The sequence below is a fragment of the Podarcis filfolensis genome, assembly GCF_964270895.1.
Source record: "Podarcis filfolensis genome assembly, chromosome: 13".
In the NCBI taxonomy this organism is placed as follows: domain Eukaryota; kingdom Metazoa; phylum Chordata; class Lepidosauria; order Squamata; family Lacertidae; genus Podarcis; species Podarcis filfolensis.
This window is the reverse complement of record NC_139615.1, coordinates 9,419,743-9,563,921: the sequence shown is the minus strand read 5'-3', so window position 1 is coordinate 9,563,921 and position 144,179 is coordinate 9,419,743. Positions and strand designations below refer to the sequence as shown.

Here is a 144,179-nt window from a genome sequence, read left to right as displayed (position 1 = left end):
TGGTTGGCTGAACAGCTGTTATTTAAATACTCACAGTAAACAGACAGGCAGTCAATGCAGCTAAACAGTAGCCTTATGTGAGCCGGCATTGTGATATTCAGTATTTTTCTCAATCTTCCTACTAAAAACTCCTGGGATCTATTGGACCTTCCTGTGGTTGGAGACTGGAGACTGGGGAGAGAGACACAGAGACCCATGTTTTGTTTATGCCTGCCATTTCCTGCCATTTCAATGTGAATGAAACGCCAACCTCATTTTCCACCGCTCTCTCTTTTGTAGGTTCCCTTGGAAAAGCTGCAGAGATCAAGCAGGCAAGCTCAGATACAGCGTTTGATGGGGCAGCATACAACCTCATTTGCAACCTCTCGTCTGTTAGCACAGAAATGATTCAGCTCTACCAGCAGTTCCCAGGACAAGGACCTCGGTATTTAGCGGGCGCATATCCAGGGGAAACTGAGGATACTGCTAATCCAAAGGGCAAATTACATTTTGCCAAAGACAAGACGTCCTCCACATTCAGCTTTTCTCGTGTCACTCTGGCAGATGCGGCAGTGTACTTCTGTGCTCTGAGTGACACAGTGTGTTCAGGAGGGACTGTCGCCGTGCATTAACCTCCCTCAGAGTCTCAACAGAGGAGGAGCTAAAACAGACTGTGATGGGGGAGGCAAGCTGAATGTTATGAGGTCCTGCCCCAGTTCTGAATGTCTGTCAAATGGGTTTGTGGCTGGAACTAAGACAGCAAGGATGAATTTGGAAGTCTCCCAGTTCAAATCTGGCTTCAACCACAAACACACTATGAACAGGGCCAATGCAAGACATTCTTCTGCCTGAGAAAGGCATCAGAAGGTGGCTTACCTCACAACAACCCTGTGAGGTATGTTCGGCTGAGAGTGAGTGACTGGCCCAACGCCACCCAGTGAGCTTCATGGCCGAATGGGGATTCAAACCCTGGTTTTATGGGAAGGCTTCAGACGTGACAGCACCATTTCAGATTCACCATGGTGTAAAAAGTGGTGGGAGGAGGCAGATTTTATCACAATGTAATGCAAAACAAGCACACATAATAGACATGATCTTCAGAGAAATAATAACTCTGTGAGAAATGTGCCGATTTATATTAAATTTGTTGGCAGTGCACAATACTGAATAGAGTATTGCAAAATTCAGAGAAGTGCAAATTTCAAAAGATGCATACCTTTTGGTTTGTATATTGTTTCAGGAAGTGCAGATGAGGTGGATTCCATTTCAAATGTGCACCAACTAGAATGTCTCCTCCATCACTCTCCTCTTTACACACACCCATGCCTACCAAGGACCAGTCTGACTAAACTGGTCTCTGGTCCACAAAAAATGATGCCACAAAATATCGTTTAGTATTTAAGGTGTGTCAAAATGCTTTCTTGGATTCGATGCAACTGTCTAACTGCATTGGATGGTTCTTTTTATAAAGCCATTCTTCATTATGAAGAGATGCATGTAGAGTACTTTTTTCCACAAATGGTGATGTCATCTGCTCAGTTGACAAGGTCCAATTAGTTCCAGAAGAAATCTGATAAAATCACTGGTTTATGTGACACTGAATGTGCTCCCTTCTCTTTCCTTGAAGTTTCTTGATTTAATGCACTGATGCCTCAGTCATACACACACACATAAACACACACACAAATTTTCTGTTTTACCATTTAGAATATTCATTCATACAACCTTAAAATATCAGTGACTTCCCTTCTTCTCTTTCCATGGTTCATTTTACAAAGCATAAATCCCTGCATATTTTATATAAACTAAACCATTCAGTATTCCCTTATTACTTGCATCAAAACTTACTTACACTGTTGAATTTATCTTAATGCTGCCAACATTTTCAAGTGTACACAACTTTCCCCCATATATTCAATAAACATTTTCCAGTCTTCTTTAAAGAAATGCTCTTCTTGTTCTCTTATTCTATATGTTAGATCCACAAGCTGCACGTATTCCATCAGTTGGAACCTCACTCGTTTTCCATTTTGGGATATGCCTCAGTCTTTAGCCAAAGAGAGAGAGAGAAAGGCTTCTAGGGTGGCTAACACAAAACAGTAAGGCACAGCACACAAGGGAAAATGGAAAGGGAGGGAAGAGGGATAAAGAAAGCTCAGGAACCTGTCCTTATAGTTCTTATAACACAGGTTGTGGGAGATGTTGGGATGGTTCTCCATTGATCTGAAGGCTCTTGGCTCCCTAACCTAAGATCTGTGTAAAATGTCTGTGACCCCGAGTGATGAGGAAAAGGCTTCCAGCACATGCTCAGGGGCAACATCATCCTTAAGGCCACCACTTAGTCTTCTTCAGGACAGATTGCTGCTGTTGAGAATAGGGTGGGGAGGTCAACTTTCCTGATCCCTGTGAAAAGCTACATCCTGGACATCTGACGAAGTGTGCATGCACACGAAAGCTCATACCAAGAACTAACTTAGTTGGTCTTTAAGGTGCTACTGGAAAGAAAATTTTTTTTTTTGTTTTGATCCTGGACATAGTGAGACAGACCACTCTCCCAAAGATCATTCAGAAGTTGGGTTCACCTCCTTTGTGGTGGCTCTGCATCTGTTGAATGGCTTCTTCTCACTGAGCCACAACTCATCCTAATTACATATTCTTGTAGATGCCAGCTGAGGACTCACCCTTTCTGTCGGGCTTCTAAAATCTAATCCGTTTATGTCCTTTTTAATGATGCTGCCAAAGGATGAGAATTATATTAATTAACATTTTGTTTATTGTGCATACATTTCATACTGTCTTATTTTTGTCAATGTCCCTGTGAACATATTTGGCAAAGGGTAGTCTTGTTATATATATATGAACCTATCAATGACCTTCCTGTAAGTTATTACGGCAGATGCAACCATCACTTCATAGATGTGCCCACAAGGGGGTGCTGCTGTTACTGCAGAGTCTCATTCGCTGCCTCATTCAGCTCAGGGAAGGTCCACAAAATGTGTCATAGCAAGCAAAAAAGAAACAAAAAACCCCCCACCAAACCTCTTTGGTTTCAGCCCCACCTTTGAAGTTGAATCATATCACCTGCAGGGCTTGCACACAAGTCAATTCCTTAGAAGAGGAAACCACAAGTGAGACAAAAGATGCCAACCTCTTGTATGGCAGAACATTGTAAGCTACGGGAATAGTTGCCTTACGACTTAGGATAGATCTGAAGCCAGACCAGCAATCTCATAAATTCAACCTAGAAGAGGACGAATTCCTCACCATGATCTCCACACCAGCATGTCTTGTGTTCCTGGCTGTAATTTTAAGTAAGTAGAGTTTTTAGCATCCCAATTTCTTTGGATTTGTGCTCATTTCTTTCAAACATCGTGGGAATGTAGACACCTGATTCAGCCCTTTGGGGTCCATCTAATTCAGGGCTGTATAATATTGTCTCTGGAGGTTTCAGGAAGGGATCTCTCTCTGTGCAACCAGGAAGTGTCATTGTGGAATGAACCTGAGACCTTCTGCATGGATGCTGTACCACAAAACTACAATCCTTAAATCATTGCTTCTTCAGAATTTGCACCAACTTTTGGGGCTATTTTCACCAACTTTTGGGGCTATTTTCACCGATGGCTGCATTCACCCGAGGAATGGGGAATCTGTTGTCCTCCAGTTGGTGGTCATTTTCCATGCTGGCCAGGTCTTGTGGGAGTTGACTCCAGCAACATCCATGGGATCACTAGATTCCTCACCACTGATCTCTTCTCTGCTTGCCTTCCACCCCTTGCCTAAAATACCTCTGAGACTTTATATGGGTTCGTCTTCTTGTCTAACTCAATGTACTTGGTTGGGAAGAAAGACTAACAGTACCTACGAATATCTAGCATCTTGACCGCTAATACTCACCCAGTTCACCCCATTAATGTCTGCAACTTGAAACAAGCGTGCAGAGGTCCACAGAAGATCAATGTATGTTAACATAGTTTCTTAACATTGATCGTTTTACAGACTTTGCAGTCTGTTTGAATGTAAACAATGTATGGATCTGCACTGAGGGCCACATTGAAGGCTCATACCAAACTCAATATGAGGCAGCGTGTTAGGTTTCTAAGATATGTTAGGTTTGTGGAGGGAGAAGGAGAAAAATGTAAAGGGAAGGGCAGAGAGACAATAAGGGTGTTCACACATCACTTTCAATGAGTGTACAATCTTTGAACACAAAACAGTTGAACTGCACAAACCAAGAAGCAGACTTTCTATCACACAAAGAGCTTGTAAACATTTAGAGACATCCTGGATCTGTGTTCAGAAAGAAGCTTTATATTGCCTTTTCCTGAAATGAAAAGGTTCAAAAATAAAGGTGCATAGGTTTGCAAGACCTTAATGAAGTGAAACTGAAGGGGGAATGTTGCACAACTCCCATCCCAAAATGCTTTTTTTTAAAGAAGATGCCAAGAAGTGGTCTGGGGTTGTCCACTGATTTATTAGCCAGTCCACCTGCCCATCTCACATCTTATCTTTATCTTCTCTGTAGAGGAGAGTATTGAAGAGTCAGTGAAGCAAACAGAAGGCACTGTGACTGTCACCCAAGGACAAAAAGTGACTCTGAACTGCTCCTATGATTTGTCAGGCGTCATCTATCCATTCTGGTACATTCAAGATCCTGGCCAGCCTCCCAGGCTTTTCCTGAGGGATTTTGGAAAAGATGACTCTGATGTGGGAAATCTTCGAGGCTTCAGTGCCGCCCATGAAAAGACTCCGAAGACCTTCAACCTGGAGAAAGCTGCCAGCCAGCTGAATGACTCTGCTGTCTATTTCTGTGCTGTGACTGACACAGTGAGGCTGGCCAGTAGAGAAGCAGAACAAAAACATACAAAGGGGAAAAACACAGGAAATCCAGGGATCCAAGCTGCAATCCTGTGCTCATATCATTGGAAGACCTCTGTAGCACTGGAGAACTTGCATTAGACCTGATGGCAAAAGACATGCTTATATTTACATTTTTTTCCTCAAATTAGTTCTTGAGAACCAAGGGACCCAACATGGGCATTTGATGTTTTGCTTACTCTCCCTTGCTCTCTTTAAAGCTCAAGATCTGCACATGCTCAAAGTCTAATTGACAAAATCATTCAGAATTTAATGAAAGACATAGAAGTAGGAAAGTTGCAGGGTGTGTGTGTGTTTCAGAGCTGGATAACATGATAAAAAGTTAGCTGCCAACCCTTCTTTCTTTTTCCTCATGAAATAATTTTTATTATCTTATTTTTATTCAAACTTTTTATATACCACTTAACTATGATCATTTCTAGGTGGACAAGAAATATGATATAGAAAAAGTTCCGAAAAACTGATTTCAGTTAAAACACTAGCTGGAATAAGTTAAATCTTCATTAGGCACCCGAAATTCAACAGGGATGGGACCTGTCTGACCTCAGCTGGAAGACAGTTCTTTAAAATTGGACCCATAATACTGAATACACAGCTCCTGGTGGATCTTTGTTGTGCATCTGAGCCAGCAGGGACCACTGACAGTGGTCAACAACCTCAGTGATCAGACAGAGATCTACCGAAAAGGAATCTTGGTAAACATCATGGAATCTCAAAGCCAGCTAGGACCTCCGGACTGTCTGCTGTGGAGCACTGCTTCTCTGCTCCAGCCAAAATAGATCCCCCCAAATTCATGCATGATATTCTTCCTGTGGTTGCAAATTAGGCTTATGGGACAGGATTTATGGCAGTCGCTAGCGCTGCTGTTTAAAACAACTAGGCAGCTTCTAATTCCTTCTGCCGGAATCACCCAGAAATCTGGAGGCAGGCAAGATTAAATTTAAGGCTTGATCCTTCATTGATCATGAACTCATCCCTATACCAGAGCTGTCAAATTTCATGTGTATGGACTTTCTAAATGGCTCTTTGTGAATTTCGTTGCAGGTAGCCCTGGATGGGCTCAAGAGGTCATCCAGCCAGGATCGGCTACAGCACTTGACAGAAAATCATACAACCTCACCTGCAGCCTCTCTTCTGCATCAAGTGATATGATCCAGTGGTACCGGCAGTTCCCAGGAGAAGGACTTCGGTATATTGCTGGTGGATATCCAGGGAATCCTGGTGAAGGGGCTGATCCAAAGAGCACAGTGTATGTTGGACAGGACAAGAAATCCAACACACTTGCTCTCCATCAGGTGAAGCTGGCAGATGCTGCTGTCTACTACTGTGCTCTGAGTGACACAGTGTGTCAGGGAGGGGCTATTCCTGTGCAAAAACTCTTCTCAGTGTCTGAACAGAGGAGGAGCTAAGGCAGGCAGGAGGAGGCATGGGAGGTAGGTCAACAGAGAACATGCAAGAGAAGCAAGTGTGGGGTTTCTAGTGTGCATCAACGCTGAAATCAACATAGGTTAGATTTCACAGAAGCTACAAACTCATGAAGTTGCTTTGGTGTAACCTTCAATGTGTTTACACTATGTGTACAGAACATCTGAGCTGCACAACTCAACAACTGTGCACATGTAGTGTTCAGTGAGTGTAAAACAACAGCTGAACTGTGCAATTTGAGAAGTGTTCTTTTCCACCACGCAAAACACTTGGTGATGTGCAGAGACAGCTTGTGCCAGTGTTGTAGAATGTAGAAACAAGCCTAATACTATCTTTTCCACAAAACAAAAGATTCAAAATTAAAAGTGCACATGCTTAGAAGGCTATAAGGATGGAAAAGGGAAGAGGGGAAATTATAAGAGCTCCACAAAAAAAGAAATATTCCTTCTCCCCATCTATCATAATCTCTCGTGCCAGGGTTGGACAGTCAGTGAAACAGACAGAAGACACTATGCTTATCACCGAAGGAAAAAGTATCATTCTCAATTGTCTCTCTCCCCTGCCCCCCCCCCCGGGCTACTTACATAGGATCTGATGGCCTAAGACATGGGTAGGCAAACTAAGGCCCGGGGGCTGGATCTGGCCCAATCACTTTCTCAATCCGGCCCGCGGACGGTCCAGGAATCAGTGTGTTTTTACATGAGTAGAATGTGTCCTTTTATTTAAAATGCATCTCTGGGTTATTTGTGGGGCCTAGGAATTCATTCAATTCCCTCCCCCAAAAAATAATAGGCTGGCCCCCCACAAGGTCTGAGGGACAGTGGACCGGCCCCCTGCTGAAAAAGTTTGCTGACCCCCGGCCTAAGACATGCATAGGTTCAGGTTACATAGATTTACTTTTTTCACCTGAACAACAATAACAACAGCAACAACTTATTACTTATACCCCACCCATCTGGCCAGGCCTCCCCAGCCACTCTGGGTGGCTTCCAACAGGATATTAAAAACACAATAAAACATCAGACATTAAAAACTTCCCTAAACAGGGCTGCCTATATCCACAAGGGGGCACAGTTACCCACAGTTTGGTTCTCTGCCTCTCCCCACTTTTTGTTCAGCTCAGGGGATGCCCACAAAATAGGTCTCAGAGGACAAAAATGTGGCTTCAGTTTCACCTTTGAAGGGAAAGCAGAGTCAACTACACAGGAGAGGAAACCACCTGTGGTTAAGACAGAAAGAGGAAGACAGCCTCCTCCAAGGCAACTTTGAGAGAACACCAAGTCTTCATAATGTACTAACTGCATCAGCTTAGTGCTGAGGATCCATTTTAAGTGAAAGAATCTTTGCCTGAATTGGCTCTGGATGTCAACAGATTCCTCACCATGATCTCCATGTCAGCATGTGTTATGCTCTTGGCTGCAATTTTAAGTGAGTAGCATTTTCTAAAATATCTTCTTTCATTGGACATTTGCTCATTTTCTATAAATTATAGAAAGCTTCCTTATACCAATTCAGCCCATTGGAATCCATCTAACCCGGGACGGTCAACACAGGCTGTCAATGGCTCTCCAAAACTGGCACCAAACTCATCTGTTCACCTGCTTAATGTTTGCATCTTGAAATATTCAGAAGATCGCATGGAACTGACATGCGTTCTGTAGTTTGTCAGCATTGATGCTTTTGCAAACTAGGCAGTCAGTTATTGAGCTGAAGTTCCCACATGAAAGATGTTAGAAATAATGTTGCACATGTTTACAGGACTATAATGAAGTAAAGCAAAAGACAGAAACTTATAAAAAACAGTCAAATCCAAAAGACACCACAAAGCTGGTTTGGATGTGTTCATTGGTCCACCTGTCTATTTAACATCTCCTCTTGTGTCATTATCTTCTCTGCAGAAGGAAGTGTTGGGCAGACAGTGGAACAAACTGAAGGTCTTGTGATCATCCCACAAGGATCCAAACTCTCTCTCAAATGCTCCTATCAGTCATCTTTCACGACTAACTACCCATTCTGGTACATTCAGCATCCTGGCCAAGCTCCCAAGCTATTCATGAGAGAGTTTTCAAAAGAATTCTCTGATGAGGGGCATCTTCGAGGCTTCAGTGCCACCCATGAAAATAACAAGAAGACCTTCAATCTGGAGAAAGCAGCCATCCAACTGAACGACTCTGGTGCCTATTTCTGTGCCGTGAGTGACACAGTGAGGCTGGCCAATAGAGAAGCAGAGCAAAAACTTGCAAAGAAGAAAGACAGAACAGAACACAGAACAGAGTATTCAGGGATCCAAGTTGCTCATTTAGCTTGGATGTAAGATCTGGCTGGCTAAAAGGGCAGGCATTAGAACTGATGATATCAGACATGCATAGGATCTGGTTAAGATGCCTAGGATTCCCCCCCCCCCAAATACTGAGGGGCTCAACTTGGCCATTCCTTATTTCCCTCAAGTCTCCCCTGTTCTCTTCAAAGCTGGAGATTTGCACATTCTCTAAGTCTCATGGACAAAAGCAGCCAGAATTCAACGAATGACACAGAATTACAGGTGTCAGAAAAGTGCAGTTTCTTTAGTATTTAAAGGGGATTTCCCCCCTTTTTTCTTGAACAAAGTAAAAATAATAATAATAAATAAATAGAAACTAAAAATGTGCACCCCACCCCTAAGACTATTCCATTGTAACTGTCCAACCTGATGGTTTGACCCCTTTCCATTTTAATAAAGGGGCATTCCCCTTGCAGAATATGCAACAGAAACAGAATCATACTTTGAAATGCACATTTTAGTGATTTTTTTCAATGCAGTGAAGTTCTCCAAGCAAGTAATATGTACAGACATTGATACAGGGGGGTAAAGTGTATATAAAAATGCATGGTGAAAAATAGGATTAAAAATACAATATATTAGGGTGAAGTGATGTATTTCTGAGAAGCCTTTTTTTAAAAAAAAAAATAATCAGAAAGGGATGTGGAAATGTTGAGAACTGAATTTAGCCATGTAACAACAAGGATCGGAGGCAAATTGTAATGGTCAAATTCACCCAGCACCAGGCAGACATCTTCTGGGCAGATATCCAATACAACGGATGGAGCAGAACATCATAGAATTTTAGCTGTCAGCCCTCCTTGTTTACTAAAAATTAAATTGGAAAGGAAGGTTTGGAAACAACACGTGATCAAAAGGCTGGAAGCGATGAAGACACCCTCTGTTCTGAAACAGCTGCAACTTGTTCAACCCCAATAAAGTTTTCCAAAATGCACGATATTCCAGTTTTCAGTTCATGCCTGGACCACAAGGGGGCACTGCCGCAACTCCCCAGATTCACCCCCTCTCTCCCCTTTTCATCCACAAAACATCACAGCTGACAAAGAAGAAAGCTGTGGTTCTAGTCTAAGCTTTGAGGGGGAGGGAATTCATATCACCTGCAGAAGTGGCAGACTAGTCATTTCTTGAGAGGAGGAAACCATTAGTGGTTAAGTCAGAGAGAGAGGAAGCCAGCCTCCTGGAAGGCAAATTTTAGCAGTCTGCGCTGCAGAACATCAAGTCTATGTAACTTACTGATGGACTTGATTTACTGCTGAGGATAAATCATAAGCCAGACCAGCTTCTATTAAATTGGATCACCATGATTGCCATGTCAACATGTATTATCTTCTTGGCTGTGACTTTAAGTAAGTATAGAGTTTTTGACTTTTGCTCATTTTCTAAATACCATATTAGCATGGCTATCTTGGCAGGCTAAAGCTCATTAATTCAGTGCATAGCAGTCAATGTTTCCCTTTTTTAAAGGAACATTCCCTTATTCCAAATAGGATTTCTTGCAAGAAAAGGGAAAAGTTGACAGCTATGGTTCAGTGGGTTAACATTTGCACCTTGAAAGAAGCATGTAGTGTTTATTTGTGACACTTTTATTCATGACATAGCCCATTGGTGGGTTGAATGTAACATGTGTGTGAGTCGGAAATGGTTTGGCTTTGTGTAAGGCAGCTTAGTATGTCCCTGCATTATGTTACCTGTGCAGGTGGAGAAGGAAAAGAGGTAGAAGTGGGCAGGGAGACCACACATTACTTTCAATGAGTGTACAATCAGTGTGAAGCAATACCCAAGTTGTACAGTTGTTCAGATGCAACGTTGAATGAGTGTACACAACAGGCGAGCTGTGCAAATCAACAAGTGTGCACTCTTTCACACAAAACTCCTGCACATGTTTAGAGACAGCTTATACCACCAAATTAGGAAACAAGCCAAAATGTAAAAAAAGAGAGTCCTTTTTATAATGAACCAAAACTATCACAATTATAATGAACCAAGAATGTAGAAGAAGATTTACAAAACTCCCACCCTATTCCAGATAGCCCCAAGATGCCAAGCACCACAAAGCTGGTCTTGAGTTCTCCACTGATGTATCGGCTGGTCCTCCTGCCCATCTAACACAATCTCTTATGGCATAATCTTTTCTGCAGAAGGGAGTGTTGGTCAGTCAGTGGACCAAACAGAAGGCATCGTGCATGTCGCCCAAGGAGAGGATATCTCACTCAACTGTTCCTACAAAGGGACTTTCTATACTCCATTCTGGTACATTCAGCATCCAGGCCAACCTCCCAAGCTTTTCCTGAGGAGCTATGACCCACGAGCTGATGGGGTTCTTCTTGGCTTCAAAGCCGAGCAGAAGACAGACAAGAAAGACGAGGGGACCTTCAACATGGAGAAGACTGACAGCCAGCTGAATGACTCTGCTGTCTATTTCTGTGCCGTGAGTGACACAGTGAGGTAGAACAATGGAGAAGCAGAGCAAAAACATTCAAAGAGGAAAGAGACATGAGAGAAAGGGAGCACCTATAGCGTATTCAGGGATCCAAGCGGCAATCCATGTGCACATTTACCTGGAAGACCTCTCTCTGTGCCATTTATTAAATAAATAAACATAGCAACAGTGTTTGTGACATTTCTCGCCAGCATTCTTCATATTTCTAAACTTTTCATTTCTTAAAAAGGCAAGTAGCTTCTACTTCCTCCTAGGATCAGCCAGAAAAACTCTGAGCTAGGTCACATTACAGTTTTGACCCAGGAATCCTCAGGGGTCACGATCTCTGTCCCTTTATCTTGTAAATCTGAAACTTCTCAATTGCTCTTTATAAAATTTGTTGCAGATAACCCTGGATGGGCTCAAGAGGTCAACCAGCCGGGATCTACTAGAGCATTTGAAGGACAGCCACAAACCCTCAGCTGCAGCCTCTCTTCTGAATCAAGAGATGTGATCCAATGGTACCAGCAGTTCCCAGGAGAAGGACTTCGGTATATTGCTGGTGCAATCCCAGGGAATCCTGGTGAAGGGGCTGATCCAAAGAGCACAGTGTATGTTGGCCAGGACAAGAAATCCAGCACACTTGTTCTCCATCAGGTGAAGCTGGCAGATGCTGCTGTCTACTACTGTGCTCTGAGTGACACAGTGTGTCAGGGAGGGGCTATTCCTGTGCAAAAACTCTTCTCAGTGTCTGAGCAGAGGAGGAGCTAAGGCAGGCAGGAGGAGGCATGGGAGATAAGTCAAGAGACAACATGCAAGAGAAGCAAGTGCAGGGTGCAAGCGGGGTTTCTAGTGTGCATTAAGGGTGAAATCAACACAGGTTAGATTTCACAGAAGCTACAAACTTATGAAGTTGCTTTGGTGTAACCTTCAATGTGTTTACACTATGTGTACAGAACATCTGAGCTGCACAACTCAACAACTGTGCACATGTAGTGTTCAGTGAGTGTAAAACAACAGCTGAACTGTGCAATTCGAGAAGTGTTCTTTTCCACCACGCAAAACACTTGGTGATGTGCAGAGACAGCTTGTGCCAGTGTTGTAGAATGTAGAAACAAGCCTAATACTATCTTTTCCACAAAACAAAAGATTCAAAATTAAAAGTGCACATGCTTAGAAGGCTATAAGGATGGAAAAGGGAAGAGGGGAAATTATAAGAGCTCCACAAAAAAAGAAATATTCCTTCTCCCCATCTATCATAATCTCTGGTGCCAGGGTTGGACAGTCAGTGAAACAGGCAGAAGACACTGTGCTTATCACCGAAGGAAAAAGTATCATTCTCAATTGTCTCTCTCCCCTGCCCCCCCCGGGCTACTTACATAGGATCTGATGGCCTAAGACATGGGTAGACAAACTAAGGCCCGGGGGCCGGATCTGGCCCAATCACCTTCTCAATCCGGCCCGTGGACGGTCCAGGAATCAGCGTGCTTTACATGAGTAGAATGTGTCCTTTTATTTAAAATGCATCTCTGGGTTATTTGTGGGGCATAGGAATTCATTCAATTCCCCCCCCCAAAAAAAATATAGGCCCCCACAAGGTCTGAGGGACAGTGGACTGGCCCCCTGCTGAAAAAGTTTGCTGACCCCTGGCCTAAGACATGCATAGGTTCAGGTTACATAGATTTACTTTTTTCACCTGAACAACAACAACTTATTACTTATACCCCACCCATCTGGCCAGGCCTCCCCAGCCACTCTGGGTGGCTTCCAACAGGATATTAAAAACACAATAAAACATCAGACATTAAAAACTTCCCTAAACAGGGCTGCCTATATCCACAAGGGGGCACAGTTACCCACAGTTTGGTTCTCTGCCTCTCCCCACTTTTTGTTCAGCTCAGGAGATGCCCACAAAATAGGTCTCAGCGGACAAAAATGTGGCTTCAGTTTCACCTTTGAAGGGAAAGCAGAGTCAACTACACAGGAGAGGAAACCACCTCTGTGGTTAAGTCAGAAAGAGGAAGCCAGCCTCCTCCAAGGCAACTTTGAGAGAACACCAAGTCTTCATAATGTACTGACTGCATCGGCTTAGTGCTGAGGATCCATTTTAAGTGAAAGAATCTTTGCCTGAATTGGATCTGGATGTCAACAGATTCCTCACCATGATCTCCATGTCAGCATGTGTTATGCTCTTGGCTGCAATTTTAAGTGAGTAGCATTTTCTAAAATATCTTCTTTCATTGGACATTTGCTCATTTTCTATAAATTATAGAAAGCTTCCTTATACCAATTCAGCCCATTGGAATCCATCTAACCCGGGACGGTCAACACAGGCTGTCAGTGGCTCTCCAAAACTGGCACCAAACTCATCCGTTCATCTGCTTAATGGTTGCATCTTGAAATGTGCAGAAGATCGCATGGAACTGCCATGCGTTCCATAGTTTGTCAGCATTGATGCTTGTGCAAACTAGGCAGTCAGTTATTGAGCTGAAGTTCCCAAATTAAAGACATTAGAAATAATGCTGCACAGGTTTACAGGACTATAATGAAGTAAGGCTAAATACAGAAACTTATAAAAAACAAACAAATCCAAAAGACACCACAAAGCTGGTTTGGATGTGTTCATTGGTCCACCTGTCTATTTAACATCTCCTCTTGTGCTATTATCTTCTCTGCAGAAGGAAGTGTTGGGCAGACAGTGGAACAAACTGAAGGTCTTGTGATCATCCCACAAGGATCCAAACTCACTCTCAAATGCTCCTATCAGTCATCTTTCACGACTAACTACCCATTCTGGTACATTGAGCATCCTGGCCAAGCTCCCAAGCTCTTCATGAGAGAGTTTTCAAAAGAATTCTCTGACGAGGGGCATCTTCGAGGCTTCAGTGCCACCCATGAAAAGAACAAGAAGACCTTCAATCTGGAGAAAGCAGCCATCCAACTGAACGACTCTGCTGCCTATTTCTGTGCCGTGAGTGACACAGTGAGGCTGGCCAATAGAGAAGCAGAGCAAAAACTTGCAAAGGAGAAAGACAGAACAGAACACAGAACAGAGCATTCAGGGATCCAAGTTGCTCATTTAGCTTGGATGTAAGATCTGTCTGGCTAAAAGGGCAGGCATTAGAACTGATGATATCAGACATACATAGGATCTGGTTAAGATGCCTAGGATTCCCCCCTCCCCAAATACTGAGGGGCTCAACTTGGCCATTCCTTATTTCCCTCAAGTCTCCCCTGTTCTCTTCAAAGCTGGAGATTTGCACATTCTCTAAGTCTAATGGACAAAAGCAGCCAGAATTCAACGAATGACACAGAATTACAGGTGTCAGAGAAGTGCAGTTTTTTTAGTATTTAAAGGGGATTTCCCCCTTTTTTCTTGAACAAAGTAATAGTAATAAATAAATAGAAACTAAAAATGTGCCCCCCACCCCTAAGACCATTCCATTGTAACTATCCAACCTGATGGTTTGACCCCTTTCCATTTTAATAAAGGGGCATTTCCCTTGCAGAATATGCAACAGAAACAGAATCATACTTCGAGATGCACATTTTAGTGATTTTTTTCAATGCAGTGAAGTTCTCCAAGAAAGTAATATGTACAGACATTGATACAGGGGGGTAAAGTGTATATAAAAATGCATAGTGAAAAACAGGATTAAAAATACAATATATTAGGGTGAAGTGATGTATTTCTGAGAAGCCTTTTTTTAAAAAAAATAATAATCAGAAAGGGATGTGGAAATGTTGAGAACTGAATTTAGCCATGTAACAACAAGGATCGGAGGCAAATTGTAATGGTCAAATTCACCCAGCACCAGGCAGACATCTTCTGGACAGATATCCAATACAACGGATGGAGCAGAACATCATAGAATTTTAGCTGTCAGCCCTCCTTGTTTACTAAAAATTAAATTGGAAAGGAAGATTTGGAAACAACACGTGATCACAAGGCTGGAAGCGATGAAGACACCATCTGTTCTGAAACAGCTGCAACTTGTTCAACCCCAATAAAGTTTTCCAAAATGCACGATATTCCAGTTTTCAGTTCATGCCTGGACCACAAGGGGGCACTGCCGCGACTCCCCAGATTCACTCACCCCCTCTCTCCCCTTTTCATCCACAAAACACATCACAGCTGACAAAGAAGAAAGCTGTGGTTCTAGTCTAAGCTTTGAGGGGGAGGGAATTCATATCACCTGCAGAAGTGGCAGACTAGTCATTTCTTGAGAGGAGGAAACCATTAGTGGTTAAGTCAGAGAGAGAGGAAGCCAGCCTCCTGGAAGGCAAATTTTAGCAGTCTGTCCTGCAGAACATCAAGTCAATGTAACTTACTGATGGACTTGATTTACTGCTGAGGATAAATCATAAGCCAGGCCAGCTTCTATGAAATTGGATCACCATGATTGCCATGTCAACATGTATTATCTTCTTGGCTGTGACTTTAAGTAAGTATAGAGTTCTTGACTTTTGCTCATTTTCTAAATACCATATTAGCATGGCTATCTTGGCAGGCTAAAGCTCATTAATACAGTGCATAGCTGTCAACGTTTCCCTTTTTTAAAGGAACATTCCCTTATTCCAAATAGGATTCCTTGCAAGAAAAGGGAAAAGTTGACAGCTATGGTTCAGTGGGTTAACATTTGCACCTTGAAACAAGCATGTAGTGTTTATTTGTGACACTTTTACTCATGACACAACCCATTGGTGGGTTGAATGTAACATGTGTGTGAGTCGGAATTGGTTTGGCTTTGTGTAAGGCAGGTTAGTATGTTCCTGCGTTATGTCACCTGTGCAGGTGGAGAGGGGAAAGAGTTAGAAGTGGGCAGGGAGACAACACATTACTTTCAATGAGTGTACAATCAGTGTGAAGCAATACCCGAGCTGTACAGTCATTCACATGCAACATTGAATGAGTGTACACAACAGGCGAGCTGTGCAAATCAACAAGTGTGCACTCTTTCACACAAAACTCCTGCACATGTTTAGAAACAGCTTATACCACCAAATTAGGAAACAAGCCAAAATGTAAAAAAAGAGAGTCCTTTTTATAATGAACCAAAACTATCACAATTATAATGAACCAAGAATGTAGAAGATTTACAAAACTCCCACCCTATTCCAGATAGCCCCAAGATGCTAAGCACCACAGAGCTGGTCTTGAGTTCTCCACTGATGTATCGGCTGGTCCTCCTGCCCATCTAACACAATCTCTTATGGCATAATCTTTTCTGCAGAAGGGAGTGTTGGTCAGTCAGTGGACCAAACAGAAGGCATCGTGCATGTCGCCCAAGGAGAGGGTATCTCACTCAACTGTTCCTACAAAGGGACTGTCTATACTCTATTCTGGTACATTCAGCATCCAGGCCAACCTCCCAAGCTTTTCCTGAGTAGCAATGACCCACGAGCTGATGGGGTTCTTCTTGGCTTCAAAGCCGAGCAGAAGACAGACAAGAAAGACGAGGGGACCTTCAACATGGAGAAGACTGACAGCCAGCTGAATGACTCTGCTGTCTATTTCTGTGCTGTGAGTGACAGAGTGAGGTAGAACAATGGAGAAGCAGAGCAAAAACATTCAAAGGGGAAAGACACATGAGAGAAAGGGAGCACTTATAGCGTATTCAGGGATCCAAGCGGCAATCCTTGTGCACATTTACCTGGAAGACCTCTCTCTCTCTCTCTGCCATTTATTAAATAAATAAACATAGCAACAGTGTTTATGACATTTCTCACCAGCATTCTTCATATTTCTAACCTTTTCATTTCTTAAAAAGGCAAGTAGCTTCTACTTCCTCCTAGAATCACCCAGAAAAACCCTGAACTAGGTCACATTACAGTTTTGACCCAGGAATCCTCAGGGGTCACGATCTCTGTCGCTTTATCTATACCAGATCTTGTAAATCTGAAGCTTCTCAATTGCTCTTTGTAAATTTGTTGCAGATAACCCTGGATGGGCTCAAGAGGTCAACCAACCAGGATCTGCTACAGCATTTGAAGGACAACCACACACCCTGAGCTGCAGCCTCTCTTCTGAATCAAGCGATGTGATCCAGTGGTACCGGCAGTTCCCAGGAGAAGGACTTCGGTATATTGCTGGTGCAATCCCAGGGAATCCTGGTGAAGGGGCTGATCCAAAGAGCACAGTGTATGTTGGACAGGACAAGAAATCCAACACACTTGTTCTCCATCAGGTGAAGCTGGCAGATGCTGCTGTCTACTACTGTGCTCTGAGTGACACAGTGTGTCAGGGAGGGGCTATTCCTGTGCAAAAACTCTTCTCAGTGTCTGAACAGAGGAGGAGCTAAGGCAGGCAGGAGGAGGCATGGGAGATAAGTCAACAGACAACATGCAAGAGAAGCAAGTGCAGGGTGCAAGTGGGGTTTCTAGTGTGCATTAACGGTGAAATCAACACAAGTTAGATTTCACAGAAGCTACAAACTTATGAAGTTGCTTTGGTGTAACCTTCAATGTGTTTACACTATGTGTACAGAACATCTGAGCGGCACAACTCAACAACTGTGCACATGTAGTGTTCAGTGAGTGTAAAACAACAGCTGAACTGTGCAATTCGAGAAGTGTTCTTTTCCACCACGCAAAACACTTGGTGATGTGCAGAGACAGCTTGTGCCAGTGTTGTAGAATGTAGAAACAAGCCTAATACTACCCTTTCCACAAAACAAGAGTCGGAATTAAAAGTGCACATGCTTAGAAGGCTATAAGGATGGAAAAGGGAAGAGGGGAAATTATAAGAGCTCCACAAAAAAAGAAATATTCCTTCTCCCCATCTATCATAATCTCTGGTGCCAGGGTTGGACAGTTAGTGAAACAGACAGAAGACACTATGCTTATCACTGAAGGAAAAAGTATCATTCTCAATTGTCTCTCTCCCCTGCCCCCCCCCTCTGGGCTACTTACATTGGATCTGATGGCCTAAGACATGGGTAGGCAAACTAAGGCCCGGGGGCTGGATCTGGCCCAATCACCTTCTAAATCCAGCCCGCGGACGGTCCAGGAATCAGTGTGTTTTTACATGAGTAGAATGTGTCCTTTTATTTAAAATGCATCTCTGGGTTATTTGTGGGGCATAGGAATTCATTCAATCCCCCCCCAAAAAAATATAGGCCGGCCCCCCACAAGGTCTGAGGGACAGTGGACTGGCCCCCTACTGAAAAAGTTTGCTGACCCCTGGCCTAAGACATGCATAGGTTCAGGTTACATAGATTTACTTTTTTCACCTGAAGAACAACAACAACAACTTATTACTTATACCCCACCCATCTGGCCAGGCCTCCCCAGCCACTCTGGGTGGCTTCCAACAGGATATTAAAAACACAATAAAACATCAGACATTAAAAATTTCCCTAAACAGGGCTGCCTATATCCACAAGGGGGCACAGTTACCCACAGTTTGGTTCTCTGCCTCTCCCCACTTTTTGTTCAGCTCAGGGGATGCCCACAAAATAGGTCTCAGCGGACAAAAATGTGGCTTCAGTTTCACCTTTGAAGGGAAAGCAGAGTCAACTACACAGGAGAGGAAACCACCTGTGGTTAAGACAGAAAGAGGAAGACAGCCTCCTCCAAGGCAACTTTGAGAGAACACCAAGTCTTCATAATGTACTGACTGCATCGGCTTAGTGCTGAGGATCCATTTTAAGTGAAAGAATCTTTGCCTGAATTGGATCTGGATGTCAACAGATTCCTCACCATGATCTCCATGTCAGCATGTGTTATGCTCTTGGCTGCAATTTTAAGTGAGTAGCATTTTCTAAAATATCTTCTTTCATTGGACATTTGCTCATTTTCTATAAATTATAGAAAGCTTCCTTATACCAATTCAGCCCGTTGGAATCCATCTAACCCGGGACGGTCAATACAGGCTGTCAGTGGCTCTCCAAAACTGGCACCAAACTCATCCGTTCATCTGCTTAATGTTTGCATCTTGAAATATGCAGAAGATCGCATGGAACTGCCATGCGTTCCATAGTTTGTCAGCATTGATGCTTTTGCAAACTAGGCAGTCAGTTATTGAGCTGAAGTTCCCAAATGAAAGACATTAGAAATAATGTTACACAGGTTTACAGGACTATAATGAAGTAAGGCTAAATACAGAAACTTATAAAAAACAAACAAATCCAAAAGACACCACAAAGCTGGTTTGGATGTGTTCATTGGTCCACCTGGCCATTTAACATCTCCTCTTGTGTCATTATCTTCTCTGCAGAAGGAAGTGTTGGGCAGACAGTGGAACAAACTGAAGGTCTTGTGATCATCCCACAAGGATCCAAACTCACTCTCAAATGCTCCTATCAGTCATCTTTCACGACTAACTACCCATTCTGGTACATTCAGCATCCTGGCCAAGCTCCCAAGCTATTCATGAGAGAGTTTTCAAAAGAATTATCTGACGAGGGGCATCTTCGAGGCTTCAGTGCCACCCATGAAAATAACAAGAAGACCTTCAATCTGGAGAAAGCAGCCATCCAACTGAACGACTCTGCTGCCTATTTCTGTGCCGTGAGTGACACAGTGAGGCTGGCCAATAGAGAAGCAGAGCAAAAACTTGCAAAGGAGAAAGACAGAACAGAACACAGAAAAGAGCATTCAGGGATCCAAGTTGCTCATTTAGCTTGGATGTAAGATCTGGCTGGCTAAAAGGGCAGGCATTAGAACTGATGATATCAGACATGCATAGGATCTGGTTAAGATGCCTAGGATTCCCCCCCCCCCCCCCCGAATACTGAGGGGCTCAACTTGGCCGTTCCTTATTTCCCTCAAGTCTCCCCTGTTCTCTTCAAAGCTGGAGATTTGCATATTCTCTAAGTCTCATGGACAAAAGCAGCCAGAATTCAACGAATGACACAGAATTACAGGTGTCAGAGAAGTGCAGTTTTGTTAGTATTTAAAGGGAATTTTTCCCCTTTTTTCTTGAACAAAGTAATAGTAATAAATAAATAGAAACTAAAAATGTGCACCCCACTCCTAAGACCATTCCATTGTAACTATCCAAACTCCCAAAATTTCAACACCTCTTGCTATGGTTTGACCCCTTTCCATTTTAATAAAGGGACATTTCCCTTGCAGAATATGCAACAGAAACAGAATCATACTTAGAGATGAACACTTTAGTGACTTTTTTCAATGCAATGAAGTTATCCAAGCAAGTAATACATACAGACATTGATATAGCATGGTAAAGTGTATATAAAAATGCATAGTGAAAAATAGGATTAAAAATACAATATATTAGGGTGAAGTGATGTATTTCTGAGAAGTCTTCTTTAAAAAAAAAATCAGAAAGGGATGTGGAAATGTTGAGAACTGAATATAGCCGTGTAACAACAAGGATCGGAGGCAAATTGCAATGGTCAATTTCACCCAGCACCAGGCAGACATCTTCTGGACAGAGTTTTGAATATCCAATACAATGGATGGAGCAGAACATCATAGAATTTTAGCTGCCAGCAATCCTTGTTTACTAAAAAGTAAATTGTAAAGGAAGGTTTGGAAACAACACATGATCACAAAGCTGGAAGCGATGAAGACACGCTCTGTTCTGAAACAGCTGCAACTTGTTCAACCCCAATAAAGTTTTCCAAAATACATGATATTCCAGTTTTCAGTTCATGCCTGGACCACAAGGGGGCACTGCCGCGACTCCCCAGATTCACTCACCCCCTCTCTCCCCTTTTCATCCACAAAACACATCACAGCTGACAAAGAAGAAAGCTGTGGTTGCAGTCTAAGCTTTGAGGGGGAGGGAATTCATATCACCTGCAGAAGTGGCAGACTAGTCATTTCTTGAGAGGAGGAAACCATTGGTGGTTAAGTCAGAAAGAGGAAGCCAGCCTCCTGGAAGGCAAGTTTTAGCAGTCTGTCCTGCAGAACATCAAGTCAATGTAACTTACTGATCGACTTGATTTACTGCTGAGGATAAATCATAAGCCAGGCCAGCTTCTGTTAAATTGGATCACCATGATTGCCATTTCAACATGTATTATCTTCTTGGCTGTGACTTTAAGTAAGTATAGAGTTCTTTAACATCTCAATTTTTGGGGGACTTTTGCTCATTTTCTAAATACCATATTAACATGGCTATCTTGGCAGGCTAAAGCTCATTAGTTCAGTGGGTTGACATTTGCACCTTGAAACAAGCCAAGCATGCAGTGTTTATTGTGACACTTTTACTCATGACACAGCCCATTGGTGGGTTGAATGTAACATGTGTGTGAGTCGGAAATGGTTTGGCTTTGTGTAAGGCAGCTTAGTATGTTCCTGCGTTATGTTACCTGTGCAGGTGGAGAAGGAAAAGAGGTAGAAGTGGGCAGGGAGACAACACATTACTTTCAATGAGTGTACAATCAGTGTGAAGCAATACCCAAGTTGTACAGTTGTTCAGATGCAACGTTGAATGAGTGTACACAACAGGCGAGCTGTGCAAATCAACAAGTGTGCACTCTTTCACACAAAACTCCTGCACGTGTTTAGAGACAGCTTATACCGCCAAATTAGGAAACAAGCCAAAATGTAAAGAAAGAAGAAGTCTTTTTTATAATGAACCAAAACTAACACAATTATAATGAACCAAGAATGTAGAAGATTTACAAAACTCCCACCCTATTCCAGATAGCCCCAAGATGCCAAGCACCACAAAGCTGGTCTTGAGTTCTCCACTGATGTATCAGTTGGTCCTCCTGCCCAGCTAACATAATCTCTTATGGCATAATCTTTTCTGCAGAAGGGAGTGTTGGTCAGTCAGTGGACCAAACAGAAGGCATCGTGCATGTCGCCCAAGGAGAGGGTATCTCGCTCAACTGTTCCTACAAACGGACTGTCTATGCTCTATTCTGGTACATTCAGCATCCAGGCCAACCTCCCAAGCTTTTCCTGAGTAGCAATGACCCACGAGCTGATGGGGCTCTTCTTGGCTTCAAAGCCGATCAGAAGACAGACAAGAAAGACGAGGGGACCTTCAACATGGAGAAGACTGACAGCCAGCTGAATGACTCTGCTGTCTATTTCTGTGCCATGAGTGACACAGTGAGGTAGAACAATGGAGAAGCAGAGCAAAAACATTCAAAGAGGAAAGAGACACGAGAGAAAGGGAGCACTTATAGTGTATTCAGGGATCCAAGCGGCAATCCTTGTGCACATTTACCTGGAAGACCTCTCTCTGTGCCATTTATTAAATAAATAAACATAGCAACAGTGTTTGTGACATTTCTTGCCAGCATTCTTCATATTTCTAAACTTTTCATTTCTTAAAAAGGCAAGTAGCTTCTACTTCCTCCTAGGATCACCCAGAAAAACTCTGAGCTAGGTCACATTACAGTTTTGACCCAGGAATCCTCAGGGGTCACGATCTCTGTCCCTTTATCTATACCAGATCTTGTAAATCTGAAACTTCTCAATTGCTCTTTATAAAATTTGTTGCAGATAACCCTGGATGGGCTCAAGAGGTCAACCAGCGGGGATCTACTAGAGCATTTGAAGGACAGCCACACACCCTCAGCTGCAGCCTCTCTTCTGAATCAAGAAATGTGATCCAATGGTACCAGCAGTTCCCAGGAGAAGGACTTCGGTATATTGCTGGTGCAATCCCAGGGAATCCTGGTGAAGGGGCTGATCCAAAGAGCACAGTGTACGTTGGCCAGGACAAGAAATCCAGCACACTTGTTCTCCATCAGGTGAAGCTGGCAGATGCTGCTGTCTACTACTGTGCTCTGAGTGACACAGTGTGTCAGGGAGGGGCTATTCCTGTGCAAAAACTCTTCTCAGTGTCTGAGCAGAGGAGGAGCTAAGGCAGGCAGGAGGAGGCATGGGAGATAAGTCAATAGAGAACATGCAAAAGGAGCAGGCATAGCAATGGGGTTTATGGGGTTTGCAGTGTGTATTCTTTATGAGCTGGGAAATTAAATTCCATTGAAGCTCAAGGAGCTGAGGCCACCGCCATTCACTTAACTTGGAACCAATCTGAAATATGGAGATTTGATGCTGAACTTACTTGCAATGCTAGAATGACTGAATGTTGCTCGCTGGTAGAGCATGAATAACATTCCAGGTTCAATCCCTGGATTTCTTCCTTTCTTTTTTTCAATCTTATTTCTGAATTTTTCACAAAGAAAGAAAAACTTTACAAATTTTAACATAAACCATAAGTTACTTTATCAATTGACTCCTCCCTTCCATCACAATCCTCCCCTTCCATCATTTCCATATTTACCCTTAAATGCTACATATTACTCCTATACTGTTCAATACATTCAATTTAACCCATTTTTCTTAATAATTCATGCAATTGCTCATATTTCAAATCCTGCTCATGTTTTCATCTTGCTATAGTAGTTCTTTAAATACTCAATAAAAAGTTTCCAGTACTCAAGTATTATTATTATTATTAGTCATTTTGGTCTCTAATTTTCACTGTTAATTTTTCCTAGTTCCGGGTCTTCCATCATTTCCAAAAGCCAATCTTCCTTTGTTATAAGTCTCCTACTTTCCATATTTGGGCATACAATACTCATGATGCTTTCATAAATAAGTTAAGCAGCTCTTTTGGAACATCATTATCTACAATTCCTGAAAGAAAAGCTTCAGGTTTCTGGTAACCATCAACTTAAACATCTTTTCCATCTCATTATATATCATTTCCCAGTAGCCCTTAGCTTTTTTGCAAGTCCACCACATGTGAAGAAATGTTCCTTCTGTCATTTTGCATTTCCAACACACACTTGACTTAGTTCTATACGTTTTGGGAGTGGGGTACATATGTTTGAATCTTCCCCTAGCTATCCAGCAGCTTTTTTTCTGAATGTTCCAACTTGTTTAAATTGTGTTGAAGCTCTACTACCACTAGTGGGTTCTTTATTTTTTAGCGGGGAGAATAACACTTAAGCTATTGTTCTGCTCACACACCAGGAGTGTCCTTGATTATTTTAAGTCAGAGTTCTCCAACCTGACATTTTCTTGGACTACAGTTCCCATCAGCTCCAGCCAGCAGATATGGTGGTTCAGGCTGATGGGAATTGTAGTTTGAAACAGCAGGAGGGCACCAGGTTGGAGAAGCCTGCTTAACGCAACTAACCAGCCAATCAGCAATTGTCTGACTACAGTATTTTGATGAAACAATTAAGGATCTGCATCTTATCTAGCCTGCAGTGTGCCTTTCCCCCCACCAGGTGGTGGCATCAGTCCAGTTGCAGGAAGTTCCTACAGATTCTCATAAGTCTGGTTCTTCTTCTTCTTCTACATCAGCTTAGGAACATATAAGAATCCTAGCCTGGATCAGATCTCAGGTTTTTCTAGCGGAAATGCTAAACACCTACAATCACAACTTGGTTGAACGGATGCTTACAGGAATCCCATGAGTGGGGTGTGAATACACCAGCCCTCCAAAACTATAACTAATTGTAAGCCACTGGTTTTCCGTGGTTGGGATAATAGTAATAATAATAATAATAATAATAATAATAATAATAATAATAATAATAATTTATTTATTTATTTATTTATTTATACTCCACCCATCTGGCAGGTTTCCCCAGCCACTCTGGGCGGCTTTCAGCAGAACATTAAAAACAGAATAAAACATCGAACATTAAAAACGTCCCTAAACAGGGCTGCCTTCAGATGTCTTCTAAAGGCCAGATAGTTGTTTGTTCCCTTTACATAATGGGAGGGCGTTTCACAGGGAGGGGGCCACTACTGAGAAGGCCCCCTGCCTGGTTCCTTGTAACCTCACTTCCCACAGTGAGGGAACCGCCAGAAGGCCCTCAGAGCTGGACCTCAGTGTCCAGGCAGAACGATGGGGGTGGAGACACTCCTTCAGGTATATAAACACATGCATATGTATGTTTGTGTATCTGTGTGTGCTTGCTTTTTCTTCTTGTTTTATTTGTTTGCAGATATGTGCATGATGTTTATCTGATGTATGTGTGTAGTGTGCATGCATGCTCCGAGTATCCCTGCTTTCTCTTATCCGACAAGCGTGTTTTGTGATGTCTGAAACAGGTCCTTATATTTCCCAATGTACCCCCCCCCAAAAAAAAGTCAGAGACTCTAACCATTAGGTCATAGCCATGAATAGAGTCATAGCACCTGCAGAACTGAACCCACTCTAACTAAAAATCCATCTGCTCTAAAGAAAACCACAAGTCTGAAGCCGCAGACACAACTTTTAACCACTCCAAAGTCTTGGTTTTCCACTGACGCCATACCTGCTTTCTTCCACCAGGTGGCAATGGGAAATTCTCCTTTCACTAAATACAGAAGGCTCTTCACCTTCTGAGGTTTTCCTCTAACCCTGTTTTCACAAAAGAACCACGAATCTCCTTCTGACTGTCAGAGGAGAGCTGAGAAAAGGAGAAGAGAAAGCACACATAGAGAATTCATTGAGTTGGAGAAGACAACCTTAGTTTCTCCGCTGAATTTTCAGAGTGGACCAGAAGGAATCCTTGACGGCGAGAACATCCATGTCCTTCAGGATGTCCTCAAGAGTCCAGCTAGCTCAGTGGAGGATTCTTTTGGGGCTATTTTGGCTGTGTAAGTTGGGGAATCCTTAGAAATTTGGGAGAGGGCCATAGCCCAGAGGCAGATGGTCTCCTTTGCATGCAGAAGACCCCAGTTTCAGGTAGGACCTTGACATCAGTCCTGTCTGGGAAATCCTGGAGAGCAGCTGTCAGTGTAGACAATACAGCTAGATGGGACAGTGGCCTGACTCTGTATAAGGAAGCTCCTATGCTTAGAGAAAATGTTGATAATAGAAAATACGTAGAAATGTCTACTCTACACTCACCTAAATCCACTCTGAGATCTTTCTCTAGCTTCACTTCAGTTGATTCCATTGATCCACTGAAGAGTAGAATCTAGGCATAATGCCTCTATGACTCCTAGGAGGAGGAGAAGACATGTTACCATTTCAGTATTATGAACACGACCACCAGTAATAGAAAGAGATGTAGGGCTGGAATGAGACACACAACAAAACCCTTATTAGATGTATAGCTATTGTTCTTTTTAAAATAATAATAATAATAATAATAATAATAATAATAATAATAATAATATGTTATTAGATATGGTTAGTGACTAAGGACTATTAACTGCAATCAGAAAGGTCAAAATGGTGCATATTTATAAGAGATTTCAAGGCAATGTGACCCTGCGGAGTCAGACCAAAAGCCTCTAGTCCAGGATTTGGTTCTCACAGTGACCAGCCAGGTATCTATGGGATGTCAGCAAACAGGACTTGAGTGCCACAGGGCTCTCCACACTTGCAATTCCCAGAAAATGATGTTTGCTTGGTGTATGCTGGAGACCATATAGACATCAGGGGTAACAGCTGCTGTGGATTGTTTTGGGAGGCAGGGTGGGATATCAAATAATTAATAAATCGAATAAACAAGAAAAATTAATAGTACTAGCTGTTGATAAGCTTACCCTTCGTCAATTTGCTTCATCATATTTTAAGGCTGTTCAAGCTGGCAGTCATCACAAAGGTAGCAAAATCCATCGCTTGACTATAATATGTTGAATGGAAATGTCCGAAGGAGGGAGAGACCCTTGAGAAGGATAGATGGAGTGATGGGTGGATGAATGAGATGACCAAATTAATGATGTTGAAGTAAGAGGCAAAAAGTCAGAGTCAGCTGGAGAGAGATGGGGTTCACAAGCAATGCCTGATAAACAGTCAGAAATTCAGCGTGAGAAGTCATGGAATAACATTGATTCCCCCCACAGGTGGAGATATCAGTGGTGATGCTTCTCAGCTTTCTGAAGTCTACTTTTCCTCAGGAGAAACAGCTCGGATCTCCTGCAAACATGGACTCTCTTCATACACTGTGGTCTTCTGGTACAAGCAAACCCAAGATGCAGCCCCTTCCTTAGTCATCTACAGTTACTCTAAAACCGAGAAGAAAGAACGGTTGGAGATGGACACTGACAAAGGCAACCTGTCTACAGAGCTTTTCATCAGCAAGGTGGAGATGGGGGATGCCGGGATCTACCATTGTGCTGCAAGTGACACAGTGGTGGGAAATGCAAGGCGAGCTGCACAAAAACCTGAAGAGCTTTGACCCTCTTTCCTGCGCTGAAGGTTCACTTCTGGGACAGCCACATGCACATCCCACTGTACATAAATAAGTCATTAAGAAGGAATCACTGTCCTAGGTCAGAAATGTCACCTTGTTTTCTTCTAATTGTCCTATTATGGCAAGGATAGTGAATGCTGTGCCCTTCAGAAGTTGTAAATAACCAGCCCCATTCAACATGGGGAGTGGTAAGGGATGAACAGAAATCTTTCCACAAACATCTGAAGGGCACTACATTGACCACCCCTACATTATGGGGTAGTAGTGGAACAACCAGATGCCCACAAGATGTTTTGGACTACAAGTCCTTCTAGCCCCATCCAGCTGTACAGCTTTCCATGATAATAAAGTGTATCTGTTAATCACCCTCTGGAGGACCAAATTCAGTAATGTGCTACTGAACAGAGTCAAAAGACTCTTTGAGAGCAGTTTCTTGGATTCCAGAATGTACCCCCCCCCCACCCAAAGTGTTGGGAGACCCTTGGCATGAGGTCAGATCTGTTAAAGGGAGCTGACAGCACCCGTAGATGTGACCTCAATGTAACTTAAAATCCATCTGCTCAAAAGAAAACCACAAGACAGAAGCCACAAACACAATTTGTAAGCAACCCTGCTATCTTTGTTTGCTTCCACTAGATAGCAATGAGGAGTCATTCTTGCCTCACAAAACCCTTCATTAACTGTGTTAACTTAAGATTTTTCACAATTCTACTTCTGACCAGCAGGAGGGAGCTTAAAAAATAGGAAAAGAGAAAGCACACATTGATAATTCATTGAACCAGGGAAGACGGCGACCTTAGTTTCTTCTGAATTTCCACACCTTACTAGGAGGGATCTGCGTTGGTGAGAGCATTCGCGTTCTTCAGAATGACCTCAAGAGTCCACCCAGCTCAGTGGATTCTCCTTGGGCTATTTCTGCTGTGTAAGTTGGGAAATCCTTAGAAATTTGGGGAAGGGATGGAGCTCAGTGGTAGAGCTTTGAATACAAAGGACACCAGGTTCATTCTCTGGGTTCTCCAGGTAGGGCTTAGAGAAAATCCCTGTCTGAAAATTCTGGAGGGCTGCCGCCAGTCAGTGTAGACAATACTGAGTTGAATGGAACAAGCGACCAACTCACTATAAGGCAGCTTCCAAAAAATATTAACCCTTAACAATAGGCAAAAAGTAGCTAATGATGTCTACTCCACAGAAATATACTTTCTTTGCTGTTCCCTCTGGGATCTCTCTGTGTACCCTCCGTTCAGTGGATTCCATTTGTCCAATGACCAATAGAAGCTAATACCATTCCTGCTACTATGAGGAGGAGAAGCCATATGGCAATAATTATTGCCAGTACCACCAGTAATAGAAGCTGGCATAAATCTGGAATTGTACACAATTGAACTTTTATTAGCAGTTGTCACTGAGTGATATCTAATGTAAGCTACAGATTTCAGAATTAGATGCTCTTGGCATGTAACTGTTATTAGACACAGTTATTGACTTATTACTATTAACTGTACTCAGTAAGATCATCATGGCACTTATGTATATATATGGGAGATTCCAAGGAAATGTGAACATACAAACCTTGTGGAGTCAAACCAATATTCTGTCTGGTCAAGGGTCCTGTTCTTAGAAGGACAAACCAGATGTCTCTGGGTGGTCTGCAAGCAGGATGTCAGCACAACATCACTCTTCCCACTTGGAAAGCTCACCATCTGGTATTGAGAGGCATGTTGAACAGCCATGAAGTTATGGAACAATGTTGATTTTTCTTTTTCTAGGCAGGGATATCAGTGGTGATGCTTCTCAACTTTCTGAAGTCTCCTTTTCTTCTGGAGAAACAGCTCGGATCTTCTGCAAACATGGAGTCTCTAATTATAATGGGGTCTTCTGGTACAAGCAAACCCGAGATGCAGCCCCTTCCATAGTCATCTACAGTTACTCTAAAACTGAGAAGAAAGAACGGTTGGAGATGGACACTGACAAAGGCAACATGTCTACAGAGCTGTCCATCAGCAAGGTGGAGATGGGGGACGCCGGGATCTACCATTGTGCTGCAAGTGACACAGTGGTGGGAAATGCAAGGCGAGCTGCACAAAAACCTGAAGAGCTTTGATCCTCTTCACCGAGCTGCAGGTTCATCTCAGGGACACCCACGTCACACTTTTTATGAATGAGTCATTCAGGATAAATCATTGCCCTAGTTCAAAAATTCCACCACCTCTTTTTCTCCTTGGCCCATTATGGCCATGATAGCCATTTGGTGTTGTCCCCTCTATTTCCAAAGTACAAGGGGTGTGTTTGTGTGGATTCTCATGTAGCCAAAACAGCATCATTCATTCACAAAAGAGCGGTATTAGCAGATTTTGGGGTACCCATTGTTTTCCCCAGTATCAAAATTGTGTTTGTTTGTTTAAAAAACAATGTAGAAAAGCATCTTTGAAAACAGTGATTGTGGATTGCCAACTGATTATTAAAAGGTGGAAATAGAAAAGTTGGATGTGAGTGGAATAGGGTATCCTGAAGTAGGACAAGGATGAACTGGACTATCTGCAATAATTCGTTGCAGGTCTCCCTCCTTCAGCTCCCTACTCATCTTCTGGTTTAGTGTTTTCTAAAGGAAAGCATAATGCAAGCAACTGTCTATGATATGTTAATGCTCCACAATGTATTCAAAGTGACAAAGCCAATTCCGACCTCGGGAGGAGGTGGTGTTGTGGGCTTCACGCCCCCAACATTCGCGTGGAGGCTGGCTCCCAGTCCGGTGCGATCAGGGAATCCTCTGTCATGTCATCCCCCTGGCCAGCCAATCGGTTGGTTCTGGGGGTGTGGCTTGCCGCATTTAAGGCAAGCGTGGCAGAGGAGCGTCCTCTTTGCTGCCGATCAGCTGGGAATTTCCTCACCAAAGCTATGTTGCAAGCCAAAGAACTAAATGCTTGAGCTCATGCAGATTTTTGTGAAGAGTAATGGGTGGGTTCTTGAAGAGGGATGGCCAGCCAAATAGGCAAACAATGCAAAGCAGCATGATTCAAGGCTCTCCTCCCTACTAGAAATACTACATGAGGATTATCTGTGGTTCTGCTTCCATCATGGTCCAGTCCCTGCCCAATCTGCCTCTGAGTCTGTGTTTCATGGGGAAGACTGGAGTACCATGACCCAAGAGGCCCTGGATCCCCCTGGTCAGCCTCAGTGTCCATTGACACAGCCTGCTCCCCTGCAACATGTACTGTGGGGGGGGTCCTCTTCTGAAGAAGATTCTTCCCCCAAGGACATGAGCGTTGTGATATCTCAGGAGAGTGACAAATGAGTGTAGTCTGCCATCTTGGTTTAAAACATTGTCCTCTTACAAGCAAACGTAGACCGATAGCCCTTCCTCATTCTTAAGCACCACTATGCAAAACTGGGTTGTGACATTTTCAAATCAGAGCAATTCTTATGCTCAGTCCTCCATCATAACTTCAAAATGATGCCCAATAGTATTGAAGCAGAGATGAAAAACTTCTCCTTGATCTCAGGAATCATCGGGCCTATTTTGGTTATGATATCTTAAGACGTGTCTCAACAGATAGAGAACAGATGGACAAATAACTTTCCAAAATATGTAGACAGTAGTTAAGTAATACTATTACTACTGCTACCACTAGGATTTATATCCCACTCTTGCTCCCAAAGGAGCCTTGGTCAGCAAGCAGATCCACAATTTGAAAAATAAAAACGTACATAATAATTCTTGAACAGTTGTAGTTAAGAACGTAGAATGTAGAAGGACTTTTTCCTTAGCAGGATTAGAAAAAAGAAAACTCAGAGGTTTTCTTAGCAGAATAAACCTTAGGGACAATGTTAGATGTGTAGTGAACCGCCCTGGGACCTGCAGGTATGGGGCGGTAAACAAATTTGATAAATAAGAATAATAATTTAATAATTTCTAGTTTGTGTTGTGCTTTAACTGGCAACTTCCTTTATCATAACTTTGCTGCTCCTGCCCAACCTTTTGTTGGAATATGATCTTGAACAGGTTGCTAGGCAACAGAAAGACCTACGGAGCAAACAGGTGGTCAATAAGGGTCAGTGTAAAAGTGTCAGTGTGTAAATGAGCATGAGTCAGCATTAGGTCTGGAAGGCCAGAAGAGGAAAGGATTATGTTACTTTATTTGTATTCGAATCGTGTAATTTTTGGTAAATAATAAAGATACTAAATTAAAAAAAACAAAACTCTGCTGCAAGTCTGTTAAAGAAGAAAACCCAAGAATAGACTGTGAACACATCAACACCTTTGATGTAGAATACACACAACAGATTGTGCCTATTTCTCTGGTCTTCCTAGAAACTCATTGCATCACTGGCATTCAAAATCATCGCTTTCAGGGATCCCCAAGGTGGTGCCCTTAGGCAATCTCCCTTGGTGCATATCAAGGGCCCTGGCTCCTCTGAATTTTTTATTTCTAAAAAAGTATATAGATGGGGGGGTGTTTTGGGAAGTTTCCCATGTTTTTTTCTGGTTCAGGGTGCTTTATTTGTGTAAGTGTTTCACCTGGGTTTTGATGCAGTGCATGTGTGTTCTGAGGATCCGTTTTTCCTTCTGTGAGACGAGTGCTTTGTGGTATCCACCACAGTTTCTTGGATTCCAAAATGTATGCCCAAAAGTGTTGGGAGACCCTTAGCATGAGGTCAGATCTGTTAAGGGGAGCTGATAGCACCTGCAGATGTGACCCCAGTGTAACTAAAAACCAATCTGCTCAAAAGAAAACCAGAAGCCAGAAGCCACAAACACAATTTGTAAGCAACCCTGCTATCTTTGCTTTCTTCCACTAGATAGCAATGAGGAGTCATTCTTGCCTCACAAAACCCTTCACCAGCTGTGGTTTATTCTAGCTGTGTTAACTTAAGATTTTCACAAGTCTACTTCTGACTAGCAGGAGAGAGCTAAACATAAAAAGGAAAAGAGAAAGCACACATTGATAATTCATTGTACAGTCGGCTACCTTAGTTTCTTCTGAATTTCCACACCTTACTAGGAGGGATCTGCGTTGGTGAGAGCATCCGCGTTTCAGAATGACCTCAAGAGTCCACCCAGCTCACTGGATTCTCCTTGGGCTATTTCTGCTGGGTAAGTTGGGGAATCCTTAGAAATTTGGGAAAGGGACGGAGCTCAGTGGTAAAGCTTTGCATGCAAAGGACACCAGGTTCATTTCCTGGGTTCTTCAGGTAGAGCTTAGAGAAAACCCCTGTCTGAAAATTCTGGAGGGCTGCTGCCAGTCAGTGTAGACAATATTGAGCTAGATGGGACAAGGGACCAACTCAGTATAAGGCAGCTTCCAAAGCTTATAGAAAATATTAACCCATAACAAGAGGCGAAAAGTAGCTAATAATGTCTACTCCACAGAAATATGCTTACTGTGCTGTTCCCTCTGGGATCTCTCTCTCTATCCTCCGTTCAGTGAATTCCATTTGTCCAATGACCAAATTCAAGCTAATTCCTACTACTATGAGGAGGAGAAGCCATATGGCAATGATTATTACCAGTACCACCAGTAATAGAAGCTGGCATAGATCTGGAATTGAACTGTTCACACAATTGAACTTTTATGAGCTAGTGGTCGCTGAGTGATAGCAAATGTATTGCTACTGATTTTTAGAATTTGATACTCTTGGTGTGCAACTGATATTAGACACAGTTATTGACTTATTACTATTAACTGTACTCAGTAAGATCATCATGGTAATTGTGTATATCTATGGAAGATTCCAAGGAAATGTGAACATACGAACCTTGTGGAGTCAAATCAATATTCTGTCTAGTCAAGGATCTTGTTCTTAGAAGGAACAAGCAGATGTCTCTGGGAAGTCTGCAAGCAGGATGGCAGCACAACAGCACTCTTCCCACTTGGAAAGCTCACCATCTGGTATTGAGAGGCATGTTGAAGAGCCATGAAATTATGGAACAATTATGATTTTTCTTTTTCCAGGCAGAGATATCAGTGGTGATGCTTCTCAGCTTTCTGAAGTCTCCTTTTCTTCTGGAGGAACAGCTCGGATCTTCTGTAAACATAGAGTCTCTAATTATGATGCGGTCTTCTGGTACAAGCAAACCCGAGATGCAGTCCCTTCCTTAATCATCTACAGTTACTCTAAAACAGAGAAGAAAGAACGGTTGGAGATGGACACTGACAAAGGCAACCTGTCTACGGAGCTTTCCATCAGCAAGGTGGAGATGGGGGACGCCGGGATCTACCATTGTGCTGCAAGTGACACAGTGGTGGGAAATGCAAGGCGAGCTGCACAAAAACCTGAAGAGCTTTGATCCTCTTCAGTGAGCTGAAGGTTCACCTCAGGGACACCCACATCACACTTTTTATGAATGAGTCATTCAGAATAAATCATTGCCCTAGTTCAAAAATTCCACCACCTCTTTTTCTCCTTGGCCCATTATGGCCACGATAGCCATTTGGTGTTGTCCCCTCTATTTCCAAAGTACAAGGGGTGCGTTTGTGTGGATTCTCATGTAGCCAAAACAGCATCATTCATTCATAAAAGAGCGGTATTGGCAGATTCTGGGGTACCCAGTGTTTTCCATAGTACCAAAATTGTGTTTGTTTCTTTGTTTAAAAAACAATGTAGAAAATCATCTTTGAAAACAGTGGTTGTGTATTGCCAACTGATTATTACAAGGTGGAAATAGAAAAGTTGGATGTGAGTGGAATAGGGTATCCTGAAGTAGGGCAAGGATGAACTGGAGTATCTACAATAATTTGTTGCAGGTCTTTCTTGCCCACCTCCCTACTCATCTTCTGGTTTAGCGTTTTCTAAAGGAAAGCATAATTCAAGTAACTGTCTATGATATGTTAACAGTCCACAGTGGATTCAAATGGACAAGCATAATTTAGGATCCAGTCTTATGAAAGTGTGGGAGAACTTCTCCATTGAGGGCACACAGAAGTTTTAGCTAGTGGGAAGCAGCATATAATAAGGGATTGAGAAATTCCCCTTCAGGATTCTAAAATGGAGGCTCACACCAAATTCAGTAATACATTTCTGGCCATAGTTAAAAGAGTCTGTGAGAGTACAATATATAGGCAAATATGCATTATCTTAACTGTTCTTCCTCCACTCTACCACCTTCTGCCAACCTGGCATGTCACCATCTCTCTTCCAACCACAGTCCATTAAGTACAACTAACTGAATCCATTTTGTACTGTATGAATCAGAAACCTCCTTGTACCTGGTTCTTTCCTGTCTTGTGGTCAAGTCACGGACTTGTGTACATAACCCTGGCCTCAATAATAATGTGCCTAACAGGGATCCCCCCCTCAAACGTGTTCCTCCAAAATGAAAATTTGATTTTTATTTTCCAAATAAAATGTTGTGACTTGGAACAGGAACTATTTTGAGACAAGGGGCAGTGGCTCAGTGTGACTGCAACACAAGCTCCTCACCAAAGCTATGTTGCAAGCCAAAGAACTGAAGGTTTGAGCTCATGCAGATTTTTGGGATGAGAAGTGGGTGGGTTCTAGAAAGGGGCTGGCCAGCCAAATAGGCAAACGATGCGAAGCAGCATGATTCAAGGCTCTCCTCCCTACTAGAAATACTACGTGAGGATTATCTGTGGAGCTGCTTCCATCATGGCCCAATCCCCGCCCAATCTGTGAATTAGGAGGGGTGGTGAACTTCAGACCTGGTCTCGTTTTCTGGCGCTCAAGACTTTAAGCCCCTCCTCCTCACCAGCCCTGCTCTGTGCCCTACTAGAGTTCTTCAGCCTGATTTTGATTTGTCCATGAACATTTGAAGTTTCTGGAGTGGTGCAGAAACCCCAGGATTTTTCATGGCTGGAATACAGCCTACCGCAGAAAGAGAGACGTCACACCCATTGTACATTTCCAAGCACAATTCAAAGTGTTGGCGCTGACTTTAAAGCCCTAAATGACCTTGGCCCAGTATACCTGAAGGAGTATCTCCACCCCCATCATTTAGCCCAGACACTGAAGTCCAGCTTTGAGGGCCTTCTGGCGGTTCCCTCCCTGCGATAAGTGAGGTTACAGGGAACCAGGCAGAGGGCCTTCTCAGTAGTGGCGCCTGCCCTGTGGAATGCCCTCCCATCAGATGTCAAGGAAATAAACAACTATCTGACTTTTAAAAGACATCTGAAGGCAGCCCTGTTTAGGGAAGTTTTTAATGTTTGATGTTTTATCACTTTGTTGTTATTATCTTGAACTGGTCTTAGACAGTAACAATAAATTATTACTATTACTATTCTCTTGGGAGCCACCGAGAGTGGCTGGGGAAACCCAGCTCGATGGGCGGGGTATAAATATATTATTATTATTATTATTATTATTATTATTATTATTATTCTGAACACTTTTTTCTCTGGTCCTTTTCTGGTGGAAAAGGGCTCCACCATCTACCCTGTTCTATGATGGCTTTTTGTAAGGAGTTGTATTGCTGTGGGTCTGGTACAAGGCTGAGTAAGTAAGTACGTTGAGCAGACACTACAGATAGCTGCATTTGACAGCTTACACGGTGAGATAAAGAGTATACGCTTTCTTGCCCCTGTGTTGGGCTTTCGTTGCCTTAAATGTGTGTGTGTGTGTGTGTGTGTGTGTGAGAGAGAGAGAGAGAGAGAGAGAGAGAGAGAGGAGAGAGAGAGGTCAACTTATAATTTACAAAAGGTACATGAGAAACAGAAAGGATGCCAATGGTTTTGCAGTTTTAAGTCACTGTGTGTAGCAACAATCTGGATGTACCCTTTGCCATTGTAAACCAAAGGTATATTTTCCCTCTACCACTGTCTATCACTATTAATCATGATTAATCTTAGAAATGATGGCTCAAAGGGAAGGAAATGTCATTCTGTGGAGTGGAAGATTCTTGAACGACAGAGGATGCAATCCAAAACACGCTTCCTTGATTGTAAGTACCATTGAACACAATAGGACTTTCTTCTGAGTAAACACACATAGGATTCTGCTCCACAAAAGAAGACTCTAGATGGAAACTCTTTTTTGTGTGCGTGCATATAAATCTGGAGAGATTGCTTGAGAACTTCCCCCACAAAATCCATTTGAGTTCCAGTCAGTGTGTCTCAGAGCATGAGTTTGTGTAATGGTGTGTTTCACTGTGATAATGATGGAAGCAGGAAAGTTGCATTTGGAAGTGGAACAAGGCTGACGGTTCATTCACGTAAGTCTTTAAAAACCAAATGTTTTCACAATGCATATCTCTTACAGTTCTAAAGCGGGGAACAAACTTTTTATATTGTATTTAGTACTATATTTATAACTCACTCAAGCGGGTGTTTGTTGAAAGAAGGTTCTTATCTTCTTAGTCTCATTTTAAAGTTGAATGGATTATTTAGTATCGTAAATGTACAGCGTTATTTGAAAAACTGCAGAAGCAAAAAAAACCCACAACCAAACAAAACCTGGTCTCTGTCCTCACAAACATTACAATCAAAACTGTTGACTGTGAAGGTGACAACCAAGAGAAATTTTCAAGTCACACAAAAACTAAATGCATTGCCTCATAAGAAAAAAAAATCCAAAATACAGATGGGTGTGTGTGAAGACATCCCTTTATTATGCTAACTAAAAGTGCCACAAAATAGTGTGCAAGCTTTTGAATCCTTCAGAACTCTTTGCCTAGCCTGATGTAAAGTTCTGGAGAACTCAAAAGCTTGCACACTATTTTTTGACAATTTGTATGGTGTAATAAAAGAATTGTCCTAATGTGGGTTTTGGAAGAAAGAGGAGGGAAATGGCAACAAGAGACCAATACAAGCAGATGCAATTGCACCAAAACAGAGCTCTTTTCAGAACAGGATGTGTACAATCTAATAAGTGTTTCCTTTCAAGAGGACCACAATCAAGTAAACAGCAAATCCTAATGCTCCTCAGATCAGGAACATGAGCCCACCTAACTCAGTGTTGTCCACACTGACTGCGGTTGTTCTCCAAGAGGGGGCATTCCCAGCCCTACCCGAAGAAACTGGGGCTTGACTCTGAGACTGATTCTGTATAAGACAGCTTCCCATATTCCTTCAGAGATGCTCCATCACTGAGCTGTGCCCATTCCCCAATGCATACTTTAGGGAAGAGTGAAAAGCAATTGCTAGCTGCTATGCTTCTGAAGTTTTTGTAAAGTGCTTTCTCACTGTGTATTACAAGGCAATGCTGGAAAGGTGATCTTTGGCCAAGGGACCATGCTGACAATCCAACCAGGTATTTCAGGAGCAAGCAGGTTCAAGTAGCTTGGTCCATCGTGTCTAGTTGCGAATCCGGGGGGGGGGGGTGGATCTCACCTCATCTCTAGGTTCACGTTGTAGTTTCCGACAAGTTAATAACTGCCAGCCTTGGGAAGAACGCTTGTTTCTTTATATAAGCTTCCATTCCCTCCACTGTCTTAGACACACATGCTTGGTATTTGCAAATCAATCCTGCAATCAATAAGAATGGGATAGTAAACACATTTTTATTTACTAGACTCTAACCGTCTATTGCCTGGCCATGTCAAATATGCTCAGGATAAGGTAAAAGGTAAAAAAGTTAAGGACCCCTGGATGGTTAAGTCCAATCAAAGGAGACTATGGAGTTGCAGCACTCATTTCACTCTCAGACCAAGGGAGCCGGCGTTTGTCCACAGACAGCTTTCCGGGTCATGTGGCCAGCATAACTAAACTGCTTCTGGTGCAACGGAACACTGTGAAAGAAACCAGAGTGCATAGAAGCACTCTTTACCTTCCTGTCAAAGCAGTACCTATTCATCTACTTGCACTGGTGTGCTTTTGAGCTGCTAGGTTGGCAGGAGCTGGGACAGGGCAACGGGAGCTCATTCCGTTGCGGGGATTTGAACCACCAACCTTCTGATCGGCAAGCCCAAGAGGCTCAGTGATTCAGACTGATAGGATAGGGCTGTGGTGAACCCCCATCATGGAAAGAAAGACGGATAACAAGCTTTCCAAACTATGGCTATATGTTTTGCCTGGGCAGAAAGCAGTGGGCAGATATGTCTTTAGGAAGGAGTAAGGAACTTGTGAAGCTTCAAATGTTGGGTTGAGGTGCCTGTCACCCCCCCCACACACACACACACCATTGTCGATGCTGGCTGGGAGAACTGGTGGATGTTGGAGTCCAACAAAATATTGCTACTTTTAAATGAATAATGTGTCATTTATTTATTTATTTATTTATTTATTTATTTATTTATAGTAGTAGTAGTAGTAGTAGTAGTAGTAGTAGTAGTAAAATTCTGGGGGCCTATAGCTTCTCCACCCCTTCCTTTAGAACAGAGATTTTCACAGTGTGCATTTTTGAAATGAGAGTGCATTTAGGGCCATTTTCTTCTTGTGAGCAAAAGGATGACAAGTTATAGGGAGTCCTCTGCTTTCATCACAGCAGCTATGAAACAGGAATGTGCATGTGTTGCAACCTCATGCCATTGAACTGAATGGAACTGGCTTTTGAGTGGATCTGTATGAGATTTCACTGTAAGTAGATGCATTTTCGTAAAGGTCTGTACTACTGTGAGCAACAATGCCAAGTTCACTTTGGGATCTGGTACAAGGCTGGTTGTATCACCAAGTAAGTATACAGAGCAGAGAAAAAAGTCCATTTTTGGCTCCATTTCACATCTAGTCACGTGTAAGAAACATAGAGATGGATGATTCTATTATATTTGGTTTCTCATTTTTCTTATCTTAAGTTCAGTCCATCACATATCTGCAGCAATATGGTTATTATTTTAAGAAATGTCTGCATGAAAATTCACAATAATCTTAGTGTACATCCCTCCTAATATACACAGTTTTGCATGCAATTTCCCCTAATATGCACATTTTTCAAACAGCGGTCCCTAATATAATGCTTTTTTATTCGTTCTTTTCACCACTTACACAATTTTTACAGACCTTCCATGAGTATATGCATTTGTCTACTCAATGTTTTGGCTGGGAAACTGTTTTGCAAAATTCAGAGAAGCTTGCATTTCCAATGTCAGCTGCCTTTTCTTTCATATATTGTTTGGGGGAATGTGAATTAGGTAGGTTTGCATTAAAATGTGAAGAGAACTGAATCTGCCCTTCCCCCAATCCCTAACAAGATGCTTGGGGGGGAGTGTTCAGCTGTCATTGCAATGGGCTACACTGCTGTACTCTTAAAAGAAATACATTCAGATGAGATCTGTGAACGACCGCAGGGTTTTTGCCACTGGATGAATCACTGTGTGAATCTACATCAGGCAGCAAAATATCCTTTGGGACGGGGACAACGTTGGCGGTGATTCCTGGTATGTGATGGCCTTTCTGAAAAGGTTTCGGAAACAGGCTCCTAAAATAATCAAGGAACTGTAGAAATCCTCCTGTGAGCAAATGTTGCAATATTTAAGAGCTTTTTAGTTCAGAGGAAAAGGTGAGCAAGTGGTATATGACAGAGAGAAGTATGAAACTCCCTTCCAGCTGAACTGCCAGCACTTACTGAAGTCCCTACTTAAGCAGGGACTTTTCCGTTCCAGTTTCTGTGCATGCCTGGCAACTACAAGCTAAGAGGAGAGCAGAGGTTTCCCAAAACACAACTAAGGATAATAATAATAATAATAATAATAATAATAATAATAATAATAATAATTTATTTGTACCCCACCCATCTGGCTGGGCCTCCCCAGCCACTCTGGATGGCTTCCAACAAATATTAAAAATACATTAAAATGCCACACATTAAAAACTTCCCTGAACAGGGCTGCCTTCAGATGTCTTCTAAATGTCCGGTAGTTTTTTATCTCTTTGACATCTGATGGGAGAGCGTTTCACAGGGCGGGCGCCACTACCGAGAAGGCCCTCTGCCTTGTTCCCTGTAGCATTGCTTCTCGCAATGAGGGAACCACCAGAAGGCCCTCGGCGCTGGACCTCAGTGTCCGTGCAGAACGATGGGGGTGGAGACGCTCCTTCAGGTATACTGGGCTGAGGCCATTTAGGGCTTTAAAGGTCAACACCAACACTTTGAATTGTGCTCAGAAATGTACTGTGTTAGTGTGTGTGTGTGTGTTTGCGGGTACAGTAGCCTGAATCAGAATTACAAAGGATTAAAACTCCACTCCCATCCCCTTGCCAGGATTCTGATCTGAATCACTTCCAAGCCCCCATTTAGTTTAGAAAAAAAAAAAATCACTCTCTATATTCTCCTCTTCAGTCTCTCTCTCTCTCTCTCTCTCTCTCTCTCTCTCTCTCTGTGTGTGTGTGTGTGTGTGTGTGTGTGTAATATTTGGTAAGGGAACTGAACACAGTGGATCTAGTGGTACCAACAATAAGCTGGTGTTTGGAACTAGGTTGATGGTGACACCAAATATGTATGTCTGAGAAGCAGAAATGTTGTGGTCAACTCCCAACTCTCTTTGTTGGCAATTATTTCACATATCAAAATGTACCCCCCTCCATGCACACATGCGCACACACACACCTAGTTCTGTATTGGAACTCCTCTGCTCTCCTCTTTGTTAATATTTGTATTTATTTGTTTTAAAAAATTATCACCACAATTCTAATAGTAGAAAAGAACCTTGCCACAGAGGTGACAAGGGGAGTCAAAAGTAAAATAAAAAGAAACAAGTGTTTATCTGTCCGTGAAGCCCATCAAGAAGTATCAAAATCTGAGTCTGAGATGTTCATAACAGCCAGAAAAGCCTCATCCCAACTTTTGCTTGATGCATATTTTGATCACATTGTGTACCACCAATTCCCCCGGGTTTGAGATCTTTTTTGTTGTTCCATGGCTGTTCCTTGTGAAAACCAGCGCTTACCTTCTGAATTGGATGTAATCAGACGCACAGAAAATCTGAAGAGAGCTTCTGCTTAGCCGAACTTCAATTCAGCAAGTAAGATTGGATTTTATAGCTGTGGGTGGGAGGAAAGGAAAGCTCTCAGATTCAGAGGAAATAATTGATACACAATGCAATCAAAATACGGGTCAGGCAAAAATGTTGATGAGCCCTCAGTTTTGCATGCTGCCAAGAGATGTCTTTGTACTCATTGACTTCCTTGTGGCCTTGTCTACTTTTTGTAAGGGCGTAGATCATTGTGAGTCTGGCAGTGGCTACAATAAGCCAGTGTTTGGAAGTGGGACTAGATTGATCGTGACACCAAGTAAGTCCATGTGAGATGTTGCAAACATGATGCTTAATTTCCCCTCTGTTGGCTACTATTTCAGATATTAAAACAGGCATCCTCCCACCTTTACGAAGCTGTGTAAGTTAAAATATGGGCTCTTCCCACCATGGAGTTGGCAATCTGTTGTCTGGGAGGGAACCTTCAGAATGTGAGAAACTGCCTTATATAAGGAATGGTGTTCTGGAGAATATAAGAAGTGGCCTCACCCTGAGTCAGATCATGGGTCTTTCTAGTTCAGCATTGTCCATACTGACTGGCAAAGCTGTTTTTCAGGCAGAGTTCTCTCCTAGCAATGCCTGGAAATTCTTGGGTTCAAACTTGGGACTTCTGGCACAGCTCTAGCCTGGGGTGTCAGACAGAAGGAAAAGGGATGGGGAACAAAGTGATGAAAATGCAGTGGATGGACATTTTAATGAATGTTTTGGCTCAACAGCAACACCTAGCGCTGATGGGTTTTTGTAAGGGGTTGTGTCACTGTGAGCAATAGCAACAACAAATTCATGATTGGGTCTGGTACAACACTGAAAGTCTTCCCCAGTAAGTAGGAAGAAAAGGCAATACAGATTATTATATCTGATAACATATGGAATGAGATCAATACCATATCATCTATTGCCTGTGTGTTTGACAAAAATGAAGGTGTTTCTGTATGTTATATCCATAACTTCTGAAAGGCATATTATAAACAGAGAGGATGTGGGTGGTTTGAAGTTTTTGTTTTTGTGGTTTCTGGGTCAGGGTGGAAAGTCACCTTTGGACCTGGGACAGCAGTGATGATGATTCCTGGTATGTCTTGGTTTTCTTGTTTTTGTCTGAGTTACTGGGTTATTTTCTTCCAGCTAACTCACCATTTGATCCATATGTATGCATATATGGGTGGTCGCAAACATTAGGCACCATTGAAATCAATGGCACTAAGCAACATACTGTATTTTTCCTCCTATAAGACGCCCACATGTATAAGACGCCACCTATTTTGGGGGACTCAGAGTTAAGAAAATGCGGTAGATATATCCCTGTATAAGATGCCCCCTAATTTTTGATATTTTTTTGGGGGGGGGGAGAAACCTAGTGTTATACATGGAAAAATATGGTAACTCCATTCATTTGAAGGAGTATGACTTAGTTGGATATCACGATAGAGTACTGCACTATCCATTGTCATCACCCACCAGCTTCTGGGAGACGAAATATGAAGTGGTTGACCTCCTCTGCTTGAATGTCAGCATGCTAGTCACCTTTGCTGGCCTGACACAATGCCTAACACTGATGGGTTTTTGTAAAGGTTTGTGTTGCTGTGGGCAATAACTATGATTTCACCATTGGGTCTGGGACGAGGCTGGTTGTCCTCCCAAGTAAGTAGGAAGAATAAACCTCACAGATAGTTGCATTTGATATTGTAAGCAAAGAGATAGATAGCATATCACATGTTGCTTGTGTTTTGGGCTTTGTCTGCCATTAAACTGTGTGTGTGTGTGTGTGTGTGTGTTAGGGTTGCCATAAGTCTGGGAATTCCCAGACATGTCCTCTTTTGGGGGGCCAACATGCCCATCCAGGGGGATTTTTACATTTTAAAGGAAATGTCCAGGTGGGGGTGGGGTGGCTTGGGCATGGGTGGCTCAGGCACAGACATGGGCTGCTCTGCTTGCTGTGGTTGCTGCCAGCCTGAGCCAGGGAAAGGGGCATGCAGGGCCACCGCAGTGCCCATGCACCTCATTCCCTGGCTCAGACTGGCAGCAGCTCGGGTTCTCCTCTTTTTTGATCTTCTAAATATGACAACCTGTGTGTGTGTGTGTGTGTGTATGTGTGCGTGTGTGTATGTGTGTGCATGAGAGAGAGAGAGAGAATCTATTCACAAGAATTTGTATCTCTCTCACACGCATGAAAAGTAGGACCTGCAACAAAATGTCGCAATGTTATCTCACCTCCTTAGCAGGAGTAGTTCCTCATAAAAATTAATTAACAGTTAAGTGTGAATCTCCCCTTCTATACACACACTTACATATGAAATTTACATTTTTTTTCCAATTTCCCCAAATAGAATTCATTTTTTATTTATTCTCATCAGTATATGCATATGTTATGCATATGCATTTCATGTTTTAATGCACATTTTAGTTGGCTGAAAAACTGCGTTGCAAAAAAAAATGGAAGGGGTGTGAATTTCAAAGGATGGCTGTGTTTTGGTTTATGTATTGCTTTGGAAGGTACAGATTAGGTAGGCATGCCTTTAAATGATAAGTGAATCAAATTTCTCCTGGTCACTACTTGGAAGCAAACCTCACTGAGCTCACTTGGACTTACTTCCAGGTAAGTGTGTTCACAACTGCAAACTTAGGCTCTGTTTCAGTTGTGGATCATGACAGTCCAATGTCTATTTAACTTGAACAGATGATAAGAAAGCAAAAAGCAGCCATTTTTTCACCTGCCATTTTTGTAAAGGGTTTTCTTAGTGTGCCTAGCTACAGGCAGCTATGGGAAAGTGACGTTTGGTCTGGGAACCCGATTAGCCATCCAGCCAGGTAGGTCAGAAGCAACCAGATTCATTACGAGCCTGGGTCTTCAGAAAAGTAACTTCACCACATCTATGTACCCCATTAGGTATTTGGGAAGAAAGGTTTGTGTGTTTGGTGTTTTTTGTAAGGGAGAGCCCATAGCTCTATAACCAAACATCTGATCTGCAAACACACGGTCCCCGGTTCAATCCTGGGCATCTACTGGCACAGCTGGGAATGTCCCCTGCTTGAAATGCTGGAAAGCAGTCGCCAGTCAGGGTAGACAATACTGATTCAGACGCACCAATGTCACTCTGTAAAAGGCAGCTTCCTATGTCCCTATGCAAAGCTTTGGGTGGAAGCCCATGGTGTCTCAGATACAGATGGTACATGATCTTGTTGTTGTTGTTTAGTCATTTAGTCGTGTCTGACTCTTCGTGACCCCATGGACCAGAGCACACCAGGCACTCCTGTCTTCTACTGCCTCCCGCAGTTTAGTCAAACTCATGCTGGTAGCTTCGAGAACACTGTCCAACCATCTCGTCCTCTGTCGTCCCCTTTTCCTTGTGCCCTCCATCTTTCCCAACATCAGGGTCTTTTCCAGGGAGTCTTCTCTTCTCATGAGGTGGCCAAAGTATTGGAGCCTCAGCTTCACAATCTGTCCTTCCAGTGAGCACTCAGGGCTGATTTCCTTAAGAATGGATGCATTTGATCTTCTTGCAGTCCATGGGACTCTCAAGAGTCTCCTCCAGCACCATAATTCAAAAGCAGGTACATGATCTAATGTGAACTAAATAAAACATAATTAAAATAACCACTCCACCACCAAATGCCTGGGGCAAAAAGGACTTAAGGATGCTCAGGATAAACTTCTTGGAATATCCACTAAGAGGGGGGGGGCAGAATAATTCCATAACTGTGGTGAAATTGCTATGACTGATCTGGTCTGTGACTTTTGTCTTTGAACACAAATTTTGCACACAAATTCAGCAGATCTTTCCACTGGAAAGCACTTGCTCATTGTCAATCCTGCTTTGTTAAAAATCACACAGGAATATTGATTCTCAAATTGCCCTCCAAAAGGTCAAACTTTGCTTGAGACTCCCATGACCCAAGTTAATATCTAGAATGTACTGCCACAGTTTTTGCAAAGGTCTGTTGCACTGTGTAATGTGGGAAACAGCAGGAAAGTTATATTTGGAGGTGGGACAAGGCTGAGGGTTTATCCAAGTAAGTTTCAATAGTTAAACACAAACAAAGCCTAGCTCTCTGGAATAATTGGTGTGTTTTTCCCTGACCCTAACTTTTCTACCTCTTTGACATTCAGCTGATTATTGATTCTCGAGTTGCTTTCCCCAAAATGTCAAAGTTTGCTTGAGTTTCTCAAATTACTATCAAAAAATGTTCTCTGACAATTTTTGCAAAGCTCTGTTCCACTGTGTAATTCTGGAGGTGGCTACAAAGTTATATTTGGAGGTGGGACAAGATTGAACGTTTCTCCAAGTAAGTCTTAACACTTTCTTTCAGCTAGCTCTCCAGAACAGATGGAAATCCAATTACAGTGGTACCTCAGGTTACATACACTTCAGGTTACAGACTCCGCTAACCCAGAAATAGTCCCTCAGTTTAAGAACTTTGCTTCAGGATGAGAACAGAAATTGTGCTCTGGCAGCGCGGCAGCAGCAGGAGGCCCCATTAGCTCAAGTAGTGCTTCAGGTTAAGAACAGTTTCAGGTTAAGAACGGACCTCCAGAATGAATTAAGTACTTAACCCGAGGTACCACTGTACTCGCAAGTCCCACTACCCATTTTATCACCACATTCTGGAATACTTCCTTGTCCACTAGCTGTTTGCAGTATCTCATTCTCTGAACTCCGCTCCTCACTCTCTGCCACGGTTGAGGGACCCTTACTCTTCAGATATTGCTGGATGAAAGCTCCTGGGTGTTGGCTGGGGCTGAAGGGAGCTAAAGTTCTACAACATCTGGGTGGCCGCAGGTTCCCCATTCGCCCTCTATGCCCTCCTGGTGTCCTTGTCTATTTTTTGTAAGGGTCTGGACCACTGTGGTTCTAACAGTGCCTACAGTAAGCCAGTGTTTGGAGGTGGAACTAGATTGATTGTGACACCAAGTACGTATGTCTGAAATGTACAAATATGATGAAATAGTAGCTATTTCAGAGATTTAAAAAGCTATCCCTCCCCAGTCATGTTTTGAGACTCTTTCTGCTTTCTCCTGGTTAATATTTGTCTAGCACTGATAGCTGCTCGGAGATGTACTTTAAATGGGAATGGGCCAGAAAAAATTACAAACTAAAACACTCCCTAGCAATTTGCTTCATCTTAGCAGAAATCTTTTCCATGCCTGTTTTGCACAAAAGCAGAAGATATTGATGTATGGGTGATCTGCAAGTAGATCAGGAAAGATTTCTGACCTCCTGTTGGCTAACAATACCAGCTCCAAAATGACTCCCTCCTGCCCTGTGTTATATTGCTGGGGTTGTTCTGAACCACCCCTATGAGGTGGAAAAATATAATTTCATAAATGTGTATTAATCATTGTGAATTTTGGGCATATGGCTTTCATGTTTCATGTTTCCTGGGTGTTCTGCATAGCTCCGTTTCATGTTCTGTGGGTATTCTCAGTTGATGGGAGAGGGCTTGAAAGTTCATCCCTAAAGAAAAGAGCTTGAGTAACGTGCTTGACTTAAGGCTATAGTTTCTATGAGAAAAGATAAAGATGGAGCTACCAGTTTGTATAGGGAAAAATAACTAGTAACAGTAGAGATGAAATTCTGCACAAATTCAAAAACTGGAAAAATCTCTGAACACATAAGTACCCCCTTCTTGGTAATATTGTTTTCTTTCTTTCTTTCTTTCTTTCTTTCTTGCTTGCTTGCTTGCTTGCTTGCTTGCTTAATGACCCAATAACTAAGTTATGATCAGAGTACACTCACTGAAGTTAATCAACCTAAGTTAGACATGCTTACTCATTTCAATCGGTCTGCTCTGAATATGGCTATTATTGGATACGATCCAAAAAAATCTCAAGTTGTTTTCCGAAAAGGTGTCAAAGTTTGCTTGAAACTCCCTCACCCCAAACGTTGCCAGCCAGTTTTTGCAAAGCTCTGTTCCACTGTGTGATTTTGGAAGCAATGAAAAAGTTATATTTGGAGGTGGGACAAGACTGAGAGTTTACTCAAGTAAGTTTTTAACTTTTTGTTTTTTAAAAAAGCTAGTTATTTAGAGTAAATGAAAAAATAACTAATCCCAACTCCCACTACCCCTTTTATCAGGACTGGACAGATCACTGCTGTGCCTGCGATCTAGTTTGTAAAAACCCATTCCCTCAGTCACGCATTCTTTATGGTCCCCTCTTCACTCTCTGTCAGGGGTGGGGGACCTGTGGCTCTCAAGATGCTGCTAAAGTACAACTCCCATCATTCTGGACCATTGCTTGCATTGCTGGACCATTGCATTTACTGGGGCTGAAGGGAGGAGTCAAACAACATCTGAAGAACCACAGGTTCCCCATCCTTTTCTCTATGTTCTCTGTGTGGCCTTGTCTATTTTTTTTAAAGGGTGTGGGGCACTGTGGGTCTGGCAGTACCTTCAGTAAGCCATTCTTTTGAAGTGGAACTAGACTGATGGTGACACCAAGTAATTATGTGTCAGATGTACAAACCTGCTGCTTAATTTATCCTCTGCTGATACTGAATGGAAGGGCAGGACTGAATCAATGATAAAGAAATACGAATGCATAAATTTAAAGCTGTAGCAATCTACTGTATCCACTAAACTCCTCCCTTTTATATTAGGGTTGGGGAATCTCAGGTGGCCCTCCATGGTTCACTTTTTGGCCCCCAGAAATCTCCACAGAAATCTCACCCTCAGCAAAGACCACAGCATGCCTCCCCTCCCACAAGTGTTTTCGGTTCAGAAAAATGTGACTCTGATAATGACTCTTGCTTGTCTAGTTGGAGAACAGAGAAGGATGTGTTTTTATGTGTGTAAACTAATCTACTGTGCAGTAGTAATACTGACATTGTTTCTCTTACCACTTCTACCCTTATCCCCGTTCACTACTTGCATGTGGCCCTTGGAAGAGAATGTGGCCCTCGGGGAGGAAAATTTTTCCCACCCCTGTTTTGCGTCCAAGATAAATGCCCAGATACACCTATTGGTGTAAGTACATGGTAGGTACTGAACTGATGGGTAGAGCTGAACCAAAAATAGATAAACAAAGATGCAAATATTTAAAGCTGTAAAAATGCACAGCACCCATAAGTGGGTATATTGCAAAAGATAACATTCAAGATCATTGATTCAAATGTTGGCAAATGAATTTTGGTGGGCAGATTTCGCTTTAAAACCTCCTGCCCCTTTCATCAGCCAAGTCTAGCTAGTCAAGTGAATCTCAGCTGAGGAGATAAAGTAAAGGTCTGTATCACAGTGTAATGCAGGAGGAAATAGCAAACCTGTATTTGGTAGTGGAACAAGGCTGAGAGTTCACCCAAGTAAGTTGACCACAAGGAAATTCACCTCACCATAATGCATTTTTTTATGTCTTTTGAATAAAACAAATTATATTTCGTAATTTAGGATGGGGGAGGCATTGCCTGCTTTATCTTCAGTCATCAACCTGAGTTCAACCTCAGTGTTATTCATGCTGTAGCACCAGCGTACTTTGAGCTTTGCAGAATTGCATAAGGATAAATGTCCTCATGGAAATTGCAGTCTGAAAAGTTGAGAGCAAGTGGATTTTAGGACCATGGAAAGCTGCCTTAAACAGAGTCCGACCAGTGGTTCATTAACTGTGGGTTGTCTACACTGATTGCTTGTTGTGAGGCAAGTAATCTCTTCCAGCCCTACCTGGGGATGCTTAGCAGATGAACCACAGCTTTTCCCTGGGGTTTCAAAAGGCGGTGGGGAAAAAATGCAGATTCACTCACATAATCTTCTTCAGTTTGGGGACGAGGAACTAAATCCAACATTTAGTTCCATCCAATAAGGTTTTTTTCTGAGGAGAGATTGGGTTTGTTTGGTGAATAGAGTGGAAAAGGGTATCCAATACCAACTATTTTCTTCTTGCAGTTTTGGTAAAGCACCTTTTCACTGTGCAGGCACAGCTAGTTATGGAAAGCTGGTATTTGGCCAGGGGACCAGCTTAACAATCCGACCAGGTATGTTCAAAGGCAAGCAGAATCTAGGCATGTGCATCTGTCAGGACCTGGAAGACCCAAGGTTTCAAATCTGACACCGCACCTCCTATGGATAGCTCAGTTGGTTAGAGTGTGTTGCTGATACTGCCAAGGTTGCAGGTTCAATCCCCGTATGGGACAGCAGCATATTCCTGCAATGCTTAGGGAAGTTTTTAATGTTCGATTCATTACTGTTTTTAATATTTGGTTGGAAGTCACCCAGAGTGGCTGGGGAAGCCCAGCCAGATGGGAGGGGTATAAATAATAATAATAATAATAATAATAATAATAATAATAATAATAATAAAAAATTGCAGAGGTTGGACTAGATGAGCCTCAGGGTCCCTTCCAACTTTATAGTTCTATGATTCTGTGCCTCATAACAAGGACTTTTAATGGCATCTTAAAGCAGGGACACCTTAAAGGTGTGTTTTGATCTTCGGATAGATCTCTGGGTGATTTGCAAGTAGATCTGCAAGGATTTCTGACTCCCAGTTGGTTTACTATATCTGTGTGGAATTGATTCCCAAAATCATACTGCTGAGATGAGGGGAAATTTTTTTTTGGGGGGGGGAGGGAGTTTAAGCCAAAGTGAAGTTTTGTGTTCAGGCCCTTTGTAAACAGGTGTGAGGAAGGTCGTTGTTGTCAGCCATTTCACAGCTTCATGTTGAAATGCATCTCACAATCACCCTTCTCCTCATGCCTTTGAACATTTTTGTCAAGGCATGGAACACTGTGGGTCTGGTACAAGTTTCAGTAAGCCAGTCTTCGGAAGTGGCAGTAGACTGCTTGTTACACCAAGTAAGTTTCAGCCTTTAATATATTCTTCGGGGATCCGCTTTTGTTCCATCTGCCTGCCCAAATACTCAGCCTTACTTTATTCTTCCTCTCCCCATAAAATATTTTGCTTCACCCTCTTATCCACTATTAGGGGCAAATCTGGGTATTAGGAGAAATTTTAATGTGGACCTTGTGAAAATCATCATAAGCTACTGAAATTAAGGTTGGAACACAGAAATGAAAATTGGCAATTTTGAGTTTTTGTTAAGGAATGTATCACTGGGTAACAACCAAGGCTTGAAACCTGCCTTTGGGTCTGGTACGAGGCTGGTCGTGTTGCCAAGTAAGTCTGCTGAAATAATATAACACTTTATTGCATTTGGTAAGTTGCACATACCTGGGTTCCAGCTTTATTTCCAATGGAGCTTTTCTAGGTAGGTACCAGAGGGTGAAATCCATTAAGTCTGTACTTCGGGGGAAAGGATAGGACCTTCTCGCTACATTTTGTCACAGCTCAGATGTCTCTGTGTTATCTGGGTCAAACATGAAGGTCACCTTTATTTTTTTTTTTTAAATACATATTTATTAGGATTTTACAAAACAAAGAATTTCATCATTTCAAAATGCATCATTTCCATACATAAAGCTCAGGAAAAACAAAAATATATGACAGAAAAAAAGAAAAAAAAGAAAAATAGAAAAACAGAAAAAGGAAAAACACTCTTTCTTAAATTTATAAAGTTCCATACCCCTCTGTCTTGACCTCCTCACATCCCCCTTTTTTGTGTTCCACTTAACTCCAATCAGATTCAGCAAATTCAAAACCTTGTTTCAGCCGTACTTAATGTTATATTCTAATTATTATGTCCCCATTTTCCATTATTTTTTTTTTTTAATCCGTACCTCATCTTATAAAATATGACATAATATTGTTCTGTTCAAAACCCCTTATCCTTTTTTTCTTAGATTCTTCTTTTCACACACCTTTGACCAAAGTCACACAAACCCTGTTACTTTTACTTCCCACATCCTATTGGCACTCAAAGATTTTACAGTATTTTTGTAGATAGTCCTTAAACTTTTTCCAGTCCTGTTCCATCGATTCTTCTCCCTGGTCACGGATTCTGCCAGTCATTTCAGCCATCTCCATGTAGTCTATCACTTGCGTCTGCCATTCCTCCACGGTGGGTAGATCCTGTGTCTTCCAATATTTAGCTAAAAGTATTCTTGCTGCTGTTGTTGCATACATAAAGAGTGTTCTATCTTTCTTTGGCACCCATTGGCCAACTATGCCCAAGAGAAAGGCCTCTGGTTTCTTGGGGAAGGTACTTTTAAATACTTTCTTAAGTTCATTATATATCATTTCCCAGTAAGCCTTAACTCTTGGGCAAGTCCACCAGAGGTGAAAGAATGTTCCCTCAGCTTCTTTACATTTCCAACATTTATTGTCAGGCAGGTGATAAATTTTAGCAAGCTTGACTGGGGTCATGTACCACCTGTAAATCATTTTCATAATGTTCTCCTTTAAGGCAATACATGCCGTAAATTTCATACCGGTGGTCCACAACTGTTCCCAATCAGCAAACATAATATTATGACCTAGATCCTGCGCCCATTTGATCATTGCTGATTTGACCGTTTCATCCTGCGTATTCCATTTCAACAGCAAGTTATACATCTTTGACAAAATCTTAGTTTTTGGTTCTAACAGTTCTGTTTCCAGTTTCGATTTATCCACCTGGAAGCCAATTTTTCTATCCAAATTATAGGCCTCTCTTATTTGATAATAATGAAGCCAATCTCGCACTTTGTCTTTTAATTTTTCAAAACTCTGCAGTTTCAATCTGTCACCTTCTTGTTCCAAAATTTCCCAATATTTTGGCCATTTAGCCTCCATATTGAGCTTTTTCTGAGCCTTTGCTTCCATAGGTGACAACCACCTTGGGGTTTTACTTTCCAGCAAGTCTTTATATCTTATCCAGACATTAAACAAAGATTTCCTGACAATATGGTTTTTGAATGCCTTATGAGCTTTAACCTTGTCGTACCAAAGATATGCATGCCACCCAAAAACATTATTAAAGCCTTCCAAATCCAAAACGTCTGTATTCTCAAGAAGCAGCCAGTCTTTCAGCCAGCAGAATGCTGCTGATTCATAATACAATTTAAGATCTGGCAGGGCAAATCCACCTCTTTCCTTTGCATCAGTTAAAATTTTAAACTTAATTCTGGGTTTCTTGCCCTGCCAGACAAATCTAGAGATGTCTCTCTGCCACTTCTTGAAACAATCCATCTTGTCCAAAATTTGCAAGGATTGAAATAAAAATAGCATTTTAGGCAATACATTCATTTTTATAGCTGCAATTCGACCCAACAAGGAAAGCTTCAAGTTAGACCAGATTTCTAAATCTTTTTTAACTTCTGCCCAACATTTTTCATAGTTCTCTTTAAATAAATTCAAATTTTTCGCCGTCATATTAATCCCTAGGTATTTCACTTTCTTAACCACCATTAAACCTGTTTCATTCTGAAACCTATCCTTTTCCATTGGGGTTAAATTCTTCTCTAATACTTTAGTTTTTACCTTGTTTAATCTAAATCCCGCCACATGACCAAATTCTTTTATCAATTCCAAAGCTCTTTTCATACTGGATTCCGGCTCCTGTAAAGTTAGAACCAAATCATCTGCAAAGGCTTTCAATTTATATTGTTTAGCTCCGACCTGAATACCTTTTACAAATCGGTCCCCCCTTATCATGTTTAGCAGCACCTCCAGGACCGAGATAAATAATAATGGAGAGATAGGGCAGCCCTGACGTGTTCCTTTTTCTATCCTAAAATCTTCAGTCACCACATTGTTTACAATCAATTTCGCTTTTTGTTCTGAATATATTGCTCCTATACCATTTTCGAACCCCTGACCCACTCCCATCCCTTTCAAATTTTTCTTCATAAAACTCCAAGAGATGTTATCAAAGGCTTTCTCCGCATCAATAAAAACTAAAACAGCTTTCGTGTTGATATTCCTTTGCAACAGCTCCAGAATGTCAATTATGTTCCTTGTGTTATCAGACAAGTGTCTGCCTGGGAGAAAGCCTGCCTGGTCCTTATGTATTACTTCCATTAATACTTTTTTAAGTCTGCTAGCTAAAATGTCTGCAAAAATTTTGTAATCCACATTCAAAAGGGAGATGGGACGGTAGTTCTTTAGTTGTGTCTTTTCAGCTTCTGTCTTGGGTATCAATGTGATGTATGCTTCTTTCCACGATTCAGGCGCCTTTTTCCCTTCCAAAATCTCATTGCACACCTCCTTTAATGGTTGAATTAAAAGATCTTTCAAAGTTCTGTAGTATTTGGAGGTTAGTCCGTCCGGTCCTGGAGATTTGCCCAGTTGCATATTCTGAATGGCACCTTCAATTTCTTGTTCTGTGATTTGCTGGTTCAATATTAATTTATTTTCTAAAGATATTTTTTGTAATCCATTGGTTCTTAAAAATTGGTCTATCTCAGTTTCTTTCTGCGGCCCTTGCGTGTAGAGTTGTTTAAAATATCTCTGAAAGCACCTTCTAATCTCCTCCGGGTTCTGTATGTTTTTTCCATTGATCTCAAGATTTGTGATCGTATTTAACTTCTGTCTTTTTTTCAGTTGCCACGCCAATAATTTCCCACATTTATTGGCTGACTCAAAAGTCTTTTGTCTCATTTGTTTAATTTTCCACTCTATTTCTTCATTAATCAGTTTCATATATTGCACCTGATATAACTTAATCTCTCTTAAAATCTCTTTTGAGTTTGGTTTAACTCTTAGCTTCTTCTCCCCTTGTTTTATTTTTTCCAAAATTTTCGTTTTCTTCTCATTTTGAGATCTCTTTTTTATTGCATTCTGTTGAATCAAGAACCCTCTCATGACCGCTTTGCTTGAGTCCCAAACCGTTCTTTTTTCAACCGTAGTTCTCATATTAATTTCAAAATAGTCTTTCAGAGTCTTTTGGGCCTTCCTTGCGACATGAAGGTCACCTTTAGGGCTGGGACACTGTGATCTAAACCACTGAGCCTCTTGGGCTTGCCGATTGGAAGGTTGGTGGTTCAAATCCCAGTGATGGGGTGAGCTCCCATTGCTCTGTCCCAGCTCCTGCCAACCTAGTAGTTCAAAAGTACACCAGTGCAAGTAGATAAATAGGTACCGCTGTGGCGGGAAGGTAAACGGCATTTCTGTGTGCTCTGGCTTCAGTCACGGTGTTCCGTTGCATCAGAAGCGGTTTAGTCATGCTGGCCGCATAACACGGAAAGCTGTCTGTGGACAAACACCGGCTCCCTTGGCCTGAAAGCGAGATGAGCACCGCAACCCACTAGTCACTTTAACTGGACTTAACCATCCAGGGGTCCTTTACCTTTACCTGGCAGGTGATGGCGGCTCCTGAATTTTCAAATATGAGTTATGAAAAAACTTTGGAATTTGGTTTTAGTGGCTAGTATTTAAGCAAGCCTCTTAGAACCATCACTGCCCATTACAATAAACATATCCAGCTGCTAGCTACACCCAATTCTAAATCTTATTGCCTCACTATAATAATCGGCATGTAGGGCTGCGATTCTCCCTTGTCTAAAACCCTGGATGGTTGTTGCTGTCAGTCAATGTAGACAACACTGAGCTAGATAAACTGATAGTCTGACTCAGTACAAAGCAGCTTTCCTGTCCCTCCTGTGTTTGCTGCTTTCATTCCGTTGGAGTTTTGTAGGGGGGTTCTAGAGGGTGAGATTCCTGACTTGTGCAATATAGCCTTGAAGAATCTGACCTATTTTCCAGTTTTTGTCATTGGGTGGATGACTGTGTGGAATCTCAGGGAACCCGGAAAGTAACTTTTGGGACTGGGACACAACTGGTGGTAACTCCTGGTAGGTGATGGTGGCATCTGTTTTTTGTTTGGATCAGGATTGTGGAAGAGTGTGTGAATTTGATTGTAGTGTGATTTTTGCTATCAGCGCACAGCGGGGGACTATAGCAATGAGGTGTCTTCACTGCAGTTCTCCAGTCACTTAATGGGTACAAAAATACATACACTGCGGTGAAAAAGCATCACATATGGGGAAACTGCTTCACAAAAATATGTGGATTAGTCAAAATTTCATACGAAACAGCTGGATATCATGAGAAATTCACACTAAAACATTGACAAATTTCCATTTCCATTTTTGTTAAGGACAGTTGCATTGATCACTCCAAGGGTTTCATTTAGCAATCAATATTATTTTGGGAAGGGACTGATTTTTCTGCCTTGTTATGTTGAACATATTTGTCATGTAGGGAAGAGTGCCCAATTATGCAGTGCCATTGTAAAAATAAAAATAAATAAGAGAGCAAATGCATCGTGAAAAAATGGCAAAAGAGGAGGAACTGGGTGGGAGGACAAATGGTTCAGTCCATGAGTCACTAGGATGGATATTTATGATCCAGAATGGATACCAAATAGATGGGAGCTTAAATGGATGCTCTGGCTCAATGGCAATACTGATGGGTTTTTGTAAGAGGTTGTACTGCTGTGGGCAATAGCAACTACAAGTTCACCTTTGGGTCTGGTACAAGGCTGAACATACTCCCAAGTAAGTAGGCAGAAGAGACATAATAGACATTTGATAGTTCATACAATGGGATAAATACCATGTCTTGGGTTTTGATTGCCATGCAGAGGTATCTCTAGAAGATCAATTCCTAACTTCCAAAAGGCATATTAGAAGAGACATATTATAACAATTTGGGTGGGGTTGTCATTGGGTGGATCACTGTGTGAGTTTTGGGACAGGGAGGAATATCATCTTTGGGCCAGAGACAGCATATGTCTGTGTTCAGTGTAACAAGCCTTCAAATTTCAAACACTGAAAATTTACAGAGGTGTATCTAGATAGGAGGACAAAAAGGGTCAGTCTAGGAGTCACTGGTGTGGATCTTTGTGGTGCTAAACAGGCACCTAATGGACAGGTGTTTAATTACAGGTTTTGGCTCAATGGCAATGCCTAGAGTGGATGAGTTCTTGTAAAGGGTTGCACTACTGTGAATAATAACAACGTCAAGTTTGTCTTAGGGTCTGGTACAAGGCTGAGCATACTTCCAAGTAAGTTGGCAAAATAGATATCACAGGTGATTGCATTTGGTAGCTGACACAATGGGGTAGGTAGTATAACGTTATAAAGGATGTGGGTGGTTTTGTAGTTTTTGTTATTGGATGGGTCACTGTGTGGATCATGGGGAAGTGAGAAAGTCATCTTTGGGCCTGGGACAACAGTGATGGTGATTCCTGGTACGTCTTGGCTTTCTTCTTCTTCTTTTAACCTTAGTTATGGTGATGAGAGATGGAGCCCAAGCATATCTGGAGGGACACAGGTTCTCCATCCCAGGACTATAGCCAGGGAGGACCATTGCTCTAAGCCAACAAATGCTGTTCTCATGCCTGTCCCAGGCATAACTTTATGCAAAAGTGAATATCACTGTGTGATCAAACCAGGATAACTTTTGGATTGGGGACAAAATTGCTTATCCGACCCAGTAAGTTACAATATCTGCCTTGTCCAAATTATTTCCTTCCTTTCTTCCGTCTTTCTTTCTACAATTGTTTGGTCATAATCTTGACATGATTTATTTTATTTTTGCAAAATAGAGGAAGAGAGTTTGACGCAGCACTGTACAATATACGAAACTATGTTCACCTGTGAATTCTAGAACCAGACACAATCCTTTTCAGATGCATTAAAACAAATTTATGGCCAATGCACCACCCTTGTCTGGATAAATGCCAGAGAGGGGTGTGTGAGCATGTGTAGGAACCAGCCTGCTGTGAAAGGTGCATGTGTTGCTCTGTCTTCTTCTGCCTGTGGCCACACCTAGCTCAGGCATTTAGCCCTCAGAAGGCTACCCAGAAGAGCCCTTGACTGAGGGCCCTCAGCTCTGCTTTAAGAAATGGCCACTGAAATGTTAGAACTGTTAGACCAGTGTTTACTGGCCTTAGAATGCTCCATAATTTGCTGGTCCCCCTGAGTCCAAAATTAGAGTGAAAAATTAAGAGGAGATTAATTTCAGTGGAAAATAGAGAAAATATATTCTTTGAATCTAGCAACTCTTTTTTTAGTTTCTAGTGAAGAAAAGGCTATTTTCTCAGCTGGAAAGAATTTCTCACTTTGGGTATGTAAAGATATGAGAACATCACCACCCTCCACTGGCTAGTTCTAGACTTCCTTCAAAGTTCTCCTGGGCATTTTTTGTCAAGGGAGGAAACACTGTGGGCCTCACAAGGCTATGATAAGCTAACCTTTGGCAGTGGGACTAGAATGACTGTGAGACCAAGTAAGTGTTTTGACTTCGTATTACTTCTGTTGTGCTAGAGATAACAGTTAAAAGTTACTTCTAGAAAGTTCTATCTGAGTGTCATCCACACACCTGCTGGGTTTTTGTTATGACCTGTAGTACTGTGTGGATACTGGAGGCTACAAAGTCATTTTTGGGAAAGGAACGAGATTAGCTGTGAAGCCAAGTAAGTAATTTAAAATATATTGAAAAACCAAGCATGTATTTTATATGTTCTCTGTGCTCGGTATGGCTTCCAGTCATTAAAAATAGTAATTTTACATTCAGACTGGACATTCTGTCTAATCCAAAGACGGAGATCCTATTCCTTTTCAGCATGGCCACTTTGTCAGGCAAAGTAGGTGTTGTAGTCCAAAAATAGCTGCAGGGTCACCATTTCCCCGTTCCTGATCTAACAAAACCATATATTTCTCCCTAAGACCCACCAGATGCAAGCATAGCACCGAGGTCATGTCTTTCACTGCTGCATATGGTGGCAAAAGTGTTGTAACCACCTCGATCATGGAATCTTTATTCCATGCTAATAGGTCTCATAGCTAAAGAATCCATTCCCCAATAATTTTGTAATGTGTGATTCCCCCACCCTGCCCACATTGATTCTGTAGCCACTTAATCCTAGCACTAGAAGGCTGCAATGGTTCAACTACTCTTATGCTTACATCAAGTCTGGATTTGATTAGGATTAGGGAGGGGGAGAGATAAAACAAGGAGGATACACCTGCGACCTTGTACAGAGCTTTGCAGATGGCATAGGAGCCAACTCCTAGGGGCTAAGGTCCCTTCAAGTCCCCCCCCCCCCCAATATTTGATGGACATTGCCATCCAAATGGTGTGCATGTGTCATGTTGTGTGATTGATTATTTGGGATGGGGCTTCCATGGGCTCCTCTAATATTTTCTTCAAATTGGTACCCCTGGCAGAAGGGCAGAGCTCTGAGAACCTGAGACCCATACAACCAACCTCATTCTCCATCTCTGACCCTAAGGAAAGAGGACTTCATGCCATAGATACAAGATCTGCAGATGCTAACTGATGCTCAAATCATTAGGAGGCAACCACCCCCATACAAAGAAATAAAGCCTTTTCTTATATGGTTAGGTTCTTGTAGCTTCCACTGTCTTTGTTCCAAGTCTTGTCAGCTACTGAGACCATCTAGGGCTCACCCTGATTCAGTACAGAACCAAGAAAATATGCTGATCATGCTTAAAACCTTGACAGTCTCCTTGTTTAATTTATATTGTCTATGGATGCATAAACACAAACCCAATAGGCCTGAGGATTAAGGACTGACCTATCTATTGTAAATTACTTGAAATTGATTACTGAAATCAATGGGGCAAATGATTCATTGTCAAAGTCACGTTGTTTTCAGTAAGAGGGATTCATGGCCACAGGTTCCTCAGTTCTGCTGTACATCTTAGTCTCTCCTTTCCATCTCTTTGATGCTCATGAAGGTGAAAAGCAGACTGTACTAGTTCATTCGTTCCAGTATTGCCTAGGTTGGCAAAGAAGGTCACTTGTTGTGTGCCATCTTATGGAATATAGGGTAGTTAATGCTGTGCTCTCCAGATTCTGGATGGAACCCCAAGGGGCCACACAGACCTCCCCATTTCCACTTGTAGCACCTGCTGTACCCTTAGCCTCCCTCCCTTGAAATGAATGCAAACATGTAGTTGTTTACTGGACTTTGTACTGGATTACAGCTTCCATGCTCCCAATCCCAAGCTTTTTTCCTATGTAAGATGTGCCCATTATACCAGTTTCTGGCTGGCTTGCTGGAGTTTTTGTCTGAGACCAAATCACTGTGGGGATGGCGGTGGTGGTGGTTACAAAACCGTCTTTGGCGCTGGCTCAAGACTTCACATCACACCCAGTAAGTGTTAGATGTTTGCATAAGGGTGAGATGGATGGTGCTGCTGGTGGTATGGGAATATTTAGGAAAGGAAGAAATCTATGGGGCTGGAGAGGTGGGCATGAGTCTTAATACTATTCTGTTTTACCAGCCATGAGGGCTATGTTCTGGTTGGAAGCTGTGATACTTCTGAATACCAGTTACTGGGGAGCACAGGAAGTGAGAATTCTCTTGTGAATTTTCCTGCAAGCACCTGGGTGGCCACTGTGAGAATAGGATGCTGGAATAGATGAACCATTAGTTTGGTCCAGCAGGGCTCTTCTTATTTATTAAAACAAAGGTTGCTAAAGTGGAGCTTACTTCTGAGGTAACAGAAGATTGCACTGGATAACCTTGCTGGATCATGCTCCTACTTTTTTCTGGCCCAGATTTCATCCACCATGCCTACTATTGCAGGAAAACAAAAAAGTAGGGCTGTGTGTGTCTGATGTGAGGGGGGGATTAATATTACAAAGGGTTAAAGCACTCCCCCCCCCTTCTCAGGGCCCCAGTCCACATCACCTCCATACACACAACTTTTTTTATAAAAATTGCTAGGAGATTGATGTTTTGAGAGGAGGTGGAATAATGCATGGATGATGGGATTTTTTTAAATGAATGCCATCCTAATCACTAATGACCGGGGAGAAAAATATGGTTCTGTTTGCGTTTAAAATTTAAAATGCAAACATACACAATTTGAGCTTCATAAACTAATTTGTGAACTGAAATTTTGAAATTTGAAGTTCTCCCAAATTTGAAATGGCATTTCTCAAACCCCCCCCCAAAAAAAGTGTATTAAAAGAGCAAACATTAGCAAAACAGTCAAATAAACTGTGTGGATTCAGCTATCATGTGCAAAGGATTATATGAGGGGGAAATCTGCATTGCGTAGGTAGAAATATCTGTGTAAAGGGGAATTGCAGGGGAACTTGCAATCAAAAAAGGTGTTCATTAGGAAATATGTGGGTGTATTATTAGGAGAAAGTTTCATGCAGACTTTTAAAGAACATCACAGACTGGTGAATAAATGAAATGAACTGAGATGAAGTTTGGAACAGTGAGAAATTAAGAAAAAACGAAACTGACAAAGTTGTGAGTTGATGGGTTTTTCGTAAGGAAACGTATGACTGTAATCAAACGCAAGCCCCAAACCTACTTTTGGGTCTGGAACGAGGCTGATTGTCTTGCCAAGTAAGTCTGCTGCATTAATATCACCTTTCATTGCATTTAATAAGCTGCCCAAGAGAAGGGAGAAGGTCTGAAGCTGAGTGGTAGAGCACTCTCCATGTCCCCTGAGCAATTTTTGTCAAGGCAGGAAACACTGTGGGTATAGCAGTGGTGGCAACAGGCAAACCTTTGGAAGTGGAACTAGACTGGTAGTGATCCCAAGTAAGTTCCAGCTCTTAACTCTGTCATTCTTTCTAGTAAACAGCATCTCACGGTATCTTCCCAAACCCCCAAGAACTTGGTCACTATCTCATCCAAGTTGACCACAGGAAAGTAGTTAACCATCCAGGCAGTGTTAGCCTTCCTCATCTGTTTGTCTGCCCTTGGAGTCCTGCTCAGCTCTCTCCCTTGCTAATCACATTCAGAATTTTCAAAGTCTTTTTTTCTAAGGTGTTTGCCTTTGGCTGCTAGTCATTGCCAGCTAGCATTTAAGCGAGCCTCCTGTAGCCACCAGTCCCTCTAGAACAAACATGTTTAGCTAAGCCAAGAGGAAATTTTAAACTTACATTGCCTGGCCATAGTATAATACGCATAAAAACTTCCAAGTAGGGATGGGAGAGCCCCCTACTTAAAAACCTGCAAAGCTGCTCCTGTCTGTCAGTGCAGGGAATAATCAGCTAGCTCAATGTCCTGACTCCATATAAGGCAGCCTTCCTATGTTCCTATCCTATGCAGTGTCTTGCCTATGTTTTCAGCTTTCATTCCAATGGAGTTTTGGTTGGTGGGTCCTAGAGGATAAAAGACCTACTTTCTAGTTTTTGTCATTGGGTGGATCACTGTGTGGCTCTGGGACGAACTGGAAAGTCATCTTTGGGGCTGGGACAAGACTAGTGGTGATTCCTGGTAGGTGATGGTCACATCTATTGTTCTTGGGGGCTTTTTGGACTCTGAGTTACTGGAAGAAATGTGTTATTTGGTTTTAGACTGGCACAGGAGCTGATTCAAATCTCGAACTTCTTTGTGGTTTCTGCTATCAGCATGCAGCAGGGGACTATATTAAATAGAGAGTTTTGGGCTGCCCTTTTTGAGCCCGACTTATCCCAGTTATCTAATATTGGTTCCTCTTGTCCTCCAGATCCACGACCAGCTGCCAAAGCTCTGGTCGGATGATTGAAACATTTAAGGTAGAATTTAGAACTATGACTCTTGCCTCATGTTAGAGAACCACAATCACCACTGATTTCTGAAGGCAGTTTCCATTTTCAGATAAGAATGGGACCTGATTGCAAAACTAGATTGTCTACAAGCATCCCAGTACCAAATAATTTTGCCCGTTTCCTTTTGACTGCTTAGTAAAACACATCTAGGTTCTGCAATAAAATGGTGCAGTATATCCTCATTGCAAGAGTGCTCTGGTGCAGCATTCCTGACAGACAGCTATTCCTTTTTCCAAGCTACTATAACAGATGGGGGAACCTGTGGACCTCCAGATGTTGCTAGACTACAACTCCCATTATTTCTGATCATTGGGTATGGCTGATGGGAGTTGAAGTCCAGCATTATCGGAGGGGCCACCAGGTTTCCCATCCTTGCACTATGAAGATGTAAGGGGCTTTCTCCCTCCTACTTTTCTTGTTAATTTTCAAATCAACATTCCATTGCTGCATAGCATGCTCAGTTTCTGCTGTCAAGTGCCCCCTGGGTTCCCTGTTAGAAGGAATAAGGGGAAGGGCCTTGTTTTGGTGGTAGGGCATTTGCTTTTCATGCAGAAGGTTCCTATGTTCAATTCCTTGCATCTCCAGGTAGGGCTGGAAATGAACCCTGCCTAAAGTCCCGGACAGTCACTGCCAGTCAGTGTAGACAGAAATGAGCTAAAGGGACTAATAGTCTGACTCAGTATATACCAAGCCAGTTTCCTATGTTCCTGTGAGTGATTCCATACCCTCCAACATTTCTCCAATGAAAATAGGGATGTCCTGTTCAACAGCAGCAGCAACAACAACTTTATTATACCCTACCCATCTTACTGGGTTGCCCCAGCCACTCTAGCTTGCGTCCAACATATATAAAAACATAATTAAACATTAAACATTTAAAAGCTTCCCTATACAGTCAAACCTTGGTTCTCGAACGGCTCCATTTTGGAACTTTTCGGCTCCCAGACACTGAAAACCCAGAAGTAAATGCTCCGGTTTTCGAACATTTTCTGGAAGCCGAATGTTCAGTGCAGCTTCCGCTTGAGTGCAGGAAGCTCCTGCAACCAATCAGAAGCTGCGCCTCAGTTGTTGAACATTTTGGAAGCCATTTAGGCTTCTAGAATGGATTACGTTTGACAACTGAGGTTTGACTGTACCTTCAGCTGTCTTCTAAAGGTTGTATAGTTACTTATCTCTTTGACTTGGGGGGGGCAGGGACATATAATTCCTACACTCTGACAAAAATAGGGATATCCTACCACACCCTCCAATGTTTCTCTGATAAAAACAGAGATGTGAGGAAAAGTGGGACATTCTAGCATCAAATCAGAAGCTGGGGTGGCTTCTGTAAATCTAAGACTGTCTCTGGAAAACAGGGACACTTGGAGGGTCTGTGATTCACTGTGATAGATGATAAATGATAAAAGATTAAAAGATAGATAGATGATGATAGATGATAGATGATAGATAGATGATAGATAGATAGATAGATAGATAGATAGATAGATAGATGATAGATAGATAGATAGATAGATAGATAGATGATAGATAGATAGATAGATAGATGATAGATAGATGATTGATAGATGATAGATGATAGATAGATAGATAGATAGATAGATGATAGATAGATAGATAGATAGATAGATAGATAGATAGATAGATGATAGATAGATAGATGATAGATAGATAGATAGATAGATGATAGATGATAGATGATAGATAGATAGATATAGATAGATAGATGATAGATAGAGCTTTAATGAAGCCAACAAAAGTGCCAAGGGTGGGGGAACCACACCAGACCTCAGTAAGTGTAACTATTTGCTCCCAGGATGCTCTGTAGTTTATTAAACCCTACTGAAGCCAGACGGAAAGTTTGATTCTCAATGGAAAGTGGGCTGCTTGGGAAAAACGATGTGTTTCCTCACTTTCTTGAGTAGCACTTGGAGAGTCTCTCCATTCCCCTGACTTTTCATTCCATCATTCGCTCACTGTTCTAATTCTCCCAAGCTCTGGGCATTTTTTGTCAAGGCAGGAAGTGCTGTGGGTTTGGTTCTTTTGTCAAGGCAGGGAACACTGTGGGTATACGACTATAAACTCACATTTGGAAGTGGCACTAAACTGATTATCTCTCCAGGTAAGTTTCCACTCCTTATTCTTTCTATTCTGTTGTAGCACTTCACGCTCCCACAACATAAACACTCCACCTTCCACACAAACACTTCCAGACAACTTGTTTACTGAGCTTTCATTCTGATATTGTGCACAAAATGTGTGGGGTGTGTTTGGTACAACACCCATGGTTTATTGAGCGTTTACTTGCAGGGAGTTTATACAACACCACATCAAGCAATAAATTGCTGCCCAACACAGCCTGTGCAGCTAAAAATCTGCATCAGCAAAATGAAATCTGTGCTAGGTTTTATTTCAGCTCTCACTTCAAAGCTCAGCATTAAGGGAACTAAGGTAGTCAGAGATGGTAGGGTGCAATATGGGTTTTTGAAAGGCTTCAGATCACTGTGGGAATAGGAACACAGAAAAGGTGGTCTTTGGTAGAGGAACAATTCTGCAGGTGAATCCCAGTAAGTTGCATGGCTGATTTTCTTTGCTATCAGATGATGTGGCTAATTCCTAAGGACAGTTGCAAGTGATCCAGCGGTCATTACTGGCTTGTTTTATTTTTGTTTTCATATAAACCCTCTTCAGGGAAGTGAGTCATTCTCATCTCTCTTCTACCTAGTCATGTTGAAAACACTGGTATTTTATTAATACTCAGCAAGCTTTGCTATATAAGAATAGCTGCCTAATTACACACAGCCAGAAGATACATACAGCCTGTCCACAGTTACTTGAGAGTAAGCCCCATCAGACACAGTGGGATTAGCTTTTGAGTAAGCATGCGTATCATTGCACCATCAAAAATGACCAACCGTAGGACAAAAACTAGGAAAGTTTAAAACAAGTGCAACTAAAACACACACACACATTAGCAAAATGAAATGTGTGTTGGGTTGCATTTCAACTCTAGCTTCAAACCTTAGCCTTAAGGGACTTAAAGGAAAAGCAAGGGGTCAGAGGGCATTTTGAAAGGGGCTTCAGATCATTGTGAGAAAGCAGACAGAAAGGTGGTATTCAGTAGAAGAACTGTTCTGCAGTTGAATCCCAGTAAGTTCCTTGGCTGGTTTTCCTTGCTAACGGAAAGTACCATGTGGTGAATTGTTAAGAATGGATGCAAATGATCTGGTGGTCACTATTTGAGTTTTATTTTGCAATAAATATTATTTAGAGGAAGGGATTCTTTTTCAACTCTATTCTGTCTGGTCATGTTAAGAATAGTGGTATTTCAGGAAAACCTATTTTTCTTTGGTATGGGATAGGGTTGCCAATTATTTCCCTGCACGCTCCCACCCCAAAAAGATAGGAGATTCATCACCCCTAAAGGGAGGAGAAATCCCAAAATAATGGAGAGGCTATGACTAGGCAACTTGTGTGCCTACTCAATTTGCTGTTCAGATGTTGACTGTTGACGATAGGCAACTTCACAGATGTTCCTGCTCTTCCTCCTTATGGTTCTTGATCTTTAAACTGAAATTGGACCAGAAAGTCCTTCAAATAGGGGGCACCTTCAAATAGAAAACTCACCATATGGAGCACTGCCTCTGTAAAGTAGGACAGGTTCCCACCTGGCCATGAGAAATTAAGAACGTTCTTGGTAGACCAGAACAACAATAATTCTCATGTGCTGAGCAGTTTTTGTCAAGGCAGGAAACACTGTGGTTATGGCAGTAACACTGGCAAGTTAACCTTCGGAAGTGGAACCAGACTGGTTGTGACCCCAAGTAAGTTCCAGCTCTTAATTCCTTCATTTTTTCTAGAAAATAACATCTCAGGGTATTTTCGCACCTCCAAGAAACTTGGTCTTTATCTCACCCAAGCTGAGCATATGAAAGCAAGTGACCAGGGTTGCAAAGCAGTTTCAATTTTCCCTAAAGCATCGTCATGCCCTTGGGGTGGGAGGACCACACTGGACCATAGGAAGTGAGTGCTGCGAGCGTGTTACTTCTTGCTTCTAAGATGCCCTGTGGTTTATTGGACCCTGCTGAGGCCAGGAAGAAAGTTGATTCTCAATGGAAAGTGGGCTGATTCAGGACAGAAGCAAGGAGGTATTGCCCACTATGCTCTTGAGTAGAACTTGGAGCTGACCTTTGTCCTGACCTTGGGCTCCATCAGTGCTTTTTTTCTGGGGGGACACATACCCCTAAACATTTTGTGAATCTTTGTACTTTTGTCCATTTACTGTATTTATTTTTCCTGATTTGAACTATAAAATAGTGATTTTCTTGAGTCAAAATGAGAGTACCTCTAAACCATGGGTAGGCAAACTAAGGCCCAGGGGCCGGATCCGGCCCAATCACCTTCTAAATCTGGCCCGGGAATCAGCATGTTTTTACATGAGTAGAATGTGTCCTTTTATTTAAAATGCACCTCTGGGTTATTTATGGAGCATAGGAATTAGTTCATTTCCCCCCTTCCAAAATATAGTCCGGCCCCCCACAAGGTCTGAGGGACAGTGGACCAGCCCCCTGCTGAAAAAGTTTGCTGACCCCTGCAAACTTTTTTTAGGGAAAAATAAAAGCACTGGGCTCCATGGGTAGCTGGTTGTTCTGATTCTTCTTGAGACATGGGCAGTTTTTGTGAAGGCAGGAAGCACTGTGTGACACAGAGCGGTGCCTATAAGCCAGTCTTTGGTAGTGGGACTAGACTGGTTGTGACGCCAAGTAAGTTTCAGTTCTTTACTCTTTCCATTCTTTTGTAACAGTTTGGGGATAACCTCCTACCTACGCCACAAACACACACACCCTCACCAAAAAACAGAAACAAAACAAAAACAAAACAGACAGGTCTCTTTCAGGCATTCATCTTAATAGTGTGCAAATAAGATGCTGGATAAAGGTTTGTGTGTGAGAAAGTTAACATCCATGGTTTATTGAGCTTCCAATCTGATTCATTTGTGGGGAGATTGTACAATGTCACACCAAGCAATAAAATACAGCCTGTGCACACTTACTTGGGAGTAAACCCCAGTGCACACAGAGGGAATAGCTTCTGAGCCAGCATGCATAAGACTGTGCCCCCAAAAGACCAACAATAGGACAAAAACTATGAATGATTAAAGCAAGAAGAGCTAACGTCCATATCAGCAAAATGAAATGTGGGTTGGGTTGCATTTCAGCTCTTGCTTCAAACCCAAGCCTTAAAGGACTTTAGGTAATCAGGGACAGCAGTGGCAGGGAGAGGGCTTTTTGAAAGGCTTCAGATCACTGTGGGAATGCAAACACAAAAAATGTGGTCTTTGGCAGGGGAACTGTTCTACAGGTGAATCCCAGTAAGTTTCATGGCTGATTTTCGTTGCTAACAGATGGAGCAAAAAGATGCAAATGACCCAATGATGAATGTGGGTTGTGATGGGGCCTTTTTTTAAAAAAAAAAACCACAACTTTTTAAAAGCAAGGGAGTCATTCTCACCTCAACCCTGTCTAGTAGTGTTAAAAATATTGGTATTTTATTAATGCATGTAACCTTTACCATGTAGGATAGGATTATTTGTTTGTTTAATTTGCTAGTTGCTTTATCTTGCCCAGGGCAACCCAAAGCAAACAGGCAAACAAAAGCTCCCACATGAATATGTTAAAACCAAGAGGAAAAAGAAATACTTTTTCAATATCGCACCCACTCCTAAATGGCCACAGATAAGGGCTTGGCTATAGAGGAAAGGCTTTGCATGGCACCCTATGATATTTAAGGATACTTAAAGATGCCCAGTCACGCACCACAAAAGGAGGGGATGAATCATGGAAGAACATGGACTCTGATGTGAGCAAAATTTGCATATGCTAATTATTATGAATAGATTCAATAGGAGAAATAGAAATATAAGAATTGGCTTCCATGGACCAGACCCACACCCATTCTCCTCATATGCAGAGCAATTTTTGTCAAGGCAGGAAACACTGTGGTTATGGCAGTGGTACTGCAGGCAAACTAACCTTTGGAAGTGGAACTAGGCTGGTTGTCACCCCAAGTAAGTTCCAGCTCTTAATCCCTTCCGTTTTTTCTTTCTTTTTTTTAAAAAATGCAAGTCTTGATATTCAGAGAATCATAGAATCATAGAGTTGGAAGAGACCACAATGGCCATCGAGTCCAACCCCCTGCCAAGCAGGAGTGCATCCATGCACTCCCAAGAACCTAGTGTTTATCTCCTCTAAATGGAACAGCATCAGTCCCCCAAACCATCAACATAATCTTGGAGTGGGGGGACCACAATGAACTACAGTGAGTGAGTGTTTGTGTGACTCATTGTTATGAGGATGCTCTGTTGTTTATTTGACCCTGCTGAGACCAGACAGAAAGTTTGATTCTCAGTGGAAAGTTGGCTGCTTGGGAACCGAAGCAAGGAGGTGCCCCCCACCCTTTTGAGTAGGAATTGGAGAGTCTTCGCATTCCCTTGACCTATCATTCCATGGTTCACTCATTTTTCTATTTACTGTGGTACCTTGGTTTAAGAACAGCGTAGTTTATGAACAACTTGGATTAAGAACGCTGCAAACCCGGAAGTAGGTGTTTTGGTTTGTGAACTTTGCCTTGGAAGCAGAACATGTTGAGTGTGTTCCATTTGTTAACTGAGTCCCCCGCTGCTATGGAAAGCACACCTTGGTTTAAGAACGCCTTGGTTTAAGAATGGACTTCCGGAACGGATTAAGTTCGTAAACCAAGGTACCACTGTATTCTTGAGCTCTGGGCAATTTTTGTCAAGGCAGGAAGCACTGTGTGTCTCAGGGGTCTGGCTATAAGCCAGTCTTCGGAAGAGGCACTAGATTGGTGGTGACTCCAAGTAAGTTTGAGCTCTTTATTCCTTCCATTCTGTTGCAGCAGTTCAAGCATACCCTCCCATCATAAGCAACACCCTCCCTCCAAAAGGGGAAAAAAGGGGATTTGGATCACTTCCAGGCAACCTGTTTATTGAGCTCTCATTCTGATGTTGTGCACAAAATTGCAGTGTGCACGTGTGATATGATACCCGTGGTTTATTTAGCGTTCAGTCTTATTTATTTGCAGGGAGGCTATACAAATCTCACATCAAGGTGTAATATGCAGCCCACACAGCCTGTTCATGCTTACTTGGGGGTAAGCCCCATTGAACACAGGGGGGGTGCCTTCCAAGTAATCATGCCCATGATTCCATCTTAAAAAGGCCAGCTATATGGCAATAACTAGGAATTCTTAAAGCAATAGTGACCAAAAATAAATAGCATCAACAAAATGAAATGTCTGTTGGATTGGATTTGGACTCTTGCTTTGAAACTCAGCCTTAATGTATCTCAGGCAGTCGGGGACATCAAGGGCTTTTTGAAAGGCTTCAGATCACTGTGGGAATATCAATGGAAGAAAGGTGGTCTTTGGTGGAGGAACATTTCTGCAGGTGAATCCCAGTAAGTTTCATGGCTGATTTTCTCTGCTAAAAGATGCATCCAAAAGTCTCATGTGCCTGATTGTTAAAGACAATCGCAAATGACCCGGTTATTTATTTATATTTATTTAATTTCATAAAATCTATACACCACTTGATTGAAGAAAACGAAACAAAAATCTCAAAGTAGTTTATGAAACTATTCTTTATTACTTAGTAATCTTTACCATGTAAGACTGGGTGCCCAATTATGCACACACACCCAGCCAAGAGGGAATATACCACCCAAAAAATATCAAAAGATGGTGCCAGTTTGTGTAAAAATTGCATGTGTTTTTTTTATTAATAGATGGAATTTTTAAAAATCATCCCTATATCTTATTTTTTTAAAGAGAACCAACATATTTTTTTTCATTGTGACTTGTGCCTGCTCAGCCTACTGTCTAGATTTTAGATGCTAGCTATGGATGATCAGCAACCTCATGGATGTCCTTGGACAGCTCAGTGGGTTAGAATGTGGTGCTGATAACACCAAGGTTGCAGGTTTGATCCCTGTATGGGATGCTTGCATATTCCTTTTTTGTAGGGGGTTGGACTGGATGATCCTCAAAGTCCCTTCCAACTCTACAGTTCTATAGTGTCCCTTCTTAGGGTTCTTGATTTTTTTTAACTGGCCTTTGACCAGACAGTCTTTCAAATAGAAGACTGTCCTCTTACAACTCACCAAATGGAGCCTTGCATCTGTAAAATAGGATGCATCCTCACCTTGCCACAAAAACTTAGCCCAGAACCTGGTTCTGAGTAATTTTTGTCAAGGCAGGAAACACTGTGGTTATGGTGGGAGTGCTGAGAAGTTAATCTTTGGAAGTGGAACCAGACTGGCTGTGATCCCAAGTAAGTTTCAGCTCTTCATTCCAGTCTGTTGTAGCAGTTCAAGGATGCCCTCCGCCACCACAGACACTCCCCCACCCCAAAAGCACTTTGGTTACTTTCAGATAACCTCTTTACTGAGGATTCTTCTTGATAGTGTGCACCAAATTTGCACAATCTCTGTGTGCAGTGCAACATCCGCTGAGACCTACATTGGCTCCCAGTATGTTTCCGAGCACAATTCAAAGTGTTGGTGCTGACCTTTAAAGCCCTAAACGGCCTCAGTCCAGTATACCTGAAGGAGTGTCTCCACCCCCATCATTCAGCCCAGACACTGAGGTCCAGCACTGAGGGCCTTCTGGCGGTTCCCTCCCTGCGAGAAGTGAGGTTACAGGGAACCAGGCAGAGGGCTTCTCGGTAGTGGCACCTGCCCTGCGGAATGCCCTCCCACCAGATGTCAAAGGAAAAAACGACTACCAGACTTTTATGTGACATCTGAAGGCAGCCCTGTTTAGGGAAGCTTTTAATATCTGAAGGACTATTGTATTTTAATATTTTGTTGGAAGCAGCCCAGAGTGGCTGGGGAAACCCAGACAGATGGGCAGGGTATAAATAATAAATTATTACTATTATTATTATTATTATTATTATTATTATTATTATTATTATTACTACTACTACTACTACTATTATTATTAAGCTTTCAACCTGATTTGTTTGCAGGGAGCTTATAGCAATGAAATGTAGCCTAAAACAGTCTGTGTGTGCTTACTTGGGAGTAAGCCCCATTAAACCCAGTGGGATTGGTTTCTGAGTAAGCATGCATATGATTACACCATAAAATGACCAACTATAGGACAAAAAAGTGGTGTTTTTTTTTAAAGTGATCAACTAAAAGCTGCATCAGCAAAAGGAAATATATGTTGGATTATATTTCAGTATGTGCTTCAAAATTCAACCTTAAGAAAATTTAGGTGGTCAGGGATTGCAAGGTGCAATACGCCTTTTTTAAGGGCTTCATAGCGCTGTGGGAATGCAAACACAAAGGTGGTCTTTGGTAGAGGAACTCGTCTGCAGGTGAATTTAAGCAGTACTTTTTTCTGGGGGGGGCGCAGGGGGGCGCATACCCCTAAACATTTTGTGAATCTAAGTTTGGCCTCATTGAGGGGCAGTATTTCAATATGAGTAGGAAAATGAGAGTACACCTAAACATTTTTTTAGGGGGGGGGGGGAGCACTGGATTTCAGTAAGTTCCATGGTTGGTTTTCTTTGCTAACAGTTGAAGGAAAAAGTTTAATGTGACTAATGGTTAGGGATGGTTGCTAATGACCCAGTTATAGGTGTAGGGTTTTATTTAGCAATAAATCTTATTTGGGGAAGTGAGTCATTTTCACTGCTATTATACTATGTTGAAAATACTGATCTGTTGTTAATACTTTGTAACCACTATAGGATAGGGTGCTGAATTTTGCACTGCTAGAAATTCAACTAACTTTTACTCAGAAGAGACTGTCCACTGTAAAGACCCATATCTATTTTCCTTGTGCATGGGACAATTTTTGTCAAGGCAGGAAACACTGTGGGTATGGCAGTGGTGGTGCCGGCAAGCTAATCTTTGGAAGTGGAAGTAGACTGGTTGTGACCCCAAGTAAGTTTCAGATCTTCATTCCCTCCATTTTTTAAAAAAATAAAAAATCAGGTCAGGGTATCCTCCCACACACAAACTTAGTCTTTATTTCTTCTAAGATGAGCACAGGAGAACCACCATCTAGACAGTGTTAGCCTGCAGAGCAGCACCAGTTTCCAGAAAGCATCGCCCTGTCATTAGAGTCCTACGCAACTCTCTTCCTTGCTAGTGACAGATTTAGAAATAATTACTATGATTTAGATCAGGGGCAGGCAACCTAAGGCCCGGGGGCCATATCCAGCCCAACTGCCTTCTAAATCCGGCCCGCGGACAGTCCGGGAATCGGCGTGTTTTTACACGAGTAGAATGTGCCCTTTTATTTAAAATGCATCTCTGGGTTATTTGTGGGGCATAGGAATTCGTTCATTTTCATTCCAAAATATAGTCTGGCCCACCACATGGTCTGAGGGACGGTGGACCGGCCCACGGCTGAAAAAGGATTCTTAACCCTTGATTTAAATGGTGGGGAGGGGGGTTCACCATGGCTAGGTTCTGATTAGATGCCTTGTGTGCTTCCTCAGTCTACTGCCCAGATGATCATTGTTTATGATTATTACGTTATTATTTATTGAATTTATATACCGCCCTATACCCGCAGGTCCCTGGGCGGTTCACAGGATAAAATCAGAGTATAAAACAGCAAAGTACATAATCAAAATAAAAACAACAACAACCCAATAATGCCCCCCCCCATTTTAAAAGAGCAATCAAATCAACCAAAGGCCTGGTTAAAGAGGAACATTTTTGCCTGGCACCTAAAGATGTATAATGATGACGGGCAACTTCAAAGATCCTCCTGCAGCTCTTGATTTTTAAACTGGACTTGGACCAGAGAAACTTTCAAATAGAACTGTCCTCTGACAAGTCACCCAACAGAGTATTCTGTAAAGTATGCCCACCTTGCCGTAGGAACCTAAAAATTCCCTCCATGGACCAGACCTGCATTCTTTCTCTTTGTACCCTTATTAATTTTTGTCAAGTCAGGAATCACTGTGGGCTTTCAGTAGTGCTGCTGCCAAGCCAACCTTTGGCAGTGGAACTAGGCTGCTTGTGACTCCAAGTAAGTTTCGGCTCTTCATCCCTTCCCCACTGTTGTAGCAGTTCAAGGATAGCCTCCCACACCAGAACCTCCCTCCACACTCCCCAAAAGAGAGACAGGTCACTTCCAGACAAATTCTTTATTGAACATTCATTTTGATAGTGCGCCCAAACGTTGCCGTATATTTGTGTGTGGTAAGATGTCAATGGTTTCTTGAGCTTTCTTGCTGATTTATTTGCAGGGTGGTAATGCAGCTTCCTAAGGGACATGAACGGCGCTGTGGGTTAAACCACAGAGCCTAAGGCTTGCCGATCAGAAGGTCGGCGGTTCTAATCGCCACGATGGGGTGAGCTCTAGCAGTTCGAAAGCACAAGGTGCAAGTAGATAAATAGGTACTGCTCCAGTGGGAAGGTAAACGGCGTTTCTGTGCACCGCTCTGGTTCAGCAGTAGTGACTTAGTCATGCTGGCCACATGACCTGGAAGCTGTATGCCGGCTCCCTTGGCCAATAAAGCAAGATGAGCGCTGCAACCCCAGAGTCGTCCGCGACTGGACCTAATGGTCAGGGGTCCCTTTACCTTTAATGCAGCTTCATGTTGAGCAATAAACACAGCCTAACACCAGTATATATAAGCTAGGCAATGAATGGCAACTTAAATCTGGGCTATGGTAGCCACAACGGAATGTTTATTTGCCAAAAGGTTGAGCTAAATGCCCATCAGGGTAACTTTTAATGCTTCAATTCCATGATTCTATTATCTCGGCTACATTGCATGACTGCAGTTTGCTCAATTCACTTGTCCCAGTATGGAAGAAGCAGAAATACACACAGTGGAAATGGAAATGGTATAGACTAAGGCAGAGGTTTTCAAGCCACGTTTGCCAACCTGGCACCCAGAAATCTCCACGTAGTTGCAATTGGACCTGTGCCAGTAGGAAAACGTGCCTAGTACCTGGGGAATTTCGAACACAGCCTAACACTGCAATCCCGTGCATGCTTCCTTGGGAGCAAGTCCCATTGACTGCAGTGGGATTGGCTTCCAATATGAAGCACCCAAGATGACTGCACTGTAAGGTGACCATGTATAGGACCGAAATGCAGCAATGCTGAAAACAAGAGCAGTTGAAAACTGCACTAGGACAATGAAATGTGGGTTGTGTTTCATTTCAGCTCTTGCCTTGAAAGCCAGCCTTAATGAACCTTAGGTAGTCAAGGAGAGAAGGGTGCTAGAGGGGTTTTTGAAGGGCTTCCTGTCACTGTGGGAATACAAACACAAAAGTGGTCTTTGGCGGGGGAACGCTTTTGCAGGTGAATCCTAGTAAGTCATGCTTGATTTCCTTTACTAACTAATGGAGCAAAAAGAGCCATATGATTGATTGTTAAAGATGGTTACAAATAACCTAGTTATCATTTTTGTGCGCTCTCTCTCTCTCTCTCTCTCTGTGTGTTAACAATAAATCTTATGCAGGGAAGGGAATCATTCTCACCTTCGCTCTGCCTACTCATGCCAAAAAATAGGATAGGATGTCCAGTTATGCATTGCCAAAAAATAAACCACATATATAAAAGAGTACATGCATCACGAAAAAGTGGCAGAAATGGAAGCGGGTTTGCATATACAGTGGTACCTTGGGTTAAGAACTTAATTCGTTCTGGAGGTCTGTTCTTAACCTGAAACTGTTCTTAACCTGAAGCACCACTTTAGCTAATGGAAATCGCTGCACGATTTCCGTTCTCATCCTGAAGCAAAGTTCTTAACCCGAGGTACTATTTCTGGGTTAGCAGAGTCTGTAACCTGAAGCGTAAGTAACCTGAAGCGTATGTAACCCGACGTACCACTGTCACTTGCATATGATAATCTATATGAATAGATCCCTTTGTAGAGATAATGGGTAGAATTCAGCTAACATTTACTCAGAGTAGATTATCCTCTGTGAAGTAGAACAAATGCCCACCCCGCTACAGAATTATCAGAATTGCCTCTGTGAACCAAATCCCTTCTCCTTGCATTCTGAGCAATTTTTGTCAAGGCAGGAAACACTGTGGGTATGGCAGTGCTGCTTCCAAGCCAATCTTTGGAAGTGGAACGAGACTGGTGGTGGTTCCAAGTAAGTTCCAGATCTTAATTCCTTCCATTTTTCTAAACGAAAAGAAAAATGCCGCTAAGAGCATCTCCCCACATGCTTGCAGCCCCAAATACTTGGTCTTTATCTCACCCAAGTTGAGCATCAGTGTGACCTTAGAACCCCATTCAGCTCTCTCCCTTGCTTAGAACTGCAGTACCCCGTGTTTTCTAGCAAATACGGAGCTCAGAGGAGAAGTCACATCTGCAGAAGGTGCAGAAGTGCAAGCGAGAGTTGAGATTTTTTCAGTAGGAGCCGGATGCGGTTTCCATCCAGAGGACTAGAGACTTCAAGAAATGGAAGTTGAAATGCATGCACTAAAACTGGAAGACTGTGAGACAACAGGACCATAGGCAACTAGTCCATACCAAGTTGGAACATTGGTCCATGTAGTTCAGTATTGTCTAGACTAGAGTGATTGGTAGCTGCTATCCAGAATTTCAGGCAGGAGCCTTCACCAATATTACTTGGGGATACCAGGGGTTGAATATGTGGCCTTGTGCATGCAATGCAGATGCTCGTTTATTGGCCTTGCTGATTCCCGAAAAGTGTACAAAATTAGGAGGGTAATTCCAGTAGAAAGCAGAGGAAATGCTACCTTATCCTTGAAATTGGGTGCCTCCATTTCGGTTTCTAGTGAAGAGAAGGGAACTTTCTCTTTTGGAAAGGATTCCTCAGCTTGGATATCTGAAAATCTGTGAATGTTCCCCTCCCCAGTTCTAGACTTCACTCACCCAGTTCTAGACTACACAGTTCACCAGGGTGATTTTTGTCAAGGCAGGAAATACTGTGGGACTCCCAAGGCTACAGGTACACCTTTGGCAGTGGGATTAGGCTGATTGTGACACCAAGTAAGTTTCTTAAGCCTATATTACTTCCATTATTCAAGATAACGAAAATTCAGAATTATTTTCCCCATGTTACACACATCTGCATTCCCAAAGTGTTCCTTTCAGACCTCTGCTCCGTTCAGACCTTCCTTTCCCTCCATTGAAGTGAATGGGGCCTGCTTAGAAAACTGTAGCCGTTTACTGGAACTCATTCTGGATGGCTTCTACAATCCCAATCCTGAGGTGTTTTGTTTTTTGTTTTTCTGCGTGATAAGTGACCAGTACACCAGTTTCTAGCACCCTTGCTGGAGTTTTTGTCTTAGACTCAACCACTGTGTGGATGTTGGAGCTGGTAACAAACTCATCTTTGGTGGTGGCTCAAGACTTCTCATCTCACCTAGTAAGTTTCATGGTGGAGATGGTGCTCCTTCAGATGACTCCTTTTTTGAGTGTTTGCTCTGATTTGCTTGCGCAAATCTAACATAGAGGTTAGACTATGCTTTTAATGAAGATTCGTTCTGAGTTGTTTCCAGGGAGGTTGTACAACAATGAGGATTCATCTTGATAGGCTTCTCAGTTAATCATTGGTGCATCCAAATTTTTGGTGCATATCCTCATCTCTCTCTCTCTCTTTTTTAAAAAGGTGGATGTTTCGTGTCAGTGCACTTTGTGCCTTTTTAATTATGCAAAATTAAATGCCTAGTATGTGCTTGAATCTCTCCTGTCTGGAGGCAAGAGTACCTAGAGAGGAAAGGAATCTATGGGGCTGGAGAGATGAGGATATTTCTGCTTAGACAAAACGATGCTGAAATGAGACTTACTTCTGAGGAAACAGAGGGTTGTACTGGATAGGGCTGCATCCAACTCAGAGTAGACCTACTGAAGTTAATGAACATGAGTAACTTAAGCTCATTCATTTCAGTGGGTCTCTTCTGAGAAGGCCTTAGTTGGATACAACCCATGGGCCATATCCACACCAAACATTTAAATACATGTCTTCCCTCAAAGGATCCTGGATACTTTAGTTTCATCCTCACAGAGCTACAGTTCCCAGCACCCTTAACAAATGACAGTTCCCAGGTTTCTTTGGAGAAAATAATTTGCTTTCAATGTGTGTTAAATGCGCTTAAAAATATGGTGTGGATGTGACTATCATGCTTACCTTTCCTGGATTGGGATGGCCGATATTATCATTAGTTATTGTTTTTATCAAAAATTTGGTAGTGCGGAAAATCACACTACTTTTAATTCTCTTCCTTGAATTCTGAAATTTCATGTGAATATTTTGGGGTAAGGGGAAAGAGAATTCCCCAAATCAAAATTTTAGGATTTGATATATGAATATTTAAAATTTTGAAGGACTTTTCCCAGGCTTGCCTGTGATATATCCTGAAGTTAGAACATTTCACTGCATTCTGAGGGTCTCTAGAATTCTGCTTCAGCTGTTGCTGCAGATCTGAGCCCTAAAGACTAGTCAGGAAGTCTTTTTAAAAAAAGTTTTTGAAGGGCCTCCAATCACTGTGTGAATACAGCTGCAAGAAATATTATCTTTGGTAAAGGAACCATTCTGAGGGTGAATCCCAGTAAGTATCATATTTTGTGGTGGACTGGCTAAGCAGGACTTGAAATGTTATGCAATTAATTGATACTTAAGAAATGACAGAGCCCTCTTGCAGGCATAGGCAAACCATAGCTGTCAACATTTTCCTTTTTTTAAGGGAAATTCCCTTATTCTGAATAGGATTCCTCGCAAGAAAAGGGAACTGTTGACAGCTATGGGCAAACTCGGCCCTCCAGATGTTTTGGGACTACAACTCCCATCATCCCTGACCACTGGTCCTGTTAGCTAGGGATGATGGGAGCTGTAGTCCCAAAACATCTGGAGGGCTGAGTTTGCCTATGCCAGAGCCCTACTAGATTAGGCCAAAGACCCATCTAGTCCAGCATTCTGTTCTTTCAGTTTCCAACTAGATGCCCAGAAGGGGAAGCTGCCAACAGCATTCTCCCCACTTGTGATTCACAACAACTGGTACCCAGAGACATACTTGTACTGTCTCTGACAACGTAGGAAGAGCATGACCATCTCGGCAATTGATTTTGTGATCACTGTGGGTTGACTAGTATGAGAATGGAATAGACCTCCCAGTCACAAGACATTCAGTGCTTAATGACTGTAGGTCAGAGAGGACAAGGCCATCAGTGGGTGCTGCCCACCATGGCTTTGTTTCTCCTCCACTGTTGAGAGGCAGTATTGTTCTGAATCCCAGTTGCTGGCAGCCATGGTAGAGGAGAAGTTCTGTTTGCAGGTTTCCCATCTGAGCATCTGCTTGGCCACTGTGAGAATGGGATGCTGGAGTAGATCAGACCCTCCAAGTGTCCCTATTTTCCAGGGACAGTCCCATATTTACAGACACCATCCTGGTTTCTGGTTTGATCCTAGAATGTTCTGGTTTCCCTTTGGACATCCCTGTTTTCATCGGTGAGATGTAGGAGAGCATGGGAAGATGTCCTTAGTTTCATTGCAGAAATGTTGGAAGGTATGGAGTTATGCGACCCCCAAGCCAAGGAGATAAATAACTATACAACCTTTAGAAGACATCTGAAGGCAACCCTGAATAGGGAAGTTTTAAAAATGTTTTATGTTTTATGATGTCTTTATATATGTTGGGAGTGTCTGGGACAACCCAATCAGATGGGTGGGGTATAAGGAATAAAATTGATGATGATGATGTCCCCAGTGCTATTTCTCTAGAAAAAGAGGTCCCTGAACTCACCAGTAACACCTCCCTTCTTCTCTCATAATGACAATGGCGCCCACCCGAGAGATGCCAGACCTGACTTACAGCAAATTATTACATTTGATGATGGGTTGAGGGTATGGGTGTCATGGCAGTGCCACTACAGCTGCCAGAATTCTTTGGGGAAAACTATGCCTGTTTAAAGTGGTATCACAGTGATTTAAATGTATGCTGTAAGTGTAGCCAAGGTCTGCACTGGTCAAAAATTCATTTTTGGTGTATAGCCTTAGAAAGAGTGTGGCATGGAGGTTTGTCAGAAAAAGTGTCTGCACCTCAGAATTCACTACTACACCACTGGAACAGAAGTGAGGGTAATTCTATGAATCTGAAGGCATTGCCTTTCCCTCACCTCTTAGGTAGTTCCACTCTCCTGTTAGATTCTTCCTTCCCTCTTGAGCAGTTTTTGTCAAGGGAAGAAACACTGTGGGTCTAGTGGCAGCTTCAATAAGCTAACCTTTGGAAGTGGGACCAAACTGCTTGTAACACCAAGTAAGTTTCAGCTCTTGTTTTCTTCCATCTTGCTAGCTGTTAACCATCTGCAAAATCTTTCCACACCACACACACTTGTACCCTCCCCAAATAATTGCTGCCAAGCAGAATATTCAGGGTGAGCATCTATGAACAGATAGTATCAGCATTCCCCCTTAGGGTGCTTTCAATCTGTCACTATTTTGTGGGTGAGGTTCAGTTGCATAGCTGCAAATTCAAAAATTTAAGTGGATTTGACACTGTTGCACAACAAATTGGATTTCTCCACCCCACTCCAAAAAAACACTCAGTACTTTTTTACACTAGGAAAATGCACTTGAAAGTGTGGATAGCATGACTTGGAGTGGCTTCATATAAGCCTTTATGGAGGGTAAGGCTATCAACGACTCCTAGCCATGATTCCTATGTCCTGCTGCCATTTTCAGAGGCTAGTATATGCCTCTGAATACCAGTTGCTGGGAATCACAAGTGCCCAAGTCCTGCTTTTGGGTTTCCCATAATGGACATCTATTTGACCACTATTAGAAGAAGATACGCGGGTGGCGCTGTGGGTTAAACCACAGAGCCTAGGACTTGCTGATCAGAAGGTCGGCAGTTCGAATCCCCATGAGGGGGTGAGCTCCCGTTGCTCGGTCCCTGATCCTGCCAACCTAGCAGTTCGAAAGCACGTCAAAGTGCAAGTAGATAAATAGGTACCGCTCTGGCGGGAAGGTAAATGGTGTTTCTGTGCACTGCTCTGGTTCGCCAGAAGTGGCTTAGTCATGCTGGCCACATGACCTGGAAGCTGTACGCTGGCTCCCTCGGCCAATAAAGCGAGATGAGCGCCGCAACCCCAGAGTCGGTCATGACTGGACCGAATGGTCAGGGGTCCCTTTACCTTTACCTAGAAGAAGATACTGAACAAGATGGGCCTTTGACCTCATGCAGCAGCCTCTACTTATGTCATGTAACCTCCTCACAATGAATGCCCAATAAACAGGTCATCTGGAAGCAACCTTAGATTCCATCTTTTGTTAAGAATCTGGCCCTTCATTCCTGACATTCTGCTATGAAAAGCAGTTCAGGATAGCACCCCACTTCTAACCCACACTTGAAACCCCAAATACTTAAAATCATAGAATTGTAGAGTTGGAAGGGACCATGAGAGTTATCCAGCCTTCTGCAATGCAGGATTGGTTTGCCCAACATGGGGCTCAAACCCATGACCCTGGGATTTAGGGTCTCATGCTCTACTGATTGCTCTATCCCAGCTTTTTTGCCTTTCTTATCCAAGTTGAGCACAGAGGGAAAATAAGCCTGGCCATGGTAGCCGGCAAAGAGACATCAGTACCTCAAGAGCATCAGACATTTTTGTCAAGGCAGGAAACACTGTGGGTATACTGGTGGTTTTAACAAAATTACCTTTGGAAGTGGAACGCAACTTCTTGTGACTCCAAGTAAGTTTCAGCTATGAACTTTGCTAGAAAATAAAAGATCCTCACACACACTTGCACACACAGACCACCCCACAAAAAACCTTGGTCTGTAACTTATCCAAGTTGAGCATAAGGGAGCAGCTAGGCTGGCAGTGCTAGTCTGCAAAGCAGCATCGATTTCCCCAAAGGATCATTGCTCCCTTAGAGCGGCTTACATTCCAAATGGTCAAAGTGGTTTCTTCATACTCAATAACTAGTAAAGGTTATGGGTCTTGTAGCCATCAGTGCCCACTAAACAGACATCGGCTGGCTGTAGCATATGTCATCTCTCATTGTATGATGACAATAATAGAAACAGCTATGGGAGAGATATAGTTCTATATTTCCTGCCTTCCCGAGACTGCTATGTCAGTCTGTTGCAGTATAAAGAACAAGGCATCTTAGAAGCCAGCAAATGTATCATTGCATGATTTGTTAGACTTTAAGGTGCCCCCCCAAATTCCCTGTTAGTTACTATACTTTCAATTACTTGCTGATAGTGTGCTAGGCGTTGTACAAGAATAGCAAAATGCTGTGGTCCCTGTTTAAAAGTCTTATAAATATTACCAGTGCCAATTCCTATAAAGACAAAGATGGTCTCATACTCATTTCTTTGTAAATTCAGTTTACAAGATCCTGAGAATCTCACCTAAAGTCTATGGAGAAGAAAGTTTCTCAAGCTTGCAAGGATCAGCTTAAACTGGGTTCCATTTTGGGGAGTAGAAAATTTGGGGTTCTTTGTACTCTAAAATTTAGGAGCTTTTTTTTTTAAAGTGCAAAGTGTATTATATCATTTTGGTTTACAATCCCAGAGCCTGTCTTGGGATCTGCATCACTGCATGAGTTTATGTTGAAGCATAAACCACTGTGTTAACGATGGTTACAAGATTATATTTGGCTCCGGAACCAGGTTGACTGTCCAGCCTCGTAAGTCTCTTCTGTTTGCCTGAATCTGCACACCTAATAGCAAACACATTGCCTTTTCGATTCCCCTTCTATTCACCTTTGATTGTAGGATACTATGAAGAGAACCATTACATTATTCAGTTTGTTATTGCATTTCTGCAACCATGGGGCGAACCTTTTTGACTTTCTGGGTTTCTTGCCAAAGCGTCTTTGATTGCTTCTAGGTGGAGAGACATAAAATATGAGGAGTAGAAACTTTAAGCTCATAGGGGAGCCCGTTTCATGTTAACCTGTTCAAGCTGAACTTGATTGATTTATCAGTTCAGACTGATGCCTCTGTATTCTAGCATTATGTAACTAACAGTGCTCTCCTAGATGCAGAAGTTCAGCTGGATGATAAATGGGGAAAATATATATTTCTTCTTATCTTTGCTACAGTTGCTTTACTGCAAAGGTAATGTTTGCAAAGAATTATTCAGCATGGGTTTCTAAAATCCAAGAGCAAAACTTACACCCCTTTAGTTTCATTTCTGAGGTCAGCCCTCTCCTTGTTCCCAGGGCAATTTTTGTCAAGGTAGGAAACATTGTGGGTCTGGCACTGGTCTTTACAAAGTAACCTTTGGAAGCGGAACTAGGCTGGTTGTAACTCCAAGTAAGTTTCAGCTCTTATTCCAATTTTGCTAGAAATAGCAGCTCTGGGTATCTTCCCTGACACTTGCATCCCCCCCAAAAAAATACTTAGGTTTTACTGTATGAGCACGGGAGAGCAACCAGGCAGATAGTGCTAGTCTCCAAAACAGCATCATTTCACCCAAAACATCACCATGCCCTTAACTCAGCTCTCTCCCTTGCAAGTTAGTAAATCTGACAATATTTGGACCATTTGGAAGCTAACTAGTGAGCACCAAGTGAATCTCTTGCAGCCACCAGTACTCATTAAATAAACATACTTAGCTATTAGCTACACAAAAGCTCATGTGTTAAGCTTACGTTGTCTAGCATAGAAATGTAGCAATCTACTGCAAGAGCTGAGCATCTTCTTTGCATGGTGAAGGTTAAATCCCCGTCATTTCCAGTTTAGGTTCAGGAATTTGCAAAGTGATTAGGAAATGTGAAGAACTGAATTTAAGATTGGGGGGGAATGAGAAATTGAGATGCTGAAATAGCAGCAAATGTGAAAAAAAGGTTCTGTAGTTATGAAGAACTACAGGTGAACTAATGATCACAGTGGGATTTCCAACAATCTACTTAGAAGTGGGGAATAGTTTTTTTATCCTGAATCATTATGAAAAAGGTAACCTTTTATTAATCGTAACCCTGGTTGTTGGAAGAAGAAAATATAGCTAATGGGTTCAGAAAACATATCACTTCCCATTTCGCTCAGCATTCAGTTTCCAAAAATGACCCAGAACTGTAAATACACCCAAAATGGTTTTACTCAAAGGATTAAGGGATTAACAGGGCTGCAAATGAGGCAGACAGTGTATTCCAACATCAGACTGCATTGGAAACAGTGGAAATATATGGATAACTTCCCACACTGTCACAACATTAGACTTTTGGGCAGAACAACAGAAGGAGCAGGCCAGGGCAGATAGGCAGGTTCATTGATGCCACCCAGAAGAATCATATGTATGCAAAGTATTTCCCAATATGCAGATGACCACAGATGTTGCACTGTATGAGTTTCCCAAACTTGGGTCTCCAGCTGTTTTTGGACTACAACTCGCATCATTCCTATCTAGCAAGACCAGTGGTCAGGGATGATGGGAACTGTAGTCCAAAAACAGCTGGAGATCCAAGTTTGGGAAACCGTGGTTTACACTAAAGTGAAAATCACAATGTGGATTAAGGTCAGAAGATGACATTTGGATCTGGGACAAGATTGCTTGTCTTGCCCTGTAAGTTTGTTTTGTTTCCTTGAAAACAACCACACAGACAAAATATAACCCCTCCTTTCACCATTCGCCTCTTAGGGCTTTTTTGCACCCCCGTTTGCCCATCTGCTTTCCCCTGGGGAAAGCTGATCTTTAGTGCTGAATTGGCACAAACAGCATTGATGTTCCCAGGAATTGCAGTTCAAATGTAGAACTAAAGAGCAGGTTTTCTGGGTTGAAGTGGCAGAAGTGTGGGCAATCCCTCCATTTCATTCTTGCGCCAGTCTTCTTATATGCTGGACTCTTTTTTTTGTTAAAGCAGGAAGCACTGTGAGTATACTAGTGGCACTTACAAGCTAACCTTTGGAAGTGGAACTAAACTGGTTGTGACTCCAAGTAAGTTTCAGCTGTTGACTCCTTCCATTCTACAGGAAAGTAGCATCATAAGAATATCCCCCAAGGCTCTTGCACCTGCAAGTAGAGATAGGTGTTGAATTCTGCCCAGTTTGCATTTGTAGACAAATTTACCTAATTCGCACATATTAAAGCAGTGTGTGAACTGAAACACAGGCATCCTTTGAAAGGAGCACTGCTTCAAAATTTGCAACCAAGTACCAGTATTCATGGTAAAGTGTGAGTAAAAAACACAGGCAGTCTCCTTCAGCATTTGATTGTATTGGAAACAATGGGAAGATATGGCTAACTTTTCATGCTACTACAATGTTAGACTTAGAGGCAGGGCAGGTAGGAATTACCACTGATGTGGCCCAGAAGTATTGTTCTTTGTGCAAAGTATTCTCCAATATGTGCACTCTCACATATGTTGCATTGTATGAGTTTATGCTAAAGGGGAAATCACTGTGTAAATTTTGGAAACAAGGTGACATTTGGATCTGGGACAAAGTTGCTTGTCGTGCCACGTAAGTTTGCTTTGTTTGCTCAAAAGCAGCAACATTCCCCCCCAAATCAGTTAATTCGTTCATTTTCTGTTTTGCTTGCATTATTGCTTTAAAAAGGTCAGCTTCCAGTGCAATATTTTCCAGTAGTCCCTTTATACTTTTCCATAAAAATATAAATAAATGAACCATGTGCAGCAGAGCTGAAATAAACATTGAAGAAAATTCACTAATGATGATTTAGATGGCCAGAGACCTTTTCTCAATAATTTTATTATTGTTTGGGCTTGTGAACGTTTCACCCATGGGGGGAGTTAAGTAAAAGGCAGCTATGCCTTGGATTATATAAACTGATATGGCATATTGTCATCCTACAATGATTCCACACATTTTAGATTACAAAGTAGTTCTCTGTGTGGGATTTCAAAAATAGAAACTGAAAATGATTTCAAATTTTGTTGCACCACTTAAACGCAGTAAAAGGTTTGAATCTGGACACGTAGTTAAGAACTTTCTGTCTTGTTTACTGAGAACAGAAGAGGTAAATCAACCAGTCGAGGAAGATTATTATTTTTAATTTTTTTTAAATGAGTTGTCTATAGCTCAGCAAGAAACACTATGGAGTTGTTGTTTTGTAATGGAGAAGAAGGCTATCATGATGGCTATGTGCCACGTTCAATATCAGAGGAAGTATAGTATGCCTCTGAATATCAGTTACTGGGTTCATAAGTCAGAAAATGCTCTGGTATTGTTTGTGATTGAGTACAGTGGTACCTCAGGTTACATACGCATCAGGTTACATACGCTTCAGGTTACAGACTCCGCTAACCCAGAAATAGTGCTTCAGGTTAAGAACTTTGCTTCAGGATGAGAACAGAAATCGTGCTCTGGGTGCGCGGCAGCAGCAGGAGACCCCATTAGCTAAAGTGGTGCTTCAGGTTAAGAACAGTTTCAGGTTAAGAACGGACCTCCGGAATGAATTAAGTACTTAACCCGAGATACCACTGTACTGTGAGACCAGGATGCAAGACTAGATGGTCTGTTGACTTGATGCAACAGAGCTCTTCATACATTCTCCATCACAGCCATCAAATCTAATTATAATGCAATCTGCTTTTTAAAAAAAATCTCTACCCAATTCCCAACAATTCTACTTGCTTTAAGGCACAATGACAGGTTAGCAGCAATCATCCCACCTCAGCTACAATCCCAGACAGAATACATGAATGTCATGTGGTTGCAGAAGTGTAGAGAAACGTGACTTTAGATTTACGGTTCCATAATTTCACTCACGGGGACTAGAGACTTACTTTTTTAAAAAGAAAGAAAGTTGAGATGGGAACCACTAAAATGGGGAGGACTTTATTGTCAAGGCAGGAAGCACTGTGGGTCTGGCAGTGGCTATACTAAGCTCACCTTTGGAAGTGGAACGAAGCTGGTTGTGACACCAAGTAAGTTTTAGCCTTTAATTCATTTCATTTTGTGATTGCGAGGAATGATCCCCTACCCTAACCAAGGACAACCAATTAAACTTGGTCTGATATACAATGCAGGGCTAGTCCATAGAGCAGCTTCCTCCAAACTTGAACTCTGCAGGCGCTTTGGACTACAACTACCATCAACCTCAGCCAGTCCCTGCTCTTTCAGTCCCCTGGTCTTGTATTTGTTTTGGGGGAAGCAATTCAGGATACTCTTCCCAGCTCCTTTCCAGAAACCTCCACCACTGCCCCCAATTATATCCCTATGAGCTGGAGTCCCCTTCAGCTCTTGGTTTTGTGTGATTCTTGAGCCTGGGCAGTTTTTGTCAAAGCAGGAAACATTGTGGGGATGGCGGTAGCAGCAGGAAGGTAGCCTTTGGAAAGGGGACTAAACTGGTTGTGACACCAAGTAAGTTTTAGCCTTTGATTCATTTCATTTTGAGACTGTGAGTGATCGGGATCGCCTTCCCTAACCAAAGACAACCAATTAAACTTGGTCTGATATACAATGCAGGGCTAATCTATAGAGCAGCTTCCTCCAAACTTGAACTCTGCAGGTGCTTTGGACTACAACTCCCATTAACCTCAGCCAGCACAGCTAATCATCAGGGATGATGGGAGTCGTAGTCTACTATCATCTGGGAGACACCAGGTACCCCATGATCGCTGCCCTATATGATCCCTTAGCACCTTCTCCTCCTAAGTCTGCCCCTGGGTCGCTTTTTGTCAAGGCAGGGAACACTGTGGCTATATCGGTGGATCCTGGAAAGTAGCTTTTGGAAGTGGAACCCGACTGGTGGTGACACCAAGTAAGTTTCAGCCCTTAATCCCTTTTGTTTGGGATGGATGGCGATTGGGAATACTATTCCCCGCACAAATCCCACATGCAAAACTTTGACTTATACAATCGTATGCAAGTTGAACTCAGAAATGCAGCGTCAATCCCTAGAGCAGCAGTCTCTAACCATGTGTCCTCCAGGTGTTGTTGGACTACAACTCCCATCAGACCTAGACACAATATCTAAGGGTCAAGGATGATGGGAGTTGTAGTCCAACATCATTTGCAGAACCACAGGTCTCCCCACCCCTTGTTCTAGAGGTTTTTGAGCGACATTGAATCACTGTGGGGAAACAATGCAAACAAGGTGTTCTTTGGTAAAGGGACCATCCTGAAAGTGAATCCCAGTAAGTATCATGGTTCATATTATTTGTTCATGATATCAAATCCAGAGTGTGGTGTTGGTGATGGTGAGAGTTACTAATAGTTAAGGGCAGCTGCAGGTGAGTCAGTGATAACAACACCAACAAACCTATGGTTACGTGAAACATACTCAATAAACACACAAGACGTAACTGGCTGTACTTTTGAATAAATAAGGTATACTATTCATTGTATCAAATCGTAGATTTCAATGGAAGTCTCATAAAGTTCAACGAAAAAAGCAGAAGACCCAGTGGATCAGTACACTCTCTAGTCAGTTCATGCATAAGGTACATACATCTATAAGTGTCTATTCCACCTGTCTGTTCATAGAGTCCAATAATCCACATAAAGGGTTGTTCCACAGAATCCTTTCACAGATTCTAAGACAAGGATTTCCAGAATATTAGCCTTGTTTCATATGCCTGTTGTCTTTGTATATGAAACAAGGCTAATATTCTGAGTGCTCACTGGAAGGACAGATCGTGAAGCTGAGGCTCCAGTACTTTGGCCACCTCATGAGAAGAGAAGACTCCCTGGAGAAGACCCTGATGCTGGGAAAGATGGAGGGCACAAGGAGAAGGGGGCGACAGAGGACGAGATGGTTGGATAGTGTTTTCGAGGTTACCAGCATGAGTTTGACCAAACTGCAGGAGGCAGTGGAGGACAGAGGTGCCTGGCGTTCTCTGGTCCATGGGGTCACGAAGAGTCGGACATGACTAAACGACTAAACAACAACAACAACAGCCTTGTTTCGCCATACTAGGCTTCAACCACTACTATGCTATAAGATCCACTATCCTGTAATATTGCATATGAGCCTGTTCTACTGATGTGGAACTGTAACAACCCTTTACATGTGGAACTTTATGAGACTTCCGTTGAAATCTACAATTTGATACAATGAATAGTATACCTTATTTATTCAAAAGTACAGCCGGTTACATCATGTGTGTTAATTGATGAATCAGTGATGGCTGTGAATTTTCTAGAAGCAAAGACTACTGGGGGAAGGAAAGCCTTTTCTGCCTACTGCCCTGCCCTGCCATTTTGAAAATACTAGACTTTAACCTTGACCATGAGAATGTAAGAATTGTTTTATTGCAGGGTGGGGAAGCTGTGGCCCTGCAAATATTTCTGGGCTGCAGCTCCCACCCCCCACCCCTGAGCATGCAACACCCCAAACATAGATCCATAGATTTCCTAACCTTGTGCCTTTGTGCCAGGTATTGTCGTACTTCAACTCCCATGAGACCTAGTCGCCATGCCCAAGGGTTGAGGTGATGGGAGTTGTAGTCCAACACCATCTGGAAAGACATAGGCTCCCTGTCCCTCTTCTAGAGGTTTTTGAGAGACTTTGAATCACTGTGGGAATACAGTGGAGACAAGGTCATCTTTGGCAAAGGGACTAAGCTGAAGGTGAATCCCAGTAAGTATCATGTTGTTGTTTAGTCATTTAGTCATGTCCGACTCTTCACGACCCAATGGACCAGAGCACGCCAGGCACTCCTGTCTTCCACTGCCTCCTGCAGTTTGGTCACACTCATGTTGGTAGCTTCAAGAACACTGTCCAACCATCTCGTCCTCCATCATCCCCTTCTCCTTGTGCCCTCCATCTTTCCCAACGTCAGAGTCTTTTTCCAGGGATTCTTCTCTTCTCATGAGGTGGCCAAAGTCTTGGAGCCTCAGGATCTGTCCTTCCAGTGAGCACTCAGGGCTGATTTCCTTCAGAATGGATAGGTTTGATCTTCTTGCAGTCATAGTTCATTTTATTTGTGGATGATTCCCTGTGTGGAACATGTGTGACTATGAGTTAAGGGTATCTGCAGATGACCCAGTGATCCCCATGTTGTTGTTTTAGCAACAAATCTTGATCAGGAAAGGGAAACCTGTTCAACCTAACACACTATTGTGTCATCTGGAATATGCTAGTATTTATTAACACTTACCCTGGCCATGAGAATGTCAGAATTGTGTTATTGCAAGGGTGAGGAGCCTGTGTCCCTCCAGAGATTGCTCCCATCCTCTCTGACCATTGGTCATGCTGCCTGAGGCTTATGGGAGTTGGAATCCAACCACATGGGGGGGGTGTCACAGGACTTAATTCTGAATCAAGGGGGGTTAATTCCCAAGGGGAAGTGGATAGAAGAAGAATAAATCTCATATAGAGGAATTCCACCATTTCATTCTTGAAAAGAAGCAAGGAAAGCTCTCTCCCTAGAACTCAGCCTTGGAGTTGAACTGCATAGGATCAGAGGAAGATTTAGAGGAGCACAACCAGTTGCGTCACAATGGGCACTGCAGGGGATGCCACAACTATTATTTAGAATGCAGTGCAAGAGTAAGGGGCCACCAAATTTTAGTATCGCACAGGGTGCCACTGAAATTTGAGACCCCAAGGTCCACCACAGATAGGATGGTATCTAACAATCAAAGAGCATTGCAAGTCCATCCCTACACCATTGATGGGGAACCTGTGACTCCCCCCCATATGTTGTTGGGCTCCAACTCCCCTTAGCCCCAGTCAGCATAGTCAGTGGCAAGGGGCTGTGGTTGTAGTCTGGCAATATCTGCAGGACACCAGATACCCTTCTTGTCCCAGACTATCGCCATCCTCTGTGTGCTCCTTCTGCCTGGGTATTTTTTGTCAAGAGAGGAAACACTGTGGGTCTACTAGTAGTAACTGGAAAGTAACCTTTGGAAGTGGGACAAGACTGGTTGTGACACCAAGTAAGTTTCCATGTTTAATTCCTTCCATTTTGCATGTGTAATGGACCAGATTACCTCCACCCTTCCCCAAACAAAGGCAGCCCACCCCTCCAACCTAGTCTTCAGGTTGAGCCTAGGGGGGCAACCAGGAACACAGTGCTAGTCCCTAGAGCAGCTCCCTCCAACCTTGACCTCCCCAGGTCCTTATGACTACAACTCCCATCAGCCTCAGCCAACCCAGTTGTAGTCCCAATATAAGTTGGAAGACATCAGCTGCCTGGGTGTTCAGTGGGTCCTTCAAAGTAATCTTTGGAAGTGGGACTAAACTGGTGGTGACACCAAGTCAGTTATAGTTCTTAATCTCTTAAATTCTGGGTGTATGGCAGTTTGGGTTACACCTTTTCATCCAAGTGCAACACCCAAACCTAGTCCTGTATTGCCATAAATAGGTTGAGATTAGGGGGGAGACCAGAAATACTGTGTTGGTTCACACAGCAGCTATGCCTAATTAACCTTGTGTGCTCCAGAGGTCCCTGGACTACAACTCCCATTAGCCCCAGTCACCATGTCCCATGGTCATGGGTGATGGGAGTTGTAGTCCAACACCATCTGGAAAGACACATGTTCCCTGTCCCTCTTCTAGAGGTTTTTGTGAGACATTGAATCACTGTGGGAATGCAGCTGGAAATAAGGTGATATTTGGAAAAGGAACTATCCTGAAGGTGAATCCCAGTAAGTATTAAGGCTCATTTAATTTGTGCTTGATGTCAAATCCAAGGGGGGAAATGTATGTGACCAACAGTCAACATGTGTGACCAACCATGAAAAGGCAATAATTGTTTTATTTGGCTCTGGAACAGAATCACATAGTATGGGTATCTGACAATCAGAAAGTCCATCCCTATACCAGAGATGGGGAATTTGTGGTTCTTCAAATGATGTTGGATTCCAGCTCACATCCGCCCCTGTCAGCATGGCTAGTGGCCAGGGGTGATGAAGGTTGCAGTCCAGCCATATCTAGAGGACACCAGGTTCTCCTCCCTGTCCTATGCTACCCTTTCTCATGTCCCGCGCTTTGCTCTGTGTGCTCTTTGTGCATGGACAATTTTTGTCAAGGTAGGAAACACTGTGGGTCTTCCACTGGTTACGGAAAAGTGACCTTTGGAAGTGGAACAAGACTGGTTGTGACACCAAGTAAGTTTCAAGGCTTAATTCCTTCTATGTGCAACAGATCAGAATACCTTCCTCCTTCTCCAAACAAATGCAACCCCCAAAACTTGGTCTGGGGTGAGGGGAGCGACCAGGAATGCAATAGTAGTCTGTGGAGCATCTTTGTCCAACCTTGCATCCTCCAATTGCTTTGGACCATGACTCCCATCCGCATCACCCAGCAGCTAATGATAAAGGATGATAGAAGATGTGTCCAATCTAGGAGACACAACGTTCACCATCCCTGCTCTATACTATCCCTGAGCACATTGTACACTCCTTGTGTCTGGGCAATTTTTATCAAGGCAGGAAGCACTGTGTGTCTACTACTGGTAACTGGAAAGTAATCTTTGGCAGTGGGACTAGGCTAATTGTGACGTCAGGTAAATTTAAACCCTTGTTTGTTTTCATTTTGTGAATGTGACAGATCAGAATACCCCCCCCCCTTCCTCATGCAAATGCAACCCTCTAAATTTGAACTTGTGTCGCCCAGTGCTATTTTTCTAGAAAAAGAGGTGCTGGAATTCACCATGAACACCTTCCTCATTCTCTTAGAATGGCAATGGCTCACTCGAGAGCTGCTGGAACCTTTGGTGAGTTTCAGCTGGAAAAAAAGCCCTGGTCAAGTTGAGCTTCACAGAGCAACCAAGATGGCAGTCTTTAGCAACTTTCTCTAACCTTTTTTTTTGCCCTTCGGGGCCTTTTGTAGTCCAACAGCTCAACCCAGCATGGCCAATGGTCAGGGATGATGGGAGTTGCAGCTGAAAGCTTTGTGAATTCCCTCAAACCGTTAACATACCATTGGAGTCCCATGCTGGACTCTCTTGCCTTTGAAACATACATATATTTACAAAGTTCCAGCACCACAGATAATGTAGGTATTGGCTACCAGCCAGTATTTAAACAATCATCCTGTTGCCTACAGCTAGCCCTCAAGATGTTGCAGGGCTCCAAGTCTTACATTGCCATAAATAAGTTGAGATTAGGGGGGAGACCAGGAATACTGTGTTGGTTCACACAGCAGCTATGCCTAACTAACCTTGTGTGCTCCAGGGGTTCCTGGACTACAACTCCCATTAGCCCTAGTCGCCATGTCCCATGGTCATGGGTGATGGGAGTTATAGTCCAACACCATCTGGAAAAACACATGATCCCTGTCCCTCTTCTAGAGGTTTTTGTGAGACATTGAATCACTGTGGGAATGTAGCTGGAAATAAGGTGATATTTGGAAAAGGGACTATCCTGAAGGTGAACCCCAGTAAGTATCAAGGCTCATTTAATTTGTGCTTGATGTCAAATCCAAGGGGGGAAATGTGTGTGACCAACAGTCACCATGTGTGACCAACCTTGAAAATGCAAGAATTGTTTTATTTGGCTCTGGAACAGAATCACATAGCACAGGTATCTGACAATCAGAAAATGTTGTAAGTCCATCGCTATACCACTCCCATCAGCACCAGCCAGCTGACTCTGTTATTTAGCTTGGGGTGGGGAAGCTGCTAATCTTGCTGGACTTTGATTCCTATCACCCTGACCATTGGACACGCCAGCTGAAGCAGGTGGGAGTTGGGAATCCAACACCATTTGGAGGGCTTTGGGTTTCTCACCCCTGCTCAGACCTTGAGGGAGTTGTGCTTTGCTCGGTGGTGGACTTTGGGGTCTCAAATTTCTCTGCTTTGGTTCGAATTGGTTGGTGTGAGTATGAATAAAAGTCCATTCAATTAAACCTTTGACTTGTAGCTACTGGGATGGACAAGGTAGGATAGATATTCTAACTAAGCCTTGCCTATCGCTTACATTCTGTCCTCCCACCTCCCCATTTTTTTTACTACCCCAATGGATTTAACCTTCAATCCTAACTCCATTTACTTAGGGGTAAGCTATTTTCACACACACACACACACACACCACTGCACCATAATGCATATCAATGAACTCTCAGACAGCCACCATTTTATAGAAATGTCTCTCACAGTGCTGAAAATGTTGGTTGGAAAAAAATATTTGGAAGTGGGACCAATCTTGTGATTATTCCTGGTGAGTCGACATTGCTGTTTACAGTGGCATTTAAAGAAACTGGATTTGTGCGTTTTTATGGGATTCTTTTTCATGATTTGTTCCGTATTGAGATTTTCTGATTATACTAATACATTGTCCCTACTCTGTTTATCTTTGTCGGATAATTCTTGATTCTTTATACAACCTAATTGAGAACATTCTTTCTTTTTCTTTTTTAAAAAACAAAAAACTGGTTTGAAGTCACAATTAATTTCAATTTATGATTATGCTATCCAATGGTAGAGTAGACCCATTGAAATAAATGGATTTACTCTATGGATAAGATATTACACTGCATGCTTGTATTTACCACTTTATTAGGTGCTTTGCCCTCCAGATATTCCTAAAACTGCTGCTCCCATAACACCCAGCAAGCATGGCCAATGGTCAGGGATCATGGGAGTTGTAGCTTAGCAGCAGCTGAAGGCACAAAGGTTCCTCACCCCAGCCCACAGAACAAAGAGTTTAGCCACTATTCTGTAAAGGTGCGTCTCAAAGTGCTTACAACTGCTAGTGGGGTTGGGAAACCCACATTTGGAAGTGGGACCAGACTAGTAGTACTTCCTGGTAAGCAGAGACTTTTTACATTTTCTCATGTTAATTTTCTCATAGTAATCATGGTACACCATTATTTACCCCAGTGGATGTGTTATTTGCCTCAATAGCATGACATAGTCCAATCTACCCATTGGATGGAGGCATCTAATATCCATGAGTGATGAGCCAATGTCAACGATACTCGGTGATCACAGCCATGGACTTGTGTGACGTAACTACATTGATTTCAGTGGATCTAGTCTAAGTATGAGCCAAAGTTTGTTTGACCTAACTTCCAAATTGATATCTGAGTGCCTTGAAAAGGAGAAGCCGATGGGCAATCGGCTCTATATATGTTGTTATATCTCTGGTGCAAAGGACCAGGATAATGCCTGGGGCCCATAAGAAGGCCGCCATTTTGTAAAGGTACATATCACAGTGCTAACACTTCCGGTGGATTTGGTAAACTTGCATTTGGAAGTGGGACCAAACTAGTAATACTCCCTGGTAAGATGACACTTCTTCTTTTTCACGTATTGTCATGTTTAAGGTATTCATGGTAGATCATTATCTGCCTTGGTATGTTGCTTCCATATATTGCATGACACTATCACAAGCATTCTTTACAAATTGGAAGGAAGCATCTACTATCAGTGATATTCAATGTTAGTCATACTTAGAACACACCACCGGAAATCAATGGACTTTTGTAATTGAAGTGCATCGATTTCAATGAGTCTACTCTGAGTATTGTTCAGTTGACTATCACCCAATGTAAATTGGCATTCACTTCCAGAGAAGGTATACAACTGCCTTAAAAGAAACAACACCTTTGAGATAAAAAGAACTGGACTTTGGAATGAATAATCGACAGTATAGTTGTCTTTTATATCTGACTGCTAGGTGCCAGTTCTGTGTCTGGGGGATTGTTATTTTAAAATAGTGACCTACTGAGGGGAGACTGAGAGGAGATATGATAGCCATCTTCAAATATCTGAAGGGCTGTCACATGGAGGATAGAGCAAGCTTATTTTCTCCTGCTCTGGAAGATAGGACTCGAACCAATGGTTTCAAGTTGCTGTTCGACAGTGGAACAGTCTCCCTCAAGAGGTTGTGGACTCTCCATCCTTGGATGGTCATCTGTCATGGATGCTTTTTGAAGTTCTTTCCTTCTGAAACATGACTAGATATTCACAACCACCACCGTGTAGCACCAACAATGCAGGCAACACGATGCATTAAAGTCTTACAAGTCCACCATTTTGTAGAGGTACATGTTATGGTGTTAATAGTGGATGGGGAAAATTCATATTTGGCAGTGGGACCATGCTTGCAATTGTTCCTGGTAAGTTGGCATTTCTGTTGCTGCCGCTGATTAAGAAAACTTGACTGTAATATAAAAAACTTATATATATATATTATATATATATATATATATATATTCATTTATTTCTTAACATCGTTGGGCAGAAAACTGGATTTTCTGGTCACACTGTGTTCTAAGTGGCTCTTCATTTTTCATCCTTGAGGGATCCAAAGTGAAACCTGGGTTTTTGTTATACATGAAGTCACTGTGTATATGGAGGAGCTGGCACCAAATTATTATTTGGAGCAGGGACCAAACTGATTGTTAAACCAAGTAAGTCAAATACAGGAAACATTCTAGTTGGCAGGTGAGCCATTTTGGCCCAAATCTTGGAAATGCACTAGATACATATTAATGACCACTTACCAGAACAATATGGATTTTCTTTAGCTTGTATTGACCTTTCACTCTCCAGGGGGAAATGTGCCCAGCATAATATTTTAAGTTTGTGGCAATAATTTATTCCACATATGTGGATTTGATAGCTTAGCATATGTACAAACGTGACCTGCACCCACAAAAAAGTAAAAGCTGTGTACTTATACCTGAATGGTGGTATACAATATTTTTCTTATACGGAGGTTTCCAGTATGTAGCAAAAATGGAAATGATCTCATATGAAAACAATCTCAAATAACCTAATCAATCTAGATCATGAACTAACTGCAACTCCCATCATTCCTCACCATTGGCCATACTAGCTAGGGTTGATGGGAGATGGAATCCAGCATCTGGAGGATCACATATTCCCGATCCCTGACCTAGATTCCTTAGGTCATTTGAGATCTACTTCACATATGCCATTTTATGCTTTGTTGTTGTTTAGTTGTTTAGTCGTGTCCGACCCTTAGTGACCCCATGGACCAGAGCACGCCAGGCACTCCTGTCTTCCACTGCCTCCCGCAGTTTGGTCAAACTCATGCTGATAGCTTCGAGAACACTGTCCAACCATCTCGTCCTCTGTCGTCCCCTTCTCCTTGTGCCCTCAATCTTTCCCAACATCAGGGTCTTTTCCAGGGAGTCTTCTCTTCTCAGGAGGTGGCCAAAGTATTGGAGTCTCAGCTTCAGGATCTGTCCTTCCAGTGAGCACTCAGGGCTGATTTCCTTCAGAATGGATAGCTTTGATCTTCTTGCAGTCCATGGGACTCTCCTCCAGCACCATAATTCAAAAGCATCAATTCTTCGGTGATCAGCCTTCTTTATGGTCATTTTATGCTACATGGGGACAACTGCTCTTAACAATCTCGGTTGCCTTAGGTGGATGGCTGGATCTGCCCCATATTTGGAATATGAGCATAATGTTCCTGACCTAACTTGTAAAAATATAAACTACACAGATTGCTGCTGTGAACATGCAGGCTACAATGTATGTAAGTTTTGCAGAAGACAAATTTAGCAGGTAGCACTACCTGTTCCAACATGGTGTAAAGGTGTGTGTCATAGTGTTATCAGTGGTGGATGGAATAAACCCATATTTGGAAGTGGGACAAAACTTGTAATTCTGCCTAGTAAGTGAACTTCTTTATATATTTTTCCTTCTTCGTGTTTTTAAGCAATATTGATATGATAGATCAGGGGTTCCCAAGCTTGAGTCTCCAGCCGTTTCTGGACTACAGCTCCCATCATCCCTGACCACTGGTCCTGCTAGCTAGGGATGATGGGAGTTGTAGTCCAAAAACAGAAGGCGACCCAAGTTTGGAAACTCATTGATTGATTGATTGATTGATTGATATACTGATCAATCAATTAATAGAATTGAGAGGAGCACAAAAGTTACCTTTTAGAGAGGTGCCTTTTGTCTTGATTCATCCCATAGCACAGTCAATTGGGACTTTCTATTTTCAAGTTATGGTTACATTAATTTCCAGAGGACTCTGTTCTTGTAGGCTGTGAGATTTCTATGCATTGTTATAGGTTCAGGGATGGAGAACCTGTGGCCCTCTAGCTGTTGGTCCCATCACCCCTGACCATTGCCCATGCTGGCTGGGGTTGATGGGAGCTGGAGTCCGTCATTATTTGGAGGACCACAGGTTCCCCTTTCCTGGGTTGGATATGTGTCAATTCAATTAAACCTTTGGGCATTCGGTGCTGGGGACTAGCAACAGGAAGTGACTAACTCATTCATGTCCTCTTTATCACCTTCCAGAAGGGACCTAACTGGTGTCAGTTTGCAATCATAATGTTGAGGTAAATGCACAATTAGTCCTATGTCTATTCTGAGGAGGACAATACTATTTAGTCTAAAGATGGCAAGGTTGAAAGTCTGGATTCAACCCTCATACATTTCAGTTGTAGAGCAAACAAGTTTTTTCTTTTATAGAAATGGTCTATAGTTTTTCTGTCTAAAACACGACTACATTTTCATATTTCCCTCCATGCAATAATAACCAAATGGGCAACTTGACTGATACATGTCAAATCTCACAGAGCCACCATTTTGTAGAAACGTGTCTTACAGTGTTAACAATGTTGGTTGGTCTCAAATATTTGGAAGTGGGACCAAACGTCTTGTTATACCAGGTAAGTTAGCATTTCTGCCTATACTGGCATCATGGGAAACGTGGGTGTTCATTTTATGTACTTTTGTGGGGAATTCCTTGATTTCTTCTATAAAGCTCAGTCCTCTTTTTAGGGAGCCAGTATTTACTGTGAGTGTAACCTAGCTAGATATAACCTCTCTGAGACTACTAAGGAGTGGATAGCACAATGTCTTTCTTGTCACTTGTAGTTGACCACTGTTGGGAGGAAGAATGCTAGCAGACCATTGCTGCCATATAAGATTGCAATGCTTATGCTCCTGTGTTCTTTACCGCAACTACCATCATCACCACCACTCAATTCTCACATTAGGAAACTATTCAAATGATGGTCACAGACAGTAGAAATTCACGTCTTTGCATTTATTTAAAGACGTGTATTTATAAGACCGGTGACCTATGCAGGTAATACAATTACAGTGGTACCTTGGGTTATATACGCTTCAGGTTACAGACTCTGCTAACCCAGAAATAGTACCTCGGGTTAAGAACTTTGCTTCAGGATGAGAACAGAAATTGTGCTTTGGCGGCGCGGCGGCAGCAGGAGACCCCATTAGCTAAAATGGTGCTTCAGGTTAAGAAAAGTTTCAGGTTAAGAACGGACCTCCAGAACGAATTAAGTACTTAACCCGAGGTACCACTGTATATTTGGGAGAGAGACAAGGTTGTCAGTGGGACATGGTGAGCAAATAACATTATTTGCTTATTTTGGCCAAGATCCCAAAAGCTACTCTATACACTCCCAAAGACTTTGGGTTCACCCTTTTGGATTTCTGTTTTCTCTTATTCATCTTAGAACAGTAGGCCTTATCACAAAGAAGTTGTGAAACTGTTCTGAAAACTAGTTTTTGTTGGGTGGGAAGTAAGGAGTGTGGATGAAAACAAGCAAAAAAACCCATATCCAAACCACTCATTGGTCTGTTCTTTGGATCTCAGACTACTGATGCTTTTTTAGACTGCTTAGAGCATCAGGTAGTATAAAATTAAACCAGCTTAGTCTGACGCAAGGAGACATGTACTGATCCATCCAACCATGTATTCTGTAGATTTGTTGATTTTTACCTTACCCAGGAGTCTCAAACCTCTTGTCGATCAAAATATTTACAAGAGACTCAAAAGTGGACTTTTCATTCTGAAATATTACTTTTTTTGGTGGGAAAAGTCCCCACATGGTTCTAATAGCATGCCACCCAACAGGCTGAACCATGGCACATGTCAGCTTCCACAGAGCCACCATTTTGTACAGACGTGTCTCACAGTGATAACACTGCTGGATTTAAATTCACATTGGGAGGTGGGACCAGACTTGTAGTTACCCCTGGTAAGTTGACACTTCTGTTTGTGCTGGTTTTGAGGGAACATGGAGAATGGTGTAAAAATGTCTGTTATTTTCCTCCCCGCCCTCCATGCACACAATTTTAATGCATTCTATAGTTCTGCCATCTCTTGGGTGGGAAGTTGTGATGTCATTTTCCGACCACACAGGTTCCAAAATCTTTTTTAAGCATTGGTCAGGTCCATTCATTCTGGTCCAGTCCACCATCTATTTATTAGAATTTTCAGCTACCCCAAAGCTCTGATTGGCTTGCAGCGAGTAAACTCTAATGTCCCCTTACTACTGGATTTGGTACCTCTTAGTTCCTTTGAACACTGAGTATAGTTAGCACTGTATGGGTTTTGTCTACCACCTTGACAGAGCATTGACACACTCATGCAGAAGAAGGCTCTTGATGGCTATTAGCCACGATGGCTATATTCTGCCTCCACAACTGGAAGCACCTGCTGGAAAATACCATTTTCTGGAAACCATAAGAGGTTGGAACTTGGATCCTCCTGCTTGTGGATTTCTCACAGGTATCTAATTGGCTACTTTGGAAAGAGGAAGCTGGACTAGATGGGTCACTGAACTGATCCAACGGGCTCTTCTTATGTTTTTTAGACTCTCTCGAAATGCTTCAAACATTCAGAGAAGCCCACCAAAATCCATAGGCAGCTCAAAGATAAGCAAACAGGATTAATTTAAAACACTGCATATGTATATATTTATTTATGGAGCATTGGCAGTAGATTACGATAACTGTGTTAATAATAAATGGTGATAACAGATGGTGATGAATGACAACAGCAACATTGATGATGATTACATTGGTGGTGTCGACTGAGATTCAAAGAGCTAATGTAGCCACTCCAAGCCATTGTCAGCAGGACGGCTGTACCTCGTCCACCTGCCCTTTTGATCCATAGAGAGATTGGGTGCCCATGCAGCCCAACAGAGTTTTCCCCAACACAGTTCAGCCAACTCATATTCAGACTGTTCCAGCCACCCATTGAGCCAAAGCTTGGTGGGCAGGACAGGGAGAGAAGAACATGGGTTATTTACAGTGCTATCAGAGTACACACATTGAAACGAATGGGCATGACTAATTTAGATCCATTAATTTCAGTGTACCTACTTTGACAAGAACTTAGTTGGATACATCCTTATGTTCTTATGACTTCACCCCTAAACATAAAGGTGGGAGGGATTGGAGGTCTGTGTTACAGCATCTGCCTTGCATGCAAAATGCCCCCTGTTCAATTCCAGTTGTGTCTTTAAGTAGAGCTGTCCTGCCTGAAATCCTGGAAACCAAGCAAACCCCTGTGTTGCAAAGAGAATGTCAGCAATGTCTAGGCAACACGGTGACCATGTACATACGCAATAGACAATCTTTATAGAATTCATTCAAACCATAACAAGTACAAAATGAAATCTTTAGTCTCAAAGTCTCTGAAAATCTTTAAATGAAGCGAGGTACCAGACTTTGTACAATGAAAGACAAGCTGTGAAGCTTTGTGTATTCAGCAAAGATGGTGTCCAACACTGAACAGTGATTCCGGATATTGACTACTGTTTCGTAGAATTCTTCGTCAGCGTGGTGGGAGGATATAGAATTGCTTCATAAACTGAAAATAAAATTTCACAACCTGAAAATAAAATTTTACAGATGATGTAAAATCGTCTGTAAAATTTTGTTTTCAGTTTATGAAGCAATTCTATATCCTTTTTGCTGTTATGGTTATGGTTTGGTTTGAAGGAATTCTATAAAGATTGTCTATTGAGTATGTACATGGTCATTGTGTTGCCTAGACATTGCTGAAATCCTGGAAAGGTGTAGCAATCAGCCTTACTGAGCTAGCTGGGCCATTGGCCTACCTTGTTGGAGGTAGCTTCCTGTGCTCCCATGAATTTCCCTATTATGTCAAGATGTGTTTTTGTCTTACTGTAACCCACTGGGTGACTTATGGAAGAACTGCTAACAAATTGTTGTTTGGAGGTGGGACTCAACTGAGTGTTAAACCAAGTAAGTCAAATATTGGAAATGTTCAAATGGGGATGGAGCTGTGGCTCAGTGGTAGAGCATCCTCCTTGCATGAAGAACGTCCCTGGTTCAATCCCCTTCATCTCCAGGTAGGGCTAGGAGAGACTCTGGCCTGAAATCCTGGATAACCTGTTCCCAGTCCGTGCAGACAGTACTGAGCTTGATGGACCAAAGGTCTGACTCAGACTTGTCCAGGAAAATACCTTTTTAAACATCTATTTACACCAATAAATATTAGGTAAAAATCGGTCAGTTTAAAACAGAAACATATTTTGGTTTATATAACACCACAGTGAAATAATCTAATGTGTACAGTATGTACATTACAGAATGTACAGTAATTGTTGTTAAAGCTTTTCTAGAATATCCTGAATCTAGGAATCCGCTGCCCTAAATGGAAATTATTGTCTTGTTCCCAAACACCTTTTGTAGAACTTCCATTCATTTCAGTAGGAGTTATTTTCATATAAAGTTTTTGGGATTAGGGTGCAAATTTAATGTTAGCGTGCTGAATTGATTTTAGAATGAATTGACTTTAGAATGTATTTCAATTAATTGATTGTGATTTTATGTAAACTGTGTTAAATTTACTGTTGTTAGCCACTCTGAGCCCTGGCTGGGGAGGGCGGGATATAAATAAAAATGTATTATTATTATTATTATTATTATTATTATTATTATTATTATTATGGTAGCTTTCTGCAAGTGTGTCAGGGTGTATGTATGTGTATGTGAGAGAGAGAGGAAAAAAAGAAATAATATGCTCTGGAATATGTTTGGATCCAGTTATTCTTCACTGTGCAAGAGGCATATGCAGAATTAAATATATTTGAATGAGAAGGGGGAATCATAGATTTGGAAGGGACCCAAATGGTCATCAAGTTCAACCTCCTGAAATGCAGGAACCACAATGATGGGATGGCCGGGTGTAGGGCGGTATATAAATTCAATAAATAAATAAAATGGCTTATGCAAAAATTCCAACCGTGCCCCAGTGTCCACATAGAATTCTGGACCTTGCCTGTTCAGTACCATCCAATTCACCATTACGCATATTTTAAGCTTTATTGTAGTTATTGGTGGGATTAGTCGTCGCTCGTCGGCTGCTGACCCTGGAGTTGCTCTATAGCAGGGTTGGGAAACCTGCAGATATGCCTTCATCTACTCACTGAACTGTAGAGAAGGGCTGTGGGTTGCTTCTCAGGTTGTCCCGTCATCCTCATAGCGAAACAACAGCCCACAGCGAGGTGTGAACTTTGTGGGCGCTTCTGGGAAATGGTTCCTGAGAGCTGGAGGAGTGTGCTCTCGGTTGCACTGAGCGAGAGCTCGGTGGAGGAGTCGGGGTCCTTCGGTGCAAACTTTTTGCCAGTTGCTCACTGCAGAACAATGCAAAACAAGCATCTGCTCACTTGGGGTTGTAGCTAATGGTAATTCTACTCAGAGCAAGCTGTTGCAACATACATTCCAACATATGCTTGTTGAGAAGAATGGCTAACACCGAAGCATTAATTTCTCTGTTTACCCTGGGCTGCATTCATTCCATACATTTATAGCGCTATTAAGCCTGCATTCCGAGACTGGTTGACTAGCTCTATGATTCATGATTCATCTTAAACAGTCATGGCTTCCCCCCCACCCAAAGGATTCTGGGAGCTGTAGTTTGTTGAAGGTGCTGAGAGGTCTTAGCAGACCCTCTATTCCCCTCACAGCTACAGTGAGTTGTTTAACAATCAGTCCATTTTTACAGGGAATGCTGGGTATTGTAGCTCTGCGAGGTGATCAGGGGATTCCTAGCAACTCTCTGCACCTTTACCAAACTACAGCTCCCAGAATCCTTTCGGAGAAGCCATGACGGTTTAAAGTGGCATCACTATAAGTGCATGGTGTGAACGTGGCCTAAGACTTAGTTGGATACAAACCTTTCTTCAGTTTGTTTATTCCAGGGATAAATGGAATCTCTCCAGAATCTCCAGCTCCTATAAGTCCACCACAGCCAGCATGGCCAATGCTCAGAGATGATGGGAATCGGAGTCTGGCAATATCTGGAGGGGCAGAGATTCTCTGCTACTGATTTATTCTGATATTTTTTTTGACGATTATTATTGAGTGGTGCATTTTGATATTCTGAGATGCCTTGAATGCCTTTTTCTTGAAGGACCAGTGAAAGAGAGAGGGGAGATCATATGTAATCAGAGTCAGATTTTTGCGGAATGGATGGATAATTTAATCCTGCCTCTCACCCACCCCTTTGCCCATTATTATTATGGCATTGACTTTCACGTCATATGCCAATTTCAGCTGCAGTTTCTAACTTCTGGTTATCCTTTGCTTCCCCCCATTCAGAGCTTGAGTCATCTGATCCTTCCGTCTACAAACTACAGTCACCCAAGGAAGGAGACAGAGACATTTCTGCCTGCCTTATCACCGACTTTTTCCCAGTACCCATCAGAGTGGGGGCTGATGGAATTGATGAACACGAGGTCAACGGCTCAGTCGTCGTAGTGAAAGAAAGTGGCAAGGAAACACCCAGCTACGGCGAAGTGATCTGGGGCAAAGACAAAGACACTGATGGTTGCTATGCTGAGCAAAATAACAATAGATTTCCATCGGAGTCAGCAGGTAAAAAGCAGACTGTGTAAATGTTTGCAAGCCAATTGGACGATGATCTGAAAATCTATATATTCTGCCTGGTCTTCAAAAAGTCTCAAGGCAGTTTACCATCCAAAACGCTAAAAAGCAATGAGGAGACAACAGTGCCCACTGAAACCACAGCTGTTGGCGTCTCTGCTAAGGCCCCATAACCACAACCCAAAATAGCCATCAAAACAAAGGTCACATAAAGAAACATTCTTTAAAGCACATTATTTCAACCCAGAATAATTATGCCGTTTCTCAAGTGTGCTGGACATTGTAGCTCAGTGAGGGGTGATCTGCAGTGTCCCAGGATTATTTTGGGGAAAGAATTGATTGATTATTTGTACTTTGACTGTCCACAAAGGCGAACCGGCCAAAGCAGAACAGTGGTGTGAAAGCATTTTTAGAAACAGTAGTTTTCTTCTTACCAACCACCTAAAACAATTCAGTGAGGAGACACCACACCTGGCAAGTTGGAACAGGTTGGTGTACAGGTTGGAAGCTGCAATAGCTTCATCACCAGCCTTGCTTCCTGAGGTCTAGGGATCAGGAAATTCAATCCCATCCTTTTACCTCATATTTTGCTATATGCATGTTTCATGCCTGCATTGATGCTGCATAATGCTTTTCTTGCAACTTCTTTCTCTCTTTTCTTTCTCTCTTTTCTTTCTCCAATTCCCTCCCCCTTTCCTTGTAATTTTAAAACTTCACTAAAAATTGTATGATAAAGGAAAGAGAATCAATGAAAACTGAAAATGTAATAATCCTTTATCATCATCATTAATTGTCATTCCCATCATTGTTACAGAGGCTGCAACCACCTGCTCAGAAAAGACAACAGGCGGTTTTGAGACAGGTACGTATGTGCAAAAAGGGATGTGCAACTTGACTGGGAACCGAATGAAAATCAAATCATAATCTTGCCTTAGAAATCACCCCTGTGAGCAAGTAGGGTTGACAATCAGCCATTCTGCCTTAGCTGTCTGTAGATTAGTTGCCAGAATTTGACTAAAGCAGACCCAGTGAGAATATTAAAGGGGGGGGGCTGTATTCTGCAACATGCCATTGGCGTAATAATAGCGCACTCTGGCCTAAAAAGAAAAGTAGGTTTGTTGCTTAAGAACGTAAGAAGAGCCCGCTGGATCAGGCCAATGGGCCATCTAGTCCAGGATCCTTTTCGCCCAGTGACTAAACAGTTGCCTGTGGGAAGCCAGGAAACAGGATTTGAGCACAGAAGCCCTCTCCCCTCCTGTAGTTTCCAGCAAATATTATTCAGAAGCATTTCTGCCTCCAACTGTGGCAACAGGGTTTAGCCATCGTGGCTAGGAGCCCTCTCCTTCATGCATCTGAGCACGTTAATCCACTTTAATTGGGCCAACCTAAATATGCCAGTTTGTGATTGAATCCCTCCCACAAAAATAGCAAGAGTCCAGAAGAGACCTCGTTGCTTTAAAAACAATACTCATCGTCCAAATTGTCCATGAGCCCCCAAAGAAGGCAGTAGCTTGCAAACGGACACCTGTTCTTTTGTGACATTTATTCTCTCTTTCTGTCTTCCCCCATCCTTTGTTTTAATCAGACGAGAAGTTGAATCTCCTCTCCCTCACCGTGCTAGGACTGCGAGTCATTTTCCTCAAGTGTGTTGCCTTCAACCTGCTGTTCACCTTCCACGCTTGGTCTAGCTGAGGTAAGGCAAGGAACAGACTCACTTAAGAGTCCTGGCTGGGGCTGATGGGAGCTGTGGTCCAAAATGTATCTGGTCAGCGAAGGTTGTCTTTGGAGCTCTGGCTTTTTCCCTAATATGATCTCCGTATCTCACGGTGATTCACAGTTCACCATCAGTTGGGCTGTTGCCCCGAGGAACCATCATCGCTCCTTATCCTTGCACTTTGGTACAGGAGTGAGGAACCTTTTTGGCCTGGAAGGTGGTGGCAGTTCTTAATCTCCCCACCCTACCCAGAAGGCCCCCCCCACCTGACATCATGATGATGTCAGCACCATGCCAAAGTTGACCTGCTGGAGGGGAGCGGTCAACAAGGAACATGCAGGCTTGAACTTTCCATTCACCAGCTGATGAGCAGAGGTGCCAATCCTGCTCTTTGCCGAGGTTTCGTTATGCCAGAGCATTCCCTACTGGGAACACATTGGGGAAGCTGCACAAGGCAGGACTGAGCCCCGCCCCCATCACCTAATGCCATCAGCTGATTGACAGGTGGGTGTGGTTTGGGGAAAGTGATGTCCCAGGGCAAACTGGCTGGTTGACCTGCAGACCGGAGGTCCTCTCCACTTCTGTTCTGATGAATGGGTACCAAGGTGTTAGCACAGAGGTACTTAGGCTTTGATTTTACATCCTCCTGGACTGAAGAACTGGATTAGTTATGGAAGCTTAATTTATAGAATTCACTGCCTGAGATGGGGAGATAGACAAATCCACAGAGGCTAAGAATTATCCTGAGGCTTTCAGTCCATGAAGGCCAAATGGGACCTTCAACCTGAGAGTGGTAGGCCCCTGGATACAGGATGGAGAGGGCTGTTCTGTTTGTGGGCTTCACAGAGACATTTGGCTGGGCAATGTCGCTTGCTGGGGGTGGGGAAGAAGAATGCTGGATTAAACAGGCCCTCTAGATGTGGGACTGCAGCTCCCGTCATCCCTGACCATTGCTCATGATGGCTGGGATTGGTGTGGGTTGGATGAATGAGTTAAGGTGTCCGTTTATAGCATGGCATTTCTGTGCTCTCTGGCACTCATCACAGTGTTCCATTGTGCCAGAAGCGGTTTAGTCATGCTGGCCACATGATCCGGAAATCTGTCTGTGGACAAATGCTGGCTCCCTCGTCCTTAAAAACGAGATGCCCAATAGTCACCTTTGACTGGACTTAACCGTCCATGGGTCCTTTACCTTTTACCGTATCTATTTAGCAGGTGCAGGGAACCTGTGACCCTCCAGATGTTGCTGGACTACAACTCCCATCATCCTTGGCCATTGGGGACGCTACACAGGACTGATGGGAATTGTAGTCTCATCAAGATCTGAAGGACCACAGGTTCTCCATCCTTGTCTGCTTCTGCAGGGCTCTGTTATTATGCAATTGCAAAAGTATCTAGGGGACAAGATTGCCTTCCCCACTCCCTGTAACAAATTCTCAGCTAATTCTCCCCATGTCTCCTCACTGGCCCAAATAGGACTAGTTTAGCCAGCTAGCCCTGGTGATCATCTAATGTTTATTGGATGGATTTCCCCCCTAAATTGATTTTTGAATTCTGAATGTATTGTTATTCACATTTTATACTGTATTTTATGCTGCTTTGTTGTTGCATCAATTAAGTATTTTAAATTTGTTGTTAGCCGCCCTGAGCCCGGTTTTTTGTACTGGGAAGGGCAGGGTATAAATAAAATATTATTATTATTATTATTATTATTATCATTATTATTATTATTATTATTAAAGCCATAAACCCTGTAGCTGAATGTATGTTTTCCTGTCTTTGATGCTTGTATCTTTCTGCAACTGCCTATGCAATAACCAGGATTTCTCATTCTCTTCTTCCAGTTCAGAATGGCAGAAACATGGGGAACATATCTGGTATATTGTGGAAGAACCCCTCAAAACAGAGACATGTACAAAGTCATCTTCAGCACAGAGCATACATGAGGAACATCTGCAACTGCTTGGAAAGAACCACACTCTTGCACTCCTTTCAGCTAGGGGTGCCGCCAGCTTTTATTCTGACAGGGGAAAAGCTTCAACTTCTGGATTTCTGCTTTGTTGTACAGCCGCTTAATGCTTATGAGCTCTGGGAGAGAGATAAAGTCGACAAACCAACATCCTGCTTCATTGTATCGCACTATCTTGTGAATATAATCGACACAAAGCATCCTGTATTGTTACAGAATATTAAAAGTGTATATGTTTAAATCCTCTATGCATGTTTGGTGCTTTATGAATATGTGGTGGTTTTTCTCCACCCGACCCCCCACTGATCCACAAAAATGAAATGGTAGAATGCTTTCAAACCTCCAAAGGCGAGCCCAGCACTTTCAGAGGGAGTCGGTTCTACTGTCAAACAACTCTTGCTGTCAGAAAGTTCTTGCTGCTACATGATAGACAAATAAGAATTTCAGAAATGACAGTAACATAGGCGTGAAATGTGTTGTTCTGAATTCTTATTCAGAAGTAGCTTCTAAGGAGAGTTCACATTTGTACTCAAGAGGGAGAAATGAGAGAGACTGGAAGGGCCAGAAGTTAAGACGATGATTAAATATATCATACAATTATCCCTCAACTCAGTCCGCAACATCCTGTTTGCCCTCCTCGGAAACTGGATCTCATATTTTGCTAGTTATTTCTTGCCTTCTCAATCCTTTTTTATTTTTATTTATTTTTATTAATTTTTATTGTTATTTTTATTAAATTTTCTGTTTTACAATTTAAAATACTCATTTAAACATCCTTAAAATATCAATGACTTCCCTTCTTCTCTTTCTGTGGTTTATTTCACATATCATAGATCCCTGCATATTTTACAAAAATGAAACCATTCAGTATTCCATTATTACATCCATCAAAACTTATTTACACTGTTGAATTTATCTTATTGCTGCCAACGTTTTCAAGTGTACACAATTTCCCCCATATATTCAATAAATGTTTTCCAATCCTCTTTAAACGTATGTTCTTCTTGTTCTCTTATTCTATATGTTAAATCTGCAAGCTGTGCATATTCTGTCAACTTAAATTGCCATTCTTCTTTAGTTGGGACCTCGCTAGTTTTCCATTTTTGGACTAACAAAATACAGGCTGCAGTAGTGGCATACATAAATAACCTTTCTTTCTTTTTTGACAACTGGAAATATCCATCTGAATTATCCCCAACAAAAAGGACTCTGGTTTTTTTGGAAAAGTACTTTTAAACTTTTTTTCCAGTTCATTATAGATAATTTCCGAATATTCTTTTACCCTTTTACAAGTCCACCACATGTGAAAGAATGTTCCCTCAACCTCATTGCATGTCCGACACTTATCTGATTCAGTTGTATACATCTTAGCAAGCCTACTCGGAGTTAAATACCATCTGTAAAACATTTTCAAAGAATAGCATGCTGTAAACTTCAAATCATTTTTCCAAAGTTTTTCCCAGTGGTTAAAATCGCCTTCTCAGTCCTTTATCTGCCTGCAATGCAGTACATTTTTTTCTTTAGTGAGAGTTATTGGAATTGAAGCCTGGCTGGGCATTAAGTCAGGTTTTCAGCCCTAAGCCCACATCAAAATGACATGTGTACACTCTTTCACACAAATGCTTGCACATGCGTAGAGATAGCTTGTACCTGTGTGTGTTCAGTGTAACATGTGAAAGGACCTTGGATCTCGTGCTCTTAAGGTTACTACTGAAGGGTGGATTTCAGTTGAACACTAAGAAATGCTTCTTAACAATTAGAGGAGTTTGGAAATGAAACCGAGTTTTCTCAGGCTACGTTCCTTTGGGGGAAATCGTCCATCGGTCACATGGCTGTGATGGGCAGGGCCAGAGACAAAAATGGGTGGAGCAATGGATATGAATTTCAGTCACCTTGCATTTAAAGCACATGCCCCTGCCCAAAGAAATGTGGGAACTAAAATTTGTTGAATGGGCTGGGATCTGTATACCTGCGAGGGGTACAGGATTCTTTGGGGGAACCAATGCGCTTTGTTTTCCATCCAGGCAGCAAGAAGCATTCTTACAGTTCAATCACACATTCCAGCCTTACAAGAGACACTCAAAAGAGGGTTATGGAGCAGGGCTGGTGAAGGAGAATAGCTTTGGGCGAGTCCTGAGGGCCAGATAGACAGACCTGGAGGTCCACATTTGGCCTTTGGGCCTGAGCTGTTCCACCCTGGCCTGCAACTCTGTGATTCCATATCTGATTAGTTACGATCACAACTGTCCAATGCACATCAGCAGAGGAGTGAAAATCCAGGTGTCTTCTGGGTTCAGTGTCTGCAGATGTATAAACGTTAGAGCCTGCTGAATCAGGCCAATGGCCCATCAAGTCCAGCATCCTGTTCTCACTGTGGCTTGTGGGAAACTGGCAAGCTTGACCTGGGCAGGAAAGCCCTCTCCCTGCCTGTGATTTACAGCAACTGGTATCAAGAAGCATTACTTTCTCTGTGGAGACAGAGCAAAACCATCACGGCTAGTAGCCATGTAAGATCCCTATTTGTCTCAGATAATACTTTATTGATTTATTTTTTTAAATAGCACCACCACCCATCCCATCAGCAAAGTGCTCTTTCCCTCACAGATGAATAATGATCAGATTCAGCAGGGCTAAGGGGTCCACACTCTTAGTGGAGGGGATTTTGGCCAGAGCTGCTTGGCATGGCAATGTTGCAAGACCAAGAGAAGACAGCACAGCTCCCTCTTGCCCAACTGTTAAAAGGCAGAACTATAATAATTATTAATATCAATTGTATTATTCGTGTCCCAGCCACTCTAGAATCTGTTCCACTGCTTATCTTAAAGTTGGCACACCTATCCTAAGTCCCACAGCTGTTGTGCAATGAATGGGACTTGGGTCACATCCATACCAAACATTGATCTGTCATTTATTACATTTATATCTCTTCCTGAGAGCTCACGGAGGCTCATAGACTTCTCCCCATTTTACTCTGCCAACAACTCTGTGAGGAAGGTTAGGCTGAGAGAGTGTCTGCCTGGTCCAGCAGGCTTCACGACGGAGAGGATTTGAACCCGGGTCTCCCAGGTCCTACTCCAGCACTCTAAGCACCACAGCACACTGGCTCTTTAAAGCACTATTATACCACTTTAACGGCCATGGCTTCACTCAAGGCATCCTGGGAACTGTAGTTTGTTAAGGGGTCATGTAACAAGTCCCAGCACCCTCACAGAGCTACAATTCCCATTTCTCTGGGAAAGGGGTTAAAGCTCTCTAGGGATTTTGATTCCGGGAAGGGAACAGGGGTCTCCTAACAATTCTCAGCACCCCTAACAAACTACACTTCCCGGGATACAGTGGGGGAAGCTATGATTGATAAAGAAGTGTTTTAAATGTATGGCGCAGATACCCTTAACTCATAGTCACATGTTCTACACACGGAATCATCCACAAATAAAATGAACTATGACTGCAAGAAGATCAATCCTATCCATTCTTAGGGAAATCAGCCCTGAGTGCTCACTGGAGAGACAGTTCCTGAAGCTGAGACTCCAATACTTTGGCCACCTCATGAGAAGAGAAGACTCCCTGGAAAAGACCCTTTTTTTTGGGAAAGATGGAGGGCACAAGGAAAAGGGGACGACAGAGGACGAGATGGTTGGACAGTGTTCTCGAAGCTACCAGCATGAGTTGGACCAAACTGCGGGAGGCAGTGGAAGACAGGAGTGCCTGGCGTGCTCTGGTCCAGGGGGTCACGAAGAGTCGGACACGACTAAACGACTAAACAACAACAAAGCAGATGTGGACTTATTGTGGGGGTAACTGCAGTTAGCACTGGGGTGCAAGACCGAGAATAACTTGTGCACAGCCAACGGGGGGCGGGGGGGAGGCAAGACTTTGATGTTCAGCCACCCTAGGTCAAAGACCCACTTTCTTTTAGAAACTTGACCTCGTGAGCTTATTTTTAGCCTCCGCCAAACAGGTGCCTTCAACCCCTAACCCAGTGACCCTATTTACGTTTTAATTCTCAAAAATAACTTCCCGCCGCCACCCCCAAGCTAGATACAGCAACAAGTGAGAAAGGCAGCAGGAAGTGGAAACTATGTCAGCCTCCTAAATGGGTCAACCAGCTCACTTCCATGATGTCAGAAGCGCGTGGGTTTTTCTGGGTCAGCGTTTGAAGCTCACCCCACAGAAACCGCTTCCTCTCGAAAACAAGGGTTGTTTTCCAGAGAGGTGGGGAGCTTGAAAGAGACGGCACGTGGCAGGGCTCGAGCGGGCGGCCAGGGAGGCGGAGAAAACGTTAGACCGCAAGCGCAGGGTGCAAGGTGCTGCGTGGAGTCAAGATGGAGGCTGCAGGTGCAAAGAGAAGCAGAGAAGCTAAGTATATCACCACTCAAGGAGTCTGCAAGGTCTAAGAATAACTTTGTGGCTGCTTTAGTTGTGGGCAGGTTGGAAATGAAATCTGGGGCAACTGAAGACCTCCAACACCCTCTTTGAACGGGAGAGAGTCTGTCAGAGTCAAATCTGAATACTTTTATTTATTAAGACACCTATATATTACCTATCATGCCTCCACTTCAAGGCAACACACATTAATGCATGGGTAGGCAAACTAAGGCCCGGGGGCCAGATCCAGCCCAATCGCCTTCTCAATCCGGCCCGCGGACGGTCCGGGAATCAGCATGTTTTTACATGAGTAGAATGTGTCCTTTTATTTAAAATGCCTCTCTGGGTTATTTGTGGGACATAGGAATTCGTTCATTATTATTATTTTTTCAAAATATAGTCTGGCCCCCCACAAGGTCTGAGGGACAGTGGACCGGCCCCCAGCTGAAAGATTGCTGAGCCCTGCATTAACGTAATAAGCAACATGCAAAAATGAAATCAAACCTAAACAGGCAACTGATAGGAATACATTTTTCGTAGCTCCCAGGTCTATCAACTTGGACAGCTTTAAGAGGACTGGACAGACATATGGAGAACCTATCAATGGCTACCAGCCACGATGGCTATATTCTGAGGGTCTGATGCAGTATTGCTTCTGAATACCAGTTGCTGTAAAGAGAAGGGTACGTCTTCTGCTCTGGTCCTGCTTGCTGGATCCCCACAAGCATCCGATTGGCCACTGAGAGAAGGGGATGCTAAACTAGATGGGACGTTGACCTGATCCAGGCTCTTCCTATGTTTATGTTCTTAATACTTAAAACGCAACAGCAGCCAGCATCAAAAGCCAGCAAAGGACATGGTGAACAGGATCAGCATTTTTTTAAAAGTATGCACTCAAATTATATCAGCTGGTGCATGCCAGACCGTGGGGGTTTGGGGAGGAGGGAGGGCCATTCCAGAGTGTGGGCATTAATACAGAAGACACTCTTTGTGGTGGTTGCTAGATGGACATCTGCAGGCTGTGGCACAAGGATGGCCTCTGATTTTCATGACAATCTATGCTGCCTCCCAGGTGACCTAGGCCCAAGCAGTTCAGGTCCTTGAAACCTAAATCTAGCCCAGTATCAAACAAGTTATCAGTGCAGGTTCTTTAGTGATGCTGTTAATAGTCACTCGGTTGCCTCTCTATCCATGTACCAAATATCCAGTTCTGTCCATGCAGTCACTAAAGCCCAAGTGAAATAGGTACAGATTTCCCAGCTACATATGGTGGGAAGTGTTATTTGGTAGACAGTAGAAAGATGCAGAAGTGTCTATGAAACATGGGTTTTCCTTCCTGCAGTTCTGATATTGGCTAAGGCACCAACTACTGGCAACAGCTGTGTTCATCAAGATCAGACTGAGGTTCTATCTGTCCCCAGATTCTCTTTTCCAAGTGGTCAGCCAATGACCCCCAGAAGCCCATTTCAGGGAAATAAAGCCAAAAGTGATCCCCTGCTATCTGCCCCCAGCTTTTAGAGTATTCATAATTATGCTACCTTTGTACAGAAGAGATTCCACCTCTGGTGAGGAGTGGATAATGAAAAGCTATTATCAGACCTATCTACCTACTAGTTCATCTAGATACTGTTGGGAGACATCTACACCAGTAACCATTTATAGATGGGATATAAGAGTTTGTACCCTATTTTCACTTCTTTGACATTTGTTTTGCATAGTATCTACTGGTCCTGGGACTGGTAAGGCACTATGTAGGCTCATCAAGCTATACTCACTAGTTACTAAGAATCCTATTGAAGCCAACAGCTATTGAGATTTCAGTTGTAATTGCTTACACTTTTGAGTATGCTGAATTTATGTATCACTTCCCACAACAGCAAGTCCCCATTGCAGCTTTTTGGGACTTCCGGTGAAGATGGTGAAAAGCTGCAATTAAGATGGCTAGTGGTCTGTCTTGAGCAACTGACTGATAATTTTTTTATATTCCTCCACACACACACACACTTACCAGAGAGGGAGAACCCACATCTAAACATCATTGGTTTCCTTTACAAGCATAGATCACTGAGCACACAACTCCAAACTGTAAACTGGCCCAAACCAGTCAAGGCAGGAAGTCATATGATGAAGTTGTACAAATCTAGCATATAAATGGGAAATAAGAGCCAAAAGCTTGTATCAGTTGGGATGGGTGAATTCTAATATGCCATCCTCTGCATGCATACCCAAGGTGTCATGTTCCTATGGAGTCTGCTGGGTGTTTTGTGAATTCTGAATTACTGATCTCAATACAGTTGTGCAAATACCCATTTACTCTAGTCTTGGAAGGTAGGTTTTTCAAGGTTGCTGGATCCAGATTTCAACAAACATGGGCAAGTGAAAAGCTATGGGCATTTGTGGAATTGTGCTGTCTTCAACTGTGGAAGATTTGTTTTGTTTCCTACAGATCTCAATATACTTTAAGGCAATGCTTTTTTCTTTTAAAAATGTTTAGGGGTACTCTCATTTTGACTCAAGAAATTCACCATTTTAGAGTTCAAATCAGGAAAAATAAATGCATTAAATGAACAAAAGGACAAAGATTCACAAAATGTTTAGGGGTATGCGTATCTCTGCATCCCCCCAGAAAAAAAGCAATGCTTTAAGGACTTCTTCTAAATCTACCCTCCCAGTTAACACAAGGTTTGAAGATGCACTTCACAGAATCATACACAAGATGGCAGCAAAAGACAGTGAAAGAGAAAAATATTGCAAGAATTGTTGAGTAAGAAGTTCCTTATCATCTGGGCCCATGTTGGATTTGAGGATTTGGCTCTGTATTTTCTCTCTCTCTCTCTCTCCTGCCAGACAAACCTTTCTATTCCAATCATCCTAGTTATAAGGAATCATTATCTTGTTAGTTCAGTTTAGCAGTGTTCAGGTGCTCAAAGGTTCCTGGACTGCATTTTACTCACGGGCTTGTCATTTAGTCCATGGCCTGGAAACAGCTGGTGTGGAGAAGCAGCACCTCAGGAACACGTTCACACTAAATGATAGTTTAGTTTGAGCTATGGTTTAATGTGTCATGCAAACTATTCCACACACTGCCACAGTGCATTTTTTGTTTAAATCAGTAGGGCTCAAATGACAGAAAGACAGAAATAGATACCTGGATTAAGGTAATACTTAGCCTGCTAGGGTTAGGTAACACAGAAGTTTTAGGATAGGCTATTTATTTGTTATTCCCAGGACAGATCACAAGGAGTGATCTCCAAAAGAACAATACTCCAATAGGTTCTCCAAGATGGCCTTCATGAGTTTAAAGACACAGGAGAAGGATCTCACCCCAAAGCTCATCAAGGCAGGCCCTCTTCTCCATTTATCACCGAGAGTTAAGATACATGAAATGTAAGAAAAGAGGTTTATTGAAAATCATAGAAAGTGAAGGCAATGGCCATGTTTCAGGGAACATTCCCATCCCTACTGCCACCAGGGAACTTATTCAGAGTCTGTGATGTGTGGTGTGATGCCTGTTCAGTGGAATGCTGGGTTTTCAGCAAACAAGACAAATCCAGGACCTACAAGAAGGAAAGAAAAAAGTGAAGAGTTTTTAACGTGGAGATTGCAAGAAATTGAGGGCTTATATTGTATACCAAACACACTGTGTTGCAAATGAAACACACATACAAGTCAAATACTATCAGTCTCAACGTCAAACTGGAATTTTAAATGATTGGTAGCCACTAAACTTAGCCACATGCTAATCTTCTCTTTGGTGAAAAGCCCACCCAGTGCTCAGATTCATAATGACTTATCGCCTTTTCAGTCAGTGCATAGGAACAGGGCTTTACAATCAAGAGTATAAAACTAAAGTTATGCCCGAAGTCCACACTTTATTTACTTATTTATTTATTGGTAACACAAATAGTGTGTGTACCTTCACAAATATGGACTTCTAACATTGGTTCAAGCTGTGAACCAATCAAGCTGTGACTTCACTGACTCAAGACAAATTCAAGACAATATTCCAGGGGATTCTCTAAGATGTTCACGAGCTGAAAAGACACAGAAGGAGAGGATCTCACCTCAGGCCCCACTAAGGCAGACCCTCTTCTCCACCCGTCACTGAGACTCTCTGACCTTATTTGTATAATGAGGTTCAGCTGTAAGAAGTCATGACAGGAATGAAAACTATACCAAAGTAATAGAGAATACTCAGGGCACTTCTAAGCGTTTTTTCTAGCCGACACTAGTACACAATTTCTAAGTGCTAAGTCTTGAATCCTACCTGGGAAATCTACCACCTAAATAAGAGATGAATGTAAGGATGGCATCAGCCAATATTTTGACTACCAAGTCTTCCCTTTTAAAATCATATACCGTATTTTTCCCTCTATAACACGCAGATTTTTTCTCCTAAAAAGGAAGGGGAAATGTCTGTGCGTGTTATTGAGCGAATGTGTGGTCCCTGGAGCCAAATGGCAAAAAAAATCAGGCAAAAATCAAATCGCGCGTCTCGGAGAAGGGAAACCTGAAAAGAGGAAGTGGCTGCTTTCCTGCATTCTGCCTCAGGGTCTTACTGCCCACCCTTCTCTGTTTCCTTGCTGTGTTTGCTCAAACGGAACAAAGAGCAGGGAAAGCCCCTCCCCTCCAGGCAAGCAGAGTGTCGTCTCTGTGCTCCGGTGCTGCTGAAAACATGCAGGAGAGAGAGAGAGAGAGAGAGAGAGAGAGAGAGAGCTGGCTGGCTTGGGTGGGTAGGTGAGGGAAAACTTTTGCCTTCCTTTCCTCCCTCCCGTTATACCCCTCTCCTGCATTCTTAGCCAGCTGCTTCTCTGCACACCCCTCTTGTGCTCCTTGTCCATTCTGTATTTTTCCTTCCTTCCCCACTTAAAATGTGGTTAAAAAGCATGGATCCACATGGATCCTCAGGATCTTTGCATTGGGTCACCCCAAATTCACCATCAGATCACATAGCATGTCCATGGCTACAGCCTGCCCCCCAAAAATCACACACGCACTGTTGCCTGGGGCTGCAATGGTGCAAAAATGTGGTTAAAAAGCATGGATCCACATGGATCCTCAGGATCTTTGCATTGGGTCACCCCAAATTCACCATCAGATCACATAGCATGTCCATGGCTACAGCCTGCCCCCCCCCAAATCACGCACCCACTGTTGCCTGGGGCTGCAATGGTGCAAAAACGTGGTTACAAAACATGGATCCTCAGGATCTTTGCATTGGGTCACCCCAAATTCACCATCAGATCACATAGCATGTCCATGGCTACAGCCTGCCCCCCCCAAATCACGCACCCACTGTTGCCTGGGGCTGCAATGGTGCAAAAACGTGGTTACAAAACATGGATCCTCAGGATCTTTGCATTGGGTCACCCCAAATTCACCATCAGAGCACATAGCATGTCCATGGCTACAGCCTGCCCCCCCCAAAATCACACACCCACTGTTGCCTGGGGCTGCAATGGTGCAAAAACGTGGTTACAAAGCATGGATCCACAGGGATTCTCAGGATTTTTGCATTGGGTCACCCCAAATTCACCATCAGGTCACATGTCTGTGGCCACAGCATGAAGCACAAAAATGATACATCCACTGTTTCATTCAGAATGTTTTTTCCCTTGTTTTCCTCCTCTAAAAACGATGTGCGTGTTATGGTCAGGTGCGTGTTATCGAGCGAAAAATACGGTACCCCAACCAGGTATACATACCTCCAAGTCTTCAGTATCAGCCCACAAAGTTGATGACTACAAGATGCAGGATAGTGCTGGCAAAGAGGAAGTCAGCAAAAGCTCGCTCTGGTGAGATCCCCTGAAATTCTCCTTTGTTTTGTGGGTTGATCTGGATCCTCAAACAAACTTGAGAGGGAGAGAGAAGAAAAACCAAACTGTAACGGATTGCCAGAAGGAAATGCAGCACATCACACTAAACAGTAGAGCAAGTTTTAAAGAATGACCATAACCTCATACTCCAATTTAAGAACTACAGAGTGAGTCTGTGGATCCTTGCCACCAGTTATCTATTCTGGCAAGAACCTTTGCCCTTTTGAGTTTAGAAAATAAATCTCCCAGACCTGATTTTATAGTAGGAACAGTCATCACACATCACTCCCCTCCACCCTCTGGGCTCTGACATGTTTTCTTGGCAGGCAGGCGGGACCTGTACTTTGTAAAGCACATCAGTGCTCTGAGGTCCAGGTATTGCATTTTTGGATATCTAAGATGGCAGCTTCTTCCTACACAATGCTGATACTTCCATCACCAGTCAGAAATACATCCAGGGGAGGCAAATGATGGGCAGTAGCATTCACACCAGGTGCCCAGCACCCACTCTGCAGCAAGGTAGGTGCCTTGGTGGGCATGGGAATGAGCCCTTCTGGGCCCACTGGCAGGTGTGCTGACTCGCAACGTTAGTCCTGGGGCTGCGTCACAACCATGACCATGGGGTAAGAGGCTCCAAATAGGGCGGCTCACTGGTCTGGATGAGACACTTAACAGGAGAGATGGGAACTACCTCTCTTTCAAATCAGAACCAGTGAAGGCGGTGAAGGTCCTGTGTGAGTGTCTGGAGGCGGTTGGAGAATGGATGGCGGCTAACAGATTGATGTTGAATCCTGACAAGACATAAGTACTGTTTTGGGGACACAGGAGGCGGGCGGGTGTGGAGGACTCCCTAGTCCTGAATGGGGTAACTGTGTCCCTGAAGGACCAGGTGTGCAGCCTGGGAGTCAGTTTGGACTCGCAGCTGTCCATGGAGGCACAGGTCAATTCTGTGTCCAGGGCAGCTGTTTACCAGCTCCATCTGGTATACAGGCTGAGACCCTATCTGCCAGCAGACTGTCTCGCCAGAGTGGTGCATGCTCTGGTTATCTCTCGCTTGGACTACTGCAATGCGCTCTACGTGGGGATACTTTTGAAGGTGACCTGGAAACTACAACTAATCCAGAATGCAGCAGCTAGACTGGTGACTGGGAGCGGCCACCGAGACCATATAACACCGGTCTTGAAATATCTGCATTGGCTCCCAGTACATTTCTGAGCACAATTCAAAGTGTTGATGCTGACCTTTAAAGCCCTAAACGGCCTCGGTCCTGTATACCTGAAGGAGCGTCTCCACCCCCATCATTCAGCCCGGACACTGAGGTCCAACTCCGACGGCCTTCTGGCAGTTCCCTCCCTCCGAGAAGTGAGGTTACAGGGAACCAGGCAGAGGGCCTTCTCGGTAGTGGCGCCCGCCCTGTGGAACGCCCTCCCACCAAATGTCAAAGAGAACAACAACTACCAGACTTTTAGAAGACATCTGAAGGCAGCCCTGTTTAGGGAAGCTTTTAATGTTTAATGCATTACTGTATTTTAACATTTTGTTGGAATCCACCCAGAGTGGCTGGGGAAGCCCAGCCAGATGGGCGGGGTATACATAATAAATTATTTATTATTATTATTATTATTATTATTACTGCTGCAGATGCTGTACGAGTCCCTAGAGCAACGGCTTATATTGGCAGGGGCTGATAGGAGTTGTAGTCCTGCTTGAAGCAAGACCTAGAGGAGAACATAGGTGGGAGTCACTAGCATGGCCCCCACTCCCCTCCCACGCACACTCCGCAGTTGCCATGGCAACTATCACAACCCCGCCCTGTTCCTTGTCTCCATTAGCTGAACAGCGCCGTTACCACGACGACGCAGAACCTTCGCGCCCCCCCACCCTTCCGAAAGGCTAAGTTTCCACGTCACCATATGGAACCCCCGCGACGTTGCCATGTGAACATCCCCCCTCCCTCACGTAAAGACCACTGGTAGGCTGACCCGGCGACCGTTGCACACGTCCCCCCTCACTTAAATTTAAAAAGCAACGGCTTCGCGTTCGAAGCTGCCAAGTCAAGGAGCGTCCTCACCGCCCAAGATGAAGCTCCCCACGGCGGAGATGAACCCGGACAGGAAGGAGTTGAAAGGGAAGGTGCCGACGCCGAGGCAGTAGCCGAACTGCAGCGCTCCCGTGAGCATGACGTAGAGCAGGTAGGCGTCCAGCACCTTCAGGCGGCTCGGCGTTCCGCTGCTGTACTCGGCTAGGAAACGCCGCACTACCGAGCCCACCGAGCTCGCTCCGGCCCCGGACGACCCAGAAGCTGCGCCTGACATAGCGACGGAGAGGGTTTCACACAACTTGAATTAAAGAAAAAATAAAAATGAGGTGGCCGGAAGCGGGTAAACGCTTCCCGTGTCAGTATGGGGTAAGACGCATGCGCAGAGACGGTATAGTCCCTACTACGCATGCGTGTTGTGCATTTCGGTTGCTGAAAGGGCAATTCTAGAATGGGCTGATTCGTGCGCATGCGTTGTGCATGAGCGGCTGCAAGAGGGCAGCGCAGGCGCACAATCGGATTGGAAACTATCACGGACCTTTTCCTGGTAGGGGCGGTCTATTGCGCATGTGTAGTACACTCATCCTTACACAAGCTTTTGGTTCAAGGGAGAAATTAAAAGAAAACATGTTTTAAATTTAAAAAAAAATGAAAAGAGCAAAACTAGCAGCAGTAGTATGCTATTAAGGGTCTATTAATTTGCGCTGCAGGCATCCGATTTAAGGAGAGAATTCAATGCGCATGCGTTTGTTCAACTGGCAGTTACGAGAAGGTGTCATATAGGTTACATGGCATGTCATTGCGCATGCGCAATCAGAACTCCCTGCTTCCAGCCTCACGGTAACGAAAGTAAACAGTCTTGGCTTTGCAAGCTGCAGCTTGAAAGGAAGGCGCTTTGCACACCATTATAGCTTCCCATTCCATAGCATGCCGCTTTCCACCCCATAATTAAACCCTCAAACGCCCCATGCTACTAACAGCATAGGCTACCCAATACAATTAGAAATGCCCTATGCGGTCGTTTCGAAATTACCTTGGAATTCGTGGTGGATGGAAGTAGCAGCCCTTAACTGAAAAAGAGGCAATGCCCCTCTGCTTGTGTTCAGAAACTCTCCCGGCCAACAACCCTGAGAACCACTTTTTAATGATGAGCGGGGAAAGAATAGTGGACATTTAATAAATGCAGAATACAATAATTTGGTAATGTCGCATCATAAGGGATGAAAGAAAAAAAGTGATTTCAATAAAGGAATGCATGCAAGAAAGCACTGACACCGAAAACTAGTCCGGGGGTGCAGGATCGTAGACTGTCCTTTTTCCTCCTAACTGGGACCCACACTACGAACGCTTTCCCCTCCCAACACTTGCAAGTTCTCTTTTCGCTATTGCACAGAAAAAACTCCCCATTATTTCCCCCTTTTTCTAATCCTGCCCTCCTCCCTGCAGCCATCAATCACCCCCGCTAGACTCCTCCCCTCTTTGTGATGCCTCCGCCCACATCAGGGGGGAAAGAGCCCGCCCTCTTGTTCTCTCTTTCACTCCAATCTACCCGGCAAGCGGAGGGAGTCCAGGGAGGGCTGCTGCGCTCTCTTTTGGAGAATCCCTCCCGCCCCCCTTATATAACCCAGCAGGAAGGTTATACAACTGGCCTCACCCACACCTCCCCGCCAACCCCAAGCCATTCATAAAATATGAACCACGCCCCCAAGTTCTAGTTCCACCCCTTCCTTACGCACGCCTTTCCTCACCAGCTGTTGTGATGTTTTCCTTCTTGGGAAGTAATGGAGGAAGACCTTGAGCAGTCGTGAGTTCACTGTGGGATATTTCCGGGTCGCGGAGCCACTCTCTCAGTCATAGATTAATTTAATTTTGCTGCTTTAATACAGATCCTGGTTCTGGAGGGAAGGGGAGAGGGGATTAAGGTTTGAAACGGGGTGGTTGTTAATGTAGGCCCTACAGTGTACGGAGTTGTGCATTTCACTCGCTCCTACAGGTGGTTTCGGGTCCGATGTGCTTTGTTGTGTGGGTTGTTGGCTAAGCACTCTTTTGGCTCAGCACTTGGAAGGAGTTAAAGAGACCTGCTGATGGAAGCGTTGCTCTGGATTCTGCTGAGGGGGAAGGTGTTATGATCTGTCACCAAGATACCGTCCTTAGAAAGGGATGAGGCAGGCTGGGTTTGCAGAGAAGCTGGCAAGGGAATAAGGAAGAAAAGGCAGACCAGAATCTGTATAAGGCTTAAGGCTAAACCTGCCTTTCCTCCTAAGGCAAATGGGTGCTCAGGAGAAGCTAGGTGTGGTGGGCAGGCAAAAGACCCTCCCAATGGCAAGGGAGGAAGGATTTAATAGGGGAAGATACTGAGGGAATCAGGCCTGTTAGATGAAATTATAGCCTGCAAGCCAATTGGGAAGTATGTGAAAAGAAGGATCATAGAATCATAGAATCATAGAGTTGGAAGAGACCACAAGGGCCATCGAGTCCAACCCCCTGCCAAGCAGGAAACACCATCAGAGCACTCCTGACATATGGTTGTCAAGCCTCTGCTTAAAGACCTCCAAAGAAGGAGACTCCACCACACTCCTTGGCAGGAAATTCCACTGTCGAACAGCTCTTACTGTCAGGAAGTTCTTCCTAATGTTTAGGTGGAATCTTCTTTCTTGTAGTTTGGATCCATTGCTCCGTGTCCGCTTCTCTGGAGCAGCAGAAAACAACCTTTCTCCCTCCTCTATGTGACATCCTTTTATATATTTGAACATGGCTATCATATCACCCCTTAACCTCCTCTTCTCCAGGCTAAACATGCCCAGCTCCTTTAGCCGTTCCTCATAAGGCATCGTTTCCAGGCCTTTGACCATTTTGGTTGCCCTCCTCTGGACACGTTCCAGTTTGTCAGTGTCCTTCTTGAACTGTGGTGCCCAGAACTGGACACAGTACTCCAGGTGAGGTCTGACCAGAGCAGAATACAGTGGCACTATTACTTCCCTTGATCTAGATGCTATACTCCTATTGATGCAGCCCAGAATTGCATTGGCTTTTTTAGCTGCCGCGTCACACTGTTGGCTCATGTCAAGTTTGTGGTCAACCAAGACTCCTAGATCCTTTTCACATGTACTGCTCTCAAGCCAGGTGTCACCCATCTTGTATTTGTGCCTCTCATTTTTTTTGCCCAGGTGCAATACTTTACATTTCTCCCTGTTAAAATTCATCTTGTTTGTTTTGGCCCAGTTCTCTAATCTGTGAAGGTCGTTTTGAAGTGTGATCCTGTCCTCTGGGGTGTTAGCCACCCCTCCCAGTTTGGTGTCATCTGCAAATTTGATCAGGATGCCCTTGAGTCCATCATCCAAGTCGTTGATAAAGATGTTGAATAAGACCGGGCCCAAGACAGAACCCTGTGGCACCCCACTAGTCACTCTTCTCCAGGATGAAGAGGAACCATTGATGAGCACCCTTTGGGTTCGGTCAGTCAGCCAGTTACAAATCCACTGAGTGGTAGCATAGTCAAGACCGCATTTTACCAGCTTCTTTACAAGAATATCATGGGGCACCTTGTCAAATGCCTTGCTGAAATCAAGGTAGGCTACATCCACTGCGTTCCCTTCATCTACCAGGCTTGTAATTCTGTCAAAAAACGAGATCAGGTTCGTCTGACATGACTTATTTTTCAGAAATCCATGCTGACTATTGGTGATCACAGCATTCCTTTCTAGGTGCTCACAGACTGTTTGCTTAATGATCTGCTCCAGAATCTTCCCTGGTATTGATGTCAGACTGACTGGGCGGTAATTATTTGGGTCCTCTCTTTTCCCCTTTTTGAAAATAGGGACAACATTTGCCCTCCTCCAGTCTGCCGGGACTTCGCCTGTTCTCCAGGAATTCTCAAAGATGACTGCCAGTGGTTCTGAAATCACATCTGCCAGTTCTTTTAATACTCTTGGATGCAGTTCATCTGGCCCTGGAGACTTGAATACATGTAGACTAGCCAAGTATTCTTGTACTATCTCCTTAGTTATTCTGGGCTGTGTTTCCTCTGCTGAATCATTTGCTCCAAATTCTTCAGGTCGGGCATTGTTTTCTTTATCGGAGAAGACTGAGGCAAAGAAGGCATTGAGGAGTTCAGCCCTTTCTGTGTCCCCTGTTTGCATTTCACCATCTTCTCCTCTGAGTGACCCCACTGTTTCTTTGTTCTTCCTTTTGCTACGAACATACCCATAAAAGCCTTTTTTGTTGCTTTTAACCTCTCTAGCAAGCCTGAGTTCATTCTGTGCTTTAGCTTTTCTGACTTTGTGTCTACACGTGCTGGCTATTTGTTTGAATTCCTCTTTGGTGGTTTCCCCCCTTTTCCATTTTTTGTACACATCCTTTTTTAATCTTAACTCAGTTAAAAGTTCTTTAGATAGCCACCCTGGCTTCTTTAGGCACCTTCCATGTTTCCGTCTCATTGGTATTGCCTGAAGTTGTGCTTTTACTATCTCCCTCTTAACAAACTCCCAGCCATCATGAACTCCCTTTCCTTTTAGTATTACTGTCCATGGGATCTCACCCAGCACTTCCCTAAGTTTTATGAAGTCGGCTTTCTTAAAGTCGAGAAATTGTGTCCTAGTATGCTTGGCTGCTCCTTTCCGCTGTATAGTAAACTTCAGAAGAGCATGATCACTCGCGCCTAATGATCCTTCCACTTCTACCCCACTAACCAGGTCATCAACATTGGTTAGGACCAGATCTAAAATGGCTGTTCCTCTTGTTGCTTCTCCCACTTTCTGGACAATGAAGTTGTCTGCAAGGCCAGTGAGGAATCTGTTTGACCTTATGCTCTTGGCTGAGTTTGACATCCAACAAATATCCGGGTAATTGAAGTCCCCCATTACTACTATCTCCCTTCCTTTTGCATGCTTGGCCATCTGTTCCAGGAAGGCATCATCTATGTCCTCCGTTTGGCTTGGGGATCTATAGTAAACTCCCACAATGAGGTCTCTGTTATTCTTCTCTCCCTTAATTTTGACCCAAATGCTCTCACTTTGGCTTTGAGGTTCTAAATCTTGGATCTCTTCACAGGTATACACATCCCTGACATATAACGCCACTCCTCCTCCTTTCTTGTCTGGTCTGTTTCTCTGAAATAGATTGTATCCCTCCATTATTACATTCCAATCGTGGGACTTATCCCACCAGGTTTCAGTGATTCCTATTATGTCATATTTAGTTTGCTGCACCAAGAGCTCAAGCTCATCTTGTTTATTTCCCATGCTTTGCGCATTAGTGTACAGACATTGAAGTCCATTAATCATTCCCCCGTGTCTCTTATTTAAGGATTTTTTCCTCCCACCACTAGGTCTGCGTGCTGTTTGCGCCATTCGGTCTATGACATTTGGATGATCATCTTCATCAATTGATAGACTCCTACCTTCAGGACCACTGTCTCCCTCCCCCACATTAGTCAGTTTAAAGCCCTCCTGATGAGGTTTCTGAGATTTTTTGCAAAAACATTCCTCCCAACCGTTGTGAGGTGCAGCCCATCGCTTGCCAGAAGTCCATCTTCAAGAAACTGCATTCCGTGATCTAAGAATCCAAACCGTTCCTGTTTACACCATTTGCGAAGCCAGTTGTTCACTTCCACTATTTTTCCCTCTCTCCCTGGGCCACGTCGTTCAACTGGGAGGACAGATGAGATGACAATTTGTGCATTTAATTGCTTCAATTTCCTGCCCAGAGCCTCGTAATCTCTTTTGATCTTCTGGAGGCTATTGCTTGCAGTGTCATTGGTTCCCACATGAACCAAGAGGAAGGGGTATTTGTCAGTGGGTTTTATGATTCCTTGCAGTCGTTCAGTTACATCTTGGATCTTAGCCCCGGGGAGACAGCACACTTCCCGAGACATCTTGTCAGGCCCACAGATAACTGCTTCTGTTCCCCTCAGTAGGGAATCCCCTATCACCACTACACGCCTCCTCTTAGGTCTGGTCGGGGTTCTTCCGTGAGCTGTCCGTTCCAAGGTCACCTGCACATTCCCTGAGGACTGACTTTGCTGCTCGTCTTCATATACCTGATCGACTGTAATGAGGGAGAGATCCTCAAATGGAGTCTGCTCTTCGTCTTCCATGCTAGGGGAGAGGACCTCAAAGCGATTGTGTATTTCTAAACAATCCGAGCGAACCCTGGCCCTCCTACTTCTTTGAGTCACGTTTCTCCATATATCTGGCTCCTGTGTTGGTGAACTAGCCTCCTTCTCAGGGGAGTCCCCTGTCTCCTCCTTGGTGGAGACGGTGTGCTCTGTTGCTTCCAAAAAGAGCTCCAGCTCTCTAATTCTTTGGAGCGTAGCTACACGTTCCTCCAGTTGCTGGACTTTGTCTTTTAAGAGGGCAATCAACATGCAATTGCTGCACGTAAAGCTGCCTGCAACCTTTGGCAAGATGGCAAACATTGCGCAGGAACCACAGGCGACTGCAGCTGTTCCCTCACCCTCCATCTTGAGAACGTGTCGTTGGGGCTGACTACAGCGGTCCTCCATGATAAAAAGCGTGAAGACAGGACAAATAAATCCCCCCAAAAAACCTAGGTCTCCCCCAACAAACGTTTAAGACTAGCTCCCCTAAATCTAAAAGATGGATCAAACTGCGCGCGCCGCTAGGCGCGCGCCGCTGCCCTACAAGCTCTGATAAGCTCCTCCCACAGCTAATCACCTACTTCAACAGAAGCCCTGCCCCCTCTGACCTTTGCACAGGGAGAGCAGCTAATCAGCCACAAGAAACACACACACAAGAAAACCCTTTTTCCTCCTTCTTCAGCTGCTGCCCTACAAGCTCTGATAAGCTCCTCCCACAGCTAATCACCTACTTCAACAGAAGCCCTGCCCCCTCTGACCTTTGCACAGGGAGAGCAGCTAATCAGCCACAAGAAACACACACACAAGAAAACCCTTTTTCCTCCTTCTTCAGCTGCTGCCCTACAAGCTCTGATAAGCTCCTCCCACAGCTAATCACCTACTTCAACAGAAGCCCTGCCCCCTCTGACCTTTGCACAGGGAGAGCAGCTAATCAGCCACAAGAAACACACACACAAGAAAACCCTTTTTCCTCCTTCTTCAGCTGCTGCCCTACAAGCTCTGATAAGCTCCTCCCACAGCTAATCACCTACTTCAACAGAAGCCCTGCCCCCTCTGACCTTTGCACAGGGAAAGCAGCTAATCAGCCACAAGAAACACACACACAAGAAAACCCTTTTTCCTCCTTCTTCAGCTGCTGCCCTACAAGCAGGGATTAATTTCCAGGAGTTCATAAATTAACTTTCCCACCAAACCATAATTAAACTATGAAACTCGCTTCCACTGGAGGCAGAGATGACAACCAACTTAAATGGCTTTTAAAGAGCATTAGACAAATTTGTGGAGGAGAGGGCTATCAAAGGCTACTAACCATAATAGCTTTGCTCTGCTTCCACAGAAATGCCAGTTGCTGTAAAACAAAAGAGGGGAGAGTCCTCTTGCTCTTGGGCCTTCTTGTGGGTTTCCTACAAGCATCCGCTTGGCCAGTGTGAGAACAGGATGCTGGACAAGATGGGGCATTGGCCTGATCTTACATTCATATGAATTGAAAGGCAGAATATAAATCTACTCCATGCCCCATGAACTGTTTTCTGCACTAGAGTTTCTAGCTGGCATGTGTGAAGTCCAGACTGCATGTGAGCATGAATACAGTGCCCTTTCTGCTAGTTAAGCATAACATCCCTCCCTCCCACATAGAACTAAGTAACAAGGCTTGCAGCATTTTAGGCAGAGTTTCAAGGTCTTGGCAAGAGACAGACTGTTATTCATAATTCCAGAGGCAGTGATGATTAAGTTCTAAATGAGAGGTGCTGGAATTCAGAGTTAGTATGAAAACAGATCTCTCTCTCTCCCAATCCTAGTTGGGTGGGATGGGGCTATTCAGTGGTGAAGGGGGAAAAAATCCTCTGCATGTGTTCAGAGTTTCTTGCATCTTAATGTGGCTTTACATAGTCTGGGGTTAGGCGCTGGGTTCTTGAACTGATTTTGAAGGGGAGCAGCTGCCCAGGCAACAAGAGAGGCAAACCCCTCTGAACTCCAGATGCTGAAGAAATATCCTTTGTGCCCAGATACAATTATTAGCTGTGGTGCTATTGGAAGGAAGCAGACTTGCCCGGTTTAAGGAAAGACTTTGGAATGGCTACTAGTTTTACTTGGCCCTGCAATTAAACCCTTTCAGAATGTCTCTCTCTGTGTAGGTCTGCACTGTCTCTAATTCAAGGTACCAGGTGGTTGTGAGTTGGAAGTGATTCAGCAGAAAAGGAGAGTGACTAGGCAATTTGTCTAGCTGTCCTTATCATTGCATCATAACAGTAGAGCCTTGTTCTCCCAAGCTTCCCCTCCACCCAGGACGAGGAAGGCAGCCAATGTCTTTTCAATGTAACCATTTTCCATTCCCACAAAGACTCTGCCGGGGGTGTGAGTGGTGCTGTTTGGCAACTGACCCAGTGCTTGCGATGACTCTAAATGTGCTGATGTGTGCTATATGTTAGTTACAGAGTTGTTATCAACTTCCTTGGCTGAAGTTTGGAAAGGGAGGACCCTTACCTCTCCACTGCTTCTTTGCAAACTGAGCTCCCATAACTAGAATTTTGATAGTGGGGTTTATGTGGAAATCCAGGGGGCAGGAGATGAAATGGCAGAAACTTAAATGCGAGTATAGTAGTTTAATCTCTCCCCCCTCCTACTTTGTCCACTGCAAACTGTTAAGAGAGGGAGGCAGGCAGGCACTGAAAACTGCCTATCTGATCACATGATTCTGGTTATAGGGGATCCTGTCACTCACAGGATTATGGAACGGACTCTGATACCACCATAAGGATAAAGTTCAGCATTTATACAACATATTGGAAGTTTCATTGCAGGTTGGAATAGAGGGAGCTGCCTCATGCTGAGTCAGTCCATCTAGTGCAGTACAGTCATACCTCGGAAGTCAAGCGCCTTGCAAGTTGAACATTTAGGCTCCCGAATGCCACAAACCTGGAAGTGAGTGTTCCGGTTTGCGAACGTTCTGTGGAACCCGAACGTCCGATGCTAGTCGAAAGCCATGCCTTGGTTCCCAAACGTTTTGAACGGACTTCCGGAATGGATTCTGTTCGACTTCCGAGGTATGGCTATATTGTCTACACTGACCAGCAGCTACTTTCCAGGATTCCAGGCAAGGCCCTCTCCCTGGGACCTTCTGCATGCAAAGCAGGTGCTCTACCACTGAGTTAAAGACCTTCCCCCAAAATTTGATGGTGGTGCACACATTATTTCTTACAACAGTCCCACAGGCTTGGCCGGTATTATCTATTAGTGTTTTTATTCTAGAGTGTCAGGCTAGGACCAGGGAGACCCAGGTTTAATCCACACTCTGCTTTGACCGTCATGGGCTGCCGTTCCCTAAGTGAAACAAAAAGATGCAAGTGGCTAGTCTTCAGGCTATGGTGAAAACTCTGCATGGTTCAAAACTGAAAAGCACTGCTAGGATATTGGCAGGTTTTCAGCGATTTCGAGGATAGGTGTGTCAGTATCCTGCAGAACCTGTATTATCACCCTTGCAGTGAGAAAGGGAGGCTAAGGGAGAAGGTATTGCCTTTGGGCCACTAAGTGAGTTCAGGGCTGATTTTACTTAGGGATTTCCCAGCCCATTATTAAGCGTATTTACTTAGGTATTAACTCACTTTGCCCTTAATGGGACCTAGGTTCATAATGTAGGGTGGCAGTCTTGTGGAATCACAGAATTGTAGAGTTGGAAAGAGACCCCAAGGGTCATCTAGTCCAACCCCCCTGCAATGCAGGAATCTCAACTAAAGCATCCAGGACAGAAGGCTATCTAACCTCTGCTTTGAAACTTCCATGTGGCAGCCCTTTCCGTTCATGTTCAGTATTTGTGTGTTAGCATTTTGCTGAGAAAAACAAGGTGGCCCATCAGGAGTGACGCCTAGAAACATGGTAGCATTTCCTCTGGGTGCTTTTTGGGAAAATTTGAACATATCCCTTCTCTTTGTGCTATAGAGACCCTAGTTATTCAAGGGCTTTTTCCTGCTCTATCAAGTCACATTCTCCTCCAATGATCACAGAGTTGCAAAAGCTTGCTATGGGAAGCTGCTGTTTATCACTGACCCCCTTCGATGTCTTCCTTTTCCTTTCTTCTCCCAACCCCTTTGCTCTCCCTTTCTGCCTGCCTCTGCCCACCCATGTCTCAACTAAACTATATCCCTTCCACAGGACCCAAGGCTGGCTAGGGGGCTGGCTGCCTGCCTGGCGTCCCACCTCCATGTCCCACCTCAAAAACGTGGAAGCTCGGATCCTGCAGTGTAAGTAAAGGAGGGCTTGAGAAGTGTCCTCTTTCTCCTTTGTCCAAAATAGAGACGCTAACTGATATCCTATAAGATCTGTGGACTCATCTAGTCCAGCATCCTGTTCTCACAGCAGCCAACCAGAGTCCCATGGGAAGCCCCACAAGCAGAACCTGAGCACAACAGCACACTCCCCTCTTGCAGTTCCCAGCAACTCCCCTCTGACAGTGGAGGGAGAACAGAGTCATCAGGGTTGGTAGCCATTGATAACCTTGCCCACTAGGAATTTTGTCTGATCCTCTTTTGAAGCTGTCCTGAGTTGGCAGCCGTCGCAACCTCTGGTTGGGAATGATTTCCATGGTTTAATGATGTGCTGTAAGAAGAAGTGCTTTCTTTTGTTTGTCCCAAGTCTTCCAACATTCGTCTTCATTGAATGGCCTCAAATTTAAGCCAAGACAGAGAGAGGGAAACTTTCCAGAGAAGTTGCCAGGGAAAAAATGCCATGGCTCCATAATAATCTTAGTTGGCAAATAACAATTGACGGGGGGAGTTTCTGTGGTTTAATTAAGATCCACCAAGAAGTGGAAGGGTTTTGTTTCTTACCTTGAACATCAGTTTTAGGGTATCTACACCTGGCACCCCAAGGCTCACTGTGGTTGCCTGCCCGGGCTTCCCTGGTATTTGTTTTTCCCTGGCCCAGCACTCTTGAGCAAAACCAGGTGGTTGGGCCTAAGGTGCCATTTTTATTTCCCACAATGCTCCTCGTGTACTTGTTTATGAGTTGTATTAGCCTTCCATTACATTAGAAGTACAGTCAAACAATAGAACAAACAAGTAAAACCATTTCGAGCCAATTTTAAAAGCAGGTAAAAACACTTCCAAGCAAAAACAACTCGGTATAGATTTTTCAGAGTAAAAGAGTTGGGTCTCTTAACAATTGCCTAACTGTCAGGGTAAAGAGGTGTGACTTCAGCATACATCGGAAGCTGTGTAATGAAGATCCTAAATGCACCTCTGTGGGGCAGGAGTTCCTCAGCTTATAGGTTACCACAGAGAGAGCCGTTCCCCACACTTCTGAGCGTGGCTGTCAAGAGAGCCCTCTCTAACGTACAGCGTATAATACCTGGTAGTATTGTGATCCTGAATATGAAGATTTCCCCCCTAGATCTTACTGCTCGTAATGAGCCACCGCCTACTTACAGAAATCTTGATTGCTTAAGCAGGTGAGTTTTAATGGATCAATCAGTTTATACATGCATGCATTTGCACAGCACACAGACAAATGCTTTTTGGAGGAAGAAAAGCTTTCTTTTGTCTAAGCTTCTTGGGTAGAAGAAGCATTTAACGGAGTGGGGGTGAGAGAAAGAGAAATGCCTCTTCTAAAATGGATCTCTGTTGTCTGATTGTGATCTGATCTGGTATTTGAAAATTGCCATGGGCACCTTGCTAATTTTTAAGGAGGGACCTGAAGACAACAGCCATCTTTCTGGAAGATTGGCCATGCTGGGTGGGACTGATGATAGTTGGAACCCACAGTTTCCCCTATATCCGGGGTACATCTTTCCTCCCATCAAATCCCTTTCTGCAGCCATTAGTGCTAGTGTGCCTCGCAACGTCTGACAGAACCTGAGCCCCATGATATGTATTGGGTTTTTTGGGATCCTGGGTATTAGATGCTCACCTTCCCCTTTTTCTCTCCCATCTTCAGGCCTCCAGAACCGATTTGTGGCCCGATACATCTCCCTCCCAAACCATGCCAAGATCTGGACCGTATCACTGTCTCCGGAACGGGGCAAGGGACGCACCCCCCTGGTGATGGTGCATGGCTTTGGTGGGGGCATCGGACTCTGGATCCTCAACCTAGACTCGCTGAGCCAACGTCGCCCTCTCCACGCCTTCGACCTCCTGGGGTTCGGCCGCAGTTCCCGGCCCCCCTTTCCCCGGGATGCCCAGGGGGCCGAAGAGGAGTTTGTGAACTCCATTGAGGCCTGGCGTCGGGAGATGGGCATCCCCAGCATGATCTTGCTCGGCCATAGTCTTGGTGGCTTCCTGGCAGCCTCCTACAGCTTGCAGTATCCAGAGAGGTACGTTTTGTGGCTTTAGCCAGGGATGATGGGAATTGGACAGGTAGGTCTTACAGAAGTTCCAGAAAGATCCTAAGGCTAGGACAGCAGAGAGTCTGTAGTATTGTCATAATTTCTAGTGAATAGACCTGCCAGTAATGCCTGTCTTTCTGCCCTTCCCATCTAAGTCAAGCATATAGATGTTATTAAGAAGCTGGCCTCCCTGGAGGTACTTAATTGGGTACCTAAGTAGGCTCTTAGGATAAACATTGGATGGTATAGCCTTTGCTGGTTTGTACCACTTGAGAATTTAGGTGTGGGAAATCAGATACTCAACTAAGTATCATAAATGAATGATCCTCGTATATAGTAAGCTAGCATATCAGAGAGAAGATCTTCCTAGCATCCTACTTTTCCAACATGCAGAGTTTTTAGAGTGGGGAATTATTATTTTCTTTAGCAGTCAGCTGGATTTGTGACCAGTGTTAGAAACTGAGATATGAACACTAGGAGCTAAATGACACCTTAAACCTGGGTTATGGGTACAACAATGGAATGTCTAGGTGCTCTTTAAAATAAGAATACAAAGCTGAAAATGAATGAACTGCAGCTAAAATACTGTGCTCATTTTTCACATGGTCTACTCCTTCTCCTGCCCACTCCTTTAATATTCTTAAGGGGGTCTCTTCTCCAGTCTTCAGAGAGTAGCTGAAAGTGGAGAAGCAGAAAAAGGTCCTCCTTTCATTTCACTCTGCAGTTTTAATCTGAAATCTTAGGCGCAGTACTGCACCCAGAGCGCAGAAACTGCTTATGCTAATGAAATTCCCGGTTGCAAAATGTGCCTAGAACAATGGAGATTTCGAACACTGTTTGTGACTGGCCTCTGTGCGCATGTACCCTGAAGTAAATCCCACTGAGTTCAGTGGTGTAGGATTGTAACCTTAGGCAGCTTTTCATGGCTTTCCTGACCCAGGGTGAAACATCTGATCCTCGTGGACCCCTGGGGCTTCCCCATGCGTCCATCCGACCCGGCTCAGATCCGCGCCCCTCCAACCTGGGTCAAGGCTGTGGCAACGGTGCTGGGACGGTCAAACCCTCTGGCTGTGCTTCGAGCTGCTGGGCCCTGGGGTGAGTGAAATTGGCAAGAAGATTAAACGGAGGGTGGTGGAGAATAAGCAGCAGGATGTGCCGGAATTGTCACTTGTTCATAGTAGAAGTGGTCGAGCTTCTTATCCCTGTTGTTGAAAGTTGCTGAGGCAAGTGGTACCTGCAACAGAAATGTTATAGGTGAAATACTTCTGTCAAGGGTGACAGCCAACCATACCCACTTTCATGATACTCCATTGCATTCCGTTCTCCCTGGTTTTCTGGATCCCCCCACCCCAATTAGTTAGCATTCTGTTGCCACAGTACATTCTCAGTCCTCATTGGGCTATTTTACTCTGCCTTTGATTATTTCTATTTTTCCTTAAAACATTTTTTTATACTTCTGAAAATCGTTGGGTTTCCCCAAGCCTGTTGCTAGCATGCATTTTGGCTACTTAAGGATCCATGCTCAAAGAATTCTGTTTTCTGGTATTTAAAAAAAGTGAATTCCCTTCCTGGAATACTTCATGCATCTGATGAAGTGGATTATCCATCACAAAAGCTTAAGCCATAGCACATTTATTCATCTTTAAGGTGCCACAAGACTCTCTTGTTCTGAGCTGTTTCTACCTCTCTTCCTGAATATTCCCAAATTGGGTGACCCTAATATCTAATATTTAAACAAGTGGGAGAAAAGCTCTTTTCACTTTCTCCATTCCATGCAAACCTTCCTTTGCTTATCTTTTTTTTTTCCTCCTTAAAAAGCAAACAATCCCAGAAGACCAGTCCCATAGATATGGGGGGGGGGGGGGAACATAATCCCAAGTGCATATGGGTAGGTTGAGATTGCATGGATGACAAATACATTTGCCCTAGGACTTGAATCCAGGGCACCTAAACCCATATCTCACACACTTGTGGGATGACCTCAAATGAGGCATCACCCACCTCCCTTAGCACTTCCATCTGTAAAATGGGCAGAGCTGTGTTTGGAGATAAATGTGGAGAGGAAGGGGTTCTCACAGGAAGTCACTTGGGATGGCAGTTCTTTTGGAGATGTAAACAATGACGTTTTGAGATCTACAGTCCTGCTCGTGGATCCTTGGCAAAGAGGAAGGCTGCTACCCAACTTGAAAAGAGAAATTCATTCATCGCTATTTTTTTTATTTTTTATTGGAAGCTCAGGGAAAAGTTTGATGAGAACCTACTGACTGCATCCACCCTTTCCTCCAGGGCCTGGGCTAGTGCAGCGTTTCCGACCAGACTTCAAGCAGAAGTTTGCCGATTTCTTTGATGACGATACCATCTCAGAGTACATCTACCACTGCAATGCCCAGACACCCAGGTGAGAACCTCCACTGTTTCACATCCTCTGTCAGAGGCAGAATGCCTCGGAATACCAGCTGCTGTGGGGAATGTGCTCCGGTCCATGTTCCTGTCTCCATTAACCCTACTGCATTTCCATCCATGCGCTCCCCCATTGCAGTGGCGAGGCCGGGTTCAAGGCCATGTCGGAGGCGTTTGGTTGGGCCCGGCGCCCCATGTTGGAACGCATCCACCTGGTGCGCCGCGACTTGCCGATCACTCTTATCTACGGTGCCAATTCCTGGATTGATACCAGCACCGGGGAGAAGGTCAAGATCCTGCGGCCGGGGAGCTACGTCTGCGACATGGTAGGAACTTTGGCATGGAGAGGTGGGGAGCAGACCATGATAGTAATTGTTGTTGCATTGGATGTTCCCAGTGTGGGAATGGGGGCCTAAGTGGAGAATCCTCTAGCCTAAAATCCTCAGCATTTTTGCAATTCAGATTTCCCCGTCCCTATGACTTAGGGGGGAAATGTGGCCAAATTCTAGTGACAGCCAGGAGCTAAAGAGGACTGAGCATAGGCTTAGAATTCCAGTTTTCAACATACGTGCATAGGAGAATGAATCGGTGGTATCCTGGCTCTGGGCCTCCCTCCCACCCATAATCAGGCACCAGAATCCCCCTGCAGAGTGATTTCTCTCCATTCAAGGACATTTGATGTTTTCACTTCTTCAGCTGCCCCGAAGACCTTGTGGTCAAAAAGCCAGCTAGAAGCACTTCTGATGTGTAACTCCAAAATGGTTTTGCTCGAGGCATCTCAGTAGAGCACTTTGGGGTGTCAGGGTTGGTTGGGGGCGGGCGGGGAAGCTGTCCTGTTTCATATCAGTCAGATATGCAGGGCCCTAAGCTCGACTCATGCACAGTGAGGCAGTCCATGAGTTGACCAATAGCAGCATCATAAGGGAAGACCAACGTCACACACAGCAGAGCAGGTCAAAGGCAGTCAGGATTCAAAAGTGCAGAGGTATTCACAGGGGTCAGTAGCACAAGAGCAGGAATCAGAAACAGGAAGCCAGTTGCACACAGCTAAGGAGCTGTGGTGTTAAGCAATAAACCCTCTGGGTCTGAGTGCTCATGTAGCCTGAAGGCTCTGACTCAGGTCCAAATGGTTAGCCCAGACTTCAAAATTTATTGCTCTCAAGGAGACACCTTGTTCTTGAAGGCCCCTTATTCATGGGGAGGTTGGTTTTTCTGGACCTTTTTTTAAAATTTCATATACTTTATTGAAAATAAGTACATACACTCAAACCTTGGTTCTCGAATGTCTTGGTACTTGTACATTTTGGCTCCCAAATGCCCCAAACCTGGAGGTAAGTGTTCCAGTTTTTGAACGTTTTTCGGAAGCTGAATGTCCGATGCGGCTTCTGCTTGAGTGCAGGAAGCTCCTGCAGCCAGTCGGAAGCTGTGCCTTTGTTTTCGAACTTTTCAGAAGTCGAACGGACTACGTTCAAGAACCAAGGCACGACTGTAATTACAAATGCATCAAGTAAGATGATACGCAAAGAAGAAGAAAAAAAAAGAAACAGCACCCATGTAGAAAGCAAAAAACAGAACCAAAAAATAAGAAAGTTTATTATTGTAGTTAACCACACCTTAACCTAAGACAGTATTTATAAAAATGAATTCCAAATATTGTTAAATTTGTCAATGGCGAGTCCGCGTCTGTACGCAACTTGTACCTCTGGACTTTGAGGGGCATGCTTTGTTGACGGGTGGCTGCCTGAGGCTGGGGCGTATTTCTGTCTCCCCTTCTGATTCTCCCCCTTGCCCTCAGGCTATTCCGGGTGCCTCCCACCACGTCTATGCCGACCAACCCCATGCCTTCAACGCTGCTGTGGCAGAGATCTGCGACTCTGTTGACTGACCGCCCGTGACCCAGAAGAGCTGGTGCGACGCACACAAGACACACAACGCACACGCAAGACATCGCTCGTGCGCCCCGAGAAGCGGGGACGCCAGCTCCTCAAGATGGCCGCAAGCTGGTCTTGGAGGATACCTTCCCCCCTTCCCAGATGTGTCCCTGAATCTTCATTCTAACTTAAAGGTTGCAGGCCGCCTGCTTTGGGTTAATCGAAGCTCCAATCATTTTATTTCCCCCTAATTTCATGTGCCTCCTGGTGTGCTTTATCCTGCCTCCCTCCTCCAAGACATTCCTCTTTCTGTGCTGCAACAGGACTGTCCTCCTCTGCTACCTCACCCACCTTTCCGACCCCCTTGGCTGTTGGTTCTTCCCATCCATTTTGTTTTTGCAACGCCATCCACAATATTTGCATGCTGGAAAGCTTTTATTTTCTTTTTAAAAAATGTTTTCTGTTGCAACCACTGATGTCACACTGGGGTAACATTTGCTTATACCTGCACTCTCTCTCAGGCCGGTGGTTAAATGTGGAGACTGTTTTTCTCCCTGCCAGAGATGGTATTGCTGATCTGGTCAGTCAAGGCTACTTGGTTTATAAAGCTGGAGGGAATACGGTTATATTTCCCTTTGGCAGATGCCACTTTTAACCTCACCTAAATCAAGAAGACAGCCAGGATTGGAGGGGAATTGGGATATGTGTTCCCATTGCCCCTTTCTCTTTAAGGGGGCGCCGTTCTGTACCGATATCCACTTGAATGGTCATTGGCTATGGGAGAGGACTGTGGCCATGTCTGCTCACCAATAGGAGAGCACGATCAGGGTGTGCACATCAGGGGAGTCTGGGCCCGTCATGGGCAGCCATGCGATGCTCCTGGCATGATGCAAAGACAGCAACTCGAGGCAGTCCTAAATCAGGACAGTATACTGAGTTTGGGAAGGGCTAAGACCTTCAGCCACATCAGATGGGATCTAGAAAGAAGGGGGGCCAGTTGTGGCTTGAGCATGATCTGCCGGCCCCACTGCATCCTCCCTGATGCTGGGGGAGAATCAGATCACTAGAACAAGGAAACGATAGGTTGTCCTTCTAAAGGAAGACCTTTTTAGCACTTTTGTGGCAGGGAGGGGAGGCTGAAAACAGCCCAGCATCTTCCATCAAACCCAGAGCAGGCCAATATTTTAAGCTGTTCATATCCCTTGGCCACAACCATTTCCTCAATCTCATGATATTCACAAACTCTGTTTTTGCCGTTTGTGAATTGGCCTTTTATTTTTTTGCAGGGGCGGAGAAATTTCATATTTTAAGAAAACTTGAGAATCCTGACATAACCTCAGAAGTGTTTGGTTTATGTACCGTTGTCCAACTCCGGACGGCAGCAGCAGTCAAAAATTGCCTAGAGAGGGAGAGAGAGAGAGAGAGCAAGCAGGGTTGGCTTTCTCAGCGCAAGGGTTTTGGGAATCGCTCCTGCTCTGCTCTCTCACTTGCCCCACCTAGTGGTGGAAAACAGGCAACGAAGGCACCTAGTGGCGCACGTTGTGTGACCATTTACCCCATGCGATGGGTTCCTGCCTGCAAAAGATGCTCCTTTCTCTCAGACACTTACATGTCCACAATCCCTACTAACTGCCATCTTGGTGGGAGGGCAGGAAAGAACCCCATGTTGCCTGCTTTCCTCTTCCTTTTCTATTTTTGCTGAGATGCTAGCTGTCTCAAACTTGCCCCCGAACTCCCCTGCTGCATGAGGCAATGGCTGAGGTGGGGGAGATGCACTTACTGAAAGGGCAAAAATAAAAGAATCTATCCCGTCTTCTTAGGCCCATTGGGAGCCGTGGCCTTCTAGTAGCGCATGCGTGTGTAACCTGCTCGGTGGTGCCATGTTAACGTTATCTGTGGGAGGTTGTTCCTAATCGCCTGCCGGTGCTTTGTATAGAATTCACCTCAGTTTGTACTAAATTTTGTATGTTTAGTAAAGTAAAACAAAAGTGTTGTTTTGAAAGAGGCCGTGTCATTTCTCTGCGTTTCGTGTTTCCTTGCACCCCTTTTCTCTGCCGTTCCTTCATGCCCCATGTTTTTCTCTGAGGCATGAAGAAGAAGAAGAAGAGTTTGGATTTGATATCCCGCCTTTCACTCCCCTTAAGGAGTCTCAAAGCGGCTAACATTCTCCTTTCCCTTCCTCCAACACAACAAACACTCTGTGAGGTGAGTGGGGCTGAGAGACTTCAAAGAAGTGTGACTGGCCCAAGGTTACCCAGCAGCTGCATGTGGAGGAGCGGAGACGCGAACCCGGTTCCCCAGATTACGAGTCCACTGCTCTTAACCACTACACCACACTGGTTCTCTGGAAATGAGCCATTTCCCTCATGGACTGCATGCCTGTGGTGAGCGGGGCTTTAGGCAAAAGTGGGAGGGGCAAAGGATGCAACACTTAGGATTGTGGAGCAGGCTTTCATCCCAGCCTTGCAAAATTCGGAGGTTTATAAAAGTACATCCTGAAATGGACTGCTCAGTCAGTAGAGCGTGAGATTCTTAATCTCGGGGTTGCTGTTCGAGCCCCATATCGGGTGGAAGATTCCTGCATTGCAGGGGGTTGGTCCCTTCCAATTTTATGATTGTATGATCCAGACACATTTTTCTACGCAGGCAGGCCAGAGGCGTTATTGAAGTCAAGAACACACTTCAGACAAGAAGAAGCATTTGAAGCTGAAGAGCAGGGCTGGTGAGAGGGGGTGTCCTGGGCACAGAGTCCTGAGAATTTGATAGAAGGAGCAGGTTCGTAGCTTGGGGATCCTCCTGGATCCTTTGCTGTTGCTTGAGGCTCAGGTGGCCTGGTGTGCCTTTCATCAGCTTGAGCTGGTGGCCCAGCTACGCCCCTATCTGGACAGGAATAGCCTAACTACTGTTGTCTGCACTGGTAACTTCAAGGTTCAATGTGTTATACATGCGGTTGCCTCTGAAGATGGTTCGGAAACTTCAGCTAGTGCAGAATTCAGTGGCCAGGTTGCTCACCAGAGCAAGACGGTTTGAGCATATTACACCGATCCTGGTCCAACTGCACTGGAGACCAGTTAGTTTCGGGGCCCAATTCAAGGTGCTGGTTTTGACCTATAAAGCCTTAAATGGCTCAGGACCGCAATACCTCAAGGACCTTTTCCCATATGAACCTACCTGGACCCTGAGATCATCTTCCGAGGCCCTCATTCGTGTGCCTCCTTGAGAGGTCCGGAGGGTGGCAACACGAGAATGGGCCTTCTCTGCAGTGGCTCCCCGTATGTGGAATGCTGTCCCCAGGGAAGTTTGCCTGGCACCTTTATTATACAGCTTTAGGTGCCACAGCAAAACATTCCTTTTTAACCAGGCCTTTGGTTGATCTTACGGACATCCAAACCCTATTAGAATGTGGCTTGAGGGGGGTGTATTGGGTTATTGCTTTTGGTTTGATTTTATATGTTGTGGTCTTGTTGTGAACCACTCTGAGACCTCTGGGTATAGGGCGATGTATAAGTTGAATTGTTATTATTATTATTATTAATAATAATAATAGGGATGCGGGTGGCGCTGTGGTCTAAACCACAGAGCCTAGGGCTTGCCGATCAGAAGGTTGGCGGTTCGAATCCCCGCGACGGGGTGAGCTCCCGTTGCTGGGTCCCTGCTCCTGCCAACCTAGCAGTTCGAAAGCACGTCAAAGTGCAAGTAGTTAAATAGGTACCACTCCGGCGGGAAGGTAAAAGGCATTTCTGTGCACTGCTCTGGTTTGCCAGAAGCGGCTTAGTTATGCTGCCCACATGACCTTGAAGCTGTATGCCGGCTCCCTCAGCCAATAAAGCAAGATGCGTGCCACAACCCCAGAGTCATCCGCAACTGGACCTAACGGTCAGGGGTCCCTTTACCTCTTAATAATAATAATTATTTAATAAAGAGGCCTAGAGTTTGAACCTTCCTGTGTACAGGCACCAGTAGGTCTCTGCATCACATTGGAAGATACTCACACGGGTTCAGGTAAGAAACATTGAATGCTTGACAATGGGTGGGGTATGATCAGTTGCAGATTGACTTGGGCACTGCTCAGTGAACAGGAAGAGGAAGGGATGTGCAGTCAAAAGACACAGGAAAAGCAACATTCAATGCACATTTGAGTTTAAAATGTGAACATAGCCTGAGAAACTTAAGCACCACCTGTAAGTACGGAGACGTAAAGCTGAACTCTGCTGCCATCTGGTGGACTTCAATAAGCAACATCAGAGACCGCTTATTTCTGTTAAATGCCATTTATTTATTTATTTATTTATTTGGTGGGAGGTGGAATACAGCTTCTCAAAACATGAGAATGTACACTCCATATTTCAAGCCATGGTTTTCAAACTGCAGGAAACTAGCTTTCAAAATGTCCAGTTATCTTTGGCGGGGTGGGGTGGGGAGTTGCTAAGTCTAGTTTGGTTTTGTCGTGACTTAGAATGCCAGAAATGAAGGAGGCCAAAGCCTATGGCATGGAGGCACGTGATGCAACCCATTTGCTGAAGCTAAGCAGGTCTAGGCCTGGTCAGTGTTTGGATGGGAGATCTCCTGCCCCCATGCACATCACTTAAGAGTTGCATGATGAAGGAAAGATGAGGTGTGAATGAAAAATAAGTAAAATAAGTCTCTGTGCACTGTTACCCTAAGTAGTAGATTCACTCCTCTTTCACTGCCAGCCCCTTCCAGTTCCTCTCTTTGCATAATCCCTGGCCACTGGCCATGCTAACTGCCGATGATGGGAGTTGCAGTCCAACTATATCTAGAGGACCTTACGTTGGTCTGGAGGGATGGAAGAATAGAGAGCACAACCGAAACTACACCACAGTCTTATGGTGAGGATAGAACGTGGGTGTCGAAGGGGGTAATGTGCTAAGCAGCATGGAAGAAGGACTGTATAAATAAAATAAAAAGGAGGAATCTTCCCTATTCGACCTGCCATTCTGCCTTGGAAGAGGAAGTCTCATTCGAAAGTACAAACTGGGATCCCAAGGCCCAGGTTGTGTCTAGAGGGAAGAAGCGAATTTGGGCATTGATCACGTGCAGCATATTTCAGGGATGCCATTCCTAGTGGTGTCTAATGTCACTCCCTTGTCATCCAAAGCTGTGCAGTCTTGCTGGGAGGGTAGCTTGGGTGGGGGCTGATCCGGGCCAGAGCTTCACAACCAAGGCTGTCAAGCGTCCCTTATTTGGAGGGACAGTCCCTTATCCCAGCGCCATGTCCCACTGCTGTCCCTTATTGATGGATGTCCCTTAAATTTCCCGGGTTTCAAAGGAAGCAGCTCCTCTCCCTCCCTCCCTGCCAGCCAGGGAGGAGGGAGGCTCCAACTGTGCTGCTTGGCTGCCCAGCCTGCCCCCCTCCAGCCTCCTCTCACCAGCCTCAGCCCCTGGGAGCCCCTCCCTGCCGGGACTGGCGGGAGCCTCGGGCTCTTCTGCCGCCATCCTCCTTGCGGCCACTGAACTGGGCGTCTCTGCCTGGGGCCTCCCCTCTGCCCGTCGCCGCCACTCCCACTAGGCCGTACTGCGGCTGTGCCGCTGAAGGACCCGGATGAGATGGGCAGCCTGGCATGGCCTATGAATTGCTGAGGAATCTTGAGAGGAGAATGAGGGCAACCATAGAGAAAGCAATTCAGAGAGAGGAGGAAGAGGAGGAAGAGGAAGAGGAGGCGTGGGCAGGTGTTCCAAGGGTTACAAGGGAAGGACCACAAGCGCTTCTCCCATAGATTTGTAGTGGTAGACTAGCATAGATGGTCTGATCAGCAGGTTTACTTCAGGCGCTATTCCCCCTCTTCTCCCCCCCCCCCACCTGATGGAATTGAGAGCTGCAGATGGAGCACGAGAGAAAAGATACAGAACTGCAGCAGCATCTTCGTAGCTTGGACTTCATTTTGCATGAAAAGTGGTTGCTGCTTGTAGTTATTTAATTGCAGCTTTTCATCGGCTGGTGTCTTGAGCAGCAACCTCTGGAAACAAAGGGCTAAAAACCGGCACTGCTCTCCAAAATTATCTGGTCCCTTTTAACTTCGTATTTCAGCTGGTTGATTAAAATCCCTTATTTTGGCTGCTGGTCCCTTATTTTCAAATCTGTAAGTTGACAGCTATGTTCACGACTCCTGCTCTAGAGGCATCTTCCTCCTCCCTCTTCAGGCAGGCGACAAAATTGCCATCCAGGTTGCTGCTGCTGCTTTCACCTTTTATTCTTCCCATTCTAGATCATCTGCCGCCCTCTAGTGGCCATCTAGTGGACACACATCTTTCGTTTCTTCCGCGTTTCCTCTGGAGTGACAATAACATTTAGCCTTGTTTGGTTGTGCGTTTATATTCCTCCTCAGGCTTCAGGGGCTTTACCTGGTTCTCCCCTCATTTTGCCATCACAATACAGTGGTACCTTGGGTTAAGAACTTAATTCGTTCTGGAGGTCCATTCTTAACCTGAAACTGTTCTTAACCTGAGGTACCAGTTTAGCTAATGGGGCCTCCCGCTGTCACTGCACTGCCAGCGCACAATTTCTGTTCTCATCCTGAAGCAAAGTTCTTAACCTGAGGTACTATTTCTGAGTTAGCACCGGAATCAGTAACCTGAAGCGTCTGTAACCTGAAGCGTCGGTAACCCGAGGTACCACAGTAACCCTGTAGGTTAGGCAGTGAGACAGTGACTGGCCCAAGGTGAGCTTCATGGCTGAGTGAGGATTTGAACTCAGAACTCTGAGGCCCGAGCACTCTTGGCCACTAAAGTAGCCACCGCAGCCATTTCTTTGAGGCAATGAAGGATAGAGGAGGGCTTCTTTACACTTCTCCGTAACTGTTCTTTTGCGTATCCATGACCAGGGAATTTCTTTAAATTAGACATCCTACCCCTGCTCCCCTCATTGTCTCTTTTTTCTCTTGGACCCTTTTAGGTTCAAGGACAAAATGGCAAAACATTTAAGTTTATTTTCCTGCAACAATTATTACCTTGATGCTTAAAGGACCAAAACAAAAAAACACATAAGCAAGAAAATGAACTTGAAGATGACCTAAAAATCATTCAAAGCCCCACCTCAAAATTAACTTAAATTCATATTCCTTTCACCCAGGCATTATGGTCACTATTGTCTGGCATACCTTGGAGATTTTTGAGGTAATGCATTTAAATTTGTTAAACCAAACCGGTTCATTCCAACCACTAGATCCTATCAGTCAGCGGAATATTGGCTGATGAGCAAACGATCAGTTCTGTTGTGGATTCCCGACCCCCTCCCCATGTTCTTTTGGAAATCCTTGTTTTTTGGGTAAGGGATAGATATTAGGGCTGTGCACCAAATTTGGCTGAACCCTAACCCCTGATCAGAATCAAGCCGATCCAGAGGGATCTGCACTTCAGCTGAGTTGGGTGGTGATAAAAAAAAGGAAAAGGACCACTAGACAGTTAAGTCCAGTCAAAGGCGACTATGGGGTTGTGGCGCTCATCTCGCTTTCAGGCCGACGGAGCTGGTGTTTGTTCATAGACAGCTTTCCGGGTCATGTGGCCAGCAGGACTAAACCGCTTCTGGCGCAATGGGACACCGTGATGGAAACCAGAGCACATGGAAACGCCGTTTACCTTCCTGCTGCAGTGGTACCTTTTTATCTACTTGCATTGGCGTGCTTTCGAACTGCTAGGTTGGCAGGAGCTGGAACAGAGCAACAGGAGCTCATCCCGTCACAGGGATTTGAACCACTGACATTCTGATCAGCAAGCCCAAGAAGCTCAGTGGTTTAGACCACAGCGCCACCCGCGTCCCACTTGGGTGGAGATAGCCCCAGACTGCCCTAGGTTGGGTCGAGTCACCTGGAGGAATCTGGGCCCTGCCACAAGGTGAGGCAGCAGTCAGGAAGGAAAGGCAGGCTGCCCCAGCAAGATTAAACCCTCCTGCTCACAGTGTGGTTGAGAGGGAGGGAACAGAACTCAGTGTCTCCTTGCTTCCCCTCCCAAATGTATCTTTAATTCGAAGCCCTAATTAAACATGAGCCCCATCCTTGAATTGATATGGGGGCAGATCCAGATCAGGCATGATTTTCCCTGGGTTGTGGCCCTGTTCACAACCCTTATAGATATTGCAGAGATAGTGTGCATGGTTCCTCTGTGATTTCACCTTTGCATTGTGAGGTCAGGCGGGGTCTTGAAGCCACCAGAGCTGCATGGGAAGGCCTCCTTTCATTCCACATAGCAAAAGCCACGGCAGAGCCTCCGTCCCAACCAGCACCCTGGGGGGGCTGATGGGGAGTGTTCCTTCCCAAGTTGGGCTCAGCCAGGCAACATCCAGCAGCCCAAGAAGACCGGAGAAACAGCTGGACCTGTTTGACTGCTGTTGGCCAAGGATTTGTTGTGCTGTGAGTATGGGGGAAGTGAAGGAGGAAGACAGGGAAGGCAACGTGAGGTTTGATGTTTTAACTAACATGCCATTGGAGGGACGCGGGTGGCGCTGTGGTCTAAACCACTGAGCCTCTAGGGCTTGCTGATCAGAAAGTTGGTTTGAATCCCCGCTCCTGTTGCTCTGTCCCAGTTCCTGCCAACCTAGCAGTTCGGAAGCACACCAGTTCAAGTAGATAAATAGGTACTACTGTGACGGGAAGGTAGACGACGCTTCCGTGCGCTCTGGTTTCCGTCATGGTGTTCTGTTGCACCAGAAGTGGTTTAGTCATTCTGGCCACTTGACCTGGAAAGCTGTCTGTGGACAAACGCCGGCTCCTTCAGCCTGAAAATGAGATG

The 144,179-nt window shown here is 43.6% G+C and overlaps 2 protein-coding genes, 1 long non-coding RNA gene and 1 gene segment (V, D, J or C); 3 read left to right on the top strand and 1 right to left on the bottom strand.

Annotated features, from left to right (window-relative positions):
* The first annotated feature begins 32,072 nt into the window (after positions 1 to 32,072).
* LOC310747114 (T-cell receptor alpha chain constant-like) lies at positions 32,073 to 104,574 on the top strand. The segment is given in 5 exons: positions 32,073 to 32,192; positions 33,052 to 33,330; positions 102,560 to 102,835; positions 103,659 to 103,706; positions 104,430 to 104,574.
* A 9,707-nt stretch (positions 104,575 to 114,281) lies between these two features.
* Positions 114,282 to 119,134, bottom strand: DAD1 (defender against cell death 1). The gene is made up of 3 exons (XM_083581547.1): positions 118,784 to 119,134; positions 116,601 to 116,747; positions 114,282 to 114,452 (listed from the first exon to the last, which is right to left on the bottom strand). Exons 1-2 carry the CDS (start codon positions 119,025 to 119,027, stop codon positions 116,617 to 116,619), a joined length of 375 nt encoding a protein of 124 aa, XP_083437673.1. The 5' UTR covers positions 119,028 to 119,134; the 3' UTR covers positions 114,282 to 114,452; positions 116,601 to 116,616.
* ABHD4 (abhydrolase domain containing 4, N-acyl phospholipase B) lies at positions 118,764 to 137,436 on the top strand. Of its 2 annotated transcripts, none has more exons than XM_083581457.1 (7): positions 118,764 to 118,904; positions 128,997 to 129,085; positions 130,776 to 131,151; positions 132,104 to 132,258; positions 133,450 to 133,561; positions 133,703 to 133,889; positions 135,359 to 137,436. In XM_083581457.1, exons 2-7 carry the CDS (start codon positions 129,046 to 129,048, stop codon positions 135,446 to 135,448), a joined length of 960 nt encoding a protein of 319 aa, XP_083437583.1. In that variant the 5' UTR covers positions 118,764 to 118,904; positions 128,997 to 129,045; the 3' UTR covers positions 135,449 to 137,436. The 2 variants fall into 2 exon arrangements, with proteins under 2 accessions (XP_083437583.1, XP_083437582.1); XM_083581456.1 differs by lacking the exon at positions 118,764 to 118,904 and adding an exon at positions 119,574 to 120,554.
* A 5,492-nt stretch (positions 137,437 to 142,928) lies between these two features.
* LOC310747199 overlaps positions 142,929 to 144,179 on the top strand; it is a 5,221-nt gene continuing 3,970 nt past the window's right edge. Inside the window, exon 1 of the long non-coding RNA XR_014540891.1 lies at positions 142,929 to 143,800. This is a non-coding gene — a long non-coding RNA (uncharacterized lncRNA). The remainder of the gene's footprint in view (positions 143,801 to 144,179) is intronic.

Coding starts and splice junctions, on each gene's coding strand:
- DAD1 (XM_083581547.1), bottom strand. CDS start 119,027: ATGTCAGGCGCAGCTTCTGGGTCGTCCGGGGCCGGAGCGAGCTCGGTG. Junction 116,748..118,783: donor GGGGAGCTTCATCTTGGGCG/GTGAGGACGCTC, acceptor CTCCCTCTCAAG/TTTGTTTGAGGATCCAGATC.
- ABHD4 (XM_083581456.1), top strand. CDS start 120,532: ATGGAGGAAGACCTTGAGCAGTC. Junction 120,555..128,996: donor GAGGAAGACCTTGAGCAGTC/GTGAGTTCACTG, acceptor TCCCTTCCACAG/GACCCAAGGCTGGCTAGGGG. Junction 132,259..133,449: donor TCGAGCTGCTGGGCCCTGGG/GTGAGTGAAATT, acceptor CCTTTCCTCCAG/GGCCTGGGCTAGTGCAGCGT.